A 121,896-nucleotide genomic window follows, 5' to 3' on the forward strand; every position below is an offset into this window, starting at 1 on the left:
GTAATATCTTGATAATTTAAATTTCATAAATAATCATCACTTATTCAAAGCATATCTTTGAGTAATATCAGTCGATCAGGATCGATCCAGTATTTTAATCAAAAAGCATAATGTTTCCAATACAATATTAATGGAAATATACACTTTACGAAAATATTTTGTAATGACGGATTTTTCATATCCCTTATGTTTTGTAAGTTGTAGTGGTTGATTTTCTTAAAAAGAGAACCGAATGGCTCTTCGTTTAATTCAAGTCCAAGATGACATTTATTTCCGAAATTGTTAAAAAATTTCATAAATCACTTAATCTATTTTATAAACCTGCAATTTGAGGTCATTTTCAGAACAGTAACGTTTGACCTTGAAATATTAATACTAGAATGAAAATCAACTTTAATCATGGAACTTATCAATTATGTATATAAGCGATTATAACATGTATAGACAATTACAAATATTGTTTAAGATAAGTTAATCGTTCAGCCAATCGATATAAAACATTTCAATCTTAACTAAAAATACATCAAAAGAAAATTCATATTAAAATCGGTGATGGATATCATGTTCAAGCTTGTTTGGGTACTCGACGTGATCTTCCCATTCATATTAAATCACTGACTGTTACACAACTGGTCTGTGTTAACACCTGAACTAAGAATAGGGAGTGAAGTAGTCGAACGCGTTGACAACTTCACTTATCTTGGAAGTCTGATCAGCCCTAATGGGTTGGTATCGGACGAAATCTCAGCACGGATTCGAAAAGCTCGTTTGGCTTTTGCCAACTTGCGTCACCTATGGCGAAGGCGAGATATCCGTCTATCAATAAAAGAACGATTATACTGAGCGGCAGTCCGTTCTGTTTTAATTTACGGCAGCGAAACATGGCCATTAAGAGTAGAAGACACTCGTAAGCTATTAGTATTTGACCACATATGCCTTAGAAATATTGCTGGCGTCTGCTGGGATCACCGGGTAAGTAATAGTGAGGTTAGACGCAGGATATTAGGGAATGATGGTAAATCAGTTGATGAGGTTATGAATCTTCATCGACTGAGATGGTTGGGTCACGTGTTACGTATGCCTGAACACCGATTACCACGACGTGCAATGCTATCCGGTATTGGAAATGGTTGGAAGAAAGTTAGGGGCGACCAAACCAAAACGTGGCATCAGTGCTTGAAGTCACTAACTTCTAGTCTGAGCCATGTTGGTAGATGCAGACTACTTGGTTGGGGTCCGTGTGACTATCGTAACCAATGGTTGGAGACTCTTGGTGACATGGCTCAGAATCGATCACAATGGCGTCGGTGTATACACTCCCTGTCTTCCCTTAAACTAAGAGATTAAAATCGCTTCATATCTTTCTTTCTACGAACCAATTCTTTCTTCTTGTACTATATCTCTATATGCAATCTTTGTCCTATATATTACTACCTTTGACCTAACCACTGCTATGAATCCGGTGTTCATCTTGTTGTGCTGATGCGGTATGGCAACCTGGACCGATGCATATATGTGCCTGGTCCTACGTTGTAGCTGACTGACTGACACAACAAGAATACAAGAACTAGAGGGGCAATGATGTGTTGCGAAACTAAAAAGTAATCCATACACAAATAAACACATTTCAGATCAATTTCTCATAAGAGTTTGTTCTAAAATTAGAAAGGTATTGGAAGATGTTAACCTCACCCGAAACCACTTATAAGTCTACTATTTTATAACCGACAACCTGGTCAACTATGCTGATTACTACTTTAATTTTACCTCAAATTTAATATAAATCGATAAACGGAAATTTCATAGCATGGCCCTAATATCTAATTTTATTACTGAGCTCCATTTTAAAAAGCTGGACGAAAAGACGAAATATCCTTACTGGTAAACTAAAAAATACATAATTCCCATCAATATAGATTTTATTGTTCAAAATAGCTTGAAGGAATGGTGTTGTGTTCGTAAAAGTTACCAAGTAAGTTCCTATTGATATAGCAAACTTAAATATGATTTAAAAATTTAAGCACAGGATATTATTATTTTATTAGCATCAAACTAGGTGATTCGCAAAGATTTGTTCACAGATTAGAGACTGTAGCAACTATCCTACAACCAAATTTGATTATGGTTAATTTTGGTTAAACCCTTTTATTAACTTACTTAGCAGACAATGTTATCTGAACAGTAGCAATCCGGATATTTATTTGTACCGTTATGATCACTAGAACATATGACACCAGCTAAAATATTGATTGCCTAAACCAGTCAGCCAGTCAATGGTCTTGAGTGCTGTTAGGGGTATGAGGGCGGTTATCACTTCCCGGTTGCCCACACCGTGGGAGGGTTCTTCTGAAGGTACCTGAAAAGGAAATTGAACTAGAGGTGGTCTTAGTGACCCGAGAGCGTAACCGCAGTGCCCAAGGGACGACTGCTTGAGGTCGGTCACACACGACCTTTTATGGGTAATTTTTGTGTTAGCTTCGTACTTGTTGAGACCTTACCACCGGAGACGGATATCCGTGGGATAAGGCGAGGTGTGCACTTTTAGGGTCGACCTTTTCTAACCCCACCTCTCCTTGTGGGAAGGCAGCATCGCCGTCATGCTGGTTGTCGAAGGAAACACCTTACTGCCGTCACACCTCTGTACAGTCAGAAGCACGACTTCACCTTCGAACCTTGAGTTTGCTGCTTTTAGTCTTACCACTCTTCAACCGACCTGTCTGGCATGGCAGAACCTTGAGGAACGATTGTTCCAGCCAGTATAGTTCAATTGGTTCATGACGATAGGCAAGCCCGACCAGCACGTCAAGGTAGCAACAACGGTCGGGGACTGCCTAGATATCAATAGATGATTCACCCTACTCCGAATGTATGTATGTACTCAAATCGTATTATTAGTCCTTGCTTACCTTGTTGCGTCCTTATGCGATTTCACCATAAATTTTCCTATGTAATTGCTCGCGTATACTTATTCGCCTCTCCGCTTCAAATTCTCTGAATGTGCTTATAGCTTTTTAATCTGCGCTATCCGCAAATAAAACTGTAGTTATCGCTTCTTATTGCCTTCTGATTTCAAACACCGTTGAGGTTTATATTATAAACGTTACGAAAGTGATCAGTTAATGAAGCCACTACATGATAATTTTCTCCATAAATCAACGTCAACTACCTATTTTGCCTTATTTTATGAACAATTCAGCCACACCTGCTAACAATGCACTGAATCAAACATAATGAATTCCCATAAAGAGTATGATTCATTTGGAAATATGTAAAATCATGAAATTTCAGATAATTGGTCTAATAGTATCATACTAAATTCTAAACTTGAAAAACTTAGAAAAAAAAAACAAACTAGAAACAAATTCATCTACAAAAGTTTTTTTTTTTTGAAGAAAAAAGTGAAATTCATTTTTAGTTAACTGAAACAATATAACATAGATAGTCAATAATAATAATAATAATAATAATAATAATAATAATAATAAACTCTATATAGACAAAGTAACACTGAATGAAATCAATAAAATTCGATAATATGGACGTTTATTTAAAATAGGAATCAATAATTTGTGTTAAAGAACATCTATTTCCAATAATATCAAACCAAAAAAAGAAGAAAAAAAGACAAACAAAAAAAGAACTTAATCATATATTTTAAAAGTAAAACAATTAAGAAGAAGAAATTTCTTTCAAAATGAATTATATAATATGAAATGTTTATTTTTGCTACGAAATTTACATTAAATATTATTTATGTATTCATAGACAATGAAAAGGTTCATCTGAATTGATCATGACTATGATAGTTATACTATATTCTCTCACTGTCTTCTGAGATAGTTAAGGCTTGATGTGAGCTTCTCTCATCTTTCTTTTTTATCAATATATAGTATTAATTCAGTAGTAGTCTGTCAGAGCCTAATCCAGCATGGTGGTGAAATATTTAGGTTTGTTGATTATTTCATTGTTCTCAGATTTTTGTTTAATCTGTTGGGTATGTGGTTGATGGGTACGGATACACTAAGGTCATACAGATTTTATCGATTTTGACTGAGAGTAGGGTCTGAGAAGGTCAAAAGCGACTAAATGAAAACATGGTGCCAATTTATAAATTTATCTATTTTTGAACTGAATGTTGTCTTGGAACCTTTTAGAAAAGCTGATAAACATAAATACGACTGATTAATAACTTAAGATAGTTTAGCAAGGAAATTTCTCTATTTAGAAATATCTTTCATTATATCTGTATAGTCATATTCATGTCTATTCAGCACAAATAACGTGTCATATGATGGAAAATGATTTTTCAATATTGCAATGAGTTCCTTTCGCTATTTGAGTAAATATAACTATCATTTATTAGCTAAACAAAAAGCATGGGATTTGGTTAAAACCAAACAAGTCAAATGAGTGATGCATACATTAATAGTGGTTATAACAGGGTAAATGTTTTAAATATCATAATTATGATCATCATGTACATAATACATTGATCCAACCAGCATGAACAGTAGAAGTGAAAACAACAACTGCTGGTATTCTGTCACTGAATTTCCTAATCAGCAGTAGATTTCTAGACTTTGTAAGGACAATATCCTCTAAATGGTGTTTGCACAATGACCAGTTATCATGGGTTCTTTAATTGTTTGATTATTATTCTTCTAGATATTGTAATAAAAATATTTTTCCAAAATACTTCTTTTACGATCGCATAATATAAGTAGTGTTTTACCGTCGTAAATAGTTAAGAGTATAAATATGTGAACAACCTCGATTAATTTGACACAAGAATGTAGTACCAAACAAAGTTTGTCATTTTATGTAAACTGGGTACGTATATTGTATACATTCGTTGATCCAGTCAGATGTTCAGAACGAAAAACGGAGATGAATGAACTAAATCGATTTTCATAGTCAGACAAAAATAAGCTAGACGTGTGATAAATGGGATGAGCGATATTCACACATACGTTCATATGAAAACATACAATGTTAGTGAGTAAATGAAAACGTTAAAATGTGACTGAACATGGATAAATAAATTGGTCTATTCGGAAGCTATTATAACCAATATGAGGTTGACATAGTACTAAACATGACAGTTTCGAAATAACTTAAGAAGTTTTAGTCACAGATTAATACTCTCTGGAATACTAATGATAAACAGTTTATTTCAAGTTCATGCGAAAAACTCTAAATTGAATAAATCTCCATAAAACCTAGATAAATAATAAAAAAATAATCAATATGGAATTCACAACATATCATATTTCAACAGATTCCCCTTACTGTTTTTCGACGTCGCTAAGTATATATTCATATATCTATGTACGTAAAAAAAGCAAATAAACTTACATAAAATTATATAAGAATTTTTAATACAATGAATCAGCTTCTAGTTTAAGAGTACAAATTGCTAGTTAGCTCAGCTCTTACAACCTGTTCGATGCATAGTATTAATGCAAGGTACGGGATTGTATAACTTTAGTATTTTTCTTTGCGAGTATGAATTTTAATGTACCTGCATCTCGTTCTGTCAGATGTACAATGAGAGAAATATGAATGGAGTGGATGATTTGTATCAGATGAAATAACACTTCTCACTTGTTCGCAAGATATCAAAGGTCCATCCACATTCATAATGATGTAGTGGGATAAGATGACATTATTTAGGCCAATATTTTTTGGATCAACTCATTATCAGTTTGAACCAATGTGACAGATAAGAACTACATTTAGTGTGGTGTCTTAAGGTAAACATTTCTTACTTTAATCCAGTGTAAACTTCGTTCAATATGACAAGTGTGAACCTTCACTAACTGTGACAGTTATATTCCTTGTATCGATTCAGACGAATTATATCCAGTTTGTGTTTTTGTACAGTAATTCTATAACAATGTACCCTCCGTGTGATATTATTGACTGTGTATGTAAATATTAGTATATAAATGATTGTATTTTGGTCTAATGACGACGCGATATTGGGACTTATTTGAGCTCCGATAAATCTTCATTTCATTAGTCTTTTCGTGTTCTTACTTCGCGTCGTGAGAACTACAGTAGTTACCATTTCAAAATATAAGCAGTAGGATAGAGAAATTGCAATCGTTCGTCATTGTCAAATATAAGTAGTAATACTGTGGACACAACATATCCGATACATACATAACAGCAACGACACAAGTGGACATATGCAGAGGCTACCACTAGACATAACAGTGACGATACACTTAAGCATAATACATAGTAATTATGATGGCATTAAAAGGCTTGCCAATTACACTACTGATTGCCTCCGGCACTATGAAACACCGAGATTTTTTTTCTCGAAGATAAAAATGTTGAGGAACAGAATAGGATTATAGGAAATATGCAGGGATTCATTATCTTTTATCTGATTGGTTCGTTCATAAAATATAGTCTCGTACCTATTTTACTTTCGTTTTTAATAAAAGTTTGTATTTCACATAATTCAAAATGGTCCTATTTAACTTACTTTACAATGATGATAAATAATCATATATTTGTGATATTTCAATGATTAGAAGTTTGGATTTCTGATGTTTTGAGACTTGATGTTAGCCACCTCTTCAGAGTAAACAGATAAATGACCAAATTAACTTAACGCATATCTCCTTTGGAGAAACGTCAGAAACACAGATTTCTACTCATTGAAATGTCACGAGTATACTATTATTCCGTTATTGACTTTTTATTCAATGATCAATTTATTTGAAAACTTGGTATTGAGACACCAAGTTAACAATAGTAAGAAGTATTTTTTTCTATTTTCTGCTTCATACTCAGGAAATTTTCATTTAAATCCGAAACATTGCCGTTGATCTTTTAAGCTTGAAATATAACTCAATGATCATTATCTATTTAAACAAATTGTTAGTAGGTAATCAGTCATCAAATGTCCTGGTACGGCCGAGAGAGGGAAGGGCCCGCCCTCCCTCGAAATGCCCTTACATGGCCAGGTGTACACAGTCTCTGCCAGGGAAGTCCTACTCACTGACTTCTCGTGGCGGGGGTGTTGTTTACGAAAATGAGAGGACGAAAAGCGAATGTCCGGAGCTTTAACCGGATTCCAAACAAATGGTGCACATGGGCTCCAGTACCCTGCGGGGACAAATGGTGTATGAACCAACCGTTGGTCACCGGCTACCATGGGACTGCATCTCCTCACGATGCTCCACTGCCTTGTGGGTTAGACCTTTAGATCAAAGGCTCGGGGTGTGGCCCCCTAAGATAACCACCTGCTTCGGTCTGGGCAACCGGGTAGTATCACAGCCCACACACAAATATGATGAACTGCCTATAATTATGGAAACTACTTTACTTGCTTCAACTAACAATCAAATGATTCAAATTATTATTATTATTATTATTATTATTATTATTATTATTATTATTATTATTATTGTTATCACGATTATTTACCACATTATTCACCCTCTTTTATACTTATACAGCGACTCGTCTTTGGTGGAAATTCGACTCTATCTAAACGTCCTTGAGTCACTGTCCGGTTGAAAATTGTATGTTACCACCGAATATGAGTACTAAATCAGTTTTTCTGAAACCACATATACCATTCAAATTGGCTGCCTTCAACGTTCGCACACTAATGCAGATCGGACAACAGATAAGGTCGGCTATGTCTTTAAAAAGTTTTAATATCGACGTCTGTTGTCTATCCGAGACCCGTATTCAAGACTCTGGTGAAGTACTACAAATTCGATCTCCATCTGTCGCTTCAAAAGCTTGTTTTACGTGCGTTTATCCAGGGACGCTGTGGCATCTTCGTCTGGTCTCGTTGGCGTTGGTGTCGCACTAAGCGCTACAACTGAGGCAGCACTAGTCGATTGGATCCCCATCAACAGTCGGTTATGTGCTGTCAAATTACAAAGTCCTATCAAAGTAAGAAGAAATCAGTGTGAGAAACAATGGTCTATCGTCATCTCCGCCTATGCTCCGACAGATTGCAGCCCGGACGCAATCAACGATGAATTCTACCATCAGTTAACAGTTCTTTTACAGAAAGTGCGTTCGACAGATATGGTAGTACTAGCTGGAGACTTGAATGCTCAGGTCGGGCGTCTAGGCACAGAAGAGAGTCGTTTAGGTGACTGATGGGGAATTGTTGACCGCAAGTCAGATAACGGAGACCGTCTACTGCAACTGTGCACAGACCACAACCTGTTTCTGGCTAGCACTAACTACCGGCACAGTCATCGCTGATGTGCCACCTGGCGTCCTCCCTCTGCATATCAAGCCTGGACTCAGATTGATCACATCGCGATCAGCTACCGCTGGCGTGGTTGTGTACAAGACTACCGTTTCTTTTGAAGTACAAATCTGGACTCTCATCATGCACTTGTTTGCGCTAATCTTACCTTACTTTCCAGTGGCTAACAAATTCATCGATCTAAACAGATCGATGTCAGTAAATTGGTTGCAGCTTCTGCTGCAACTAAATATCAAATCGAGATAGGTTCAAGGCTAGCTACCATCCCACCGAAAAGTATAGATCAGCACTGGTTGCATTTGGATGACGCCATGAAAATGGCGAGTAAAGTCGCTTGCGGCTTCACGAAACGTCCACTTTATAAGCACTGGGTTTCTTCACGCTCCTTACAACTTATTGAAGCCCGTTGGTCTACTCGGTGGACCGTGAGTTTTTCCACAAACGATGACTGTTACGTAACGAAATTGGGCAAAGTTTGCGTAAGGACCGAAAAGCTTGGTGGTCGAGGTGTGCTAATGAGTTGGAAGCAGCAGCTACATCTGGTGACTACCGGAAGCTCTTATCCGAGCCACTGGCAGCAAGAAGTCTGGTGTGAGCGAAACAATCTGTGAGGATGATGGGATGCCAATCACTAACACCCATCGATGTCTCGGACGATGGGCAGAGTTCTTCGAAGGGCAGTTCAACTGGTCTGCTGCTCCGGCAACATCGACCAGACTGTCCTGCCCTCCAAGGCCTGTGTCGACTAATCCATCGAATGAGGCGGAAGTCCACAAAGAACTCCAACTCTTGGAGCGCTACAAATCACCGGGCCCAGATGACCTACCTCCGACATTTCTTAAAGATGATGGTGACCTTCTGGTTAAGGAACTGACTGCGTTGTTTACAAAGTTTTGGGAGTTAGAGAGTGTTTCAACATCGTGCAATCAGTCCCTAACTTTAAAAGGGTTCACGCAGTCTCTGTAACAACTGTCGAGGAATAAGTCCACTTTCGATTGCGTCCAAATTATTGGCTTCCGTCATACTTCATAGATCGTTCAAAACCCGAGAAAGATTGACTCGCGAAGAGCAGGCTGGTTTTCGTTCTGGTCGAGGATGTATTGATCATATCTTCACCCTCCACCAAACGTTAGAACACTGTCATACTTATCAAAGGCCAACAATCGTAGTGTATCTTGACATCAGGGCTGCCTTCGATTCGTTGGACAGGACTGTTCTCTGGGAGTGTCTATTGCAGAAGGGTGTGTCTGAGAAGTCTATTGACATCTTAAAAGCCCTATATACAAACACCTCCGACAGAGTGAGGACATACAACCTCCTCTCTCCATTGTTCCGTTCACACAGTGAGGTTAGGTAGAGTTGCCCAATCTCACCATTCCACTTCAACTTTGCTATCGATGACCTGGAAACAGCTCTGATGGATGTAAGTAATGGCTGTGTGAATCCGTTGCCTGGAGAAAGACTACTCGACCTTGAGTATGCGGATGATATTGTCTTACTGTGCGATAATGCCCAAGCCATACAATCCGCACTTAATCAGTTGGTAATCAATGTCCGTAGGTACGGCATGTGCTTTGCACCTTCGAAGTGCAAAGTACTTCTACAAGACTGGCAGGACCCTGATCCTACACTCACCCTGGGTAGTGAGCAGATAGAAATAGTCAAGAAGTTCGTGTATCTAGGTAGCTGCATAAGTGCTGGTGGTGGCGTGAGTGATGAGATCAATGGACGTATAATGAAAGCCAGAGCGGCTTATGCCAATCTGGGCCATCTTTGACGCCTTCGTGATGTTAGTCTGGCTGTAAAAGATCGGATCTACAACGCGTCGGTGAGAGCACTTTTGCTCCATGCTTGTGAAACCTGGCCTCTCCGAGTTGAGGATGTTAGGCGACTCTGTGTTTGATCATCGTCGTCTCTGAAGGATTGCCGACATCCAGTGGCAACACCATGTTAGTAATGCAGAGGTTCGGCATCTTGAGTTCGGGCACAGAGATGATATTGCAATCGATGTCATCATCTTGAAACACCGACTTCGGTGGCTTGGACATGTTCTACGAATGTCGTCCCAGAGAATTCCACGTCGTGCATTATTTGCCGACGCTGAGACTGGTTAGAAGAGGCGGAGAGGTGGTCAGTGTATGACATGGTGTCGTGGTAAAAAGAAAGCTGTACAGGATTAGCTTCTATTGGTCCTTCACGACTCCCTGGTTGGGGTCCGAGAGATGGTGCTACACAGTGGCTAGAGACGTTATCAGATATGGCTCAGGATAGAAGCCAGTGGCGATCCTGTTGTAACCTTCTTTTACTTTCTTCATAAAAGTGGTTGTATCTTACTTAACTGAAAGATTTCTTGTGATTGTACATTTCCGTTCACTCATTATTACTACAGTACCTTACACCAATCTCTTCCTTATTGTTCTTTTTTTCGCTCCTTACCTTTTTTTCGCTTCGAATTCTCATTGTTTTGTGTGGCGCATATATATTGGCGCTCTCTTGTACTAATATTTATGTGTTCAACTAAATAAATTGACATTATCTAAGTAACTTGAATGTTATATATATACCCACTTCAGATGAAACTAGAAAAATGATGGAATCCTAAATGGTAAACTTAAGCACTGAATTCATGCTCATCATAGTCTGTTATTACTAGCTAGTGTAGGGAATTAATTGCAACGAATTGTATTTCAGATCATCGTCGATCAAGAAACATGTAAACAAACGGAGGTAATTTGCTAAGTATGCACTTATGGCTGATCAATTACATTCCTGAATAACAACAATGAGAAATTATTTAACTCTTTTAAAGCGTTTATCATTTCTCAAATAATCGAGAGAATTAGTTGATTATCTAAGCTTCCTGCGCACAACTTATCTAAACATACATTTATATTCATTGTACGCAATTCGACATAAAAATCTAAAATAAATTCTACAAGTGAATTAATCTTTACTTTAAAGCTAATTAAACTTTTAGCTTTTAATTTAGACATACCATAGCAAACCAATTGTATTCGAAAACATGAAAAAAACTCAATCAAACGGGTATCAGATATAAAATACATAAGCAATACAACAGATCTATGCTAATCAGATTATTTTATTGTGATTGTGAGTTATGTAAGAAAAATAATCGATGTACGCTGACTGGTGTTTTTAAATATATTTGAATGACGTACGGAATATGACAGAGCTTTTGAGAATAGTAAGATGAAGCGGATCGATGATCATGCATATGGTTTGTTAAACGACCAAAGTACCATAAAGCTTAAATCCATATCCTGATATATTGCAACAAGACAGGTTTGTTCTAAAATTCCCATACACTTTAGAGAACTTACTCAGTATTGAAATATTATGCATTCCACTAGTTATTACAACTCCACATGTTGTCATTTTAGGAAGGTTAAGCTTGTTTCATACTATTCACAATAAGCTTACTTGCGCCTGTTACCACTTATGGAGGGTCATTGGCCGCCCACAAGTATTCTCCATCAAACTCCGTCCAGATCAATCCTTTCCGGTTGCTATTCATACTTTTCATGACTGCTTTCAATTCCCGGCACAATGTGTTCCTTGGTCTTCCTCTTTTCCGTTTCCCTTCAAGATTCCAAGTTAGCGTTTGCCTCGTGATGCAGTTCGATGATTTCCTCAATGTATGTCTTATCTACTTCCATCTTTTACTAATTTCCTCTTCAGCTCGAAGCTGGTTTGTTCTCTCCAACAGTAGACTGTTGTTGATAGCGTCCGGTCAACGGACATCGATTACCTCACGTAGACAATTGTTTGTAAATATTTGTACCTTTTTGATGATGGTTGTAGTTCTCCAAGTTTCAGCTCCGTACAGTAGAACTGTTTTGATATTCGTATTGAAAATTCTCAATCCGATGTTGGCTTACAGATAGTTGTTTTGAGTTCCATATGTTCTTCAACTGTGGGAATGCGGTCTTTGCTTTTCCCATCCTTGCCTTTACGTCTGAATCGGATTCTCCTTTTTCATTGATGATGCTTCCCAGGTACGTGGAAGATCCCATCTCCTCCAAAGCTTCTCCATCAAGTGTGATTGGGTTGGTGTTCTTTGTGTTGTGTTTGAGGATCTTTCTTCTTCACTTGTGTATGTTGAAGCCTCTATGCTCAAGCTAATGTAAACTTTGTTGATTAGACTGCATAGATGAGCCAACTTTTCTGAAATTTTCATTCATATAACAAAGACACTAATTGAGAAAAACATCGAAACGCTCTTCACAGAATATCTAAAAGATTCAGGAAAAAACTATTTATAAATAATCAGTTTGAGTGAGAAACTTCTGATGGTATATTAGAAGCCGTCTGTTGAGACTAGTTTGTAAAACATGTAATGTAGAGAATGAATCTAAAAAAATAACATTGCAGTCCCCATCTGTACGGTATCATAATAATATACGATATTATTATAATAATTAATTCGATATAATATTCCTCCGATTTATGTGGTTTTTACTTATCATTCCACAGCTTATGTTCCGTACTGAAGAATTAACAGATAACATTTTATACCACTTGAGGGATATTTCAACTTCTTCAATGAACATTTCTTTGTAAGCTATACCTAGTTATCGCAAAAAAGTGCGCTCATATTACTTCTAAACAAAGTTACCATCTGAATATTACTCCATAGTATATCAACTAATAACTCACGCAAGTGAATGTTATACAAAATAATGCCTGTTCTGCTCATTATACTTACAATTCACGTTTATATACATTTAAAGCTGAGAAAATATCACCATGTCTTTTCATATACACATATTACTCTTATCAAGTCCACCAAACTATTATAGAACTCAACAAAAAGGCATAAGGTTAGATCAAACAGAATATCGTTCACTCTTATTCCAAATGTCATTTTTACTACAAAATAATTCTTTAAAAATAAGAAAAGGCAGAAGACAATAGTAACAACAAAAAAAAAGAAAGAACAAGGAGAAGACTTAGGGAAAACAGAAATACATTTATGTAATTTGTCATTCAATCTTGATTCTTTTAAACCAGTTTTATTGACATGATCTTAGCGAAGGAAAGTCACACTAAAACATGTGAAAAAATACATGAGACAAAACAAAAGAAGTGGTAGGAGAGGAACAAGATTGACAAAGGAAATAACCCTGATTTTATCACTGAATATATATATATATATATATATATATATATATATATATATATATATATATATATATATATATATATATATATATATATGTAAATAGAAAATATATATGTTGGGGAATAATTGTATACAGGAAGAAATAGTTCTATATGTATAATATATTTATCTCTCTAACAAAAAGAATTGAAAAATTGAAATTAAGCAACCGACTGAGTCAAATAATGATATAAATTTCCATTTTGCAGAAAGTATTCTGTGTATAATAAAGAACAAGGCTAACAGGGGGATAGTGAAAATTTTTATCATCAATGTGGCAATTCGGTGACATAATAATAGTTAGATTAATATATTTCGAATTATCAAATGCGGTAGTTAGGGTAGTATAATGTACCTGATGACTTTTGACAGTGATCTATTAAGGTATTGTCAAAGGAGAAATACGATCATTTACAGCACACATTTAGAAAGAAATTGTACTGAAATCAGTAGGTTGATAATTGTAAAATACAGTTGAAATTCACTATTCAAAATAGCACAGTGAAAAACAGAAAAAATACGAGTAGGAAAGAAAAAAAGTTAATATTGAATGCGTTCTGAAGATAATACAATTCACAACATGATACAATGTTATGTGATGAAAGACCGTTAAATTCCAAAAGTTAGGATCATAAATATGGTGATATTGACATTTCTAAATTTTGAAAGAGGAACTGTCTCTACGTATACAAGCTACCATTGTGCTTGGTGTTTTTTGCTAATATTACTATTATTTGATGAAGTACTAGAAAAGCGATCCGTACTGGAAGGCTCCTTGATCCAACGGGCATAAAATGGTGGGACTTCAGATGATGATTTAACAATTGATGATTGTGATTTAAAGTTAGAATGGTGAGAACTTTTAGATCGAACTAAATCATTCTGACTGTTACTAGACTTATTTTTATATTGTGACTTAGGAGGTGGACTTGGGGAAATATGAGAAACATGATAAACAGGTAAAGAATTTGCGTCAGGTATATTTGAAGCGCCACCGTTTATTAGACTTCTTTTAGTTGGACTGTAACCTATAGAGTCTTGTGACAATTCAGATGCGTTAGCATTGCTAGGGACTTCTACAGGTGACTCATTTTTTCGCCTTGATGATGAGAGATGGACTGAACGAGAACGGCGACGTTGACTATGTTTGTTCTTTGCATCTGGAGAATCGACGGGGATCGATGGTTTATAGGTTGGTGTCGGGAAAGAGTCAGAATCAGATTGAGAATCGGAAATACGTCGTCCGTGTACTTTAGAATGTAATGGTTTAATTCTTTTCGGCTGATAAGTATTATCTTCAACTGAAATAGGACAACTTACATTAGGTACATTTGAAAGTGAACTGATATGACTAGAAGGAGATTTCGGTGCAATCGGTGCTACACTCTTGCTGCGACAAAATTTTCGTGATGGAGGAGGGGAAGCACCAGGCGACTGATCATCAGAAGCAATAATTCTACAAGGATGTGAAACCATATTACAATTAGGTTTTATATGTTCTGTGTGTGTGTGCGATCGTTTTGATTTTTTCTTTGAAAATAAGTGACCATCTGCATGTGATCCACGTTCCTGTGAACTTGAGTTATCAATACGATCGAGCTTCCGATTTTCAAAGCACTCTGGCTCAAGATTATTTAATTTACGTACAGTTTTAGGCTTATGGGATTTTTTCCCAGGTGATTCATTGCACTTATTAAAAGAAGCTGATCGTCCATAACTATCCAAATCAGTATCTGTATTAGTTGAAGAAGCATCTATGGGTAAGGGTAATATATCTGTTGACTCATTAGACTGCAGTAAACGTCGTCTTTTGGATTTCCGTTTAGGAATATTGGATATATCAGGTTTAGAGGAAGGTACAGAGGCATCAGAACAGTTCTCATCTAAAGCACCGAAATGATGAAGTGAGAATTGTTTCGCAACAGACGAAGAAACTAAGCTCGGAGACGGGTTAGCATCAGAAAAGTGTTTCTTGTGAGACTTCTTTTTCAAAAGCCGCTCACCGATGCCATGGGTACTGGGAGGTTCTGGGTGGCAGTTAACGTTATTAGCTTCAGTATTTTCGAACTTTGATTGTGCAAAATTATTTGATGGCTGTTGTTGTTTGTTAGGAGTTCTAGAGACTGTTGACAAGATCGTATCAGATACGGGAACCGAGTCAGTTATCAAGGTGGAATTTGAAGTTACAAACTTTTGTTCTTGTGAAACAGTAGATAGATTTTGAATTTCACTTGAACTATTATTTTTCAACTGAGATGACTCTTGTACAGAAGGATATTTCAACTGATCAATAATAAGTGGATGAACATGAAAAATTCCATCCATATAACGTAACAAAATTAGAATGGGGATTTGAGAAGTATTGATATATGCTCCTTCTGATGAACTGGCGATGTCAATATCTATAGTATGAATTGGTCTTGAATGTCCTGAAAATGAAGTATAACCGGTAGTATCAGTTGAACCTTCTGATTTACGTCCAACGGGTGACTTAAGATGTGGAACTTTTGTAACTAGTTCATCAGCCTGTTGCCATTCTATCATTGCACTATATACACAAGATGTTAATTGATTAAAGCGAGAAAATTGGACAACTAAAGATTCCAACATCTTCAAATCTAAAAGTTGAGAAAAAATACTAATGTATTATTATCTAGAGGAAAAATATCGAGAATTCCAAATGTATAGTTTAGTCAGTCACAGACAACCCAAGACCTGGGACAAATGTTTACTAGCTCAATTTACCCATATTTCATATAAAAAGAGAGACTAGGATGAGACTAAGACAACTGTAATTGAGAGATCAGCATAAGAATTAAGGCTCATAAGTCACGAATGAGATCGAATGGTGTAAAGTATGGAATGAAGTTAGGCTCAGGATTTCCAAGAAACAAATGGCAAGTTAATGCATTGTCACCAAAGGTTCTGAGTCACATTACCTTACATTTTTAACCACAGGTTACAATGATATTGCGAACATTATATCTACAAAAACACTTAAGACAAATACCTAATGATTTTGTTATAATTATAGCAACGAATCAATCAGTATCCTTCCGCTATTTATATGGGCTTGATAGAATTTTAGGTGCTAATATTTAGTGCTCATTTCTATTGCACTATCATGTAGTGAAAATGATATAGTGTGAAATGGAAATTACGTGAAATGATTAATAATTTCACTTAGATTCTATTCTTTAAAAAAATAATTCTAGAAGTCACCACCTTTCATTTCTTCCAAGTTAACCTTCATTAATGATGGGCTCTCTTATGTTGCACAAAAGCGTAAAACGATTGGAATTCTCATTGATATTCCATACAGATTCTGGTTACCTTATTTCACTGATGCTTTAAAGGACTTTCAAGAGATCTGTGAAAAATATCCTATCAGGGTAGTTATGACTTGATAACAGATACAAAAACTTAATCTCTCCAATGAATGAGTGCTTGCGGAACAGAAACTCATAGGTTACGTAAAGGGACCACATACACTCATTACTTTAGCGAGCTTGTAAACCTTAAAAGACTATATTGCTATTATATGTGGATGATGTTAAGGTGATGCTAAGAGTCGATCAAAATCCTTGATATATTGAAGCTAAGACCACTGTTACATAATGAGTAACTACTTATTATGAGTTGTTAAACCGTATGGCTTAAGATATATGAGAAGTAATCAACAATAACATCATTGTAAAAACATAAATTGATGAGACATTTCATAATTTTTTCTGTGTAATGTATTTTATAGGATATGGTTGACGAATTTCAGATAAAATGTTACGTTCACAGGAAATTATTATTTATTATATGAGTAACTCTCTCACCTTCAGAAGACGAATTAGATGTAACTTTCGACTTAATTGAAGATGGTTTTGATGAAGAAGGACTATCCGAAACTTTTGGCAAACTAATATTATCATTTAGGTTAGGAATGTGCTGTTTTACCACAGAAAGATTTGCGTCTATCTATAAAGAAATTACACAAAAAAGTAAAATCGAGTGAAATCGTTTACGAAAAGTGATCTTGGAAGTAGATACTTTAGTTTCTGTAAAAGCAGAAATATTGATTCAAAAAATACAGGATATACTCACTAGTATACCAATATGAGTCCCAAACAGTTTATTTATATCATAAAACAATTCATTATAGAAAATTGGAACAAGAGTACTACAATAGTCACGAGCATTGTTATACAGAAAAATGAAAGATTTTCATCGAAAGAAAAGTCTCTTCAAAAACAGTTTAAACTTATAAAACCAAAAACAATAACTGAGCTTTGTATTATAGCTACAGATAAAACTCTCTAAAACATAAAAAACATTTCACTTTAACTAACCTGGGAAACAATAATCTAACAAGTTGTAATTTTGTTGCTAACAGAAGTGATCCGTAATTAAGACATAATTAACAACATTAAATGCAGTATATATTGTAACTTTCGTTATTTACGTATTTCATGGTAGGACGGTCTTATGACCTAGTTGATTACTTATTCCTAGTTTTATATGGAGCTTATTTATTTCTTTGTGACATTAGACAACTTTGTATTTCCAAATTTGATAAGCTATACTAAACTGGTTAACCTTTAATTTATATGATAAAATTTTTAACGCTTTCCTATGAATGGAAAGGATCAACAATTAAGAATAGTCTAATGAAATGTTTTCTGATTTCCATAGATCTCGTTTGGCTTCGCTATGAATTTATCCAAGAATTATCGAATCCCCTGGTGGTTAGAGGATTGGTACTCTTGTACAAACTAGAAGCACAAGTAACCTGGTTATTCGCCAACAACTAAAAATACTTGAAACTACATATAAAATAATAAATCAACGAAGTCCAGAAGTTACATACACATCATTATTGACTATTGCCCTTGAAACTGGTAAAATATATTGCTTTTATTTTAAGAATAAAAAGGCAGTAATAATGATGTCCACAATCTTATGGATTAATGTTAGTCATTACGAGAAGTAAAAGAACAAAGATTCGATAAAACAAGCATATTACTACATCGAGTATTTTTTTCATTCAACCAAAGTGATATTATTCAAAGGTCAATTCAACATCAAAAAGTACCAATGACTTTCCTTGTACGAATTATCGAAAAGTAAGAGCAAAAATATTAGAGAATATCACTAATTTTACTCTAACGCTGAACTTTTTAATACATACTCTTCTCATTTAGTTTCTATTGATATAATAGTATAAGAAATGTCCGTCAATGTAAGGGTGGACTGAATATCGTTTGAATTGCAACTTTTGGGATTATCTGATAAAAATTTGTGAGTTTTTTTTTCATATACTTATTGAATACTTGGATTATTCTGTTTGGAGCATTAACTATTATGTATGTTAAACCTCACTTAGGTGATTATTGATTAATTATGGACCTATTTTTTCAGTTCCCTTCCACTTATAATGGAGCCATGAGGATATTGTGATTTCCAATTTATATTGATGTATGGTCAATAATTAATCTGATGTTATTATGTGAGATTTCATTCATAAAAGAATAGAGTACAGCAGGAATTATCTTGAAGATAAATCAACTACACTTAGATCACTAAACTGAAGTAGGTAAGGTGAGATTTGAACCAGTGAATTATTAGTTGAGAACCTACAATTTTAACTAATAATTATATTATATGACATATACTTCGCATTAATGGTACTAGTGTTTAGGCTTAACACATTTGATGCAAAATAACTACGTTTTCTCCTACACATATTTCTACAAGATTTTACACAATTCAACTTACAGCCTGAGCAATAAATTAGTGTACTGTTCTTAACAAATTTTAGTGATGCATTACAATTATCTATTGAAGCTACTTGTCAATACGTGTTATCTAAATGTTCAACTCCGCCTGTAGCTCTTCTAGAGTTACTGCTGGTCCCAAGCCCGGGTAAAGGAGGAGGGTTGGGCATGGGGTTAGCGTCCCCATCCCGTAGAAAACCAACTCGCTAAAAACGCTTACCAGAAAAAAAATAAAATCTAAATGTTCACAACGGGGAAGCCATATGATTTTTTTTCATAAAATCTGTCAAACAACATATATACGAGCCAAGTATGTTCTGGCTATATGTTCCATTTTACTCTGAGGGTAATACAGAAATGAGTGTTCATGATGTTAGAAGTAATCGTATATAGAGATGTTACACACCATATTGGTCACAGTCTTAGTCACTAATTAATAGCAGATAAAAATTCTAGTGGAATAGAGTATTAGAAAATGCGCCATGTGACCGATCATACCAACCTTACTTCCTGATTACAACTCTCATGACATACTACTAGTTGTTTCATGGTGTAATATTTCGAAATTTGAAAGATCTCATTGTAACTGATAGCAGCCCATTAGTCAATCAGATTAATAGGATGGCATTTGTTTATTTTTAATAGAGAATAAAACCTTAGTTTATATGCTTTTAAAATTATATTAAAATCAATCAAACATTTTCGTAGGGTTGTTCATTTTTGAAACCAAATAAGGAATAAATACTAATAAAATAGGAACCAATGGATTTAACAGCGAATAAACAATTTACACACTGATTATGCAAACACAGAAAGTAAAACAATTTGTTGACACAACACACACACGAGGAAAAGTCATGACCTGTTGTAAATGCTGCATTTTTTAAAGAAGCAGGAAAGCCAGTACTATGAATTTTATTTGAAAAATAATAGCCATAGATTGTTGCGCATATATATATATATATATATATATATATATATATATATATATATATATAAGGGATTATGTCGCTTAACTTGCGATGAAATCGATTATTTCAGAAATAAACAACTGATACAGCAATCACGTGGATATATATATTGTAAATGACTGCCTTAATAAATGCGGATTATTTTGTTTTAGAGAACAGATTTACCTTGCACAATATATAGTTCCTATACTTATTAGTGAAACTGTGTGGCTCATATGTATTTGGTGCACTCTTGTACCCATATTTATGTGTTCAAATAAATAAATAAATTAGTGAAATAAATTGAATGGATGAATTAGTGTTGAGAATCAGTTCATAATCGAATCACAGTGATATAACTCAATAATCACGAATTTCAGGAATCTCCGCCCCCAAACGCCTTGTTATGGCCGAGAGTGATGAGAGCCAACTGGCGTCCTCCCTCTGCATATCAAACCTGGACTCAGATTGATCACATCGCGATCAGCTACCGCTGGCGTGGTTGTGTACAAGACTACCGTTTCTTTTGAAGTACAAATCTGGACTCTCATCATGCACTTGTTTGCGCTAATCTTACCTTACTTTCCAGTGGCTAACAAATTCATCGATCTAAACAGATCGATGTCAGTAAATTGGTTGCAGCTTCTGCTGCAACTAAATATCAAATCGAGATAGGTTCAAGGCTAGCTACCATCCCACCGAAAAGTATAGATCAGCACTGGTTGCATTTGGATGACGCCATGAAAATGGCGAGTAAAGTCGCTTGCGGCTTCACGAAACGTCCACTTTATAAGCACTGGGTTTCTTCACGCTCCTTACAACTTATTGAAGCCCGTTGGTCTACTCGGTGGACCGTGAGTTTTTCCACAAACGATGACTGTTACGTAACGAAATTGGGCAAAGTTTGCGTAAGGACCGAAAAGCTTGGTGGTCGAGGTGTGCTAATGAGTTGGAAGCAGCAGCTACATCTGGTGACTACCGGAAGCTCTTATCCGAGCCACTGGCAGCAAGAAGTCTGGTGTGAGCGAAACAATCTGTGAGGATGATGGGATGCCAATCACTAACACCCATCGATGTCTCGGACGATGGGCAGAGTTCTTCGAAGGGCAGTTCAACTGGTCTGCTGCTCCGGCAACATCGACCAGACTGTCCTGCCCTCCAAGGCCTGTGTCGACTAATCCATCGAATGAGGCGGAAGTCCACAAAGAACTCCAACTCTTGGAGCGCTACAAATCACCGGGCCCAGATGACCTACCTCCGACATTTCTTAAAGATGATGGTGACCTTCTGGTTAAGGAACTGACTGCGTTGTTTACAAAGTTTTGGGAGTTAGAGAGTGTTTCAACATCGTGCAATCAGTCCCTAACTTTAAAAAGGGTTCACGCAGTCTCTGTAACAACTGTCGAGGAATAAGTCCACTTCCGATTGCGTCCAAATTATTGGCTTCCGTCATACTTCATAGATCGTTCAAAACCCGAGAAAGATTGACTCGCGAAGAGCAGGCTGGTTTTCGTTCTGGTCGAGGATGTATTGATCATATCTTCACCCTCCACCAAACGTTAGAACACTGTCATACTTATCAAAGGCCAACAATCGTAGTGTATCTTGACATCAGGGCTGCCTTCGATTCGTTGGACAGGACTGTTCTCTGGGAGTGTCTATTGCAGAAGGGTGTGTCTGAGAAGTCTATTGACATCTTAAAAGCCCTATATACAAACACCTCCGACAGAGTGAGGACATACAACCTCCTCTCTCCATTGTTCCGTTCACACAGTGAGGTTAGGTAGAGTTGCCCAATCTCACCATTCCACTTCAACTTTGCTATCGATGACCTGGAAACAGCTCTGATGGATGTAAGTAATGGCTGTGTGAATCCGTTGCCTGGAGAAAGACTACTCGACCTTGAGTATGCGGATGATATTGTCTTACTGTGCGATAATGCCCAAGCCATACAATCCGCACTTAATCAGTTGGTAATCAATGTCCGTAGGTACGGCATGTGCTTTGCACCTTCGAAGTGCAAAGTACTTCTACAAGACTGGCAGGACCCTGATCCTACACTCACCCTGGGTAGTGAGCAGATAGAAATAGTCAAGAAGTTCGTGTATCTAGGTAGCTGCATAAGTGCTGGTGGTGGCGTGAGTGATGAGATCAATGGACGTATAATGAAAGCCAGAGCGGCTTATGCCAATCTGGGCCATCTTTGACGCCTTCGTGATGTTAGTCTGGCTGTAAAAGATCGGATCTACAACGCGTCGGTGAGAGCACTTTTGCTCCATGCTTGTGAAACCTGGCCTCTCCGAGTTGAGGATGTTAGGCGACTCTGTGTTTGATCATCGTCGTCTCTGAAGGATTGCCGACATCCAGTGGCAACACCATGTTAGTAATGCAGAGGTTCGGCATCTTGAGTTCGGGCACAGAGATGATATTGCAATCGATGTCATCATCTTGAAACACCGACTTCGGTGGCTTGGACATGTTCTACGAATGTCGTCCCAGAGAATTCCACGTCGTGCATTATTTGCCGACGCTGAGACTGGTTAGGAGAGGCGGAGAGGTGGTCAGTGTATGACATGGTGTCGTGGTAAAAAAGAAAGCTGTACAGGATTAGCTTCTATTGGTCCTTCACGACTCCCTGGTTGGGGTTCGACAGATAGTGTGTAGCGCATATATATTTGGTGCCCTCTTGTACCAATATATTTGTGTTCAAATAAATAGGAATCTCTATTTTGATTACATTTAAACTACTGAGTAGTCATATACGATGAATTATTGAACAATCAAATAACAATGTATTCAGTAATGAAGTAATTGCTTTTTAGAAAAGAGAATCGATTTTTAAATGCTAGATCAAAAATTTTAAGGAACATTTTGTCTATTTTCAGTAGTAATATCGAAACAGTATCGTTGGATTGCACAAATGTATAAATTATATTGTAATAATAATAAGATTATCAGAACTATGTGATATATTAACGCAATACATTTCGAACAATCAGACGTGAATTCCTTGTTCACAAATGTACCTTTGAAAAAAACTATTGATATATCATGTGACTAAATATATTTGAACAACCTTAAATTACCTGTTACTTAAAAAATTCTTAGACTTGCTACTATTATGTACTGATAAAGTCCAGTTTATATTTGAAGATGAATACTTTCGCCAGATGGATGGGGTTGCCTTGGCTAGTCCGTTAGGACCGTTATTAGCAGATGTGTTCATGTTGAAAATCTGACTGAAGACCTCATCGAAAACATGTCACTTTATAAGAGATATGTGGACGATATCTTAGTTGTTTGTGCAAGAAAGGAGAATATGAACTGTTTATTGAATAAACTTAACACTTCAAAACCACATCAGCCTTTCATGTGAAGAGAAGAATGACAGGCTTCTCTTCCTAGATATACTTGTAAGTAGAAGAGATGGCCCAATCAAAGGACCCATTTTTGTAGGATGACTGGTAGCTAGCCTTGTATTTGGTTCGGTTTGATATTTGGTACAACAGAAGCTGTAGATAATATGCTTATACCAATCCGTTTAGGACGAAATGTATGCTGGATACTAAAAAAAAAAGATGGGCTTGGTCCGAACCATGCTATGATAAGAGTCTAGAAACACATCCATACGGGAGGAAGTAGACTGTAGTGAGATCAATCTGAGTTTAGGGTTTAGAAGGACAGGAAGGATCTCAGGCAGTAGTGATCTTGAGTGCTGTTAGAGGCATGAGGGCGGTTACCACTTCCCGGTTTCTCACACCATGGAGGGGTTCTTCTAAAAGCAACTGAAAAGGAAATTGGGTTAGAGTTGGTCTTGGTGACCTGAGAGCGTGACCGCAGTGCTCAAGAGACAACTGCTTGAGGCCGGTCATATATGACCATTTTTGTGAATAATTTTCGCGATAGTTCAGCGGGATAAGGGCAAGGTGTGTATTTTTATGGTCGACCTTTTCTAGCCCCACCTCTCCTTGTGGGAAAGCAGCATCGCTGTTATGCTGGTTGTCTGAAGGAAACACCTTACTGCCGCCACACCTCTGTACAGTCAGAAGCACGACTTCACCTTCGAACCTTGAGTTTGCTGCTTTTAGTCTTACCGCTCTTCAACCGACCTGTCTGGCATGGTAGGACCTTGAGGAACGATTGTTCCAGCCAGTATAGTTCAATTGGTTCATGACGATAGGCAAGCCCGACCAGCACGTCAAGGTAGCAGTAACGGTCGGGCCAAGTAGTAATTATATCGGCGTTGACCCTGTCGGAAGACGGAGCTCGTCAAAATCAGGTTGCGGTTCGATACAACGCTCAAAAATTAGGCTTAGCACTCACATCTTAATTCATTGGAGAATCAGTTACCTACATGCCGATTTTCTCCGTCCATAACATTTTATCATGCTTATTTCGGGTTCATATTTTGTATAGAAGCACTCTATTTTTTCACAAGGTAAACTATTCAGCCGGCTAGTGGTCTTGTATTTGACCTTATTCTAGGACGTAAGTCAATCATATGGTTTTGTAAGTAGCCATCACTCGGTTACATTTTATCATTGCGTTCATATATAGATTAGCATTCTATGCATTTATTTTAATAGTTGAAACTTCATCTAATCAGAACACAAAAATCCTCCTCTACAATGCGGTTTGCACAAAGCGGTAGATGCTCGTCGTTCCCCGACTCGTGGTTATCAACTTCCCACCAATGAGAATCTTGCGTCTAGACAACCGATCAGGACATTCAGTCTTGTCGATGCTCAGTGAACAGACGTTTTTACTTCCCAAAAGGCATATTCGAAGTACTTGAAGGATGCAATATTACTGCACGATAATATAAGTTGTCGAAAATAAGGAAAATCATTTGATGATTAGCATCTTTTTATAACCTTCCTAAATAGTGAAAAATTAGAACTCAGACAATGAAGTATATAATTGTTTGAGATTGCTGGTAAAGGTTTAACACACAAGAGCAATCTTTGCATACCAAAAACCAAAATTGTATATGATAGCTTCAGTTTCTAGAACTGGATATACAACACTTCAATAGAATCTCATTCTATCACGAGATTTGACTCTTTCTAATAAACGACTTCGGCCGAGTGCTATTTTTAGAGCACTGCTGTTTCAGTAGTACTTCTTAAACTTGTTGGAGAACTATATAGACAATGAGTGAAATTTTGAGGTCTTTAGGTATAGCGAAAACAGTTCATCAGTGAGTGATATCATCTTATATTATCGGTTTCGTTGGAACTGAAATTTTGTTAGGTATGGCATTTCGATGCTTTTAACACCCGAAATTGAGCGATAAAGTTGAAACAGTTTGCAAGAAATACAGTAGTTAATTGACAATAAGACACTTGTGTTTAAATGATTACTGTAAAAGAATCCTACAACCATATGCAGGTCAAGTATCAAATAGGTTTCAATTTCGATCATATACATATTGAAATTAAAACTTGTGCCGACGATGATCAAGTTTTGTTCATAAAGAGAATTTATAAAAATGTAAAAATTTTAAGCAACTATTTTCCCTCCTTTTGACTAGTATTTATCAATACTTATCTAATTTCTTTTTTAAATCCTACAAACGCTGTCATGTTATTTATGGTTACATTGAAGTATAATCGCGTTACAAGTGATTGAAGATAAAGATAGGATTAGTTAAGATCCTTAATAGTTTGATATAAACAAAGTTTGGATTTGTTCAACCAACCGAAGATATAAACGTATATTAACAGTAAAAATTACTACCGTTGAATATATTTCACAGGATAATTAGTGGAGAATATGTATTTATCAAGAATACTAAATAATAAATCTAATAACCAAAAAAATAGAACAAATAGAAACTTACCTCTTCACGCAAGTTGTCTATTGACTGTAATCTTAAACGATATGTATGAAATCCAACGGCAGCTTTGATTCTCATTAAAACATAATACCATAAGTACATCCAACTAGCATCGCGTTTAACTTTGATTGTTAATTCATTTGTATCAGGAGAATTCTCTACTTCAGTTCGATGATTACGACGTTTAGTTAATTTTGCTTCGACTCGATGCATTCGACGAACGCAATGTTGAATTTGATTAGCTGCTTCAGTAAGCATATCAATAGCCCTGAGTATTTCCTTTTTGGATTCAAAGATGTATGCAGCAGCTAAATAGTGTTTTACTGATCTAGTCATTTGTACTGGATATTCATGAAGTGGTTGTAAATTAAGAAGCATCTGTGAACGATTTGGTACTTCACTAGAACTATTATCACGAGAACAAGAGGATATAGCGCTAACTAACGCTTTCCAACATTTAGATGCTTCGAATTTACATTCTTCTGCTTTGAATATTTCACTCGATGGGTTACTATCCTGTAGTCTGCCAAAGAAAATTAAAAATAAAATAAACATTATACGTATCAAATTCTTAAATATTTCGTGAAATAGAAAATGTGAAGTAAAATGTTCACTGTAACCGTTGGATATGGAAGATTGTACTGACTTGATACATTACATGTTTAGTGAAAACAAACACATTTCATTGACAATTTTTATATCCACTATATCAAAACAAAGTGATATTGTCCATCAAGATATTAAAAAGGGACACACCATATAAAACTTAGTCTTATTTCTGTTTCCCACAATTATTCCAAACTAAAAATATGTAGCTCAGTAGACAGGTTTAGGTTCATATAACGTTAACGTGATGACTAACAATACTAAATTGTTTTACAAAATAGTTGACAAGTAGAATGAAGTTGAAACTTAAGACTTATTAGGGAAAATGTAGTATCTAAACTGATGAACAACAGATCTATTGTGAAGCAATGATAATGAAATATGGAAGATAAAGCTAACTGCTTACTGGGGGGGGGTATTCCCTTATGCTTAACGTTTATGAAGATGACAATAAACAATTACTCTAGAACATGACTGCATTTTAACCCATAAGGATTGTAATATATATATATATATATATATATATATATATATATATATATCACTGGAGCAGTCAAATAATAATTCAGTTAGTGCATATATCAAATCTAGGAGACAAATAGTACATAAGAATTTTGGATCTAGTTACTCTGTATGAAAAGTTAATCTTCGGAAACTGTAATAAGGTTTAGTAATGTTTAATAATTAGGATACTTGCATCGAACTATAACGTTCCCTTAGAATTACTAAATTATGCTGATGTACAGTACCCATTATAATAAGAGATGACTGTTGTACCTTAACAATCTGATAACTTTGTTTGAAGCGATGAGTGCTGATTATAAGTGCCGTTGAGAACACCAGTACTTGATTGGATGAACATAAAATATTGATGAACTCAAAAAAAAGATGTATATGTTCTGGAATCCACTACTAGAAACTGTCAAAATAACATACAAAATGAATGATTGATTCTAACCAGGAAAAAATGAAAACCATGCATAATAAGACAACTAATTTCAACAATTAAAATCTTACTTTTCATTCTCCTGTTTGATGATCCTGCCAAATTGTTCCTCAATAAAAAGCAAACTATCAGAGAGATTCATACATGGGAGTGATTGACCACCCAACTGCGGTAAATTCTGAGCAATATTTGATGACAAGTTAGTAAGATCACAGACTGGATCACGGAGAATTGGGGGCACAGTACCAAGAGGCTTTTGAGTAGGAGTGCTAATTATACCAACGGAACACTGTGAAACAAAACGACTAGATATCAAATTATTATTACTACTGCTAGGCCATATGTCACATTGAACATCTACATCATTTAAGATGGTAGTTCGATTAAGATGAGGCGACGTCATTGTGTAAATATCATGGTAACTCTTATGAGACGAAGGTTCGTCTGCTAGATGGTGTGATTGTTTCGTTTCACATGATCCAGTGAAACTGGGTGGTGGGACGAGTAAAATACCTGTAAGTGACCTGGAGCGAGTACGTCTACTTTGATTGGTCTTGGAGATTACTGAACTGTCATTTTCAACAGCACCACGCAGAATATCTCTCATTTTTTTAATTAAATGATAATCAGATGAAGAAAAACTAATGGGAACCTCTTCATTCTTAGGTGAGGAATTTGACGTCCGAGAGAAGGACTGTTGTATTTTATTACGAACTTTGGTTACCGTTAAGTCAGGAAATATCCAACAGTCAGATGGGATGTCACGAAGAGGATAAATACCCACAGTATTCTGAACTAAGGAAACAGAATCATTGATATCCTTCTTCATATCAGAATCATTTTGTGGTTGTTCATGAGTCGATAACTCAGAACTAGGTGTTGTGACTGACACCTTGGATACTGTAAGTTTTGAGCTGCATTTTGATCGCCTTTTTAGCTTCTTACCAGTGGAATCGTGAGCTGGGGGCGGCATGCTACTGGAATTATTCATATAACTATGAGATTTATCTATATTTGTAATAAGAGTCTGAACTTCGTTATTACCCGTCTTTTTTTCCGTGATTTCATTGACATCTGATCTGTTGAGCTCTTTTTCTAGTGTATCGATAGGTTTCGCCAATCCTGGAGTTAAGTTAGCAGTAGGTGGGATGTATTCATCAACGGGACATGATAAACTAGAAAGGCAATTACGGTTAATGGATAATTCATTCGATCCTTCCTGAGTAACGAAAACAGAATTAAGTTTAAAAGTCTTATCTTCAGTTCGAGCATCTACTTTTTCGACATCTTTTCGACGGTTAGAATGGAATAACGATTGGTGACCCATTGTTTTTGATTTTTCCGGTGTTACATTCTTACCATCTGAGCGGGTACATTCTTGATGCGATGATTTGCAGTTGATTTTTGAATTAGAATCATCTGATGGTGTTTGATGAGCATCAGGAGAATTGGTTGCGTTCTCCAACTTTTGTTCAGTAAACACAGATTTTTCTTCAATTACCTGAGATGGTTTTGTAAGTATATTAACTGGGTCACTATGATGGATTGGGCTGAGCTCTGTGATCAGACAGTCTTTCTGAGTTAAAAACTGTCCTGATTCGAAAAGCAAACGTTGAATGAAATTTTTTTTGGTTTCAGGACCCTTACAATGCTCATTGAAATATTCGCTTGTCCTATTTGTTATTGTATCAGTACGGGGCTTAATTACGATATCATGGTTGGAATTGGATTTATCACTCAACACTAGAATTGGCTTCTGTATTGTCAATTTTGGAGTTGTAGTGCTTGTAACTGTTGTCAACCTGCTAGAAACGTTGTTGTTATTATCACTTGAATTGTTGATTGGAAGTGACGTCCTAAAATCTTCTGGATAATGTTTTCGTAATGGATTTTCTGCAGTTAAAGGAGATGGTCGACTTCCAGATAAGTACATTGGATTTTCAGATTTGCTAGTTCATTGAAATAGTAAAAGGGACAAACTTCAATATAACAGCTTTTAAAATACATTATTTATTTCAATACTAAGTTTGTATTTGTGAGTAGTCAATAGCCATAAGTACACTTCTGGTAGTTGCTAATCATAAGACTAGATATTTTATAACTCCTCTTAGTATTTAAACATCGTAATTGTCGTTTAGTGACAAAACCAAATACACGCTCCTCCTATAGGAACAACTACTGTCGTAACACTACAAAAAATGTACATACTCAAACCCATGTAAGCTAGTAGACAGTAGAATGAGCTTTCAAAAGAAGTACCAGCTTTAGAATAATACACATGGTAAAACTGAGACTGGGTTAACAAATATGCTATTCAATAGCATCAATCCATACTAGCGAAACTAATGTTACTACATGTTGGATAATATGGACAGAAAGAATATATTTTCATATAGTTCATAAACCGTCGAAAATCCCTTTTTGAAGTGGTGACTTTATTTATTAAAACTACTCATTAATAGGTAACAGAGAGTAATAGAATTACATTACAAAGGAACTTTCATATGAAATCAGTGCATCTTTAAAAAAGGTAGATAAAAACTCTCCTGTAGATTACGTAATCACTAATTGGAGTGAAAATATTCTGACACATGACCTTCCACAAAGCGAGAGGCTAAGAACAAAAATACTTCGCTTAAAAGCTCCACAAAAATATTTGCATACATACGTTTTGAATAAGGATCAATTTCAGTATAACAGACCCTCATATGCCCTGGTACGATAGAGTGGGAGAGCTGACTATCTCAATCGAAATGCTCTCACAAGGTCACGTGAATGCAACCACTGCCAGGGAAGTCTAACTCACTGCATTCTTCTGAAGAGGGTGTTGTTTATGAAATTAGGAGGACGAAAAGCGAATGTCCGGCACCTTAACCAGGTTGGGTCCACCCAGGGGAGCTGGAAAATCTTGCTTCCAAACCAATGGTGCACATGGGCTCCAGTACCCTGAGGGGACAGATGGCGTATGAACCTATTGTTGGTCACCGGCTAACATGGGACGGCATCTCCCCACGATGCTCCACTGCCCTGTGGGTCAGACCTTTAGGTCAAAGGCTCCAGGTGTGACCCCCTAAGAGAACCACCTGCCTGGTCCTACGTTGTAGCTGACTGACTGACTGAAACAGGCAGTATCACAGCCCACACACAAATAAAATGGAATGACGATAATTACTGAAAATACTATTCTGTCCTCGATTAAGCCAGACAATTCGCGTTCATTTCATAATATTTTTTAATTACTACATCACTTACCTACTATCTTTATTGCCACTTTCTGTATCGGTATATTTCAACTTATACAGCAGCTCGCCTATGGTGGAAACTCTGTTCTATCTAAACGTCCTTGAGTCACTGTCCGGTTGAAAATTGTATGTTACCACCGAATATGAGTACTAAATCAGTTTTTCTGAAACCACATATACCATTCAAATTGGCTGCCTTCAACGTTCGCACACTAATGCAGATCGGACAACAGATAAGGTCGGCTATGTCTTTAAAAAGTTTTAATATCGACGTCTGTTGTCTATCCGAGACCCGTATTCAAGACTCTGGTGAAGTACTACAAATTCGATCTCCATCTGTCGCTTCAAAAAGCTTGTTTTACGTGCGTTTATCCAGGGACGCTGTGGCATCTTCGTCTGGTCTCGTTGGCGTTGGTGTCGCACTAAGCGCTACAACTGAGGCAGCACTAGTCGATTGGATCCCCATCAACAGTCGGTTATGTGCTGTCAAATTACAAAGTCCTATCAAAGTAAGAAGAAATCAGTGTGAGAAACAATGGTCTATCGTCATCTCCGCCTATGCTCCGACAGATTGCAGCCCGGACGCAATCAACGATGAATTCTACCATCAGTTAACAGTTCTTTTACAGAAAGTGCGTTCGACAGATATGGTAGTACTAGCTGGAGACTTGAATGCTCAGGTCGGGCGTCTAGGCACAGAAGAGAGTCGTTTAGGTGACTGATGGGGAATTGTTGACCGCAAGTCAGATAACGGAGACCGTCTACTGCAACTGTGCACAGACCACAACCTGTTTCTGGCTAGCACTAACTACCGGCACAGTCATCGCTGATGTGCCACCTGGCGTCCTCCCTCTGCATATCAAACCTGGACTCAGATTGATCACATCGCGATCAGCTACCGCTGGCGTGGTTGTGTACAAGACTACCGTTTCTTTTGAAGTACAAATCTGGACTCTCATCATGCACTTGTTTGCGCTAATCTTACCTTACTTTCCAGTGGCTAACAAATTCATCGATCTAAACAGATCGATGTCAGTAAATTGGTTGCAGCTTCTGCTGCAACTAAATATCAAATCGAGATAGGTTCAAGGCTAGCTACCATCCCACCGAAAAGTATAGATCAGCACTGGTTGCATTTGGATGACGCCATGAAAATGGCGAGTAAAGTCGCTTGCGGCTTCACGAAACGTCCACTTTATAAGCACTGGGTTTCTTCACGCTCCTTACAACTTATTGAAGCCCGTTGGTCTACTCGGTGGACCGTGAGTTTTTCCACAAACGATGACTGTTACGTAACGAAATTGGGCAAAGTTTGCGTAAGGACCGAAAAGCTTGGTGGTCGAGGTGTGCTAATGAGTTGGAAGCAGCAGCTACATCTGGTGACTACCGGAAGCTCTTATCCGAGCCACTGGCAGCAAGAAGTCTGGTGTGAGCGAAACAATCTGTGAGGATGATGGGATGCCAATCACTAACACCCATCGATGTCTCGGACGATGGGCAGAGTTCTTCGAAGGGCAGTTCAACTGGTCTGCTGCTCCGGCAACATCGACCAGACTGTCCTGCCCTCCAAGGCCTGTGTCGACTAATCCATCGAATGAGGCGGAAGTCCACAAAGAACTCCAACTCTTGGAGCGCTACAAATCACCGGGCCCAGATGACCTACCTCCGACATTTCTTAAAGATGGTGGTGACCTTCTGGTTAAGGAAATGACTGCGTTGTTTACAAAGTTTTGGGAGTTAGAGAGTGTTTCAACATCGTGCAATCAGTCCCTAACTTTAAAAAGGGTTCACGCAGTCTCTGTAACAACTGTCGAGGAATAAGTCCACTTCCGATTGCGTCCAAATTATTGGCTTCCGTCATACTTCATAGATCGTTCAAAACCCGAGAAAGATTGACTCGCGAAGAGCAGGCTGGTTTTTGTTCTGGTCGAGGATGTATTGATCATATCTTCACCCTCCACCAAACGTTAGAACACTGTCATACTTATCAAAGGCCAACAATCGTAGTGTATCTTGACATCAGGGCTGCCTTCGATTCGTTGGACAGGACTGTTCTCTGGGAGTGTCTATTGCAGAAGGGTGTGTCTGAGAAGTCTATTGACATCTTAAAAGCCCTATATACAAACACCTCCGACAGAGTGAGGACATACAACCTCCTCTCTCCATTGTTCCGTTCACACAGTGAGGTTAGGTAGAGTTGCCCAATCTCACCATTCCACTTCAACTTTGCTATCGATGACCTGGAAACAGCTCTGATGGATGTAAGTAATGGCTGTGTGAATCCGTTGCCTGGAGAAAGACTACTCGACCGTGAGTATGCGGATGATATTGTCTTACTGTGCGATAATGCCCAAGCCATACAATCCGCACTTAATCAGTTGGTAATCAATGTCCGTAGGTACGGCATGTGCTTTGCACCTTCGAAGTGCAAAGTACTTCTACAAGACTGGCAGGACCCTGATCCTACACTCACCCTGGGTAGTGAGCAGATAGAAATAGTCAAGAAGTTCGTGTATCTAGGTAGCTGCATAAGTGCTGGTGGTGGCGTGAGTGATGAGATCAATGGACGTATAATGAAAGCCAGAGCGGCTTATGCCAATCTGGGCCATCTTTGACGCCTTCGTGATGTTAGTCTGGCTGTAAAAGATCGGATCTACAACGCGTCGGTGAGAGCACTTTTGCTCCATGCTTGTGAAACCTGGCCTCTCCGAGTTGAGGATGTTAGGCGACTCTGTGTTTGATCATCGTCGTCTCTGAAGGATTGCCGACATCCAGTGGCAACACCATGTTAGTAATGCAGAGGTTCGGCATCTTGTGTTCGGGCTCAGTGACGATAACCCAATTGGTGTTACCATCTTGAAACATCGACTTCGGTGGCTTGGACATGTTCTACGAATGCCGTCCCAGAGAATTCCACGTCGTGCATTATTTGCCGACGCTGAGACTGGTTGGAAGAGGCGGAGAGGTGGTCAGTGTATGACATGGTGTCGTGGTAAAAAGAAGGATGTACAGGACTGGCTTCTGTCGGTCTTTCACGTTTCCCTGGTTGGGGTTCGGTCAGTCAGTCAGTCAGTCAGCTACAACGTAGGACCAAGCACAAATATGCATCGGTCCAGGTTGCCATACCTCATTAGCACAGCAAGATGAATACCGGATTCATATGAGTGGTTAGGTCAAAGGTGGTAATATATAGGAGAAAGATTGCATATAAGCATACAGTACAGGAAGAAAGAATTAGTTAGTAGAAAGAAAGATATGGAGTGATTTTAATCTCTTAGTTTAAGGGAAGACAGAGAATGTATACACCGACGCCAGTGTGATCGATTCTGAGCCATGTCACCAGGAGTCTCCAACCATGGTTTACGATAGTCACACGGACCCCAACCAAGTAGTCTGCATCTACCAACATGGCTCACACTAGAAGTTGGTGAGTTCAAGCACTGATGCCATGTTTTGGTTTGGTCGCCACTAACTTTCTTCCAACCATCCCCAACACTAGTCAGCATTGTGCGTCGTGATAATCAGTGTTCAGGCATACGTAACACGTAGCACAACCATCTCAGTCGATGAAGATTCACAACCTCATCAACTGATTTACCATCATTCCCTAATACCCTGTGTCTAACCCCACTATTACTTACCCAGTGATCCCAGCAGATGCGAGTAATATTTCTAAGGCATATGTGGTCAAATACTAGTAGCTTACGGGTGTCTTCTACTCTTAATGGCCATGTTTCGCTGCCGTAAATTGAAACAGAAAGGACTGCCGCGCAGTATAATCGTCCTTTTATTGATAGACGGATATCTCGCCTTCGCCATAGGTGACGTAAGTTGGCAAAAGCCAAACGAGCTTTTCGAATCCGTGCTGAGATTTCGTCTGATACCAACCCATTAGGGCTGATCAGACTTCCAAGATAAGTGAAGTTGTCGACGCGTTCGACTACTTCACTCCCTATCCTTAGTTCAAGTGTTGACGCAGGCCAGTCCTGAAGCAACAACTTGCATTTAGAGGGAGAGAAGCTCATTCCAAACATTCTGGCATTGTTGCTTAGTGCTACCAAAAGACTCTGCATTTTATCAGCGTCTTCACCAAACAGGACTATGTCATCTGCGTATTCTAAATCGATAAGTGGACCTCCTGGAAGGAGATCAATACCCGAGAATTCAGTCGACCAGAATGTTATACCCATCAGTAGGTCTATGATGAAGTTAAACAGAAATGGAGAAAGTGAACAGCCTTGACGGACACCACTTGAGGTTGCAAAAGCAGATAACAGTTCGCCATAAGCTCTGACTCGACTAGTAGTGTTCGAGTAAAGAGCCTTCACAAGGTTTATGTACTTCTGAGGTACTCCTTTCAATGACAGACACTGCCACAGAATCTCGCGGTCTACGGAGTCAAATGCTGCTTTTAAGTCAAGAAAGATCACCATTGTCGGAAGCCGATAATTATGCCTGTGTTCTAGAACCTGACGAATGGTGAATATGTGGTTGATGCAGCCAAAATTAAGTCTGAAGCCAGCCTGATTTTCTCGTGTTTGCAGTTCACGAGTCTTAGTTAGGCGTCTGATAATTATCGAGGCTAGTATTTTAGATACCATATTAGTCAAACTAATCCCTCTATGGTTGTCACAGGATGATTTTGGCCCTCTCTTATATATTGGGACGATAAGTGATTGCGACCAGTCAAATGTGATTACGTCTGACTCCCATATCTTAGCTAAAATATTAGTCAACCTAATCGCTAAAATTGGACCACCATCCTTAAAGACCTCTGGAGCCAATCCATCTGGACCAGCTGCCCTTCCTCGTTTCAGACCAACTATAGCCTTTTGAACTTCAGCAAGAGTTGGGGGACCTACTTCAATGTTCCATTCACACTGTCTGGGAATGGAGGGTAGTTGTAGAGTAGCTGAAGGCCAGCTGAACTGTTCCCTAAAATGTTCCGCCCATCGTTCTAAACGTCTGGACTGGGAGCAGATGAGAGTGTCGTCTTTTTCCAAAATAATCTCACTTACACTTGACTTATTAGTTCCAGTTTCTTTTATTAGTCTGTAAAGCTGTCTTGTGTTCCCTATAGTCGCCGCCTTTTCCATCTCTTTTGCTTTCGTTGCCCACCACTGCTCACGGTCGTTTCTTAGACTTTTTCTTAACCTAGATCTGATTCGTTGTTTGGAACCTGATGGGACGAGTTTGCGAGAATCCATCAGTGTGATAGACTTTGAAGAAATCCACTGGTTCTTTGTAACTCTGTGGTTTAAGTCACTAATAGAGTTCATTGCTGTTTCCACAGCTGTTTGTATATCTTTCCAAGCAACATCTGGGTCAGCCTCGTTTTCAGAACTACCTAAGTGTGACCTCAGTTGTTACTGGAACCTACTTTTGGTTTTCTCGTTACTCAATTCAGTTCTAATGGGTCTTTTTAATGTGGCTTTCTTGCGTCCAGTGAGGCACAAGCAGATGCGTGCCCGTATTGGGGCATGGTCGAAGTCCAAGCAGGTACTCCAGAATGAACGACAATCTTCTACCGACCCTCTCCAACGATGACTGGTGGCAATATGGTCTATTTGAGTCCATCGTTGGTTTGGTGTAGGGGGTCACCATGTTAGACGATGTCTCTCCTTATGCTTAAAATTAGTGTTTGCTAAAAATAAATGATTGTCTAAGCACAGTTGCAGCAGACGATCACCATTATCTGTTCGCTGTGCCGGTATACTAAAATACCCACCTAAATGCCTTTCTGTTTGGTTTAAACTACCTATCTGGGCATTAAAGTCACCTGCTATGAGTACTATGTCTGAACGCTTAGCTTTCTGAAGAAGTTCAGATAGCTTTCTGTAAAATTCATCTTTCATTTCATCTGAGCTGCAGTCGGTGGGAGCGTAGGCAGAAACGACAAAAAGGCAACGACGTGTGTCCCTATCCTTCCGAGTTCTTACGGAGCCGTTTAGCCGAACAGCACATAAACGACTGTTAACGGGGATGCACTCTAACAGTGCTTGTTCCGCCCTCATGCTTAGTGCTATCCCAGATAGTGCGACACAGTGGCCAGAGACGCTATCACATATGGCTCAGAATAGAATCCAATAGCGATCCTGCTGTAACCTTCTTTTACTTTCTTCATAAAAAAGGACGTAACTTCTTTAAGTGAAAAAATTCTCTATGGCTGTACTTTTGCTAATTGAACTGTCTCTTCCATTATCATTATTTCACTATCGTACACTAATTTATGTTCGCTATTGTTCCCCTTTGTCTTATACGCACCTTACATTCTTTACCTCTTCACATTCTCATTATTGTGTGGCGCATATGTATGTGGTGCCCCTTTGTACCAATATTTGTATTCAAATAAATGAAAGTATAACAGGCTGATATTGTAGACCTAGACGCGTGCTCAAACTTTTGAACCGTGTATTTCGAAACTGTACAGCTATCAGGGTAAATTTTACTAGGTAATATTTGTTTTGATAGTTATTACGTACATAAATCTCAAAGCGTATTCAACGGCTTACTTGAAAAGCACAACCTACTCTGAAGCCAAATACTATCAGATACAAGAAGAAGCACTAGTTGTTGAAATACTCCCTTTGCTATTTACTGTTTGGAGAAACGAGTGAAATATACATTTGGATCTATGTATTAAACATATTATGGATAGAATAACATCAAAAACGCAAAAAAACATCGCCCAGATTGGCATAAGCCGCCTCTGGCTTTTACTATAGGTGAACTGATTTCACTATTCACCATCATCAGAACTTACACAGTTACACGAATATATATAAACTTCGACTACTATATACTCACTGCCAAGAGTAAGCGAAGGCACAATCTCCTGTCGATCTCAAAAGAATACTTTGCACTCAGGAGGTACAAGGCACATTCCATACCTGTGGACATAGATTACCAGCTGATTAAGTGCAGATTGCATGGCTTAGATATCACCGCGCGGTAAGACAATATCATCCGCATACTCAAGATCGAGTAGTCTTTCTCCAGGTAACAGATTCACACCACTACTGTCTGCACCGAATCTGTTAAATTAGAACATGACGTTGTGATTATGAGCGTCTTTAACCTTTCACATATCTTATGAGGAAAATCCATTGATTCCGGAAATTTATAGCTTGTAAGTATAGAAGTGGTTATTATTGAGTAGCATGAAATATCAAGGGTAACAAGAAATAACTTTACAGTTCATTTCGGATAAAATTCTTAACTAGGTCGAAGCATCTAATTATAAAACTAATCACGCTAAAAATTATCAAACAATAATAGCAACAGATATTTTGACGAAAACAACCTACCTCACAACACACTCGGTCGGAGCCTCGGAAATACGCCCGGATATCTTTGATTCAAGAGGATCTTGTTTATTAACATCAATTTGCGGCAGATCTATGAAGCCATTTTGGGTATTTGGAATAGGAGATTCTGTTCCGGAACCGTCAGCATTTAGGATGGAGAGTGGACTGACGAATGGTGGTGGTGGACGTAGTGCATGATTGAGAATAGAAAGGCTCTCTGACGTGCTTTTATCACCTGGTTTAACCAACATATCACCGTCATCTATTGGTGTCTCAACGGCAATAGTTCTAGACGATGTTCTTGGTCTTGGCTTCTCTTCATTTTCTTCTTCGCTATCAGACAATAACAGATCTTCCCATAGCCTGAAATTACATTATGTTACCAAGCCTATTAAAAGACCTCACTTATGACGCTCAGCTAATGTGATAGTCCCTGGAGCCACATTTGATTTTTCGGATGTACTTATCTTCTGGAGTGTATGTATTGTCCTACTACCGGGAGATACTTGGTCAATTGTAGGCGTACTTTTGTTAAGATCAGAGGCCGGGATGGGAGTTGTTGGTACTTTATAAGAACGGTTTATGAAAGGAGGTGGGATAAAGCTAAATTCATTTGGCAATATGAGAAAGCTTACTTATAACACCCTAGTGCTTTAAAACGAATGCACCAGCTAACATCAGTAGGTTCATATTGATAAACTGATGACCAGGGATCTCTGACCTCTAGAGAACCCTAAATTAGAGAAAAGGGATCCATTACCTAACTCTGTATGTTTGGGCCATACCAAACTACTTGAATTAGAGATATTTTGTTCAGTAGTACTCGAGTAACCCAGGACGTTCATGAATTCTGGAACAGTCATACCCATCCGGGAGGATATGACTCGGGCATCACGGTCATCAGAAGAAGCCTAAAGGTTTAATAATATCCTGATATGTTCAAAACCTTAACAAGTTTCAAACAATTCGGTGAGATTTTGTTAGATGACATTGTCAAAATCGAACGGTCCATTGTAACGAACGAAACTCAAAAAGCCTCACCGACATGCGACAGCTTTGCTACTTTTACGAGTATAACGCCCGATGATACTACAGCATGTCAGCAAAACATCTAAAACCATACACCATAGGTTGGACAAACCAGAGTGCGCGCTTCACGTGTTGGGCTACTTGAACAAAACCAAATAGTTATATGCGGTCTTGTCGAAATAGAAACCTCTGACGTACAAAATTTCATTTCTACTGAATATGGACCACCAATACCGACATTCAGAGACCTATTACATAAGAACTAAACTGGAAAAAAAACATTCTATTAATCATTGGTTTGTTTCACTAAACAGTGTTTTATCAGGAAGAGGTAAGACTAGTTCAGTCAAACTCTGATAAAGGCCATCACAATACAGTATTAAGGTACTCTTGATGAGTGGGAATAGACCTAATAAGCTGTGACTACAGTTTTGGCTGGCAGGTTCCTAAAATGATTCAAGTGATTATAAATAGAATAGAAGCTCTTGGTTGAAGAGCTTTTATATTTGTGACAGAGGATTGTCATTTTGCTCAGTCAGGGGTCTAGGCATATTTAACATGTAAAAGAAATATTGTTAAATTATCATGACATTATTCTGGGTTTTTGGAAAATATATATTAGAGAAGCAAATGAGTTACTAAAATAAATAGTACACTAGATTTTCAACAGTGATGGTGATCCCATTCATTTTACTGGAAACACACTGACTGGTGGCCCTCCATCAAGCATCCATACTTAGTCATGTTTGAGTATTCCATGCTGTGCATCTGTTATACCAACTATCCTGATGAGATCAAATACTTCTCAACTCATCGAACATTTACAATTAAAGCTCTAAACCCTTTGTTTCAGACTTCCAGCTTGGTTAGATTTTGAACCCTCGATTAAAAGGTCTTTGAGAACAACAGCGCTGCAAAATACTGAATTTCCGTGACATGTCTGACACTAAGTTTCCTCTTGGAGGACTCCAGGGAAATTGCTTAGACAGTCTTGGTTGATTGATAATTACATAGCTTGAATAGCAATCAAATGAAATTTACATAAATTTGGGCGAGTAGTCATGAGTGTTATTAATCGTTGTAAAATTTCCGAAGGAACTCCTAGTCTTATAAAACAGATAGAGTGTAGTGCATCATAATTAGACTGAAGTTCCTGTCTCTAAACCACCCGAAATGTTTCTAATTCACTACGATAACATCTGGCTCCACCTGTAGCTCTTCTCGAGTTACTGACGGTCCTGAGCCTGTACAAAGGAGGAGGGTTGGACGTGGAGTCGGCAAACCCATCACGTATAAAAAAGCCTCGCTAAAAATACTCCAGCCAGATTAAACAAGTTAAACCAATTAAACTCTGCGCTCCGAGTTGAAAGAAGAATTATGACGCTTTGTGTTGAAAGTCGAGATTCTACGGAAGTTACGAGGCCGATACACCTTCTAACAACCACAGCAACAATTTTTATAGTAATATGGAACGTCCGGATAATGTGTGAGACTGGAAGGACCAGTAAAATAGCAACGGAAATGAGGAAATACAACTTATGGTGCTCAGAATCAGCGAAACCCATTCGACTCAAACTGAACAGAAAAGGTTAGGTACGGGAGATATGCTGCTGTACTCCGGTCACGAAGAGGAAAATGCTCTGATGCTGTTCAAAGATGCACGAAACGCATTTACTGTGTTGGATTACATGGACTCAGGATCATCAAAACATACTTCAAGCAAGGAAGACAGTAATTACAATGAATAGTATCCAATGTTGTGCAACTACCAATGATAGCAAAGACGACGGCAAAGACCAATTTTATGAAAGGCTTCAGTCGATCGTAGCGAAGTGCTCAGGAAAAGACCTGACTAAGCTGATGGGGGATCTATTCTTCAAAATCGGAATAAATAACACGGGGTGTGAAATTATCATGGGACGGCATGAACTGGCTGAGAGATAGGAACGAGAATGATGACAAATTTTAAAAGCTATTCGGTCATAGGCGACACAATATTTCAACACAACCGCATACACAAAGCTACGTGGGTCTCACAGTATCACACCACAGAAAACCAGATAAATCACATCTGTATCGGTAAAAAATTCAGAAGGACAATAGAAGACGTGAGAACCAGGAGAAAAGCTGAGATAGATTCAGATCACTACCTAGTTGTGGCCAAGATGAAACTGAAGGTAAAGAAACACTGGGCAGCTATGGAAACAGCACTACGAAGGTTCAGTAAAGTCTTCCACAGGCATGCTGACGTGCGCTACCAACTCAAGATAGCTCTAAACAACAGGTTACAGGCCTTGCAAGATCTACTGAAAGAAGAAACTACTATGAATGAAAGGGGTGAAAGAAGCACTGACTTCAATATGTCAGGTGGTTCTGGGCCGTAACAAGCATCATCACAAAGAATAGATCTTTATCGAAACCCTAGACAAGATTGAAGAATGGAAGATCAAGAAGACAACAATCAACAACAGCTGAACAAGAACGGAGAAATTCATGGCTCATGCTGAATACATAGAAACAAGCAAGAAAGTGAGAAAGAGCATTAGAGCCGATAGGCAGAAATACGTGGAACACTATAATGAAAGAGGAATAGGCTGCAGTAGAAGGAAATACGAAACAACCATATGACACGTCGAGGAAACTGGTAGGGAAATACAGTGAACCAGGCAGACCGGTCAAGGACAAAAAAGGTAGGAGAATCAATGAGATACAAGAACAGAGGGAGGGATGTGCAATTGTGCCAAAATCCAATATTTAATAAAGTCATTAATTAATAATAATAATTCGAGGGACTCTTGAATATGCCAGCTCAGCTCACCTACAGACCTTCCTATAGATGTCTCTCCACCAATGATCGAATAAATCAGGATGGCCACTAGACAAATCAAGGGTGGGAAACCAGCAGGACCTGATAATATACCAGCTGAAGCACTGAAGTCAGTTTCAGAAGCGACTGCAAACATATTTCACGTTCTATTCAGGAAAATTTGGGAGAAGAAACAGGTACCGACAAGCTGAAAAGAAGGACACCTCATCAACATATCAGAGAAAGGAGATCTTAGCAAATGTGAGAACTATAGGGGAATCACACTACGATCGGTACCAGGAAAAGTTTTCAGCAGAGTTTTGCTGAAACGTATAAAAGATTTAGATGTCAAGTTTCGAGATGAACAAGCCAGATTCCGTAAGAATCGTTAGGCACTCACCAAATCGCAACACTACGGATCGTCATCGAACAATCAGTTCGGTGGAACTCGTCACTAAACTACACTACTCATGAGAGGATCGTCAGTATCATCTGGAATTCATACGATAGACTACAGTGCAGTTTCATGCATGAAGGACAGCTGACAGATGCATTCCAAGTGAGGAGCTGAATCAGACAAGGCTGTTTACTCTCGCCCTTTCTTTTTTATTGGTGGTTGACTGGATTAGGAAGCCCTCTACATCTGAGGGGGAAGTTAGATTCTTCAATACGAACGTCAAAATAGTCCTACTGTACAGAGCTGAAGGTACAAGTACTCACAAACAAGTGTTCATGCAATATATTCAATATCCATTGACCGGATACCATCAGCAATGGCATACTGTGGGCGAAAACAAACCAGCCTCCAGTTGAAGAGGAAATTAGAAAATAACGCTGGAAGCGGATAGGACGCACATTTAGGAAATCATCAAACTGTATTACCAGGCGAGCACTAACTTGGATTTGTGGTGTGTGCTACTGATGTCGATAGATATAAGTAGTATGTATCAACAATCGAAAGTGAAATGCCTGGAGGCAGAAATTTAATACTGAAGAGAAGAGAATGAGAGCAAAGAGTGATTGGTGGGGAAAAGAAGAATCAGTCTAGTCTGAGACAACAAATTGACATTTGGAAAATGAATAATTCACTGTATGGTTCTCAGATTCTACTAAGAACTTCTGTGATTATGTGTTGAAATACATATGAAATTACTTCAGTTCCAGGCAGTCAGGAATTTTCTTATCTCGTACATTTAGTTCTCTTTATAATCTGAATAGAGTAAGAACAAAGAATTGAGCAGAATAACATGATTTCATTTTATTTCGTTAGGTTCTCGTCAGTTCCTTACAACCTATAATATTCAGAATCAAAATTGTTGTACATTTTAGATATTTATAACAATAAAAATGGATACGCATTATCATGGTGGATTAGTAGGAGTGAAGACAAAATGGGTGTTGTAAATAAATAGATTGTGTGAGGGAAGAGTCTGGATCACCAGACATAGCAACAAATGAATAATTGATTATATAGTGAAGTAATACAATATATTTCCGCAAGGGCAGGTACACACCATTTTTACAGACATGATCTACAAATTACAACGTTTATTGTTCCACAGTATGCATGTTGAATAAATATAGTCTATAAAAGTGAATATCAGTTCATTCCTTCAGATATATTGAGCAGTCTTCAAAATATTCTCCAAACTGGCACCGCGTCCATGTTCACACCAGATCCAGTCTCGGCATAATTGTGTTAGGATTTTGATCATGAGAAGTGTTTATGCAGTGCAACTTTTGAGTTTATAGATGTCATAAAGTAGATTTGTAGAGAGCTTGGTGTGAACTATGACCTTGGGAAGACACGTACGTCTAGTTTGTTCCAGATGCCAGACGTTCCATAGCTGTGCCCTCAGAGCAAGATTCCGAAGAAAAAGAGAAACCGAGGAGCAGCAAGGCGCTTGGATATGAACGATAAACAATACTTAACATTCTGTAGTGGAACAGACAGTGGTATGATAAAATATTAGGCTAAATTCACACTAGCTCTTGTAGCTGGAGTGGAATATAATCAGAAGCTCCGGATAAGAGATTGTAGTAATAAAGAATAATGAGTTGTGATATTTACTAAGGTGGAGTAAGTCCAAATGAAGTTAGGGTTGGAATAAAGAATGCTGTTTATCAGAACAGAAAGTGCATGTAGAGAGTAAAGTGTCCAGTAAACCAATAACAATGTCTTTTATTGTCTGATTTTTTCTTTTTCTTTTCATCTGATGCCTGCCACACAGTCTTAATGTAAAAGTTCGAGTTAGTATGTTATAGGTTCTCTTAGTAAAATAGCTAATCCAGTATAATATTGGAAATATGAATCTGAATGGTGAGCGTAGGAAGACAATCTATATCATAGATTGGTTGACTTATTCTCAATCATAAAGAGCCTGATACAAACAAAATGTTCTGCCCCACAAACATGGGTGGATTGAAGTCATCGCCCTCACCATCAATGCTTTTGTGATATTAGGCTCATTTAAGCTTGTTTTTGAATAAATGTCATACCTCGCACAATCCTCTGTGTTTCGCAACCTGTTGGAAAACTATTTCTATAAGCACCACTTAACAAGCTTATCAGGCAATTACAAGTTATGAACTGTGAGTAAGGCATCGATGCAGTGCTTTAATTGACCATAGTATAAAGTATAGTTTGCCAATCAGAGAATAGGCCATAAAAAGTTATATTTTAGGTTAGTAGGTGGAAAAATATAGAAATATATGAATTATAGATAAGGTAACGAGTGGTGAAATAATATTTGTGGCAAGTCAACATAGTGTAACGGAGAGTAAAAAGCTGATAAAGAATAGACAAGAAGGAACTCATATTAACTTTGTGTTGATGTTATTTCGTTCTGTCGCAACCAACTGATGGGTAACAGGTTCCATAGATGCAAGACCACTGGTGGTAGGCAGTCGATTGTGCGGTTCTTTTGACTTTTTAGGGTGGTAGTGAGTGTCTTTTAGTGACCAAAAATCGATAGGTTCAGTGAGCTACCTGTATGCTTCAAGTAAAAAATTAGGGAGGAAAAATTATCTGATACAACTACGAAGTAGGAAAATAAGGCAATTTGATTTATACATGTAGAGATCCTACAATGTATGTGTCGGACTCATATGTGTTCGTTTGTGCTGGATCTGTGAAAGTGAGGACTTGATAAATAAGTCTTACAAACGAATGTAATTCATCTGCCATCCGTATTGCAGAGGGAAGACTGTTTCATATTAATGCATACTAAACGAGGAAGAAGTTTTCCCGAGTTTTCGATCTGTATTTCTCAACTTTGACCGTGGATACTTTGTCTCTAAGGTCGTATTCATGTGTGTTTTGGGCAAGAGCTATTTCACATGTGGAATAAGTAATATTTTTGAGGAGTTTGAAATAGGGAGTCAAATTGAACCTAAGTCTTCTTTTCCGAAGGGGTTCTAGTCCCAAGATATAGCATCGGGAACTGTAGTCAATGACTGAGTCAGTATTAGGTATTTTACGAGTGAAATCTCGTTGCATTCCTTCCACCTTTAGTATATCAGATAGGCGTAGGTTGAAAAATAAGAACGAGCAGTATTCAACGATAGGTCCTACACAGACTTTATAAAGAAGGATTTTAGTTTCATTTTGAACGAAATTACGGAGTATGAAGCTAAGCAATCTCCGCACTTTAGATGCTTTAGTTGAGATATATTCAAAGAAGTTATGACTGTGTGAGTAATGTACCCTTAGGTCAGTTACTGGTGCCAGTATGGGCAGTGTGTGATTATTAAGTGTTAGTTTTATTTTAAGAGACGTGTCTTCTATGCATGACCAGACAAATTTCTCTGTGTTGAGCTCTAGCCTCCAGCATTTGCACCAGTCGTCTACCACGTTGAGTTCATGTTGGATTGTTTGCATAGTACTACGTACATCGCAAACGTCAGTTGATGACTCTTAAGTCATCGACATAGAGGTAGGTCTTACCTGTGCTAAAGCACCTGCTTATATTGTTGATGTAGATTGTAAAGAGCAATGGACCCGATTCACTACCCAACACAGAACCACTGGTTATTGGTCGAGGTGTAGATGTTGTAGAGTTAATCTTGGTTATTTGGTATCTGTTCATAAGAAATGACTTGATCCATTGTAAAAGAGAGTTTGTAATTCCAACTGACTGAAGTCTGTTGATTAGAAGATTATGAGGTACTTTGACAAAGGTTTTCTTAATATCGAAGTATAGTATAATAACTAGTTTCTTTCGGTCATGTATGCGAGTAACCTCATTAAAGAAGTCTCTCAAACATGTACTGCAGGACCTTGTTCTAATGAAGCCGTGTTGTGACGGGTCTATTAGATCTTCCTTAAGTAAGTGATCAGATAGTCGATCTTGTATCACTTTTTTCAATATGTGTGATATGACTGGAGTGATATTCACATGTATGTAGTTTCCGACCAGGTTTCTCGGTCCGGATTTGTGTTTGGAAAGAATATACGTTACCTTCCAGCTTTCCGGAAATGTACCTGTTTCTAAAGATAATGTGTATATTTTGAGTAGTAGCGTCTGTATGTCCGGTCCTGACATTTTATAAAGGATTGATGGGATGTCATCGGCGCCAGAACTCGCATTCGGCTTAAGGGTTTTGATGGTGGCATTTGTACTCATAATATCAAAGTTTATGGTGCTAAGATAATTCTTGCGGATGCACTTCAAGCTAATATCTGGGGTATGAGATGTGTTCTCATTGTGGGAGAACCATTCACTTAACAGTTCACATATGACGGTTTGGTCATTACACGTCACACCACCGTGCAGTAAAGAGTGATCCGCGTTATTTCTTATGTGTTTTGCTAGGAGGCGACATAAATTTTGGGCTTTAGATGCAGTAGTGAGAGCAGTACGTTCTGCTTGTTCATATTTGTTGCGTTGACTTTGTACTCCGTCAAGTACAGAGTATAACTGGTGCAAGGCACTGAAGTCTTCTGATATATAGTACATCCTTTTTAGCTTTCGCAGTTTAGACTTAGTCTTTTGGTTTATGCAGGGAGTAATTGTTTTAAAAGCAAACTTAGAGAGAATAGTAGTGTCTAATGCAGATTTTGTGGTAGTATTGAATATTTCTAATGTTTCTAAGAGGTTATCACCGGTAAAGAAACTGCTCCAGTCAGAATGCTTTAATAAAAATCGAGAGTTTTCTCATTCAGCGTTTGCATAGTCTCTATATTGGAAACGCATATTTAATGTCTTTAGTTTGTTACACATGACAAGAGTCAGAAGAGTGCAGTGGACTATTTTATGATCGCTGTTGTGAAACTTTTCGCCAACCACAATTGATGTTGGTGTGACATTGTGACAGAATACCAAATCAAGAATGTTGTGGTTTCGTGTAGGCAGGTGTACATGTTGTTGCCGACGGTGCGTGTTTAAGGACCTAAGTGTGCTTTCATAGCACAATCGGCCAGAATGTGTCTCCCTGTTGGTGGTTAGAAGGTTGAAATCACCACAAACAATTCTGTAGGCGAAATCAAGCGAGAAAGCCTTAGCAAATGACTCACTTATAATAGTGTCAGTTGAACTGGGAGTGTTAGGAGCTCGACATATGCATCCGATTAGTATGTTATATCCATGTGTGCACAGTAAGCAATATCGATTCAGGAAGTTTGCTGAACACGTGGTCTCTATATATTTCCGCTCTCAAAGTTTTGATATATAAACAAGACAACCACCACCCTTCTTGGTGACTTGGTCACAGCGGAAGAACTCATAGGTGTCTATTTGTAGATATGTGTCCGTGATATCAGAAGACAGTCAACTCTCTGTTATCAAAACAACTGAGGGGTTGTTTAAAAGTAGTAGGGTGAGTAGGTGAGTCATCCTTTTTTGTACAGGCCGAGTACTGATTAGCATAAGTGTCAGGTACGGCGATTGTTTGCCTTGTAGAAGGGTGTGATGTAAACCCAGTGGATCGTCTGTTTTGCCATGAGAAAAGGAAGAATTGGGGGTGTTGACTCCATATTGATGCGCGTTTATTTTATTACCAATAGGGTTATTGAGAGAAAGGTAGTTGGAGGTTAGTTTGGTGAAAGAAGTATGTTTAAGAAAGGTAGAGTTGAATAGTTAGGTAGTGTGTTCGGGGAGTGGTTCAGTCAAAGAGCTTTTAAGATTAGAGACGGTTATCGACGTTGAGAAAGATGTGCCACTCCTCATCAGGTCGGAGTATATAGATGGTCTCAGAATAGTGGGATTGTCGCCCTTAACATTTGGAGACCCCATAGCAGCACTGTTGAGGGGGGAAGATAAAAAAGGATGAGATGGTGTATATGTCGAATCAGTGGGGACTAAACAGTTGTATTGGGTGGCTTGTCTTAGACAGTATTTAGAATCAGCAGGTGGGTTCCAAAGTAGGCCAACGTTATGGCTTCCTTTCGTGCTAACACAAACTGTAACGAAAAGACACGCTGGAATTCCCTCCGGAGCATTTATTTATCTATTCTCCCTGTCTTGTCGTCTAACCTTTGTTCATGTCTCCTTTAACTGTACCTTATGTTCTTCCGTCTTCCTCACCTGAGCTTTCATTTTTTGGCTTTGATCAACGTTTTACTTTCTATTACTTATTTTTACTGTTTCATGCTTCCGGACTATTGTTAATAGGGTAATGTCTGACGAAAAGTAAGGTCACTTTATGGTTCAGTTCATGAATGGTAATCTCCAACTGCCTGTTTGAAAAGATTTTCAGAACCTTCGCAGATATTTTATTTGATCCTACCTTATTGGAAATATTTTTATTTCTTCCCATGTATTGAACTCTTGCATAAAACTTTTTCTCTTGTTGTTTAGCATGTTAGTTTTTGTATTAGAAAATGGGAAATCAGCGAAGAAAATTTTCTTTTCGACGAAATCATTTATTTAGGCTGTACATTCGTTTATATATTGATATCTGGAAAATCTATATCTATAGGATGGTAGAAAAAATTGCATCATAAATTGATTCGAGACTAAATGACAAACGAGGTTACGTACCAATCATGAGGTAAGGAAGAAAATAGTTTATGGGTCAGATAATAGTCCAATCGGCAGATATGAAAAAAAACGAAAAACACAAAGGTCATAATGATAAACTGTCGTACTCTTTATATAACCTATTCTCTTTATTAAATCAGAACCATTTAACTTCAACACTCAGTTTGTGGCTTGTTATAATTCAATATGAACCACTTGAAAACGCTTCGTACGCTATACAGAAAATCGTAGTCTGGCCTAATCGAATAAATTTTGATTCCATTGGCCGGATACCATCAGCAACAGCCTTCTGTGGGAGAGAACAAACCAACTCCCAGCTGAAGAAGAAATTAGGAAAAGACGATGGAAATGGATAGGACATACATTACGCAAATCGTCAAACTGCATCACGAGGCAAGCCCTAACTTTGGATCCTGAAGGGAAGCGGAAAAGAGGAAGGCCAATGAACACATTGCGTCGGATAATAGAAGCAGATATGAAAAGGATGAATTACAACTGGACGGAGCTAGAAAGGATTGCCCAGGACAGAGTTGGATGGAGAATGCTGGTGAGCGGCCTATGCTCCTTCACGAGGAGTAACAGGCGTAAGTAAGTAAGTAACCTCACTATTACTTACCCGTTGATCCCAGCAGATGCGAGCAATATTTCTAAGGCATATGTGGTCAAATACTAGTAGCTTACGGGTGTCTTCTACTCTTAATGGCCATGTTTCGCTGCCGTAAAGTAGAACAGAACGGACTGCCGCGCAGTATAATCGTCCTTTTATTGATAGACGGATATCTCGCCATCGCCATAGGTGACGCAAGTTGGCAAAAGCCAAACGAGCTTTTCGAATCCGTGCTGAGATTTCGTCCGATACCAGCCCATTAGGGCTGATCAGACTTCCAAGATAAGTGAAGTTGTCGACGCGTTCGACTACTTCACTCCCTATCCTTAGTTCAAGTGTTGACGCAGGCCAGTCCTGAAGCAACAACTTGCATTTAGAGGGAGAGAAGCGCATTCTAAACATGTATGATTGATTCGCCTATAAATTAGTCTCATCTTTTAATTTTAATATATTGTGGACTTCTTGAGGAATCACTGCGTTTGTTGATCTTAATTCGTTCGTGAATTTCAGTTGGGATTACCGTCAACTCTACTGTGCTTTCAGCCAGTCGACCACATGGATTCTGAAGAAAGCGAACAATGAAGAAATGGCTTCAACTTCAAAGTCAAATGAAGATTCCTCAGCTACTAATCCAGACGACGGTAATTCTCCTTTTTTTTAAAATATTCAGTTTGCTAAAGTTTACATAGTTTTTTATCAAAACCCTTGGGAATGTTAATAATGAGTTAATAATGAGTCACTGGAGTGGAATGTAGCTATAGCCTTCAGTTTAAAGAATTCAGCGATAAAGACAATGAGTTGAGATATGTGTCAAGGTAGACTCGTTTCAAATAATTAAGGAAAACTCGAAGCTAGAATAATGAAGGCTATTTATTAGAGACTGAAATGCATCGAAAGACAGTAAAGTGTTCAAAAACGCCAATAACCAGATCTTTTATTCCTGGTCTCTTTTTAGTTCTCTCATTTCATCTGACGACAGCCACTACGTTATAACGTAAAAGTCTGTGTAACGACCGAAATACTCTGCTTGAACACAGAAATACTTACTTACTTACTTACGCCTGTTACTCCTCGTGAAGGAGCATAGGCCGCTCACCAGCATTCTCCATCCAACTCTGTCCTGGGCAATCCTTTCTAGCTCCGTCCAGTTGTAATTCATCCTTTTCATATCTGCTTCTATTATCCGACGCAATGTGTTCATTGGCCTTCCTCTTTTCCGCTTCCCTTCAGGATCCAAAGTTAGGGCTTGCCTCGTGATGCAGTTTGACGATTTGCGTAATGTATGTCCTATCCATTTCCATCGTCTTTTCCTAATTTCTTCTTCAGCTGGGAGTTGGTTTGTTCTCTCCCACAGAAGGCTGTTGCTGATGGTATCCGGCCAATGGATGTTGAGTATCTTGCGAAGACAGCTACTTATAAATACTTGTACTTTCTTGATTGTGGTTGTTGTAGTTCTCCAAGTTTCAGCTCCATACAGTAGAATTGCCTTGACGTTCGTATTGAAGATTCTCACTTTGATATTGGTTGAAAGTTGTTTTGAGTTCCATATGTTCTTCAATTGTAGGAATGCGACCCTTGCTTTGCCGATCCTCGCCTTTACGTCTGCATCGGATCCTCCTTGTTCATCGATGATGCTTCCCAGGTATGTGAAGGACTCTACATCTTCCAGAGTTTCGCCATCAAGTGTGATTGGATTGCTGTTCTCCGCTTTGAATTTGAGGACCTTAGTTTTCCCTTTGTGTATGCTGAGGCCTACTGATGCAGAGACTGCTGCTACACTGGCTGTCTTCATCTGCATCTGTTCGTGTGTACGTGATAGGAGGGCTAGGTCATCTGCGAAGTTCAAATCGTCTAATTGATTCTGAGCTGTCCATTGTATTCCGTGTTTTCCTTCAGATGTTGAGGTCTTCATAATCCAGTCGACCACCAGAAGAAAGAGGAAGGGAGAGAGTAAACAGCCTTGTCTGACTCCGGTCCTTACTTGGAATGCATCTGTCAGCTGTCCTCCATGCACTACTTTGCACTGTAGTCCGTCGTATGAGTTCCGGATAATATTGACAATCTTCTCAGGAACTCCGTAGTGTCGAAGAAGTTTCCATAATGTCCTCCTATCTACACTGTCGAATGCCTTTTCATAATCAATGAAGTTGATGTATAATGATGAGTTCCACTCAACTGATTGTTCGACGATGATCCGTAGTGTTGCAATTTGGTCTGTGCACGACCGATCCTTACGGAATCCAGCTTGTTCATCTCGAAGTTGGGCGTCTACTGCATCCTTCATCCGGTTCAGCAACACTCTGTTGAAGACTTTCCCTGGTATAGACAGTAGTGTTATGCCTCTGTCGTTTTCACATTTGCTCAGATCTCCTTTCTTTGGAATCTTGACGAGGTGTCCTTCTTTCCAGTCCATTGGCACTTGTTCCTCCTCCCAAATCTTTTTGAATAGAAGATAAAGCATGCTTGTGGTTGTTTCGATGTCTGATTTCAGTGCTTCAGCTGGTATGTTGTCGGGTCCTGCTGCTTTCCCGTTCTTGATTTGTCTGACGGCCATTCTAATTTCTTCCGTAGTTGGTGGATTGACATCTATAGTAAGATCTGTGTGTGCTGCTTTGATGTCCGGTGGATTCATTGGAGCCGGCCTATTCAGGAGTTCCTCGAAGTATTCTACCCATCTGTTACGCTGTTGTTGAATTTCGGTGATTGGCTTGCCTTCTTTGTCTTTGACCGGCCTCTCTGGTTTACTGTAATTCCCTGCTAGTTTCTTCGTTGTATCGTGAAGTTGTTTCATATTTCCTTCTCTAGCAGCTTTTTCTGCCGTCGTTGCTAGTTCTTCCACGTATTTCTTCTTGTCGGCTCTAATGCTCCTCTTCACTTGTTTGTTTGCTTCTATGTATTCAGCTTGTGCTTGGACTTTCTCTGCTCGTGTTCGGCTGTTGTTTATTGCTGCCTTCTTGTTCTTCCTTTCTTTGATCTTGTCCAGTGTTTCTGTAGAGATCCATTCCTTATGATGGTATTTCTTTAGACCGAGAACCTCTTGACACGTTGAAGTTAATGCTTCTTTGATGCTTTTCCAGTTGTCCTCCATAGTAGTTTCTTCTTCTTTCAGTAGATCTTGTAAGGCTTGGAACCTGTTGTTGAGAGCTATCTTGAATTCACTGAGTTTGTCAGTATCTCGAAGGAAGGCTGTATTGAACCTTTGTAGTGCTGTTTGTCCACTTGTCCAGTTCTTTTTAGCTTCAGTTTCAAATTGGCTACAACTAGGTGGTGATCTGAACCTATGTCAGCACCTCTCCTGGTTCTCACATCTTCCATTGTCCTTCGGAATTTTTTGTTGATGCAAATATGATCTATTTGGTTCTCTGTAGTGTGGTCCGGTGAGATCCATATAGCCTTGTGTATACGCTTGTGTGGAAATATTGTGCCTCCTATGACCAATTTGTTGAATGCACACAGATTTGCAAATCTTTTCCCATTTTCGTTTCTCTCTCCCAGTCCATGTCATCCCATGATATCTTCATATCCAGTGTTGTCTATTCCGACTTTGGCATTTAGATCTCCCATCAGAATAGTTAGGTCCTTTCTTGGGCATTTCTCAATGATTGACTGCAGCCGCTCGTAGAATTGATCTTTAATTTCGTCGTTGCTATCATTGGTGGGTGCATAACATTGGATAATATTCATCAAGATCCCCTCCTTCTTTGTTTTGAATGATGCTTTGATGATTCTGGATCCGTGAGATTCCCATCCTACAAGTGCATTTCGTGCTACTTTGGACAGCATTAGAGCGACTCCCTGAGTGTGTGGAGCATTGTCCTCTTCGTGACCGGAGTATAGCAGCATCTCTCCCGTAGCTAGCATTTTCTGTCCAGCTTGGGTCCAGTGGGTTTCGCTGATTCCCAGTACTGCTAAGTTGTATCTCCTCATTTCCATTGATATTTGACTGGTCTTCCCGGTTTCCCACATTGTTCGAACGTTCCATGCACCTATAAAAATTTTTGCTCTGGTTGTTAGAAGGGGCATCGGCCTCGTGGCTTCCGAAGGAACTCGGCTTTCACCATGAAGCGTCATAATTCTTCTAAATGAAGACCTTCTAACTCCCAGGGCAGAGTTAAAATGGTTTGGATTATTTTTTCTGGTAAGCGTTTTTTTAGCGAGTTATTTTTCTACGGGATGGGGACGCTAACCCCATGCCCAACCTTCCTCCTTTGCCCGGGCTTGAGACCGGCAGTAACTCTCGAAGAGCTACAGGCGGAGTTATAACCTACTGCATTTCATATTAAATATATTTCTCTTTCTCTACTCCAAATATGTTCATTGTGCGACTAGACTATTTGTAAATGCTAGTCAAGGAAAGTAGTTAATATAAAATCTGCATAAAGAAAGTAAGTAAAGAACTGTAGAATTATAGTCAACTTCGTTATTAGTACCGCTCCAATAATAAACTTAATCCGAAAATTGTAGATTTGTCATTATGTAACTGCCTAATCTATAAGATCTTACGTGGAATTCACATTATTATCTACACCAACCCATCGCATCGTAACAACCATCAATATATGATGAAGAAAACACTTAAGCCAGAGATAGAACGATTTCTTTAATACGAATAAGAGACATAAGATAACGTTTAACAGTGACCACGCCTGCAAGGCCGAGCCATGCCATCCGATCAATTCTAGTTCATTAAATTCATTGCTTCTGCCTTCCTCATCGTCGGGTTTTTCTCCGCGTTGAATGTTGAATATCTATTTCCCTGATTGTCTGGTGTTCAGCTTTGAGGATTGTGTAGTTGGGACCCAATGCTACTACACTGTTCTCCCGACAGAATCAACGTGAAGTTGGTTTGATATCATTTTGGGTGGGGTTGTCGCGCGCCACAGGTTACTGAGAATAATAAGATCCTCCGGGCATTGATAAGCTGAAAGACAAATCAGAAACAAGGCAGCAGCATCTAGTCGGGAAATACATGTAATAATTTTAAAATATTTGGTTTATTGCTTAGTACGCTTAAAATGAAAAGTTGAGTGAAGATTATTTGGGCTAAAAATGAGATAATAATAAAATGATTCCGTGCAGGGATATTTTAATAAATCGTCGTAAGATGCGTGTTAACTTATAAGTGGCGCATATTTTGTGTTTAGAAATATTGAAAACAACCATTATTGTAAAAATCTTAATATTGGTACTACTATTGGTTTAAACTATGAAATCAAATAACGTTTATGCCAGTTAACTGTCCATATGAGTTGTTTCCAATCGCATCTGTATTAGTAGGCCAACTGAAAGAAAAAACGTATTACCGTGGAGAATTCCAACTAGTGTTCCAGTTAGTTTGATATGATTTATTTAGTTACAGAGAGGCTTTATCGACCTCAGTTTTACTTGGCCGTGATAGAATTTAGTAATATTACTAATATATATGAATGATTATCAAAAACTGATTTTGATACGTGAAAGTTGGTAATTATGTAAATTTTGACAGATATCTAACAGCAATTCGTTAAATATGAGTGTATTCGTAAGAGACATGCTCTAGACTCAATGTTCTGATTTGCCATAGACTATTTATTTATATTACTACCAACCAACTATTAGTACATGAAGTTAGTTGCAGCGTCAGTTTAGTATAAGAGGGAATACGATTTGATTGAGATATGGTGATTATAAGTCGTCGGAATCAACTAAGCTTATGTGCCGCAATTATAGGTGATGTGGTGCTGCACGATGTCTTCGGCTAAATAAGTCTTTAAAAGGTGAGTGATGCTCATATGATTATCGGGGAAAACGTAAGTTGTAACCAAGGGGAGTACACTCCTAACCCATGTCGATGTTAATGGCTTGATCCTTAGTCAGTTTTGGGGTAAATTCGACATTGATGTTTTAAGTTTGTAGGAGATTTGCTCGACTGCTTATATTGATGATTTGCATGCATGACTGTGTCGCTAAACCTCCAATTAGACTGACAAGGTTTTGAGATATTTACTGAGTGAGTAACTGATAGAGAAACATACTGTAATCATCTGTAGTGAATGGAGATAAAAGAAAAAAACAACACTATTTAATCATAATTATAAGTCAATGTGTTGACAGATTTTGTCAATGGTTTCATTAATTTTACCAATCGTATTACGTGACTGTCAAGTCATGACAATGCTTTATGACGATATTCCTGAAACCATTATATCCAACTAGTTATAATGTTTATTGACGAGTAGCCAGTTGAAAATAGGTATTGTTTTATGTTCTTATGAAATAGCAGAAGTTTGTAACGTTAAAGAATCCGAGTTGCCTATTTATATTATAAATGTCAATTCAAAAATATTCGTCTAGTGTTGATTTTAGTAATAGGTTCCGGATTTTTATTTTAAATGTTTGTTTAGCCAACAACTACCTGAGAGTTTAGTTATTATACTAGTGCGATTGATATTACTTTATTATCTAAACTATGTTAGTCTTTTTATGCTACTAATATGATTGACCAATTCATAAACCAAAATACGTATAGCGATAACGACTATAATGTGTTCATTGAAAAATGTTAAAGGCGATTTAAATGATATTTAAATTTTAAAACACATAGAGACATAATGTAAAGCAGGTTGGTGAAGTATATGACAATCTAAAAATTATAAACATGGCCAAAATGAAAGATATTTTTAAAATTCAGACAACTTATGAAATTTCAGTTAGGAATATGACGAGTTATTAACCTTCCATAAGAAGCTGCTGTCGTTAACCTAGTGATATTTATAAATGTGTGGCAAAGGCAACTAAAACTAAAAGATGATTTTACACAACACAGGTTCTCTTAATAGTATGTCGTAGTATAAAAGTATTAAATACTTCTACCAAGTGTTGGGTGTGGCTCGTATGAAATGTGTACAACCAGTCAGAATGAAAAAAAATTGTGTAAGTTGAGAAGTGCTAAAAACATAGTAAACAAACCAAGATAGGGAAAAAATAAAACTCGCCTGGGATGTTTTCGATTCCAATTAATGAAAACTTGAATTAGACAGTAGTTAGAATCTCGGTTGTATACGACGTACTGTTGATAAAATTCTTGGATTAACCTAGCATTGAAGACTGAATTCGTATAAGTCCAAAATTAATTGAAGCCAAACACGTGGCACTGCCTGATGAACAGTCTAAACGAGATCAGAGATTCCAGGAGATTTATGGTTCAAACTCACCGTAAATTTATAGCATTCATATCCTCTGTTTTGCCATGGAAATCATCAATTGAAAACTAGGCAGGCGGTGGTTGGAAGAAAAGATATTACAGGATAGTCCATAGTTTAAAATAAAATGAAACATTACGAGAAGAAAGAATATGATTAGGTTCAGAAAACCATTCAGTCCTTGCTTCCGTTGCTAGTCGATGTATATTTACGTCATCTATAGGTCGTATTTGCGAAAGCTTGATATTATAACAAGTCTATTTTGCTGAACCATGTAGATGCTATTAAAGTTTGTTAATTAACTATCTTAGCTAATAATTAATATAAGTTACCAGTTATTATTATCCATTGAGATAATAAGTTATGAGTAGTAATCAGTATTGCAATATGATAATACACGTGAGTAATAATCAGAGGATTAATAGGATCTGCGTTAAAATAAGTAAAAATCGATCGATAAGGTTAAAGTGAAAATAAGGATTAACAATAATACATTGCATTTCCTTAGTCGGGCTTACCAATGTAGAATTATAGTCAACTTCGTTATTAGTACTGCTTCAATAATAAACTTAATCCGAAAATTGTAGATTTGTCATGATGTAACTGCCTAATCTATAAGATCTTACGTGGAATTCACATTATTATCTACACCAAATGGTTCAAAATGGTTCAGATGGTTGCGGACGGAATAGAAGAAGCTTTCGCCCAACAAGCTCCTGTGTCTAGTAGCAGAGGATCACCAATAACTCCAGGCAGGAACCTAGGTTTATTAACCATAATAGGTTAGAAAGAAAATGAAATTGGTAACTCACAATAAAATGTTATCCTCAGTTCATAAGAATAGGTCAAGTTTCCTCTTAAAGGACTCCTGAGAAGCCTTTTGAACTAATTAGGTTAGCAACGAATTCCAGCATTCGACAACTCTGACGGAGTAGAAGTTGTGTCTACAGTCCGTTCTGCTGAGTCGTGTCTCTAGTTTCTGGGTGTTAATCTTTAGGTTTGTGTTGGAACTAAACCTAAGTAAGTGTTTAAGAGGATGTCCAGGAGATTTTAAGATACTGTAAGCCATTAGGTCACCCCTAAGACACTTGTTCTCTAATGAGTAAAGGTCCAGTGATTGAAGGCGCTCTTCATAAGGCTTGAATTTCAGTCCCCGAACTGGTTTCGTGGCTCGCCGTTGGATACGCTCCAGAGTGTCCTTATCCTTTTGGAGTGAGGGAGGAAATATTATTTCTCCGTAATCTAAATGGGGAGGAATAAAACTGTTGAAGATTATGTTGAGAGTTCTCCCGTCAAACTGGCGAAAAATGCTCTTCAATGTTACCAGTGCAAGGTTTTCTCGAAAGGCATTTTTGTCAAAGTTAGCGTAAGACTTCAAATCGCAGGGTACCAAACACTCATAACTCTTTTTCGACTCGGGACACTACTAGAGAGAAGTTTTTTAAGTTGTTACTGTAGTCTGCGACATGTCGCAGATGGACTACTTCACACTTTGAAATGCTAAAGGTAAGTCCGTTGTCGTCTGTCCAACTCTGGAATCGATTCAGATCCTCCCGAAGTGCCAGTATGTCCTCTTGGTTGCGTATCTCTCTACAAAGTTTCACATCATCAGCAAAAAGCAATATTTTGGACGATACCTTTTGTGGAAGGTCGTTTATATAAATCAAGAAAAGAAGTGGTTCTAGTACTGAACCCTGGGTACCATGACACAATAAAACAGGTTAAGAAGGATTTATTTATCTATGGAGTAGTTAGGGAAACATTCTTTAAGCTTTTTGAAATGCACGTGATATTTCCTACAAGATTTATTCAGTTGTCTTAAAATTGATTGGCTGGTTTTAACATTTTATGTAACCGGGCCCCTACATGAAAAAATCTGTGGTTCGCTGCCTTACAATACAGAAGTCCGTTCAATGAGAGCTTTATTAGTCAGTGTACAACAACATGAGACCATTCATAACATAAAATACAATGTACAGAATACTGAGAAATGATTTTGAACCTAACTTATTCTCTTTTTCTTCCCACTAGATCTGGACATCTCAGAGGACATATCAGGCGAGTAGAAAAACCAAGAATGAACAAAAATACCCGTGGCACACAGGTTTTCAAACCGAGTCATCAATGCTTGGAACCTTCTGTCCGAAGCAGTGGTGTCCGCACCTTCAATTGACTCTTTCAAGAGAAGACTGGAAACTCACAGAAGCATACTAGATAAGGCATAACATAGGCCGTAGGCCTTCTGTCCTTACTACATAAACCTGAAATCATAATACGATGAGCACAGTGTCAAGGTCGATTCCGCAATTTTTTAAATGTTTCGGAACATATCTTTAGTGTACACACGTAAAGGGATTTACTTTTGCTTCTTCAGTAAGTATTTAGCATTCTTCACCATGAAAAAGTTTTTAATATGTTAAATAAGTATTATCGCGTAACCTAACTCCATGGTTTTTGAAACAACTTACGTTTATTCTATTAGGAGTTGGTCGGCTTCGTTTTTAAAGTCGGGAGATTCCTGAGAATTCTAGTCGATCACGCGACCATTGCTTCTCTGGTTCTTTGGGCCGCGGGTGTGCCGACTGTTTAGATCACCACTTGCCGCTTCACAGAACACTGGTTCACTACTTTGCATTACTAAGAACTACTCTTGGACTTTGGCCTAATCCATGTGATAATATAACTACCATAAATATACCTTGCGTTCCTGTGTAGACGTTTATTAATAACAACTTCATACACATGAATGGTGATTTTTCAGAACTGCTTTATCGACTTGACATTATTAGCCGAGATTCAAAAACTTTTCAATAATGTTAGAATGACGGGTTGCTGTTTTAGTGATTATTTCAATAACTAACTCGAGATTGACTCTAAGAGTTATTTCGGGTATTTCACATTGCGACACATTTTAATCATGACTGGACCGGAAGGTATAAATTGCAATTCACTGAGTACTTGTCTGTCGTCTTTTCGATATACTTGCTCACTGTTCACCACTCAGGCCCGACATTTGGACTCAGAAAAGTACAGTTGATCCACAAAAACTTGTAACTTTAGGTAGAAAAGTGTGAGTTGTTTTTTGCAAGATACAGTCCTTTTATGCTGCCATCAATTGCCAACAGTAATCACAGATGTGTTACCTGACATCTCCCGAACGACACATACATGAGATAGATCATACGCTAACCACTTACCAATGACATATATGTCAGATGGCCCCTGTTATCAAGAAGCCGTTTTTGATCCAGAGATTTCCTTATAGTGTGATGGTCACTGATATCAGCAAATATCTTTATTTCATGTTTAAATTAAACGAGAATAGATAAATCTAATATCGCTATTCTATCCATTGATATATATGTATATATGAGTAGAATGTTGCTTACAGTTATATGATATAGCATGATACTTAGTAGATTCACTATCAGCTTCACATAACCTCTCGTTTATAGTCATTAGGGTTTTATTACCTCACCGAAACTTGACACATCACTATTCTTTGACAAACAGTTTTCAGTGAGACTATAATTTATTGACGACATTTGAGCGACGCTAGGGTGACTTTGAGAATGTCCATTTACTTACTAAGGTTGAATAAGGGCCATAAATCTGTATGAAGTATAAGATTTTCATTTATTTATTTCAACACAAATATTGTTACAAGGGGGCACCAAATATATATGCGCTACACAAAACAATGAGAATGGGGAGAAGAAAAAAGGTAAGGAGTGTAAAAGAAAAAAAGAACAATAACGACCAGATTAGTGTAAGGTAGTCTAATAATAATAATAACGGGGGAAACGGAAAGGTTCAACCAGAAGAAATCTTTCAGTTAAGGAAGATACAACCACTTTTTATGAAGAAAGTAAAAGAAGGTTACATCAGGATCGCTACTGGCTTCTATTCTGAGCCATATGTGATAGCGTCTCTGGCCACTGTGTCGCACTATCTGTCGAACCCCAACCAGGGAAACGTGAAAGACCGACAGAAGCCAGTCCTGTACATCCTTCTTTTTACCACGACACCATGTCATACACTGACCACCTCTCCGCCTCTTCCAACCAGTCTCAGCGTCAGCAAATAATGCACGACGTGGAATTCTCTGGGACGGCATTCGTAGAACATGTCCAAGCCACCGAAGTCGATGTTTCAAGATGGTAACACCAATTGGGTTATCGTCACTGAGCCCGAACACAAGATGCCGAACCTCTGCACTACTAACATGGTGTTGCCACTGGATGTCGGCAATCCTTCAGAGACAACGGTAATCAAACACTGAGTCGCCTAACATCCTCAACTCGGAGAGGCCAGGTTTCACAAGCATGGAGCAAAAGTGCTCTCACCGACGCGTTGTAGATCCGATCTTTTACAGCCAGACTAACATCACGAAGGCGTCAAAGATGGCCCAGATTGGCATAAGCCGCTCTGGCTTTCATTATACGTCCATTGATCTCATCACTCACGCCACCACCAGCACTTATGCAGCTACCTAGATACACGAACTTCTTGACTATTTCTATCTGCTCACTACCCAGGGTGAGTGTAGGATCAGGGTCCTGCCAGTCTTGTAGAAGTACTTTGCACTTCGAAGGTGCAAAGCACATGCCGTACCTACGGACATTGATTACCAACTGATTAAGTGCGGATTGTATGGCTTGGGCATTATCGCACAGTAAGACAATATCATCCGCATACTCAAGGTCGAGTAGTCTTTCTCCAGGCAACGGATTCACACAGCCATTACTTACATCCATCAGAGCTGTTTCCAGGTCATCGATAGCAAAGTTGAAGTGGAATGGTGAGATTGGGCAACTCTACCTAACCTCACTGTGTGAACGGAACAATGGAGAGAGGAGGTTGTATGTCCTCACTCTGTCGGAGGTGTTTGTATATAGGGCTTTTAAGATGTCAATAGACTTCTCAGACACACCCTTCTGCAATAGACACTCCCAGAGAACAGTCCTGTCCAACGAATCGAAGGCAGCCCTGATGTCAAGATACACTACGATTGTTGGCCTTTGATAAGTATGACAGTGTTCTAACGTTTGGTGGAGGGTGAAGATATGATCAATACATCCTCGACCAGAACAAAACCAGCCTGCTCTTCGCGAGTCAATCTTTCTCGGGTTTTGAACGATCTATGAAGTATGACGGAAGCCAATAATTTGGACGCAATCGAAAGTGGACTTATTCCTCGACAGTTGTTACAGAGACTGCGTGAACCCTTTTAAAGTTAGGGACTGATTGCACGATGTTGAAACACTCTCTAACTCCCAAAACTTTGTAAACAACGCAGTCAGTTCCTTAACCAGAAGGTCACCATCATCTTTAAGAAATGTCGGAGGTAGGTCATCTGGGCCCGGTGATTTGTAGCGCTCCAAGAGTTGGAGTTCTTTGTGGACTTCCGCCTCATTCGATGGATTAGTCGACACAGGCCTTGGAGGGCAGGACAGTCTGGTCGATGTTGCCGGAGCAGCAGACCAGTTGAACTGCCCTTCGAAGAACTCTGCCCATCGTCCGAGACATCGATGGGTGTTAGTGATTGGCATCCCATCATCCTCACAGATTGTTTCGCTCACACCAGACTTCTTGCTGCCAGTGGCTCGGATAAGAGCTTCCGGTAGTCACCAGATGTAGCTGCTGCTTCCAACTCATTAGCACACCTCGACCACCAAGCTTTTCGGTCCTTACGCAAACTTTGCCCAATTTCGTTACGTAACAGTCATCGTTTGTGGAAAACTCACGGTCCACCGAGTAGACCAACGGGCTTCAATAAGTTGTAAGGAGCGTGAAGAAACCCAGTGCTTATAAAGTGGACGTTTCGTGAAGCCGCAAGCGACTTTACTCGCCATTTTCATGGCGTCATCCAAATGCAACCAGTGCTGATCTATACTTTTCGGTGGGATGGTAGCTAGCCTTGAACCTATCTCGATTTGATATTTAGTTGCAGCAGAAGCTGCAACCAATTTACTGACATCGATCTGTTTAGATCGATGAATTTGTTAGCCACTGGAAAGTAAGGTAAGATTAGCGCAAACAAGTGCATGATGAGAGTCCAGATTTGTACTTCAAAAGAAACGGTAGTCTTGTACACAACCACGCCAGCGGTAGCTGATCGCGATGTGATCAATCTGAGTCCAGGTTTGATATGCAGAGGGAGGACGCCAGGTGGCACATCAGCGATGACTGTGCCGGTAGTTAGTGCTAGCCAGAAACAGGTTGTGGTCTGTGCACAGTTGCAGTAGACGGTCTCCGTTATCTGACTTGCGGTCAACAATTCCCCATCAGTCACCTAAACGACTCTCTTCTGTGCCTAGACGCCCGACCTGAGCATTCAAGTCTCCAGCTAGTACTACCATATCTGTCGAACGCACTTTCTGTAAAAGAACTGTTAACTGATGGTAGAATTCATCGTTGATTGCGTCCGGGCTGCAATCTGTCGGAGCATAGGCGGAGATGACGATAGACCATTGTTTCTCACACTGATTTCTTCTTACTTTGATAGGACTTTGTAATTTGACAGCACATAACCGACTGTTGATGGGGATCCAATCGACTAGTGCTGCCTCAGTTGTAGCGCTTAGTGCGACACCAACGCCAACGAGACCAGACGAAGATGCCACAGCGTCCCTGGATAAACGCACGTAAAACAAGCTTTTTGAAGCGACAGATGGAGATCGAATTTGTAGTACTTCACCAGAGTCTTGAATACGGGTCTCGGATAGACAACAGACGTCGATATTAAAACTTTTTAAAGACATAGCCGACCTTATCTGTTGTCCGATCTGCATTAGTGTGCGAACGTTGAAGGCAGCCAATTTGAATGGTATATGTGGTTTCAGAAAAACTGATTTAGTACTCATATTCGGTGGTAACATACAATTTTCAACCGGACAGTGACTCAAGGACGTTTAGATAGAGTCGAATTTCCACCAAAGACGAGTCGCTGTATAAGTATAAAAGAGGGTGAATAATGTGGTAAATAATCGTAATAAAATAATAATAATAATAATAATAATAATAATAATAATAATAATAATAATTTGAATCATTTGATTGTTAGTTGAAGCAAGTAAAGTAGTTTCCATAATTATAGGCAGTTCATCATATTTGTGTGTGGGCTGTGATACTACCCGGTTGCCCAGACCGAAGCAGGTGGTTATCTTAGGGGGCCACACCCCGAGCCTTTGATCTAAAGGTCTAACCCACAAGGCAGTGGAGCATCGTGAGGAGATGCAGTCCCATGGTAGCCGGTGACCAACGGTTGGTTCATACACCATTTGTCCCCGCAGGGTACTGGAGCCCATGTGCACCATTTGTTTGGAATCCGGTTAAAGCTCCGGACATTCGCTTTTCGTCCTCTCATTTTCGTAAACAACACCCCCGCCACGAGAAGTCAGTGAGTAGGACTTCCCTGGCAGAGACTGTGTACACCTGGCCATGTAAGGGCATTTCGAGGGAGGGCGGGCCCTTCCCACTCTCGGCCATACCAGAGCATTTGGTGGCAGTAAGGATTATAATTTTCAGTTGATGGTTACAGTTAGTTAAATTTAGGGTTTTCATCACAAACTGACGTTAGGTAAAATGCCAAAACGCTATTTAGCTAAATCAGTCAGTCAGTCAGCTACAACGTAGGACCAGGCACAAATATGCATCGGTCCAGGTTGCCATACCTCATTAGCACAGCAAGATGAACACCGGATTCATATGAGTGGTTAGGTCAAAGGTGGATATATATAGGAGAAAGATTGCATATAAGCATACAGTACAGGAAGAAAGAATTAGTTAGTAGAAAGAAAGATATGGAGTGATTTTAATCTCTTAGTTTAAGGGAAGACAGAGAATGTATACACCGAGGCGAATGTGATCGATTCTGAGCCATGTCACCAAAAGTCTCCAACCATTGGTTACGATAGTCACGCGGACCCCAACCAAGTAGTCTGCATCTACCAACATGGCTCAGACTAGAAGTTAGTGACTTCAAGCACTGATGCCAAGTTTTGGTTTGGCCGCCCCTAACTTTCTCCCAACCATCTCCAGCACCGGTTAGCATTGCACGTCATGGTAACCGGTGTTCGGGCATACGTAACACGTGACCCAACCATCTCAGTCGATGAAGATTAACAACCTCATCAACTGATTTACCATCATTCCCTAATATCCTGCGTCTAACCTCACTATTAACTCCGCCTGTAGCTCTTATAGGGTTGCTGCCGGTCCCAAGCCCGGGTAAAGGAGGAAGGTTGGGCATGGGGTTAGCGTCCCCATCCCGTAGAAAACTAACTCGCTAAAAAAGCGCTTACCAGAAAAAATAATCCAAACCATTTTAACTCTGCCCTCGGAGTTAGAAGGTCTTCATTTAGAAGAATTATGACGCTTCATGGTGAAAGCCGAGTTCCTTCGGAAGCCACGAGGCCGATGCCCCTTCTAACAACCAGAGCAAAAATTTTTATAGGTGCATGGAACGTTCGAACAATGTGGGAAACCGGGAAGACCAGTCAAATATCAATGGAAATGAGGAGATACAACTTAGCAGTACTGGGAATCAGCGAAACCCACTGGACCCAAGCTGGACAGAAAATGCTAGCTACGGGAGAGATGCTGCTATACTCCGGTCACGAAGAGGACAATGCTCCACACACTCAGGGAGTCGCTCTAATGCTGTCCAAAGTAGCACGAAATGCACTTGTAGGATGGGAATCTCACGGATCCAGAATCATCAAAGCATCATTCAAAACAAAGAAGGAGGGGATCTTGATGAATATTATCCAATGTTATGCACCCACCAATGATAGCAACGACGAAATTAAAGATCAATTCTACGAGCGGCTGCAGTCAATCATTGAGAAATGCCCAAGAAAGGACCTAACTATTCTGATGGGAGATCTAAATGCCAAAGTCGGAATAGACAACACTGGATATGAAGATATCATGGGATGACATGGACTGGGAGAGAGAAACGAAAATGGGAAAAGATTTGCAAATCTGTGTGCATTCAACAAATTGGTCATAGGAGGCACAATATTTCCACACAAGCGTATACACAAGGCTATATGGATCTCACCGGACCACACTACAGAGAACCAAATAGATCATATTTGCATCAACAAAAATTCCGAAGGACAATGGAAGATGTGAGAACCAGGAGAGGTGCTGACATAGGTTCAGATCACCACCTAGTTGTAGCCAATTTGAAACTGAAGCTAAAAAAGAACTGGACAAGTGGACAAACAGCACTACAAAGGTTCAATACAGCCTTCCTTCGAGATACTGACAAACTCAGTGAATTCAAGATAGCTCTCAACAACAGGTTCCAAGCCTTACAAGATCTACTGAAAGAAGAAGAAACTACTATGGAGGACAACTGGAAAAGCATCAAAGAAGCATTAACTTCAACGTGTCAAGAGGTTCTCGGTCTAAAGAAATACCATCATAAGGAATGGATCTCTACAGAAACACTGGACAAGATCAAAGAAAGGAAGAACAAGAAGGCAGCAATAAACAACAGCCGAACACGAGCAGAGAAAGTCCAAGCACAAGCTGAATACATAGAAGCAAACAAACAAGTGAAGAGGAGCATTAGAGCCGACAAGAAGAAATACGTGGAAGAACTAGCAACGACGGCAGAAAAAGCTGCTAGAGAAGGAAATATGAAACAACTTCACGATACAACGAAGAAACTAGCAGGGAATTACAGTAAACCAGAGAGGCCGGTCAAAGACAAAGAAGGCAAGCCAATCACCGAAATTCAACAACAGCGTAACAGATGGGTAGAATACTTCGAGGAACTCCTGAATAGGCCGGCTCCAATGAATCCACCGGACATCAAAGCAGCACACACAGATCTTACTATAGATGTCAATCCACCAACTACGGAAGAAATTAGAATGGCCGTCAGACAAATCAAGAACGGGAAAGCAGCAGGACCCGACAACATACCAGCTGAAGCACTGAAATCAGACATCGAAACAACCACAAGCATGCTTTATCTTCTATTCAAAAAGATTTGGGAGGAGGAACAAGTGCCAATGGACTGGAAAGAAGGACACCTCGTCAAGATTCCAAAGAAAGGAGATCTGAGCAAATGTGAAAACGACAGAGGCATAACACTACTGTCTATACCAGGGAAAGTCTTCAACAGAGTGTTGCTGAACCGGATGAAGGATGCAGTAGACGCCCAACTTCGAGATGAACAAGCTGGATTCCGTAAGGATCGGTCGTGCACAGACCAAATTGCAACACTACGGATCATCGTCGAACAATCAGTTGAGTGGAACTCATCATTATACATCAACTTCATTGATTATGAAAAGGCATTCGACAGTGTAGATAGGAGGACATTATGGAAACTTCTTCGACACTACGGAGTTCCTGAGAAGATTGTCAATATTATCCGGAACTCATACGACGGACTACAGTGCAAAGTAGTGCATGGAGGACAGCTGACAGATGCATTCCAAGTAAGGACCGGAGTCAGACAAGGCTGTTTACTCTCTCCCTTCCTCTTTCTTCTGGTGGTCGACTGGATTATGAAGACCTCAACATCTGAAGGAAAACACGGAATACAATGGACAGCTCAGAATCAATTAGACGATTTGAACTTCGCAGATGACCTAGCCCTCCTATCACGTACACACGAACAGATGCAGATGAAGACAGCCAGTGTAGCAGCAGTCTCTGCATCAGTAGGCCTCAGCATACACAAAGGGAAAACTAAGGTCCTCAAATTCAAAGCGGAGAACAGCAATCCAATCACACTTGATGGCGAAACTCTGGAAGATGTAGAGTCCTTCACATACCTGGGAAGCATCATCGATGAACAAGGAGGATCCGATGCAGACGTAAAGGCGAGGATCGGCAAAGCAAGGGTCGCATTCCTACAATTGAAGAACATATGGAACTCAAAACAACTTTCAACCAATATCAAAGTGAGAATCTTCAATACGAACGTCAAGGCAATTCTACTGTATGGAGCTGAAACTTGGAGAACTACAACAACCACAATCAAGAAAGTACAAGTATTTATAAGTAGCTGTCTTCGCAAGATACTCAACATCCATTGGCCGGATACCATCAGCAACAGCCTTCTGTGGGAGAGAACAAACCAACTCCCAGCTGAAGAAGAAATTAGGAAAAGACGATGGAAATGGATAGGACATACATTACGCAAATCGTCAAACTGCATCACGAGGCAAGCCCTAACTTTGGATCCTGAAGGGAAGCGGAAAAGAGGAAGGCCAATGAACACATTGCGTCGGATAATAGAAGCAGATATGAAAAGGATGAATTACAACTGGACGGAGCTAGAAAGGATTGCCCAGGACAGAGTTGGATGGAGAATGCTGGTGAGCGGCCTATGCTCCTTCACGAGGAGTAACAGGCGTAAGTAAGTAAGTAACCTCACTATTACTTACCCGTTGATCCCAGCAGATGCGAGCAATATTTCTAAGGCATATGTGGTCAAATACTAGTAGCTTACGGGTGTCTTCTACTCTTAATGGCCATGTTTCGCTGCCGTAAAGTAGAACAGAACGGACTGCCGCGCAGTATAATCGTCCTTTTATTGATAGACGGATATCTCGCCATCGCCATAGGTGACGCAAGTTGGCAAAAGCCAAACGAGCTTTTCGAATCCGTGCTGAGATTTCGTCCGATACCAGCCCATTAGGGCTGATCAGACTTCCAAGATAAGTGAAGTTGTCGACGCGTTCGACTACTTCACTCCCTATCCTTAGTTCAAGTGTTGACGCAGGCCAGTCCTGAAGCAACAACTTGCATTTAGAGGGAGAGAAGCGCATTCTAAACATGTATGATTGATTCGCCTATAAATTAGTCTCATCTTTTAATTTTAATATATTGTGGACTTCTTGAGGAATCACTGCGTTTGTTGATCTTAATTCGTTCGTGAATTTCAGTTGGGATTACCGTCAACTCTACTGTGCTTTCAGCCAGTCGACCACATGGATTCTGAAGAAAGCGAACAATGAAGAAATGGCTTCAACTTCAAAGTCAAATGAAGATTCCTCAGCTACTAATCCAGACGACGGTAATTCTCCTTTTTTTTAAAATATTCAGTTTGCTAACGTTTACATAGTTTTTTATCAAAACCCTTGGGAATGTTAATAATGAGTTCCGTTCATTTTCGAGATTTTTCTCATCAATATTTACGTAAATTCACAGATCTAACATATATAAACAGGTTTCTCAACTGATCTAATGTGAATCTATCCAGATTGTTAGGAGTTGGGATGGGTGCTTTAGCCGTCTCCTCATATACCTGCAACAAAACTTTCTCGACAAACCTGCTCGCAAATTTTTGTTGAATGCTGTCATTTCCTATGTCAATAGTTTGACTGGTAGTTTTCCCATCTATAAACATTTCTTAATATCTTAAAACAAATGGTGCACTGTTCACTACAGTTTATTAATATTTCCAATTAACACGTCCTTCCAAACGATCTGTAATACTTACGGAGAAGATTCCTTAACAAGTTTGAATCATATTTGGGTTTTTATGTTGATATTTGAACGTCATAGAAAATCACTAAACCTCTGCATGAATAAACACTTCCTATGTCTCTTGAAATTACAATATGTATATATAAAATTACAAAATACAAAACAGCATGATCGCTTATCATTGTCACCTACAGTTACTAGAAAATTTTCTATAAATTTTCTCTTTGGTTCCAGTGTGTCATAATCTTTGTACCATACTGATTTGGGCCTGCACACAAGTCATTTGTCTTGAATTAAGGAATATATGCTCCATGTGGTGTATGGATCAGATTCTCTATGGTATTTTACTAGCCACATCGTCACTTGATTTTGATTTCTCTGGCTGCTGTAATTTAGAGTAATGATTTGAAAAATTAGACAACTTTTTCGACAAACTTGTATTTTTATAAGTTCCTAAAGAGAGAAAAATGTCTGATTAATGTTAAAAGATATGATGATGTGACTCATTGATCAAGCACGAGTTTTGTGTACTCGGCTTTAAGCCATACATTGTATGAAGCTTACCAATTCCACTCAGATTTTCAGTCATAAGTGGTTAGAACCTGTTTATATTCTCGATCTGTTGGTTGAAAGTCTAATACTTTAATTGAAGTGGTTGGGACATGTGTCATGTATACCCAACCACAGCCTACCTTGATGAGTGATGCTTTTTTGATGTATGATATAGTGTAAATTTAGTATACAAATTTTATATCACAACAGAAGTGGAATAGTTGGATTGCGTAGAAAATTCAAGTGTGCTTGGTTATTTACTATTGCACATCATTCTGTGGTGAAATGACTCCAGTTCTAGTCTGGTGTAAACGGAAAGTTGTACGTTATCAACCACATGATGAGATGTGTAGACCTTTTCTGCATAGTAATAAAAATAATCATTATAGTTAAGAAAACCATGGAATCGTACTACTCGTCATAACAATTAGCGTCTACGCAGTTTACAACATTTTCTCAGGATTAATAATTAAAACTTTGCAACCAACTACAATTTTGATAAGTCTTTATCTGAAATTAATGAGACTTATGTTTATTATTTACACAGATATTCCTCATAAAATTGTAGTACCTGTCTACTGCATAATCTGTAAAGTTTAATATGAAATATACTTCAAGCATTATTCATGTATTTACTGAAATATATACCTTTTGTTCTAACAGATTCCCTAAAGTGTATAACTGGACAACAGAACGTTACACCAAGTAGATTTATTAAGAGTCAGCCGAAAACTGATGTTTCGCTTGGTTTTTCAAATTCAAACCTGACTGATGAAAAAAATTTGAAAGGATCCAGTAATACTCCACAAGTATTTCTGAGTACTTCACTTCCATGTCTTTTTGAAAGTGAGTTAACGTACAGTTTTACAATAATCTTTTAAGATTTGTCAACATAGTTTTGAATTTACCTAGTGAATAGTACACGTATGTAGTTTTCTGATATTTACCAAATAGGTTCTTTTTGGGTAAGAGCTATTCGCGACATCTTCGGAGTGAATAAATAAACTTGCTTATGTAGTATAATCCTTTAAACGACTAACACTAGATGTTACCTGGAAAATTCGATAACTATCGTTTTACTCAAACATAAAAGTTGGTTGTTTTAGAATAAAACCTTTATACTTAACCATGTGTACTTTTACTATATGCAACATCTGAATCAACAACCGATCTGCTAATACGATCAAATGGTGAAAATTCGTACTCATATAAATGCTGTTACGCTCTTAAAACACGTAAATATGCTAATAAGTAACTATGTTATTCAAAAGAATTAAGATCAGTAATAAGATTCATTGGTATTTGAACACTATCCACACCTATATACGTTTTTAATAAACAGACGAACTACACTTTATCTTACGTATATTTGTCTTTCTTCAGAGCCCAGAAATTCTCAATTTTTATATCTTATAGTGTAAACTATAGTTCTCAGTCATTTCTTGGAGTGATTTATGATATCGGTCTTATTACTCAGGGATTATAAAATGTTACGAAATATGCCAACTTTAAAGTATGGCTCATACCCAAGTACTTGGTGAATAAATCCATTTTTTTCTTACCATTAGGTTACTTACTTTTAATCTCAATTACATTGCTGTATTTGAATTTATCGGGGTGCAATGATTTTGTGACGTTTGTTCTTTTTTTATATCCATTTATTTGAAATTCTTCACAACTTAAAGGCGCTATGTTAACAAATTTATACCCGAAACTGATAAGTCATTCCAATCTTCGTATAACGTGCTACTTTACCGTAACAAGGTAATTTAAGAGTGGTTTTCACAGTTTACATTACGAACTAATCTTAGTTCGACAACCACTAGGAACCAGAAAGTACTAGATATCTGTTTCATCCCAATTTGGTACTCCACAGTTGTGTGCACCTATGATCCCAACGGGGACGGAATTCATAACCTTAGGGCCTGACGGCGAGTGCATAACTTTTATACCCGATGATATACATGTTTAACTTCGACTAGTTTTTGATATTGCCCAACCATCGTCGACTGTCGTGATCATGTGAGGCAGTTACCCGCCGAAAGCAATGAAAGGCGTTTATGCAATATTGTGGACTAATTGAAATTATACATTTATATCAATGTGTGCTTCCTTAGTGGTCCAAAGGTTATTCACTTGCTGTCAGACCTTAAGGTTTTGAATTCGGTCCCTTCTAGGGTCATGGGTGCATACTACTGGGGAGTCCCAAATTGGGACGAAACAGATATTTAATGCTTCTTGATACTTAATGGTTGTTGGACTAAGATTAGTTCGTGGTGGGAATTATGGAAATTCAACATCTGTATGAATTTCTATGGCAAAAGTGCATTTGTTGTAAAATTTTTTAATTTTTTTATCTATGCAATTGCGTCTCGACCTACACTGTATGCTTTATTTTTTGTTTCATATAAACCAAACACACTTACTATTTCTTTAGTGAAAAGGTTTTCATGAGTTTTTAGGTATCATTATCAAGGTTTCACTCGATAACTTCAATTTAATTGAGTATTGGGAGGATTGTTAATAAATATATTACTAAAATATTAATTTTTTTTGAGGTACTTGGGGAATTACTACTAAATAATGTTTGGTAGGTAGGTAGTATTTGGTGAAACTTCATTAGAACAATATATTGTGTGTAGAACTTGTGGTAAGTAGTTCAATGTGTTTGATTGAATTGTAAATGCGTATAGTGTCTATTTTTGTAAATATTTTTGTTTGGAATGTTTCTATAGTTCATGTTAAATTAAATAAAAATCACAATTGAATATAAACTTTTTCTATAACATTTATACCTATAGTTCCTTTCCTATCGTTAAAGCATATACTGTTGTAAATGTGTATTCGATACTTGACTTTCTGAAAAGCTAAAAAAAATCCACACAATATGTTTTTATAAATTATTGTTCTTCATCAATAACTCTTCAGAGCTTCGGAAAAATAACCCATGTATTAGTATTTCGACTTGAACTATCAAATGTTTTCTGTTAGCGTTTAAGAATAGAATTTAGTTTGTCTTCATATGATTTTTATTAATTTCGGTGAACATTTCTAATTGGTTACAATTATATACTTTCGTTTGTAGCATTCACATGATTCCATTTTATTTTTCCCCTACTAGTCTTATTATGTTAGTTATCAGATAATTGCTAGCGTTAAAATCGAATATTGATAAATGACCTGTCTATTACTTAATATTGAGTCATTTTTAATATGATATTATTAAGTTAAATATCGTTCTTGTGGTCTATAGTCACGTGACACTGTGTGTATTGATTGATTCAACATAGTTGCTTTTAATTGATATTACCTTTAACATTGTGGGTTTTGTGACAGGTGTTGCCTTTTTGACAGGTATTTCAAGTAGCCTTCATAAATGATGACTTTTTGTTTTGTACATGCAAAAATTAATTGATCGTTATGTTAAATGAAATGGGAAACTAAACAAATATAAAAAATTACTGATTTAAACCTGTTGGCCCTCTTGGGGCGTTTAATTAAGTGATCTTCTAGAAACTCTGTCTTGGGCTCTCTCCAGTTGTTACCGAGTTCTATTTATGCTCTAGATGTCTGCAACATGTGTTCGTTGATCTGCTTATTTTTCTCTCGCCTGGAGAATTCCAACTTAGGGATTGCCTTGCGATACATTTTAGTGGTTCCCTCAAAGTGTGTCCTATCCACCTCCGGTATCTTTTCTCAGTTTCCTCCTTAGCTGAAAGCCAGTTTGTTTACTACCAGAGTCGGTTATCACCAATGGTCTCTGATCAGTGGTATCCTGCGTAGACAACTGTTCATAAATGCGTGTACGTTTTGGTGATGATGGTAGTACTTCACGTTTCAGCTCCGTAGGATAGAACTGTTTAACGTTTGTATGTACAGTTCTGAATTCCTTGTTGGCTGACTGCTTTGAGTTCCAGATGTTCTTTCATTGTAGGAATGCTCCCTTTGCTTTACTCAGATCTTTTGGACAGCAGCCTCTCATAAAACTGGCCTTTGTCGTCTTCGCTCCTAAGTTTAACCCATGGTATTTTTAATTTCAGTAGTGCAGTGAGTGATGTAATACATCATTTTTTATTGAATCCGATATTTGTAGATAATAAACACATAGTGATACATATGAATAGTTAAATCCAAGCTAAAATGTGCTGTAAACTGGATTTGTAACGGTTTCATTTCGACATCATTCTCTATGCTATTAGTAATATTGAAGCTTAAAGATAGTTCTATAGCCTACAGTAGTTTTGATAAAGAATGGGTTATATTATTAATAAACGTATGAAAATTCATAGACAAAGTTTCTAGAGTGTTGTATTTGAACGGTGTTTTGTTGATTGTTGTTTCGGATAAACTTGAGACTTTGTTAATTGCTTTATTTCCAGTTCTAAGGTTAAATACTTAGAATCGAGAACCCCTACAATTCTCATGACGAGAAGTAAAAACATCAAACATTAATGTGGATGAAGCTTTATCGACCCTCTGAAAATACGTTGTTAGTGTTGCAACTGCAAACATATCTTGATACTTCAACGGGAAAATGGCAAATCGGATAACACAAATAAGAACAGGAAGATTGTAGATGAGAATTTATATTATACCTTAAATAATTGATGAACACTAATTTTTATATGACGTATTTATTATGATTAACAGCTAAGTTTGTATTAATTGAACTGAACAGTGTGTAACATTAATTAATTGATTAATAATTTACTGAATAAACGTAAATATACAATGTCATAAAATTAACAACCCATACTCAACGGATATGACTAGAATAATTACTCTTTAAAATGTGATTGAGAAAATAATTGATTGTTGTTTGTTTATCTCAGTCAAATCATTTATATCTTTTCTCATTATATCATAAAGGATTTTGACGAAACTAATATACGTTTTATATTGAATCAAATTTATTCTGCTTATCGCAGTATATTTTCTATAAATCTATTTCACTTTAATATCCATCTTACAGAATTGTCACTTCTCTTTTTAATTACTCACAGACCCTTTGAGCTTGAACTCGATTTCTAAATCTCTTCCTGTTTTATATCAAATCAATAATCATACTGTACATTCAGAGAATGAATTGTCGGTACATATTAAGGACAAAAATGAGAGTATATTTATTCAACCTGACAACTCGCCAAAAAATATCCAGTTAACTAAATCTGATTCAAATGAATCGTTGAATCATTTAAATACAATGGAATTGATAAGTAATTTAAACACTTCTATAAATAATAATAAATCTAATTGTCTACCTATAATTGAACCGAATAAATTACTTAATAACATACCAAATACATCAAATGTTGATTCATTATTAATTAAAGAATTAGAAAATTCTATATATCATATTAAATGGATTAAATTTAATAATCAAACACGTCCAATTATAACACAAAATAACAATGGTCCATGCCCAATGATTGCTATAGCAAATGTACTTTTATTACGTGGAACAATTGATTTATCAAATGATAGTGAATTAATCAGTGGTAATCGTTTATTGGCTATTCTTAGTGAACTACTTTTATCGAAAGCTCCTAATGTAAGTTTTATAACCAAATTTTGAAAGACAACACATTATTTGTAAATGCTTTGTATTAGATTGATTAATAAATAATTATTTTATGTTTCGGTCATATATATGAGTGGTTGTTTTTATTCAATAAATATTGAAGTGTTATAGGTTTGTGCAACATCCATATCACAGAAGAATGAATCATGTTAGATCAAAAGGTAATTAAGGTTTAAAAGAATATTTCATGAGTGTTGTTGCTTTTCTATTATACAGATTTATAAGTTTATAGAACATATAATTTATGAAAATACTACTTTATCTAGTTAAGGGAAAATTTCTGCTGAAAAGCTAAACAGAATTTTTAAACAATACTGAATAAATTATTAACTAAATCAACATCTGTAAAATGCCAAAATTTAGTACGTTCTCATTTAACTTTTTGACTGATCGGGTAATCAATCAGAATCGAAAAAGAACTATTTTCAACTTTTCTGCACAAAATTCAGAAAAAAAGATGACTTTTATTTTGTATCACATAAAAAGTGTACTAGGCAAAATACATTTTAAATAAAGCAAGAACAAATATTGTTGCAGAATAGTATGAATTCATATTATTTCGAGGTTTCTCGTCATCTGCTTACAAACCAAAAATGTGATAGAATTTTTACATAGAGATAGAGTGAAAACAATTGACATAATCACAAAATAAACTCTGCGTTGAAAGTCACCTACCCAGCAGCAAAACTTATGACAGTATGGCAAACGAACTGCTCACTTCAACAAACCAAAATCGACAAGCCCTCTTTTCTTAGTAGCTCCAACTGCATCTACCAATTCACATGTACGTGCCAAAACACATACATTAGAAGAACTGAGAGAAGAGTGCATGTCCGCATTTCTGAGCATGTTCCAAAAAACTTGAGGCTGCGAGGGAATAAGGCCTTCAACAGCGCAATAGCTCGACATCTACTTGACACAGGGCACACCATCGACATTCCGCATGCTTTTAAAATTATCAATGGACAAAGAAGTACGACCACCCTCCGTTTTGCTGAAGCCATCATGATCAAAAAACTTAAACCTGACTTATGCATCCAAAAAGAGACTAATTAACTTGTCACTACCCTGGTAACCCTTTTTTTTAAATTTTATTATTTATTTATTTATTTTAAAATATTTATACTCCTCCCCTATTACATAATTCTTAAACCACATTATTATTCACACATTTCCACCACCTGATCCTCTTAAATTATCTTAACTTTTCAAATTCTATTTAATTATTATTACATAACCTATCTTATGATTATTCAATTCCATTATTACACCACCCAACCTGAATTAATTCCTTTTGACCTCTGACCTGTTCTAGCATATATATATATATATAGTTATTATTGTAACCCAGTTATTTACACTCATCTATGTCAATTGTTTTCACTCTATCTCTATGTAAAAATTCTATCACATTTTTGGTTTGTAAGTAGCTGACGAGAAACTTTGAAATAATGTGAATTCATACTATTCTGCACCAATATTTGTTCTTGCTTTATTTAAATTCATAAAGGGAACCAATTGCATGAAAATACATTTTTGTAGTACTTGGAGCGTTTGAAGTATTTAGAAAGACTATTTTTTGCATCATCATCAAGTCAAAATGATAATGCTAAATGTGTCACATGATCAATTTTATGTTGTGGGTTGTATGTAACACGTAAATCAATGAGTTTCTGTCTCAATTTACGTTGTTCTTAGTAAACCGTAAAACAAATCTCTATATGAACAGTTCTCTGGCTAATTGGCTTGGTGGTGCAGAGAAAATGTTAATATAGATAACGGTTTGCTCAGATGATTCCCTACATATCTTTGTCTTCTTACTACAGTTCTATAGCTCTCCAGCGGATTTTTATTGATTAATTTTTTTTAGCAATGTTGAACTTTATTGTTGGGTATAAAAAGTATTTAGAAACAAACCTTTAGTATGAATATACTGAGACTCAGATGAATGATGTTATTTGGTGATATTTCTACAATATTAAAATCGGAATACTGATTATAAACCTTGACAGATGGAGAACTAGATATATAGGAAATGCTTATTTTCCCCATTTGTCAAAATATTTTGTTAGTGTAAGCAACGATAAAGGTCTTTCCGAAATCTTTTAGTGTAATATACGTCAGTAGTCGACTTTTGTGTAAAACTAGTTAAACTACCCTACATAGTATAAAAGCATGTGAATACCACAAAAATATTGGTATCCATTCTGATGCTTATTTCTTAAATTTCAACGTGTATTTTGCATTGATGCAGTACCGGCTTTTTTTAAACTGGATATTTGAACTGCGTCCACCTTGGATGTTCTGTTCTTCATATAACTGACTAACTTGAATGTATTGTTAAAAATCAGTATGCTATCCAGCTTTTAAATTGAATTCTTTTTTTAAAACAAATCCATAGGATCTTGATTACGACCAACAAATTAATTATGAGTCGAATTTCCGTGATGTACTTTGCTTATTTCCCAGTTTACAAACTGGACTTGATATAAATATCAGGTTTACTGGGTAAGTAGACTATTTGTTATTATAATAATAATAATAATAATAATAATAATAATAATAATAATAATAATAATAATAATGCTATTTTTATTTATTAGTTTTATCTTCATTTATACTAAGGAAATTGAGTAACTAGGTAACAATAAGCATCACCTTTTCATTAAATTTACTATCGGTAAACTGATGGCTGGTTACAAATCCACATCTACAATTAAGTATGCTGAAAAAAGGTTATACAGTTCCACTAATTGATTAGATATTACTGAACTCTCTAAAATATGTAGCGGAAATTTGGATTTATTAAAGTTAGTTTTGAATATATGAAATTTTCTATAGGTTACAATTTTGCTAATCATTTTACCTAATGACTACTTAAACATTTCACTTAATCCTCCTCCTTTTAATAATCCTATCGGCTAATATGTTCTCTATAAATAAGTAAATAAGACCTTAAGAAAAACTCCAGAAGTTCTATTAAGCAACTACTGTGACCGATAGAGCTTAACTATGTAGTGAATGTGACAGTTATCACCCACATCAATATTACGAATTAACTGAAGTTGGAAATATGGATCACTAGATTTTAAGTTCAGTAGTCGTCTCTAGTTAGCATGCTCAATGTAATGTCTGGAAGCGTTGAGTTTGGAACTTTTAGGGGAGGATTTTATGAAAAAGATTCTTGGATTGTCAAATGTATCAATCCAGTGCTATTCTATAGACGGATATACAACGATACCAAGTGACCGAGTGATATGGACTGCTCATAAGCATTTGAACTGAACTGATATCAGAGGACAAGTTAGTTGTTCAATTGAATAGGTTTTTCTTTTAACAAAATAACCCACTTATGTAATAGATATTAAACACAAAAATATTTATGATCAAAAGTGATTGAATAAATAATTGATAAAAGGATATGACATCCATAGGTTATTTACTGTCCAATGCTATTAATACCTAATTATCAAGCTTAGTTCTTGCTGCATCATATCAAAAAACCTTTTAGGGTCGTGAATATACACTGCTGAGGAGTCCTACATTAGAATAAAATGACTGTCTAGTGCTCCTTAGTTTCTAATGATTGCTTAGCTAAATCCAATTTATGATGTACAATATATTTAAACAAGTATTTATTATAGAATTACAACTTTGTCTTGACTCTTTAACCTTAATCTGTGAATTCTAATAGCAAATTTAATCCACATGTGAAACTGTGATGGTGAGATTTTTTTCATTATTCTCAATCAATGTATATACTCTCTAAGCTTGAAGTACAAATTTTTACTTGTTTTATGAAGTTAACAAACTATCTGTTCTTAACAAATTTTTTTGTCTAAGAAAAATATTTTAAATCCTCAAACTAATTTACTTTTTTTGAAGATAGCACACTTCGAGGAAACCACTAACTTAATTGTTCATGTAAATAAATTGGTTTTTGGATTTTTATCTAATGAAGTAACCCAACTTTAGTGGGTGGATGCAGTGAGCTATACAACAAGAAACTGTCAACCATTTTTAAAAAGATCACTCTATTGTTTGATTTATAGAGGTCAGAAATATTGACATAAATGATTCGAGATAATTCCAAAATTTATTAGATACTTTTAAACTTTGTTGATCGCTTTATTTCCGCATTACATACCAACTTGGTTAAATAAAATACAAACGGGATAGTGTTTCTCTAATTCTCATATTTAGGTTACTCAATTAATAATAATAATAACAATAATAATAATGTAACTCATTTATCAAGTAAATATTTGTATTCTCGACCCTTAGCCATCCTTCGTAATTTTAACTAAACTATATTCTTTATCACGTACGATTATTGTTCATTAATTCACTGATTGTACTACACTCTCCTCCCTTTGTTCTGCACTATACTATCGATTAATTTATGTGACACACTTTTTGGTACCCTATTACACCGTAATTTGTGTGTATTAAATTAAATTAAAAAGTTTGAAAAATCCATATAGATTTATTTAGGGTACGATTGACTGGTCGTGCTCCCAGTTACATCAGTCATTAATAACCTTCACACCTCAGTTCGTAATGTGTTTATTGTCTAAAGCATACACTAATATTGAGTATAGTTGAACCTTAGTTGTTAAGAAATAAGTGTCGAATATGTTTGTATTCAACTGTAAAGAATGATCTTGTTCAGTGAGTTTAATAAAAATGTAGATTTGTAAAGAATTTTTTGGTGAAGTAAATTATTAACTTAACATAGTCTGTGTTAAGTAGCTGTGTATAATATCTATGACCAAACACTTCTTAATAGTTTGTTTTCACTGCTGAAAGATACTAAATGTATAATACCGTTTATTGAGTAGTCCTTAAACGTTACATTGTCTTTCAATTTTTGACAGACCACGCGCTCATTGATTTAAACACTTGACTTCTGACAACCACCTACTTAGATTAGCTTAACCGGATAGCATAATTAGTTTACAAGTGGTAGGTGTATTATCAATCATTGAGTATCAGAATGTTTTAATAGTTACGCTAAGTTCAACATGAGTTAAAACTAGAATTCACCGATTGTCACATTCAAGTGTTGAATCACACTGACTAATCTATCTGATAATAATAATCTTTGGATTTTGTTTTACTTGTGATTATTTGTTCCAGTTAATCTTTTAAGTATATTGTTATTTCATTACTTATTTTATAAGTGTTGCAGATTTTGAGTACACTCCAACATTAAGCTTATTTGATTTGTTCAACATACACATTTATCATGGTTGGCTTGTGGATCCTGATGAACATGATTTAGCTGCAACTGTTGGTAATCGAACTTATAATCAATTGACTGAAGAGTTACTCCGATTAGAATCATCTGATAATTATGAGGATTTAAAAAGAAGTAAGTGGTATATGTGTGTCACTTTTTCTATCATTCAATATAGATAGATTGTATTTCTTTTTTGTATGGATGAATAATAATTCATATGCTAGAAAGCGTTGATGTATAAATGAAAGAAGTATTCTCTTATGGTCAATAAATGTTGAGATCTCTGCTTCAATATATAAGAATATTGCTTGTGGTGTGTAACCCACTCTGTTTCACAGGAAAGTATCGATTATTTGTTTACGTTTCTTGTAGTCGAGATAGTTTCATGAAATCAATATTTCATTGTATAATTGTGTATTTCACCCAAAAGGACTAATCATGTATACTATGTTTTTAAATTCTAATTTGTGACTGTAAAAAACATAATCGCATTACTGCAATTTCTTTCTTATTCTTTTCATATTTTCAAATATTATTGTACATATTATTTCGCTTTATGCCAAATTATTTGATTGTACAAAGGAAAATTTAATTTGGTGGAATGCTAGTTTGAGTGTTCATCTTTTAATTGACTTGTGAAATTATCTCGTTCAAGTTTCGTTGAATATTTAAAGAACTTTCTTTGACGACTCGATAAACGTAATCCAATTATCATTATTTAGTTTCACAAATATTTTCATAGTGAATTGAATTTAACGTAACCTTAGTGAGTGAATGGATATCCATATCTATATGGATAGTCGAACCCATGACCTTGAGATCTCACGAAAAGTCCATTGCCATTGCACCATTCCGTTTCAATTCATTGGTACACACTGTCCTACAGAATTTATGTTGGGATACAATGTGTCCGTCATCTAATGTTATCAATTAGCGTCAACCTTTTAGATAACTTAGTTGACTCTGCAAGGTTATGATTTGCCACTCAAAATGCAGAGTATCCATTCCAAAGCTTCTCTCTCATAAGCACTGCCTAATTACTTCATGAAATCGTCTAGAAAGATCCAGCTAGAATTATTTAGTTCTTTTTATTCCAATCCTTACCTATAAGTGTTACGTTACTGTTATCTGTTAAAAAGATTGGTTTAATACTACTCCAATGTAATAAAATATATAGGAAATAATATTTTCTTTTTCATATTTAAACAATAGGTATACTTGTTGAATGGTTTCTAAATGAAAGCGGTTCACAGTTAACTTTTCATGGTCTAAGCCAGCTAGTTACAACTTTACACGATGAAGAATTGGCTGTGTTTTTTCGAAATAATCACTTTAACACCATATTAAAGCATAAGGTAAGATGTAAATCCATTGTTTTAAATATGTGAATGGCCTCATGTTAGCTTGGCTTGGTTAAATCTCGTGACTGATATTTCATCATACATATATTGATTTCGAAAATTGTTTCTAGTCATGTGTCACATTCCATTGTATAAGAGAGAGCGAATGATCAAAGTCTCTATCGATCGACATGCACTAAGATTTAGTATGATATGATTAAGTAATAACTATGCACTATTCCAAACTTAAATGAATACCAGAATATGTAGCTACGAATTAATTTTCAGATGGGACGAATCAGTTACTTGGAGATCAAAATAACTATTAAACGAAGATTGTTAAATATCATTTTTATAAATAACCAGCTGTGAATATATTGCATGTGGAACTCATTGGTTATCCTGTGAATTCAAGTCGGCGAAACTACTGGTGGTTTATTGGTCAGAACAGTGGATCGATGACTCAGTGGTTAAGGCGTCCAACTTTCAACATTGTTAAACCTGGATTCAAATCACGCTCCATCTGCTCCTGTTCAGGAAACAGTATAGTATCACTTGCCCTCACACTTAGAGGATGGCTCATACCCAAAGTATCTGATGAACTGGTTAATCTGATTTAATTGATTTGGTTAAAGCAATCGACCTCAATCTATGGGTTCTAACCTGGACATACATATAAAAAGCGCTAGGTGCTATGATGGACTACTGCCCTTAGCACAAATTTCTTGTTGCAATTACAGCCGCATAAAAATGCAAATAACTACAAATTTGCATCTAAAACTATAAAATTCATAACTCGACCTCATTTAATATCGACAATATTTCCTTATTGTCGTGTTTTTTCCTTATCAAACGTGTAAAATGTGATTGATAGACGAACCCACCAATAATAAGGGAAACGCCCACCACCACATCAACTCCTTTTGACCTTGTACGACTGTATCTCTTTATTAACCAATCACAATTTAATGTTCATTGTAAAACAATTTTGGCTTGTTGACTCATTTTTCCTATACTCTAGCTACTGTTCGGTATGTTATTTGTCTCTGTTTTTCTCTGTATTAATAGACCGTACTGTTTGTTTGTACGCTAACGATGTTAATTTATGTTTTAGAAACAGATAAAGTTTATATAGCCAAATAGCTTACTTGTTCTGACTTTGGCCAAACCAAGACTCTGTACTCGACAGTCTAGAGATTAGCTTAGAGTTGAATCTGTGGGAAATTGTTTCCTACAAAACGCTTGTAGTGTGTGTCTATAAAATTGTCTAAAGTCTAACATTCTTGAATATATATATGACTATATCATTTCTACGCGAATTGTAAAATTCACTCATTTTGTTAAGTTTTACAGTTTGCATGATATATTACGCCCAACAGCAAACAAAAATGTCGTTAAGATACTATCAAATGAGATTTTCATCAATAATCATTTGCTCAATCAAATTAGATTTTTGAAAAATGAAGACAACTCAGTCAAGATTTTATTTTCCATGATTTAATTAATATTGTTAACAAAATAAAAGTAAAAAATAATCTCTGGTCAAATGTCCTCATGACCTTGTTTTCTTTTAGAAATGGGCTTAATTATTGGTTACTGTCCTTCAGTGTTATGCATGTTTATTAATTTGTTGCTCAGGGTTCCGTAATAATATATTTATAAGAGTACTCAACATCTGAGACCATCCACCATTTTGTAATTTTTGTGTAGTAGATACGTAATATAGTTTTAGACAAAAGGAATAGGTTTTTTTATACCACTTTCCGTTATCTCGGCTGTATGTAAGATACGAAATCCAGAGGCATACGATAAATTGGGTTGAACACAGCTGTTAGCTTTGAGTACTTTCAGTTTAATGACTGGTATAAAGCGACTAAATTTACACTTCTAGAACGTCTTATTTTTTCTCTGTCGTTTACTCAGTTATAAATGAGGACTTTCAGAAATGTGATGATGTGACCAATGTAATTTGCTCCACAAAAATAGTTGAATAAATAAATACAGAAATATGTTTTATTACGAACTTCAGTGGATATCCATCTTGACTAAGTAAGCAGATCACACATAATTTTGAGTTCCTTTCCGAAATTCTTGTCCAAGCAATTTAATTTAATGCTGTCAACCAAACACTTAAATTGTGTTGTAGTGAATGCTGAATCGTAATAAATGGATTTAAATGTCGTTTTATTATTTAATATGGTCTTCTTGTTAATAGAAAATCGAGAAGCGAAACGATGCCACTTTTTTCCTCTCTCATTAGAAAATTTGACTGATGAACTCTAGTAAATTTATCCAGTCAACGTGTGATAGCTCATACTTGTTTTTCAGAACTAGCAATGTATCGTTCATGCAGAGATAAAAAGACAGAGTTTACTGATAACCTAAACAGCTTTTCTAGCATTTACTTAGAAATGTACTTATTCATTTATTCGAATCTTCAATCCAATATCTCAGTTTTCATTCTTTATAAACTCTATAGTAAAATATAATCAGATATTGTTATATCTTCCATACAAAAACAATACATCATAGAAATTTCTTCTTGCTCAAACTTTTAATAATAAATATAAACACAACAAATGGTCACTTATCTCTTGTAATCTTGATTCATGATATGTTCATTGAAATAAGTTTGATACAATCTTCCTCATTGATAAATTTGACTAAAACGAGAAAAATGAACGTAGAAAAATGATGTGAATTTATAAATTACTCGGTATCTCATCAACTGCTTCACTCGTAAGGAATAATAATATTGATTAATTGAAACTGATCGGCTTAATTCATATAATCTTAATTGAATAAAGGCTACAAATATGGACGAATTATAAGAATGTTTAAATATTTACCTGCTAATTTATATAAAAGTTTTAAAGAACGTATTTTAAAAGTTCATGATGACAAATTTATTGAAAATAAAGATTAATGTCAAGCTGTAGAGTTAGGTAGATAAACAGAGTGAAATGAGTAAAGGTTAAAAAATGACGCAAAAATGCAGAAAATAAGTTATTGTTGGGAGGATCAAATAAAATATTGTACATAGAAGTTACACAGGGTAGTGCGAGATGTACAACTGGATCTTTTTAAATGAGTAGTTTCCTTTTCAGTCCTTTAATAGCGATGCCCATAATGAGACCTAATGAATCCAAAGTTGTGCGAGCATTGATTATTTTTGTATTGAAATTATGTACACTAACAATCAGTACGAGCAATCGCATTACTAAATTATTTTAGCATGTTTAGTCTCATTTGTTGTAGAATGTTCTGCGAGATGCGAAAAAAACTTTCTGTTCATTCTATGTAAATACTCTGGCATCTACAGGTAAACTGGTAATTACAGTTGGAACTAACATGAAGTTTGAAGTTATCTACCTTTGTTTATCTCAGTGACCCATTTGTTTGATGCAAAGAGACTAGTATGGTGGCTGAATGCATTATTTTCAATTCACCACTCAGTCTAAAACTAGCCGTGCCGCTTATTCCTTCACATTCTAGGCCAAATCGGAGGATGACGAGCTTTTATTCTATTGTAGCATATTCTTTTATGGTTAGCCATTGTCTGGCAGATCCTTTTCAACTTTAGTTCTCTAACCAAAGCTCTATTCAGGCCTATTGGACTATTTAAATTTGATTATAACCCACTTAAAGCGTCTATTAAATAAATACGTGTTTTATCTGTTCGTTTGCACTGAGCAGAAGTGAAATTATTTACGTAACATATTGAAAATATTGAAGCTTCATAAATCGAATGAAAATATGACATTTTTGCCGTTAAAAAATTGTTATTTTCATAGTTGACATTGAATCGATCTTGCACAACCACTAGTTGTTTAACGATGATCAGTCCGTGATTTCAACTATGAAACTTCATCAGTCTCCACAAACCCATATAGTAGGGAATGCTTTTTTAACGGCAAACGATTTGACACATGCTACTGACAGTTAACCTCTAAGAGAGGATAGCATATGTTGAACAGCTAAACAGAATTACAATCTTGTACAATTTGCTATATTTTTTATGCATAAAAATTGTCATCCTCCTCTTGGTACTAGTACTACATTACGTGTCGTGGTTGTAAATGTACTGTTTTTGTTGTTTTCTGTTCAACCATCTCATATTTATTTGAATGAGTAAATATATACTACGTCTTACTAAAATAGTAGGATATGATAGTAAAAATCTTAATACAACCAAGAAATCTCTAATTAATTGTTATTGTCTGAACTCTGCTTAAAAGTTCAAATGTCTTCCTACTTTTTGTCATTTTTGATATGTTGAAAGATGTTTGTTAGTTTGTAGAGTTGATTCACGCCCAGAAAATTATGTGGCTACTATATAATTATGACAGTACAATAACTGTAAATCCAAGTTTTTTCTTAGTATGAATTAGAAATTCGTCAAAATTACAGACGTATCCAACTAATGATGAAATTGGATTTGTTTTAGAAGTAATAATTTCAGAAGTAAATTCACATGAAAAAGTTTTCGGAAAATAAATTTTTTTTTGTATATATTAACTATTATATCAAGTTAAATGAATTTGTAGAAATTTCTTTAATTCGAAAAAACTTTTCATAACGAATCGGCATCAGTTTGAAAGCATTCCAAGTCAAAAAGCACTAAAAATCTGTCATTGTTTCATCCTAATTTGAAACGTTCTAACAATGAATACCTGTGTCTCCACACTAAATAGATTCTATGTACTCCTTGATATTCAGTCTTCTTTCAGTTAGTAACTGTCTATATTCACATTAAGTATATAAATCTCCAAAAATCTATCGAAGTGACAATCTTTGCGAATAAACTCACGGAGTCCCAAGAGGTTAGTGTCTTTTGAGATCAACCATATTGGAATGGGGCGATCACTCCCTGATACCATTTTATGATTGCTCTACATCGTAAGTTAACTGTCGTTGAAAAGTGTATATCGTTAGTTATCGTCTCTAACCTAGTATTGTCATACTTGTCGTCAGACCTGAAAATCCTATATATTTTTTGTAGTGTCACTGGTGCAACAAATCATTCAATCCAAACAGTTATTCAGTACTTCCTGATTTCCACTGAATCTCCAGCTGATGTCAGCCTATGATGAGAATTAAAATACCTCCTAATTATTGATTATTTCCTTCTCCACATCACTTTTATTACAACATAGCCTTACCACTCTAATGTATGCTACTATGACTCTATATTTAACTTGTCGTTTCGAGGAAATATTCTCCAAACGTAAAAGTATCGAGTATTTTACTTTTTCAGAGTTATGTGATTAGAATTATTGTATTTCTTAGGCAAAAAGCAACTGATTGGTGTTAGTAATTTTTTTTTTGAAATCATATTTGTTTTAGGATTCAATATTTGTATTAGTCACAGATATGGGTCTTCTCAATGAACCAAATATTGTTTGGGAGTTATTAAATGATTTAGATGGTGATACACAGTTTGTTGATTGTTCATTTCAATTATTTTGTCCAACAACATCTGATTCATCAATTCGAAAGACATCTGATGCTGTTCGTGTTATTACAATTAAATCGGATAAATTGGATTCAAAATCTAGAACCGATTGTAAAAGTACTAGTAATAGTAATAACAGTAAAGATAATTTTGTCGAAAAACAATACTATCCTGATTCCGTACCTGTGTATAATCTCAGTGAGGGTAATTCGACTTCATTAGAGTGAGTGCTTTTGATTTCATATGGAATTAAAACGACACAATATCGTTTTCAATCAGATTTTCATCAGACTTTTAAACACTTTCGTACTTTTTAATTTTTAATTATCATGCTGATAGTTATTAAATCATGAATTGATTTTAGCTAGAACACCATTGAAAGCCAGGGAAAATACAATAGCCGTTTCATCTTAGTATGGGGCTTCTCATCGGTGCACACGAATCCCAGGGCCTTCAGCCTCGGGTGCGAACTCTTAACATTTTTAGACACTACCTCAGTAGTTTAGGGGTTAAGCTTTTGTGTGCAAAACAATTCCTGAGTCCAATTCCATGTTGCGGGTGGGCACTGTTGAGAAGTCCCACACTAGGACGAAAAAACCGTCCAGTGCTTCCAGGTTTTTGATGCTTATCCAAATAACATCTGTTGCGTGATTTAATAGCTTTGAGGATTCCACAATTTCCATAAACCTATACTGACTATCATGTTTATTTACGTAATCTATTTTGTGGTTATCATTGACTTACAAACTAACTGTCTTGATTGATTTAATATTTACACATAAATATTACTGCGCATTAGAGTAATAAGGTCTGATGAAAATCTTATTGAAAATAATATTGTTTGTCCAAATGTGTTATTCGAATTTAAAAGATAAGCATTTTTAATACATAGGATTATGTTTATTTGGGAATATTTATGCAATAATACAGATTTTTATTTTCAGTTGTGTAGTTTATAAAGAAAAGGAAACTTAGGTTGTCGTATAAGTTAAACTAGTAACTACTAATTCATTGATCTGTGAATCTATTAACTGATTTATTTATTGATAACAAACTGTTTTGGTTCAATTTAAGAAGATCGAAAGAGTATCCTACATAGAGTAGAATGATAATTTTGTAAAGGAATGGAAAAAAGAGGAAGATTGTATAATCAAATAGTAAATGAAAAACAATTGTAACTGATATCATGTACAGTTCAATTAACAATTTAACGCAGATGCTGAGGGGGTCAAACGTCTTAAAGATTGATCAGAAATATTCTTTTTACCTTATTGGTATCAGATAGATTTGATATTATTTCCTTGAAGAAGTGCAAACTTGTTGGAATAGTTTGATTTTAATCACTGGAATTTAGGAAAATTTAATCTAATTTCATAATCGTTTCTATATACTCAGCGCCAAACATTTACGAAAGTTTTTTGCTCAAATCGTGTTTCAAGTTCATGTTAACAATATTCCGTACTTTTACTCTAATGAATAATTATTAGAAGGATATTCAAATGATACTTTTCATATTTATCCTATGACTATATACATCGGAAATTTGGAATTATTTGTTCAGTTAACAGTGTAAGGACACACACCCACATTCAATTCGACGATTTTCTATTGTTGTTTTCGTAGTTTTCAGTCGTATTGAAAGTAATATCGATATACAGTCACTACACTTCGGTAAATTTTTAGCGTCAGTGTCAAACTTACTGCTATAAAATTCAGTTCTGAAGTTTGGGGAAGAAGTTATGAGATGAGATGTTTGAGTTTACGTTCCATAGATAATGATGAGTGGTTTTTTGACAGATCATTTTTTGATTGTGTGACTGTAGATGGTACGATTGATTATCTGAGTTAATATGTGTTATATACTTGGCTGATAACTGTCCATGTAAAACCTAAATTATTGACTGAAGCCTCCGAAGTGCAGATACTGGAAGACAGGAAATGATACATTTCTACACTAAATGTACAGTATTAAAATTTATTTAAAAAAGTAAATGATTTTATAATTCTTACTAACCTATGAAATTAAGGCATGATTATCAAGTTTACATATTGCCCGTTATGTCAACTAGGATGTCCTAGTAGTGCAAGTGTAAAGCACAACAGTAAGAAGGAGGAATGTATTCATTTTGAGAAGCACTCTTATAATACGTTATACATAGCCTTCAATCTTCCATTTGCATCTTTCGGTGTGTTCTGTCATCTGAACTGTATTCTCGTGTGACCTCGAAGTGTTTTGCAAACTCCGTGATCTCAATGCACTGAAGCTCTTCACTCCATGTGACAGTTGTAGCAACTTCGACGTCATGTTCTTCTACACACTACCTACAAACAATCGTTTGAGTAGCGTTCATTACACAGATAGTAAATTTCCTGAATCTTAAAGCGTTCAGCAGAGTAGTTTATTATAGTCCACTTTATAAAATTACATCTTTTTTTAATTGTTCAATATAAAACTATGAAATTTCCTGTTAAAAAATTTTCGAAGTCAATAATAGTTTTTTTTTTCAATGAGTTATATTTTAAGTAAATACCCTGGAACTAAGCACATTAATTCATTCTCCATCAATTCGTTTTCAATAATTTTCTTTTGTTACATTTTAGTTATGATTTATGCAAAATACTTCAAGAAGAAGAAATCAGAGCTTCAAATCAAGATCCAGAAACATTTTGGAAATTATACAAATAAAATATTTACCTCAGTAAGTAGGAAAATACTAACTTAAAATAATTACTAATCAATTGTGAATAGTTTATGTTATTATATTGCATAAACGGCATTGCAATTTAGGACGTTCGTGTTGTTTTAGGGGTTAGGTTGAATTGGTTTGTTGGAAAAATTACTTTTTGATCAATTTGTATACTTTCATTACAGTTTAGTTTTATTTAAATTCCTCATTACTCTAAGACATGATTCAAATAAACCTGTTTAGCTTTTTGCCTACTTTAATCCACCTTGTATTCATTTATTGAATAAAATACATTTTATGAAGTAATAGTTTGTATGACAAGATATTCTATTTTGAATAGAATATGTTATTTGGAAATATATGTACTACTGCTTATAATTCTTATTCCTATGAAGTGGAAGATGTGTTTTAATCTGATGGTTGGACTTGACTTTCACGGTGGCATCATTTGAATGAGGATGCTACTACTTTTTTGTACACCGCTATTTATACGTATTAACTTATTCAAATGTGAGTCTGTTTATCATAAGGTCGACCTTCATCATTATTAAATGATTGTCATAAGCAACGTAGAAGCATGTAAGTGTGTTGGCTGTTCATGTTACCACATGCCATTAGTACAGCGTGATGAAATTGTCAAGGTAAGTACCAGAGTAGTAGAGGTAGTAACAGTATCAGTAATAATAAAAGATGTTCGAGAAGAAAAGTATAAATTGGTGAAATAAAAAATACTTATAAAGTAGTTAGGTAATTTAGAAATTTAAAATCTAATCGAAGACAAAAAGCAAATGTGCCTGCGCCATTGTGAACGATTTTGAACCATATCACCCAAAGTCTTTGACTATTCGGTTAAGATAGTCGGGCAAACCCATTCGTTGATCGTAGGAAATCATTTCCAAATATACTAAGTACTAAATGAAGCCATAATAGATATGATACCATTTTTCTATCATAAGATTTTACTTCTATATAGAAAAATGTGACATCAACTTTCTTATTTGATCTTAAATGTGAAAAACTAGCACAGAATTTGCTTTCAGCTAAATCTTTTATTAATAAAGAGTGTATCGAATTTTCCAACTGACAACTGTCGTATTTTATCAGTCAAAAACGTAGAATAACAACATTCTCGTATGGTATCTGGGTTAATCTATATTGTATTTTTTTCATATGTCATTTTATTAACTCGTTTAGGTTCATTTAGTCGGTTTCGGACCACATTTTTTTCATATAAGAACTAGTGATACTTGTTGAACTATGCAAATCAAGATAAATGGGTTCGACGGTCTGAACCTGTGTTAGTTGTTATTATTAGTAGTAATGGTTTTATCCAGTATTATATGTGGTACAATATGGAATGCCCAGCAGAAATAATGAGCCATAACTTTAAAAAAAAACGACAAACCAAAACTTTTGTGCCAGATTAAACCAAGTAACTAATTTTCTAATAAACTATCCGTTAATTTCATCCGGCAATAGACATTAAAAATGCATATTATGCTAATCAAATATCTCCAGTAGTAATTAATAATGGGATTAGGTGAATGACTCATTAGACGTTCAACTTTCAGATCAACAGACTAGATTAATTGGGGATCGATCGCGTACCGACCAAATCGCGACACTACAGTTTATCGTTGAACAATCAATTTAATGGAACTCATCTCTGTACATCAACTTTCTTGACTTTGAGAAAGCGTTTGACTGCGTGGATAGGAGAACATTATGAAACGTTCGACACTATGGTGTACCTGGTAAGATCGTCAACATCATACGGGATTCATACGACGGACTACATTGCGATGTCGTTCGTGGGGGCTAGCTCACAGATGCATCGGAAGTGAAGATTAGTGTCAGACAAGATTGCTTCTATTTTCCTTTCTATTTATTCTGGTGGTTGACTGGATTATGAAAACCTCGACATCTGGGGGGAAGCATGGAATGCAATGAACAGGTTGGATACAACTAGACTATTTGGACTTTGCAAATGATCTGGCCCTCCTATTCCATATACAACAACACATGCAGGTCAAGACAACAGGTGTAACGGCAGCCTATGCATCGGTAGGCCTTAACATGCACAGGGGAAAATGCAAGATCCTCAAATAAAACGCAAAGATTGACAACCTAATCACACTTGATGGAGAAGCTCTGGAAGAGGTGGAATCTTTCACCTACCTGGGAAGCATCATCGATGAACAAGGAGGATCCGATGAAGACATAGAAGTAAGAATGGGAAAAACAAGAGCCATATTCCTACAGTTGAAGAACATATGGAACTCAAAACAATTATCTATGAGCCAACATCAGATTGAGAATTTTCAATACGAGTGTCAAAACAGTTCTACTGTACGGAGCCGAAACTTGGAGAACTACTACAACCATCATAAAAAAATATACCAGTATTTCTAAACAATTGTCTATGTAAGATGCTCAAAGTCCGTTGACCGGATGCCATCAGCAACAGCCTACTGTGGAAGAGAATAAACCCGTCTCGAGCTGAAGAGGAAATTAAGAAAAGACGTTGTAAGTGGATAGGACACATATAGAGAAAATCATCAAACTGCATCACAAGGCAGGCGCTAAATTGGAATCCTGAAGGGAAACGGAAAAGCGAAAGGTAAGAAAACATGTTATGACGCTTATCGAATTCGAACATCAAAATAATGAATAGCACTCAGAAACAACTGAAAAGGAAACCTTAGGACAGAGTTGGTCGGAGAATGCTTGTGGGCGGTCTATGATCCTCCACGAAGGTTAAAAGGTGTAAGTAATCACGTAATTTATAGTTTTCTCGTTTTTATTAAATAAGTAATAAGAAGTGCAATATAAATTTAAAGAAATTCCAACTAATTCTTTTGTTAGTTATGGAACGACAATATATTCTTTATCTCCATACTTATAAATGTTCAGTAAAATGTTACCATTATATTAATATTGTTTTCATTTTCTTTTTCTCACTCTCTTTTCCAACTTATCTACAGGCTTGTATTTGTTCTTCCTCTATGCTTCACATTTTTTTACGTGAATATCGTCGTAGTGGTTAGTAGCCGTTCAATATAAATAATTAGTTACTAACTAATAACATTTTCCTGAGAATTATCGATATATATATATATATATATATATATATATATATATATATATATATATATATATATGGATAAAACCTCAAATTGTAGAATACATCACAAAGATATTCAAAATCAGATTCATTTAGTATTGTTTTTTTCCATGTCTGATTTATATTGCTATTATTATTTTTATTATTATTTTTTATTATAAATCTTCTTATACTTTATATATACGTAAATATTTCTCACTAGTTTAATCACCTACTATTATTCATTATTAGTGCCAATTGCACAATAGTAACAATATGATGTGAATTTTGACAGCAATGATTATAAAAAATAACTCTTGTTAAAAAACAATACCTCTTTCATTTGTTATACTTATTACTCTCTGTTAAAGAAAACTTATTTTCTCTTATACATTCGTTTCACTTGATATCACTTTGAACATTTGGTTTTTTAGTTTTTATTTCAAGAGTCCATTTCTGTTTTGTGATAGTTGTTTACTCATAGATTTTTATTTTCTTTGTATCTTGTCGTTTTTCTCCTATCTCTTGCCTCTGCACATTTCTAGAAAAAAAGAGTGAAAAGGCATGAACATTGCACAGAGTTATTGTGATGATTATTTTTATAAAACCGAAAAAAAAGAAATAAATTAAACATTTACTCTTTTCGTCTTTTCTAAACTTTCACTGCTGCTCATCTTTATTCCATGAAGGGAAAATTACAAAATATCAATTAGTGTATTGTTTTTTTTATAAATTCAATGTAGATCTTCCTATTTACTATGATTGTGTTGTGTTTTGTTTGATTTTTTTTTTCTAAATATTTATTAAACAATTTATAATTTGTTTATTTTTCAACCATTGTTCTCTATCATCATGATAATAATGATGAAAATGATTAGTTTGTAAACTGATTTTGTTAACAATAAAATCAGTATGCATATATTCATCAGTATTATCTGGTTATGTACTTCTGTTTTTTTCTTCATTTGTTTCTTTTCTCCTTTCTACATATTTACTCACATTACCCGTAAATGTAGATTTTTTTTTACAGAAAAATCGTATCATTTTGTTATCCCACTTTTTTTCTGTGTATATACACAATCATTACCGTTATTGTGTGAAGTACATTACGTATATATAGACTACTTAGATATATGAATATATTGATAATGATGGTATCTACGTTGTTTTTTTCTTTGTTTCCTTGTTGGTTATTTGCATGGTTACTTATGTATTTTTTTCTTTTCAGAATAAACAGCATACTAAAGTATTGTTTTATTTTTCAATATGAATGAATTTTTGTACATTACATAATGTTGTTTGTTGTATAGTTCATATTTTAATTTATTTGACCTATTGTAAGGTTTGTTATTGATTGTTGCCTTATGACTACTATTAGTACTATTCAGTGTTCAGAAGATGATCGATCGGATTATATTTGATGATCTTCAATATTATATAATTAAAAATAAAATTGTTTAGTTAGGTAAGTGTACATGACATTAAACAACACTGCTCACATATATCAATTTGGGTTCAGTATGAACACACATATACACGTAAATTTCTTCCGAAAGGTGTCCTATGCATTTATGTAATTAAGTGAACTTTTGAAACAGAACGACCAGTAAATTCGATGTTATATATATATAATTATTTTCGTAAATAGATTAGGAAATAACATTTGTTTACTTGAATAACTTGTTATTATTTAACTTTTTAAAAAATGTTTATCATGGAAGGACATTAACTTTGTCCTTGTTAGAAGTTAAACTACATCTACAGAATTAAAACAAGGATTTTTAGGTTTTTCATCCAGTATAATACTTTTAAATCGCTGAATTGGAATCCAGTCTCCTGTGTTTTCATAACTACAAAAGTATCATGTTCATCACATGACGCGACTGTATTACAGTCCTTGAATTAAAACAATTGAGAAGTCCAAAACTGAATTGAAGTAGTTGTTCAGCACACACACTCCCATACATAGTCATTTTGAAGCTGATTTCATCAGCGATAGAAGCTAATTTCAAAAAGAATTTAGTTAAGTGCATTGCTACAATTTTATTGAAATGTATAATTTAAGGTAATTATTGGCAGATACCGAAACTATCTGAAGTTATCCATATAAGTCTTAGGATAAACTGTTTGTTATTATCATATTGGTTGGATGCTTGTTTCATATCTTGCTCTTCATGTTACTGTAGCTTTATTAATCTTAACCTGTTATTGTCAATATCGTAATCATTCTGAAACTTATTAGTTGGTTCTGTTTAGAAAGATTTATTGCACACCAGTTTATTTTTTCAACAGATTAGTCACATTTTTGTGAAATCATTTTTAAGTTAAGCACTTCTTTGTTCTAATTTTTAAAGCATTTAAAATGATTGTAGTACTGGATTTTTAAAACTGTAACGTTGATTAAACTTACTGCTCAGTGTTCAACACGATAACTATTACTTTTGTGTATATTATTGTCCTTTTAAAACTTTTTAAGCAGACTTCCAATGACCTGTTGTTTGTTTACATCTCCACTTTCTACCCATAGAGATTAACTTAGTTCTAGCATCCAGAAATTATAATATACACATGTCATTACCACTTAAAAAGCTTTTTTAGTCATTTTTTCGATTTAAACGTATTTCTATGTATTTTACTAGATGTAGGAAAGTCACATCAGGAGGCCCACTTAGATATCAGTTCGGGGATGAAAATGTGAAAGATATATAAATATCTAATCGATCGTAAAGAAACAATTCATTCTGAAAAAGCCTGAAAAGATATCCAAACAACTTTAAATATAGTAATTATATCTATCGATAAATTAGTTCAAAAGGTTATGAAAGTCCAATGAGCATCTACTAAAGTAATAAATTCTTAAAAATTATCCTGACAGGCTTGGGGGACGGTGAAGAGTGACAACTCATAATCAAACTAACAACGGGTTCATATAATAATTACGAGCATTGGTTGGGCAACGAAAGCAAAATAGATGGAACAGGTAGTGCAATAGGTAACACTAGACAACTCTACTGACTGAACAAGCAAACAGGCATTAAAAAAGCAGGTGTTAGTAAGGCTCTTTTGGAAAAGGACGGATCTACCATTCACTCTCAATCTATGAGATTAGATATATGGGTGGAACACTTCGGGTAGCAGTTCGACTGGTCTTAAGCTACCCTTCAGTTACCCCCAAATGCCCTAGTATGGCCGAGGGTGCGGGGATTAGCTCGCAATGCTCTCACATAGCCACGCGTATACAACCACTGCCAGGGAATTCCTATTAACTGCCTTCTCGTAGCGGGGGTGTTGTTTACGAAGTTGAGAGGACGAAAAGCGAGTGTTCGGCGCTTTAACCGGGTTGGTGAACTCAGAGGGTCCACCTAGGGGAGTTGGAAAACCCTGATTCCAAACCGATGGTGAACATAGGCTCCAGTATCCTGAGAGAACAAATGGCGTATAAATCAATCGTTGGTCACCGGCTAACATGGGACTGCATCTCCTGACGCTGCTCCGCTGCCTTGTGAATCAGACCTTTGGGTCGAAGGCTCGGGGTGTCGTCTCCTAAGAAAACCACCTGCTTCGATCTGGGCACCCGGTCAGTATCACAGCCCGCACGCAAATCAGGTGACTTGTGTGGCGCATATGTATTCGGTTTCCTTATGTACCAACATTTATGTGTTCAAATAAATAAATATCCCTAATAAACTCGAATGGGAAATTTACAAAAGTCCCTTAAATTACTGACCACTCACTATAATTGTATTCCTTGATAATAATGCAGGATTTTACTCTGCCGAGCAAGAGGTTATATATCAATGTTTACCATTGAAATAGGTACATACACCTGATGTAAACTCTCTAACTAGATACTACCAGTCGAGTTATATCCTAGTGATCATAGATGTCCCCTCAGAAATATACTTTCGCTACCTAAATTTTCAGGGGTGGCATCTCAGGATGTTCTCTTGCTGACTTAGAACACTCAGCTGACATAATTCTATTAAGCGAAAACACTGATAAAATGCAGAGTTTTCTGATCTTCATGAATAATAACGTTAGCATGTCGAACTTGTAATGGGAGTGAAGCAGCTGAGTTATTTGACCGTTTCGTCGGCCCTGGAGGGTTTGTATCCAAAGAAATCTTGGAATGAATTCAAAAAACCCTATTGGTTCCTGCCAACATACGTCACTCGTTGCGTAAGCGTAATGTCTATTTCCCAATTAAAGGGTGTGTATACTGCTCTGTTCTCCCTTGTGGCTGTGGAACATAGTCTATGGGAGCTTGGAGTGATACACATCTGTGCTAGGTTCTGTGATGATGACGTCTGTCTGTCTGCCAATGTATCATGTTACAAGTGTTTAATTATTTGTGAAATTAATGAAAAAAAAAGATATTTACTACTCAATCGACCAATAAAATACGTCTAGACAATAAACTCCCAATATATATTGTTCGCTTTTTGCTGCGCCTTTTCTCTCAATAAACGTTGATTTTAATTGTACCTGTGATATATATTGTTGTTCTCACAATTTTGGCATGAGATTATCTAGCCGTGATTTTGTAACTCAATTGACACTATGCCTTTGTTGGGTTAAATGAAGTGTATTTAATAATTATTTTGAAATAATGTTTCCATAATTTCATCTTGAAACATTGATTACTAAAATAGTTTATATGTTTAAATCTTGACCATATTGTTTTTATCATTGATCAGAATGATAATTCACTTTCTTGTTAGGTTCAGGTTTTCAGTTATTACTATGAGCTAGCAAAACAACTTTTTGAATCGTGTACATTTTCTGTTAATTGACCTTCATATTCACAAATTTGTTTTATTTACTTATTTGAAGTATTTAATTTCTGTAAGAATGTCAAGTTTTGTGTTGTTTTTATTTGAAAAATAGGTTTAATCTTTCAGTCTAAATACTGTTTATCATTGTTTTATTGAAAAGATACTTTGAGGTGACAAAAACATGCATCAATTTATCTCAGAATAAACTGAAATCATGCTTCGTCTTTGTTCTCATATTCATATATCGTATGGTCGTTTCAGAGTGTTTTCATGTAAACACTCTAAAAAGTATATCCATTCTTCTATTCCTATTATATCTCAAAAGATAACTTCATTGTCTATTAACCAAACAGAGTATGCTAAGACGTTAGCAGATTCCTTAATTCAAGGTAATCGTTATAGTTTAGCAAGAGCAATTACACTTTTGGAATCTTCTAAAGCTGAACGTCGTGCTGAGGGTCAATATATTCTTGATGCAGTAATAAAACATTTGGCGCACCAAGAACTAAAAACTGGGAAGTTTACATTCAGAATTGGTAAGTTAATTTTTTTGTACTGTTCTATCATTCATTGCTTAAAAAACATCCTGTATATTCATTCATATATCAGCACATAAAGTCATTTAAATCAATGAAGGGGGTTGTCTAAATATAGTATCCTGATGTGAATTGCAGACGCTTGTTCAAACTTCCCTTCCAAAATCCTGTCTCACACGTAATAACTCAGTCCGGTAATTCTTGTATTTTTCTGTTTGAATTTCGCTTCACAGCTTTGGGTTTATATACTATGTTTTACTGTGGCCTACGGTAATTCCTAATTACGAACGGTTGGAATATTCTTCTAATACGAAACCTGATCTGCACGGACTCGATAGATCGGCCGACTGACGTACGACACTTCAACAATAATCATTAACGCGATGGGAGACAGAGGTCATAGAAGTAAAAGAAATGCTTGATATACAAGAAGACAGTTTTATGATGTAGCAACTCTCCATATATCAACCGACAGCGCCCTTGGAATACAACAAAATTAGTAAACTAAAAGTGGGAACAAACAATTGAATTACAGGTTAGTGTGGAGATATAAATTTGAAAAGTACTATCGCGGTTATGTTTAAGAGAAATAACTCATTTAACAAAAAACTAGATTAGTTGAGGTCTTACTAACATTGTGTCATCTGAGTTGTATCACTAGTTGTTATGAAGATTGTGACTTAATCCAGTTACATAAATAGGTAATTGGTTACATAGTTTTCAGTATGCAATGTACTCATAACTAAATTTGCTAATTTCTCACATTTTTCTTCAGTAGTTTTATTTGCATATTTGACCAAAATATTTCCAACTTCCTAACCTATTTAGCTGCTTTTTAATGAAAAATAATGTTTTGAGTTTTTATTGTGTTACTATCATTATTATTCATTGACTTAAGGTGGTCAACTACTAACGTCTGTTACCAAGTGAAACCAACCTACATAATATCCTATGAAATTTCAATGTTATATACACTGAATGTCAATCTTAAACAATATACTACATACCATTTGCAATTTGTTTTGAGATTAAGAGGTAATGATATAGTGGACCGAAAAGTATAAGTACAAAAATATTTATAAAGTTACTCAAAACGAATGTGCATAAACAAGTCAACTGTATTAATAAAGTCAAAATATGATACTAGAACAAAAAGGCCGTTCAGTGACTCCATATTTTCAATGGTTTTTTAACTTAGATCTGTTCGTAATCTTAAAGATATCTCCACAACTCCATACTGATAATTATCACGTGCACACTAGTGACTAGCTTCAAGAGAAGATTTCCAGAGTCCTAGTAGGAGACCATTGCCTAAGGAGTTCGATATGCAATAGCAATACAGCGGGTTACTTATTAAATTTCTAGCATCCGCGTGTTCATAAAGTCTGGATGTAATTTCTCAGTTATGGTACGGGATTGTCAAACACGAGGAATTCGATTTGACTGAGATGTTAGGATATATAATTTACCAGAATATTGTTGAGGAGGAAATTGTTTGAAAAATGTGTAACAATTATATTAGAAACCTGATTATGTAACAGTAACAGAGGAGAGAACGAGAGTGCGTAATGAAACAAGTGTATGATCATACGGTAATCTATATAGTCATCAAAATAACAAGGACAGTTTTATACCGACATAAATAACGTTTTTTGGTCGATATTAGCAATTGGACAACTTAATGAAGTTACAAAAAATGTGAGTAACCACAAAAATTTTATAAGTGAGGTTAATACTACTTATCTTTATAAGTATGGTGTTGTGGAGATTGTTCAGTCTCACTGAAATCAGTAAAGTTAACCATCTTTTCTCAGCTATATATATATATATATATATATATATATATATATATATATATATATATATATATATATATATATAAGCATGTTGGATAATGGCATGCCATATATGTTAATACACAAACTTATTGTACTTGTATGTTGTTGACCATAGCAAAAAGGGAAAATGTTAATTATATGAATTCCTAACAAAAAGTAACGATGGTATATAACTATGTAGTCAACACATACACACTTATTGATGAGATAACATTAATTACTGAATGTTAGTCAAAAATATGCACACAGACTAATAAATATGCTGGTCTAGCTAAAACCAGTTCGTGATTTCAACTTTGAAAATTCTACTCTCTCAAGAAATCCTCCAATATATATGTTCATTTAATTGAAACAACTTATTGTTGTCACAACCCTGTAAACTCAGGAATACAGCTTCACCCTCAGACCTTAAGTTTTTGTTTCTAGACTTACTATTACTCGGACAACCCTCCTGGGACGGTAGGACCTGAAAAATTTCAGTCAATATAGCTTGATTAGACCATGATGGCATGACAGCGCGATCACCAATTCAAAATAGCAGTTACGATCAGTCCTCGAAGCACTGAATGCGTTTCCAGGAATGACTGAGTGAGCGATATTAAGGTTAAGCTTGCTATGCTTTACAGAGGTGGGGAGTCGATAGGTGTAGTTGTAAATCTTCATTGACTGACGTGGTTAAGACATATGTTTCGTATGCTCAACTATCACTCTGCTCGACGAGCAACTCAATGCTTGCTAGTTCAGATGTCGTTTTGAAGCAGTCTACGAGAAGTCAAACCGTTAAGTGGACAATCATCTTTCATATATTCGAATGAATTTTAAGTTTTCGGGAGAAGCTGTACTGCTGAGTGTACAGGGTTGTGACAACAATAAGTTATTTCTCTAATGAACAGCATCTGCATCGATGCTGCCTCCTCACAGCAGAGGGACAAGTTTCGGAATCCCCGACTCTGAAAATATCTCACCCAATGGATTACTGTCTTCTTCAATAGATCACTTCGAAGTGCAATGCTAACACATAGAAAACTGTCACAAAACGTCTATGTAGCCTGTGTCCAAAATGTCTCTTTAGCTCTAACGTCAGGCTCTCAGGTTGCCAAAACTACCACTGGTTTAGTTTCCCTTTCAGGTACCCCTTAAAGAAATATTTTTCCACGGTCTGGGTAACTGAGAAATAACAATTTCCTTCATACCTCTAACAGTATGCAACATCGCCTCGTTCTTAATAAAACCCTATCTTTATCACCAAATATTACTTTTACTTCTATTATCAACTTTCATTATGATGGTGAACAGATGAATTGACAGTTATACAAAGAAGTAAATAATTAATCAATAAAATGTACAAAATATTTGTATTTATTTATTGTTCCACCACTTCTAGTTGTACAGTTAGATTTTCCGGCGACATGATTTTTAATTTAAGCTTTCTGTATGTCAGAAGAAAAAGGCTGCTTGTCTGTCTTGGTGCTGCCTTCCTGCTCACTATCGAGGAAAGCCAGTTTAAGTCTGTCTATAGAGGCTTTCTATCTGTGCTTATGAAGTATTTTTCGGCGCTCTCTGTCACTATAAGGTCCTTCATACGTTGGTTTTAGTAGGTTTTTATGGCATCGACTAATAAAAAAGAATCTACTCGTATTTAATTGTTTGTTAACCTGCTCGCAACGATAACTGTACAGATTAAATGAAATTTCTAAAAGCATGACTTATAGAAAACATTGTTTGCGACATAAGTTCAAGTTGACCTTCTCTGCAATCGTTGTCTCATATTGATTATCAATATCTGTACTTTATCTATTAAACTTACGCTTTATGAACTGTTACATCCTTGATATGTCTACCCACTAATATGCAGAAGATAACTTGTCTCAATTTAGGTTTAGACCTTGACATGATAAGCTTACTGGTTCAACCTTGAGGCTAGAATCGCATGAGTTCGAAGTTAGACTAACTGCCTTGAGTAGAGAGACGAAAACTGCTCTCTCGGTTGATTGGCTGACAAGCTAGAGAGAGATAGAGATAGGAGACGAGTCAACTGAAACTACTTGATTTATTCCTAATTCCGACTCACACTCCGATCCAAATTAGCACAAAAAGATGCATGAATAAATAGATAATTAACATGACCACAATGTACAAACAATTCGAAAAATACTGTCCTGTTTATAACTGGGGATTAGGGTAGAAAAATAGAGTAGCCAAAGTTACATTTAAATCACAATAACTTTGTGATTAAAAAGGGTTTGTCAGTGAATCATACATCAAAAGAAAGATTATGGTTTTCAGAATAAACTACGGACAAAATTAAATGTTAGTTTTACAAGGTTTGAATTGATTGATATAATGTCCCTCAAAATAGCTTCCGCTGCTTGTCAAAGCTTTTTTTTCTCTGTTCACATCACGAGCCTTTGTTAAGTAACGTTATCTCAAGTCATATGATGCGTAATAATTAGTTAACTAATCATAATCCAACTGATTTATAAAGTACATGTTAATGTAGTAGGCTTAGAGTCACACTCTTCGTAAATGTTCTAGCGATACTTCCCGGCTACTCAAATCGAAATAGAGGATGCAGGGTCAGAACATACAAACTATATCTTGAAAGTCGATGGATTGACTAGATTTTGCAAAAATGCACTGATTTCTACTTTTTTTAGTGAAATTTATCTAATATTATTGATTCCCTTTCAAGGTCTCTCTGGCCCACCAGGTGCTGGGAAAAGTACATTTATTGAAGCATTTGGTGGTCGCCTTACAGGTAGTAAACCATGGAATCCTGTAATTAATACTTCTTATAAATCTTATGGTAAGCAGCGGTTGACACTAGACGAAGAACATTTCAATCAAGAAATCAGAAAACTTCATCGTGTAGCTGTCTTAGCAATAGATCCTTCTTCACATACAACTGGTGGTAGTCTCTTGGCCGATAAAACTCGAATGCCTGAATTGTCCAGTAATTTGAATGCCTACATACGACCATCCCCTAGTGGTGGAAATTTAGGTGGTGTTGCTCGTGCAACTAGTGAATCCATCCTACTATGTGAAGCTGCAGGATTTGAAACTGTCCTCGTAGAAACTGTTGGTATGTTCGTGTTTGAATTTTGTAGTTTCATATTTCTTGTTTTTTCTTTTAGAATTGTGAATAGATTCAAGATGATGATGATGATTCAAGATAAATCGAAATGTAGGGGTGATATATTGGTTTACATCAATTGAATTTTAAAAGAGATCAGTATGTCTTCAAAGTGAGCTACGTAGTTCCGGTATGTTAATAAATGGAGTGTTCGTCAATGAAAAAATTAATTTACAATGTTTGGTCAAGTTAAACTATGTTTAAAGACAGACAATTTCGTGAAAATTTTTGCATTAATAACTCGATAGCGATGATTGTGATCTCCACGTATTATTCGCCACTGCCATTAGACGTAATTTTCTTCCAATTTCATATGGAATATGTTTGGAAATGAATGAACTAATTTGATGTCATGAGGTTTGAGGCATATATGGGGATTCCTGAACCTAATTTACTTGCTGATTGGAGCTCATAATCACAGTGTATCTTCAGTTTTGAGGGGATTGTTACCCTCTGTGAGATCCGAACTTGCATCACCCAACATTACTTGGAGATGTTTCCACTAAGCTACGACCGATCTGTGGGACTGAATTAGCTCGGCTGATTCGTCATTGAGTAACAGTCCCATTGTAATTTGATCGACAGTCTTCCGTTGGCATCAATGACTAAACATATCATTCTTTATTACAAATAACTAATTTAAAATGTAACTCATGAAAAAAACTTTATGTTATTCATAGTTTAGTTGTATTTATTTTGATTTTCAGTATAATCATTTACAAAGTACTTTCTTAAAAAACAACTGCAGTGCTCCTGATGCGTCAACGTAGTTGTGGTTTTTCGACCGGATGCAGTTCCTTAGAGGGCAGTTCTCCTGTGAATTTTGCTTATATGCTTCATTAGTTAAAATTTAAGATATTATGTTCGTCAGCATCTGTTCCACATAAATAGCTGTCCAGTAATTGCTAGATTTGATCAAGCCTGTAATTCTTGTCACTACGTGATGAAAGTTGTTCTTTTAGGCATATAGTTTTACTTCTGAGTCCTCTCTCCCTCTCGAAATGCTCTCACATGGCCACGCGTATATAGCCTCTGCCAGGGAAGTCCTACTCACTGCCTTCTCGTGGCGGGGGTGTTGTTTACAAAAATGAGAGGACGAAAAATGAATGTCCGGCGCTTTAACCGGATTCCAAACCAATGGTGCACACGGGCTCCAGTATCCTGCGGGAACAAAAGGCGTATGAACCAATTGTTGGTCACCGGCTTCCATGGGACTGCATCTCCTTACGATGCTCCACTGCCTTGTGGATCAGACCTTCACGTCGAAGGCTCGGGGAATGGCCCCCTAAGAAAACCACCTGCTTCGGTTTTGGCACCCGGGCAGTATCACAGCCATCACACATATCGAATGAGATTTGTGTGGCGCATATGTATTTGGTGCCTTCTTGTACCAATATCTATGTGTTAAAATAAAATAAAATATGCAGCCTAATATCTGTAATGAATTCTATCGTATGGCATCTCTACAACTGAATCCTAATTGAAAATTCCCTTTAGAAATTTATATCTTCATAAAATTCGGAAATTTTTACGTACATCGCCTAATTGTTTGAACATAATTTGTCCCCTTATGATTCCAGGTGTTGGACAGTTAGAGTTCGCTGCTGCAGATATGGTTGATATGTTTGTTTTGATTATTCCTCCTGCTGGAGGTGATGAATTACAAGGCATAAAACGAGGGATTGTTGAAGTTGCTGATCTGGTTCTAGTGAATAAAGCAGATGGTGAACTATTGCATCAAGCTCGTCTTATTGCTAAAGAATATTCGAACGCTCTCAAATATATGCGTTGTCGAAGACCTAATTGGATTCCGAAAGTAAACCAGTTACTTTATTTAACTTATAAAATACAAGAATTAAAAATAGGAAGTAATTTAGATTCACTAAATATTTCAAAGTCTTGACCCGTGCGAAATAATTAGCATCCACTCTATAGCGGTTGGTCATTAGTTGGGATTCAGTGATCTGAATATTTAACTCATTAATCCTAATATGCTCAACGGCATTTCATTACAAGAATTAAGTCATTAAATTGTAAACACTAAATTTTCACTACTTGACGACAGACAGTTGCTTGTTTTATCGAAGCAAATTTTTTTAAAATATGAAGCAGTGCATTTCTCTTTTCATGAATCTTGATTTAAAAAATCTGTGTTCGTAAAAAAACGACTATTCTCTGTCAGAAGTTATTTATTCAAACAAGTAATCACTGTTTTTAAATTGCCGAATACATTTAATTATCTGTATAGTCTTGAATATTTACGAAAAAAATACATCTCAATATTGGTACTTGTACATGAATCACCTGAATACCATAATATCCTAACGGCTCAACAGTTAAATCTTTAGTAGTTCTACACTAATTTACTGTTATTTATATTACATAAAATGTTTTCATTTTTAGGATATTTCAAGAAATTCATTGTTATTTGTAAACCTTGTAGGAGTAGGCTGAAAGAAGGCTAAGGGCGGCCAAACCATGGCATTAGTCCATGAAATCATTAACAAATATACTGAGCCATGTTAATAGGTTCAGACTACCTGGTTGGGGTCCATTTCATTATCGTCACCAGTGTTTCCAGACTTTTAATGACGTGGCTCAAAATCGCTTTCCTAAAGTCCTGAGCTTCTTAATTCCTCATAATTGTTTTCATCTCACTAATCTATATCTTCTTCAATTGCGTCTTCGATGCCTAATCTCTATCATCACTGATACTGTAAATACATCTGCTACTGTGGGAGTTGGCCTGACATTTTCGTTTCGGTGTGCCAAATGGGGTGTGGCAAGTTTGATCGATATACACACGTTCTAGGTTCTACGTTGCAACTGATTGACCGATAAACCCTGTGAAACATGTTTATTCATTCAGCAGTTTTGTTATATACTTGAAGTTTAAAGTTGATTTATGATCAAATAGGTTTGAAAATAATGAAATTCGAAAAACATAACATAAAATTCTATCTGTTAATTCGATCAGCTACAACGTAAGACCAGGCACATATATACATCTGTTAATTCGTCTTACAGTATTCTTATTCTAATAAGTGATAAAGAATTAACTGTTCGTATCACTGATCTGAGAAAAGAACTGAAGCGTAAGGATTGTTCGACATTAAGTCGGTTTTCACCACTAACTAGTATTATCTAGATAAGTACTTGTTACCAGGAAGTATTGAAAAAATGCTTTACCTTCGTTTAGAACTTCTTAGTGGTATACACCACTAATTTCATGCTTGATTGTACCCAGGAATTCCAGGTATCTCTGTGAGTGTGATACTTTTTTGATAAATGAGTTAAAAATCTAATGGTCTGCATTTCCAGCACCCAATACCATATGTGGTGTAAGTTTCACTTTCAAAATATTATACCGATATTACCGATTAGTGTTGTATTTATGTGCACTACTGAGAAATAATCTCGAAATAGAACTTAACTGTAAAGTAACTTTCTGATTTTTAAATGATTTCTTTGTTGATATTAGCCACGTTTAAAACTAACTTCAAATCTATTTTATCTTCAGTAACTATTAATATAAGTTAACTGAATAATAATTCTTCACAATTGTTTTTTTTTCATACTTGTATAAAACCAAATAAGGTACAACTTGTATCCAGTCTAACAGGTGATGGACTTATTGAATTTTGGTCTACAGCTTTTAAATTTCACCAATCACTAATTAAATCAGGTGAATTACAGAGAATACGAAAAGAACAATTGAGAGTGAGTTAATTCAATTAAATTTAGGTTTTCAACGTTTTTTTTTCGATATTATTTTCTGCTCCGTTTTTTCTTTACCTTAATTAGTTCATGTAACTCACCAACTTCAAATCAGTGTACTTATCACCGAGGTACAATTTAAATATGAAACTTAATACTCTTGTAGTGACTGGTGCAATGTCATGTTCACATAGTCTATTCTAGCTTCTGGAATAACCAATTTATCCATTCTTCTCAAGCTACATTTTTCCCTTGTTGATTATTTGCTTATCAACCTTGAGTGTTTTTATGTAAGCGTGTGTGCATTTCTTATCTTATTCATCACATGTCAGTGGCTTATTTTTGTTTGACTATAAATATCGATTCACGCTTGGTTGAATGGAGTTGGCTCACATACCTACTCCTATCCGTTTTGCTTCTCTCTCATCTTCGCTTCATTTTCTTGGTTGTCTGTTCAGATCAAAGATTGTATGAAATACACGTATTCGAAATACATTCTCGTATTCGACTTATATAATTCCGTTATTCACCGACGTGATTTAAGTCGATCGTTATATACGAGGATCGGCGACATGTAATTTTAATAACAGTCATTTATACGATCGAACTGGAGTCATATATATGACCACTAAACTCCTACTACCTGGTCTCATTAATCATACTGAATTAAAGTATTTGAACCTGCAGTCTCCTTATTAGAATTTTCAGGTTGGAAATACCACTCATTTATCTACCAATTTGCACATAAATAATCTTAAATTGGTTAAATGATATTATTTTATTGCCAGTTTTTTATAACTTACTACAGAATCGTCTTAAATCATTCTAGTTAATTCAATGAAGTATACTGTTGACTTATTGTATATACATTGATATTATTTTTTTCTCCAACAAAAATATCATTTCGTGATAGGAGAGTATCACCAAATACTTAATTAAAGTATCTTGAAATGAATAAATTGATACTGATAAGTTTGATAAACGATTGCTTGATCCGACATCATAGGCGCATTTAATAACCATCAGGCTACATATACACAACTTGAACACAAGAGAAAAGGCGCAAAGTGCAAAATGAACGCTTTACTCCGAGGTTGATTGATACACAGCAAAACGAGAGGCTGCTGGAAATTTCTGGAACCGTACTAAATATAGTAGCAGTATAGGCTAATGTCCAGTTAGGGACGTGACTTCAATCTCTAGATGTCTGTCTAATACTGATTGGATAAAACTTTGGGGAGGAGAGGCTCTTATGGGCTTTTCTGAGGAATACTTTGGAACTACTCAAAATTAACTTTGAAAATTTATAGTTTATTTGCTGATTTAAATTTCTTTCGAACTTCTGTATTTAATGTATGCTAAAAAAACTTCCGATTTGACACCATCGAATTTCTTTATTTGTTTATTTACCAATCATAATTCTTATGTTTGTCGTAAACATTATTAGGTTTGTTGACTCATTTTTCATTTTAGAAATGGATAAAATTTATCAAGTAAAATAGCTTAATTGTTATGACTTTCGATAAGCTGAGACTCAATGGTCTGGGGAATAGTTTATAATTGTATATGTAAGAAATTACTATTTACAGTTGTGAACCAATTTAATCATATATCTTTGATAAACCAGCTATTGGAGATAATGTTTTTGTGAACTTATATTCAATTCAAATCATTATTTGATTTAGAATAGATGGATTGGGTTTTGCAGTAGAATCTAGGATATGCGTTTCATCTTATTTGGGACTCATCAGCCGGATGTTCAATCACAATGTTGATGTTCGCGCCGGAATTCCACCGTTACCCTTAACGAATCTATTTTAGATTATTTATTTATTTCAACACATAAATATTGGTACAAGAGGGCACCAATTATATATGCGCCACACCATATTTGTGTGTGTGTGGACTGTGATACTGCCCAGGTGCCCAGACCGAAGCAGGTTGTTATCTTAGGGGGCCACACCCGGAGTTTTTGACCTAAAGGTCTGATCCACAAGGCAGTGGAGCATTGTGAGGAGATGCAGTCCCATGGTAGCCAGTGACCAACGGTTGGTTCATACGCCATTTGTTCCCGCAGGATACTGGAGCCCATGTGCACCATTGGTTTGGAATCCGGTTAAAGCTCCGGACATTCGCTTTTCGTCCTTTCATTTTCGTAGACAACACCCCCGCCACGATAAGTCAGTGAGTAGGACTTCCCTGGCAGAGGCTGTATACGTGTGGCTGTGTGAGAGCATTTCTAGCATAGCATAGCTCGAAATGCTATTTTAAATAACTTATGAAATATTGGCTATATCAAGATAGTCTGCATAGTATGCGTATATCCCAGCAAGGATTGGTCAAATTTTCAATCCTTATTATCAACATCGGAATAGACTATAAACCCTTACTACTAACGTTTAATTTTTATTATAAATGACTGCAAATAGGAACTCAATCTGCTTAAAAAGATATATGGTAAAAGTACACTGTGCGATTGTTTGGTGCTGATTGCATTTGAAAGTGAAACCTAACCCTCTAAATGATCAGTTCGGTTGTTTTGTAACCAAAGTTCTGCTAGTGTCCAAATATTTTGTGATTGAAGCTTCTAGAATGATATATTGCAAGTAGTTGCTTGGATATCCAATAATAAGGACAACAGTATGGAATTCGAACCCATACTATATTATTAATTTGACAGTTCGAAATCTTTTTCTGCCAAATAATACTAAATAGTTGTAAAGAAGAACATGTTTTTGCCCACTAGTTGGATTTTATTTTATATAATCCGATTACTGGACTAGCATATGTATATAAAGTAGATAAACGAATCCTTTAAACTATTATCGAATAAAATAAACTAATTCACTGGGTGATTGGATATGAGGCGCACCCTTATTGTGAGAATTAGTGTTGCTATCTGCTTGTCCAAACCAACGTACACACAGTGGGGATTCTAATCTGAGAATTAGTGTTCGAAAGTCGTACTTTTTAACCACTAAACCTATAAACTGTGTGGTATAAAATCTTTGATTTTTAATTCCTACGTTAATTAGCCTGTGCTTATTTCAAATAAATCAGGGCTACTTACATAGTGTGTTGTTAACTACTCAGTTAATCAGTTGTCAATGAAAATTATGTGGTTATTCTCCGCTATATCAGAATGCTTGAACATCTGTTATATTTGGTCGTCGTTGATTGCTGTGCCGGAAAAACGCTGATCACTTATACTCGGAACGAGAGACCTCTGCAATTCCCACGATGCGAAAGTAAGAACACAAAGACTGGTATAAGTGAAGATTTATTAGCCCCAAAACACTACGACGATGATGATACAAATAATAATGAATCACAATAGTCTAAAATACACTGGTTTATATATTGATGGTACACCCATTTTGATTAATAATTAGGATTAAATCACATACTCAGTTATAACAAATCACTTACTTAGCATAGATCATGTCAACTGAATACAAGAACATCGTATATTATACAGAAAATATCATACTGGGAAAACAAATCAAATACTTCACTGAATGATCCTCACGTTGAATCAAAACGGATGTAATGTTGAGTAAAACTCATAATGAGTAATTCAATCAATAATTGACTTTTCTTTCTATCATATCAACATCACTGTGAAAGCTATAAGTAAGTGTGAGTTCATTGTCAGTGATAGATTATTTGCATCCTATTAATGAATACCTTAGGAAAGAAAAAAATTTGCTCAGATAAATTAGCATATTTAAGCCGCACAAGACTACAGATAAGTGGGACAGTGTTCTCGTTAACGTTTTTGATGTTCCAATAATGGTGTTTTATCCATCATTTCCGTAATTTTTCCTCTTTATTTAGTAGGTGAGTGATATGTATTGTAGCATAATTTTCATTGAAAATTCCATTTCATTTCTCTAGACTTATGCACACTTTAACCCATACACAAATATAGCGAAATCTAGATCTTGTAATGAAATCGGCGGCAAGGATTTCGCATTAAAATAGAAAAATGACTAAGAAATTCAAACACAACACGTATATTGAACACTAAAAAACGTCGCCGGTAATCCGACATTATATTGTTTCTCTATATTTTCTTACATTAGATATGGATGTGGACATTTGTTAAAGAGGAGGTTTGGCGTAGATTTAAAAACAGTCCACTTATTCTAGAGAAACAAAAAGAAATCGAAACATTACTATTCAACCGAGAAATCGCTCCTGGTATAGCCGCTGAATTATTACTTGATATTGATCATAGAAAATCATAATACGCATATTGCACATACCTATTTATTGTATATTACTAAATCTATAATCACAGAAATTCTGGACTTTTTCTTTCAAATTAATCTCAAAGAAAGTTACTTTTAGTTGGTCTTCTCTACAATTGCATTTTAACCCTATGTTCATTGTTATTATTCATCTTAAAGATTGTCTCAGGTAATTATTTTTATTTATTTCGTCAGATTTGGCGACTTTTTTCTTTTAATTTTCACTTTTCAAGTACTTCTTCATTAGATATAGAATATAAGGAAAATTTAATTGGTCAATTCATTTGTAAATCACACTTGAAATATCTTCAAATTTTGTTTCCACAGTTTTTTTTTCTGAATTAAATAGATGTGTTTATGTGTTATGTGCAAAACTCAGCTGACCAGTCAAATGGATGGTGTTATGACTAGACGCTATTTTTATTTTCACTCTTCAACAAAACGAGTATAAGTTGGTGTTATTGGATTGATCAGTTGCAAAGTTATAATTATTACATTGTCAACCTTCATATAAGTGATAAAAATAAGACATACAATACCATTTATCTTAAACTCAGAGTTTAGAAATTGGTTAACCTGGTCTCGTTAAATAAATGATATCCTAGACGATCGAGTACTATCGTGAATTGATTGGTATTAGCCTCGTACATCATAAGATCCTGGCTCAGCCGTCTAAAGAGTAAGGGTTCGCGCGCGAGACTGAAGGTACCGGATTCGATCCTCGATGGTGAAGTCGTAGATGCACATCAGTAAGATGTCCAATACAAGGACGAAACGGGCATCCAGTGGTTTCATGTTCTTGATGTTTGTCTAGTTTAGATCGGCGTATGATCTTAAACATATCCTAGATTGTAGATGTGCTACTTTTTGAGTGTACTTCAAAGATCGTGAATGTTAATTATTTTTAGTTACTTTTGACGTGTTTCATCCATACTCCTTATAGTTATCAAATTAACAAACCTGTATAACTCACTTCTATTTGACAACTGAATCCATGAGTCGATTTAAACTAGATCACCAAGGAAAACCTGGAAACATTGGATGGCTGTTTCATCCTAATGTGGGACTCAGCAGTGCGCACCCACTTCCATTTATTATTTACATTCTTATTTCCCTTTGACGTGGGTTCAGATTTTGACTAGCTTTTATTACATCTATTAGTGAAGCAACAATTCCTCACTCTATTATGGACTGCTGTGTGTAAGAGATAACTATAAATACGACTGCATAGCTCCAGTAATTGACGTCATTGGAAAGGAAATTCTCTTCACTCAAACTGTCTTTATTCTCTTTATTGGTATAATCTTGCGCTGGAACTTTTTTCACTGTTTGTTAAACCTTTTTCAACTGGCAAGTTGTATTGTTTGTACTACCCCGTGATACACTGTCATCAATTTGGCAATCACCTCTTGTGAATAAGAATATATGACAAAAATGTAAGAATCTTGTAGTAAAACCCAGCAAATTGCAACAATGTCTGCATGTTGATGAAAGCTGTAAGCTCAGCGACTATCCCACAGACATTTACAAGCTGTTTTAAGCTAAAACAATAAACAAAATGCGGTTTGTAAGGTTTCCGACAGTCATGTGTTTTTCGTATGACCCACATGGTGACTGAGTACGCGTATATTATAAGTCTGTAATAACCTACAAACACGTGACCAGTTTTACACATTTAATACGAAAAAACCTCGTCATTAGCTGTTTAGGTTTGCTGGAAAGAAAGCTGTGGTAAATTTGTTCCGAAATAACTTTTTTCACCCATCATACGGTCTCAGTGGTTGATTAGAGACTTCCGTTACGGACCAATTGTGATTGGGGTGCCAAAAATTAGACAGAAATTACTGAGAACCTGTTATTTAGTGTATTGACACTTTTCTATGTCACCAGAGCATTGAACTCAATGAATTCAAAGAGCCTACCTGCTTGGTGAAAACCCAATTTTTCACACCACAATGTGATATTGAGTAGGCTAGCGATTGACTGTCGTATGCAGTAGGCTTGTTAGAGGACTCGTAATTAGTTGAAGTATGACCAGAAGAAAGTCGTAACAACTACAATCAACCTAGCAGTTGTACATATCCAATATAATTACCAATCAACCTAACTTAACACAATCAACATAGTCCGAATAATTAGACTAAAAATAGTATTACCCGGCATAGAACTACTTCAACACCTTGTTTGTGCTGAACTTAAAAATGAACTACATCGATATTTTGAATGTACTGCGACAAAGCATATGGATAATTGATAAATACATAACTGACAAGGTTATTTACTCAATATACACTACGAACATCTGTAAATATCCATAACTAATGGATACATTTTTCAAATCAGACTATCAATCTCTCCACTGTTGATTAAGTAATTTTACTTTTGAGATGTTCATGAAGAACAAGGATTTATAAAAAATGAGAGTTATATTTCACACCAGTAGCTTCAATAGAAGTAACTTGAGCCCATAAAGAACGTGTATGCCACCTGCTGATAAGATCATTAAGCTCTGAATTATCATAATCTACCCCTAGAATAAATCCAAGTACACAACCCCCGAAACCTGCTCCAGTGACTTTCGCTGGAATACCAACTAGTTTTAATTCTTCAATAATTTCGTTTGAAACAGAATGTGACACTCCCAATTCTTCAAGCAAATGTTGATTTCTAACGATATGACGAGTAAGAGATCGACTAATTTCACAGTTATCTTTCTGATTCAAAATATCAATTACTTCGTCCACGATGATACCTATTTCTTTGAAAATAGAATTTACACACGTTTTATCTTCCTTCCACTTATCATAAACCTTCCGTACAGCGAGAGATGTGGAACGAGTAATGTTAGTATTGACTATGAGTAATTTGACAGTATCGAAATTTGAAATGTTAATTTCCTGAAATAAAGGAAGTTGGTCTTTCCGAAAAACTATAGTACCTCCATATGTGCATATTGTACTATCTAATCCTGAAGATTTTCCATGAATGATGCATTCAGCGTCTCTAGCCAAAGAAGATATTAATTTACGTTGAATCTTATCAATGTCCCAAACTTGTACAAGTGGATAATTGTTAGTTAATAACAGAATGGTAGCAGTAGCAGCGACTGAAAATGCACCTGATGATCCTAGGCCACATCCACTAGGCATATCTGACTGAATTTCTATACATATGGCATTTTTTCCATTAAACATTGGGAATTGTTGATTGCTACACTCATCGCTTCGTAGTTGTGTAGCACGAATAAACAGATATACTATGACACATGTGCTAACAATGATAGGTGAATCATGAAGAGAGTCATGATAAGCACAATCAAAAAGATCTGACACTAATTTCCATGCGTAATCCATAACAGATTCTTTATTTGAAATAGAATGAAGCATTTTGATTGGAATATGAATGCTATTTTCTGATAAATCTTTAAAATCTATAATAATATCTTCACAAGCTTCATTCTTAATGGTAACTGTAAAATAACACCGTAAGTCAATTGTAGCAGCGATAGCTGGATAACCGTATACAACAGCATGCTCACCAAATAATATAGCTTTCGCAGGAGCAGACACAACAAACTTCTTCATAAATGATTGGAGTTTATGTTATCTTGTTGGCAAATAATTCACAATAAATCTTGCTCATGTAAAACTAGTATCCTAGGAAGAAAATAAGCGATGCTTACAGCGAATTAGGATAAAAAACAATGCACACGAAAAAAACTCGCTTCAAAGCAGGAGTGACTTAAAATAATAGAGTTTTAAGAAGCTATTCAGTATGTTGAAAAAACAATGAACTGTCAAGAAGTTATAAACAGCAACAAAGTGGATACCATATGAAACCTCATTATATATTGTTTACTGGTGGAGCGAAGGCTTTGTGGTTAAACATATTTTGCCTTCAGCCACTGCGTAACCAGATTGGACTCCGCACCAACTACTTCGGTTTGGGCGACCAGGTAGTATCACTAATCATTGCATTCACAGTGTTGTTTGGAGCCAGGTACGTGGTAAATGGGTTAATAATAGTCCAAACTTGGTGTTCGGTCAATGGTCTTAAAGTAATAGCTTTCCGAGAAGTGGTAACTGACAACGTAAGATTATCATAACTTAGTTGTTGAAAAGTATTAAATTACCTATCAAGAACTATAGAAACTAAAGAATAGAACAATTTGACTACTTTTCCAACTCATAAATACGATATATTAAAAACAATACACATTTAAATAGCTGGAAAATATCATTCGATTTGGGGTCACACTTTTGTATAAAGGCTAGTGATACTGCCCGGTCATTAAAATCAATTTAAGTGGAGTGTAATTTGGACCTAAAACCTACCTCTTATATGAACTAGTGTCAGAAACAAAAACCTGTTACACACTACTTAGCCGTACAATATGTATAATATAGGGAACTTTTGTTAGCGACTTCAGTTACAAAAAGTATTCCTTTCTTAAGAAAGCCAAAATAACTCAATAGAAACTTACTATGCTCGCTTACAAACTGATAGGAATAGATCTTACCATCCACACGTAAGTAAAATATACTGCTTTGGATTTGTGAGCTGGACAATTAACTAAAATATTAGCTATACTATATCCTGGTTGTTAATTACAAGGAAAATCACGAAAAACAATAGAAAGGATATAAAATTAAGTGTTATAAAGGTTGTTATGACCTCTGGAATCGACACGAAAACAATAGAACAACTAGTAGCTAAACTACAGAAAATAAACTTACGATTTAGATATGGGCGAACATAAGGTACCCAAAATTTGATTTAAAAAACTACTGTATTATACACGTTATTTATTGTGAAAGTAATGTCAAGAAATTCACTTTCAAATATCCATATGTAACAGCAGTCATCAGAAAGTTAAAGCAATAAAAGTGTATAATATCAGCTGACATAACCAATATGGATCCGAAACTCCAAGCTAATCTTAGCTAGCCAAAACACTACGATTTAATATAGAACATTAAATCTCCCAAAAGCCAGAAAATTGTCGGACCTTTACTATAAATGCAATGTAACTAGATTAGCTTTACACCGAGAAGATTGAAGTAGCCAATTGAATCTAACTTAAGGTGTTAGAAGCGTTCGATTAGTTGATGGTGTACGATTGCGTGTATCAGGGATTTTGTTAACATCTTCAATAGATTAGTTGACCGATAAATGAGGAGTTAAGTTATGTGTTCTAGTCTTGGTGTGCAATGACTCAAAAGCTGAAAACAGTTCTAGTTAGCTAGTAGAGATACTTTAACCATACCATAAAAGCAACAAATCACATTTGGAACAACATATATAAGCGAACAATATTGTTTTCGATTAGATCCTCATCAGGCTTTACTCTAATATACAGTAATATTTATATGCATATACGAAATTATTAAACCAATCAAGGTGGTTTATAATTTCGTTTATTAATTTCGTATGTGCATATAAATATTACTGTATATTAGAGTAAAGCCTGATGAGGATCTAATCGAAAACAATATTGTTCGCTTATATATGTTGTTCTAAATTTACAATATGGGAATATTTCAAATCACATTTGATAAATTTTAAAGATACACAGAAATCAAAACAACAGACTTTTGAAAACGCATTAGCTCAGCTCGAGGAAAGTTTCGTGTGACACATGAGGTTATTCCTATACAAGAATAAGAGGCTAACGCGAGGTTTGAAATTTTTTGATCTTTTTTCTTACTTTAGAAACGAAATCCAGACAAAACACTCAGAGATATACAATTAAATGAACGATCATCTAAACCTATTTGGAATCGTTAGTGTATGAGCCTACGATGAATACTTTTCCACTGTGCATAAAATCATTTCAAAAAACATTTTGCACTGTAATATGCTTCTCTTCTATTCCAAAGATTTATCTTGTGGATAAGCTGGACTAAGACTTTATTGGATTCCGACAAATGTTATGAAAATCTTATATAAGAATTATAACCGTCTAGTGAAATTTATTCAGCTCTTGAAAAATATGAGTCCTAGTATTGTACATGACACATTCACTTCCTGTTATCGACTTATTTGAAAATTATCAGTGTAAAGTTGTGGAGAATCTTAGTTTTTAATTGAGGTCATGAACCGATCAATGTCAGACCACCATTGAAAACCTAGAAGCTCCTCAGCAGTGAGCATCCACGATTCCGCAAGCGGGAACCAAACCCAGGATCTTCGGTCTCGAAAACCACCATTTTTTGTTTTCTTTGGTTCAGAATAAGACCAGAACGGTATGAATGTGAAACTACACAAAGGTATACTCAAAGTATATAATGTATTATTCAGCTGACGTACTCGATGCCCATACAACAATAGAAATAACAAAATTCCTCTAAATACAGAAAATTCATAACACGTTTTTGTCATACATCATTACGACTTTCTAAGGTTAATCAAATGCGTCAACTATATACTGAAAACAGTGGACAAATGTTTTATCTTTAGATACTTCATTAAGTACAACTGCCAATCCATCGGTAGAAAATTGTCTTTATAATCAACTGTATCCAAAACATATTGGGTTTGTACCAGACACAAAAATCCTGACACTCGTCACACCTCACTACTTCAAGTGGTGTTCTTCAGGGTTGTCTGCTTCCTCCACTTCTACTTAACTTTGTCGTAGACATCCTTTTGGCGATAACACTTTTACCGTCTGACTTTTCAATTGGTTTTTTACCAGAAGATTTACATGTTCACTTATAATACACAAATGATATAGTTCTGTTTGGTGAAGACACTGAGAAATTTCAGTTTTCTGACCACCTTAAGCAACAATGCAAGCACGTTTGGAATGCGGTTCTCTACCTCCAAATGTAAAATGTTACTTAAACAATAGTTTGCGTCATCGCCTGAATTGGTGATGAGGAGTGAAGTGGTTGAACAAATCGACCATCTAAATTTTATTGAGTCTCATCAGTAATGACGGTCTAGTATCTGACGAAATCCCAGCACAGATTCAGATGGCTTGATTGGCTTTGACAACTTGCGACACCTGCAGAGTAGGTGAGAAATCCGTGTCCCAAACGAAGAGTGAGTTTACTGCACAGCGACTCACTACATTCTACTTTATGGGTGTGAAACATAGCCATTAAGAATAGAAGATATTCGTGGGTTACTGGTATCTGATCACAGATGTCATTGAAGCATTGCTCGTGTATATCTTTGTCAACTGAGGTGGTTGCGATATTTGATACGCATGGCCCCCATCGCCTACCTAGATGAGAGATGTTTTCTGATGTATGAGTACGCTGGAAGAAAGCTCGAGATTTAAAACCAAAACATGTCGTCAGTCTATGAAGTCACTGACGATTGAACTCAGTCATGTTAATAGGTACGCACTACCTGGTGGGTGTCCGCATCATTACCGTAACCAATCACTAGAGACTTTGAATCACATGATTCAAAATTGTCGTAGGTGCATCCATTCTGTCATCCCTCAAATCTTGGGTTTCTAAATCCCTCATAACATTTCTTGTTTCTATTTCGCCAATTTAGATTCTCTTCTCAAATTGTATCGTCCATGTTACTACCTCTAGTATTCTGGGATTTGGCCTGACATCTCTCAGTGCTTATAAATTAATGACAACTCGAACACGGTGTACATACGTAAAGATGGGTTTAAGGCAAGCGTTAATTTTCACTGCGGTAACTGGCAAACAATACAGGCTTTGTATGGACCAAGAATATTTCTGTCCCGATTATCAGAGCCGATAGTACAATATTACCTGTCAAATGCCCCAACTTCGTCCATTATTTACATCTAATGTAGAAGAATCAGGACGTTTGGGAAGAAAATGAGCCGTAAAACACTGAGGATTCTAATTTTGTTATTAGTGTGCGAAAATTTCGGGTGAATTTAGTGATTGTTTAGGGGGAAATGTTAACTGTGGAAAAACTCAGGTAAATTCCGATCAAAAAATCCTAGATCTAAGAAAACTTTCAAACGAATCGCATACCAGGATGCGTTTTGAGAGTTCTAGTTGCATGTTTCTAAAATTCACTCGAAACTTTCAAAGAAACTGTACCAATTGAAGCAGTTTCGCCCAACTTCAAAGTTAGGAGGTTGAGAGATCACAAAGAACAAATAATATAAGCTTCAAATTATGCTACTTCACTCTGTTATGTTCGGAAGCGCTTCAAAATATCTAAGAACATATGTTTATTAGGAGGGAGTATAAAGAGGAAATAAGACCATACTGCACCAAACTCACAGTAGCCGAAACCGCAACGACCTTGAGAGATCGAAATCGCAACATGATTACTATTTAAATTACTAGTTCATTCTTACCCTTGCATTCTGTCTAGTATGTCTGTATTCCAATCGTCCAAATATGTCGTAAAACACCGATAGTTTTCTAAAGCAGTGTAAACATATTTTACCAGATGTTTACAATAAATTTCACGCAAGCTATTTAAAATTGGTAGTGATATCTTTTCTCGTTCAGTAAGTCACTTGGTTTTCATTGTGTAATATATAAGTCTCAACATTTTGTGTTCAGTGTCACTCAATTTTACAGTTTTAAAAACATTTGTTTCGGAATTTTCTTGGTTTTTTCCACGCCTAAGGGAACCTGTTGTTTTGTTCACTATGTAAGTTCATCTAGCAAATTTAATGGTGTAAACAGAACATCGTTGTGGAAGACTCACATGCTCCTTTCCAGTCAAGGATAGAATGCAATATGTCAATTGCAAAAGTGTTGTCACAACGTGTGCATCAAACATCGGTTGCATATAAAAGGTGTTTCAATCCACTAACACTTCGGTTGTGCAAATCATACTGCTCTGAAAATTGGCTGATGGTTCTTAAGGCAATGTGACTATTGAACACAGCCATAAGGGTGAACTTAGATAAACGGTCAGCACCAGATGATCAGGTGCCAGATCTTAAGGAAGCAACGATGACCATCATGAGTCTGCCTGTAGATCCGAATGAAACCACAAAGGTGGACCCCCATAGTTAAATGGATGTTAAATACACAGATGTAGGCGTGGCATAGCGAAAAAGCGCCTTGAGAGGAAACAAATTCCGGATAGCTCTAAGATATACGACTTGACGTCTTCAGCTGCTGATCCCCATATAATCACAAAGCAGGCTATGAATATGCAAAGAATAGACAGTGTGGATTTGATGAAGACACAAACTAAAGCCAATGATTGGCCCACTATAGTACCCAGGGACTTAGGCGAAAGAATTGAAACCTGAACTGTTGTCAACACATCAGACTGCGAGGACAAGAATAACGTTAGAAGCAAAACCTCAAAACATGTTAAAACGGACCTCGCAGAGACAACATTCGTTTTTACGTAAGTTAGGAGAATCTTCATAAAATGAACCAAAGGTTAGATTTGGAAAGGTTCTCAGCCAGTATTATGTCCTTAATAAGCAACCTAATTTCAGAGACAGTGATAGAATTTGGCAATCACAATTCCACATAATAGGATAAAAGTGAAATCTGAAAGAATGGGGGTAAACCGCCTAATAAAATTTACTTTTGCTTCTATAAAATTAACGCAAACTAACTTGGTGTGGAATACATGTACGTGTGGATATCGACCTAGTCGACAGTGTTACGAGACAATCAACAGAAGTAAAAATAAACGGTTAAAAATATCGAATAACGAAGGGTATTCACATCGAAAAGGCTCGTAGTAAAACGAACATAAAACCACTTTAGATTGTACAGGAGTCTTTTCACGGAACCAACGGAATGCTATAAAAATCTTGTAGCTAACTGAACAAAATAGTTGAGCGAAAAATAGGTGGTGAACACAGAACACACTGGTGTCACAGCCATCTCAGAAACATGGTTAACGACAGAATTGTATGACGGTGAAGCTCCATTGCACTGACTCCAACACCTCTGAACTGTAGAGAAAGGGAAATTATATTAGCTTTAGAATACCATAATCCAGAATGTGTGGTGGAAGACATAACAATAAATTAAAATAACCCAAAATCAAAAAGTTGTCGAAATGTTAGAGAGAAACATAAACAAACTAGTACTTTCAACACAAAACATCGTTCGTATGAACGTATTACCTGTGCACTATATTAGCACTATGTAATTCAGTGCACTTTTCTTACCTAACTGTATAATTAAAATTTCTAAATTGTCACTATTTCTATACACGGATTGTTACAGAAGAACTAGACATTTGACTGATTAAAACCCTTTTATTGTACATCAATAATTTTACTGTGTTTTTGGATGTATCTGTTTTACTTAACCTTTGAACTTGTTTGTTTATATCCTTATTTTCGCACATTTTGGTTTTTCTTTGTCATTGGTTTGGTATTTGAGAGATTTTGCTCCGGGAACCTACAAAATTGAAGATCGACATACCGTACTTCGATAAATAGAGCGAGCAAAAACTTGGACGTGACATACAGTTCTTCAATTTAAATTCTGTGTTCATACCTTGGATTCGTTTGGATATTTTGGGTTCCATTTCCTGGTCCTATTGGTCGATTTGGTTTCGATCATTTCAGATTTGTTTTGGTAAACGATTCTTT

The 121,896-nt window shown here is 36.3% G+C and overlaps 5 protein-coding genes across 5 annotated transcripts; 3 read left to right on the top strand and 2 right to left on the bottom strand.

Annotated features, from left to right (window-relative positions):
* The first annotated feature begins 7,478 nt into the window (after window positions 1–7,478).
* Window positions 7,479–13,413, top strand: ABCA3_1 (ATP-binding cassette sub- A member 3). The gene has a single exon (XM_051208201.1). It carries the CDS (start codon window positions 8,873–8,875, stop codon window positions 9,215–9,217), a length of 345 nt encoding a protein of 114 aa, XP_051066504.1. The 5' UTR covers window positions 7,479–8,872; the 3' UTR covers window positions 9,218–13,413.
* Window positions 13,414–14,126: 713 nt separating this feature from the next.
* MS3_00007644 (uncharacterized protein) lies at window positions 14,127–39,100 on the bottom strand (the record flags this gene model as incomplete). The annotated part of the gene is made up of 9 exons (XM_012937261.2): window positions 14,127–16,051; window positions 17,261–17,402; window positions 25,991–26,510; window positions 27,611–29,488; window positions 38,089–38,451; window positions 38,494–38,691; window positions 38,724–38,811; window positions 38,849–38,999; window positions 39,035–39,100. The coding sequence occupies 9 exons, from the start codon at window positions 39,098–39,100 to the stop codon at window positions 14,127–14,129; spliced, it is 5,331 nt and encodes a 1,776-aa protein (XP_012792715.2).
* Window positions 39,101–58,997: 19,897 nt separating this feature from the next.
* FAM63A (Ubiquitin carboxyl-terminal hydrolase MINDY-1) lies at window positions 58,998–97,855 on the top strand. The gene is made up of 10 exons (XM_051215960.1): window positions 58,998–59,064; window positions 68,610–68,740; window positions 70,369–70,551; window positions 74,709–75,256; window positions 77,688–77,794; window positions 80,470–80,660; window positions 81,741–81,883; window positions 87,215–87,546; window positions 89,925–90,022; window positions 92,995–97,855. Exons 2-9 carry the CDS (start codon window positions 68,686–68,688, stop codon window positions 90,007–90,009), a joined length of 1,644 nt encoding a protein of 547 aa, XP_051066505.1. The 5' UTR covers window positions 58,998–59,064; window positions 68,610–68,685; the 3' UTR covers window positions 90,010–90,022; window positions 92,995–97,855.
* A 2,457-nt stretch (window positions 97,856–100,312) lies between these two features.
* MS3_00007646 (uncharacterized protein) lies at window positions 100,313–113,886 on the top strand. Its single transcript, XM_051215961.1, has 3 exons — window positions 100,313–103,344; window positions 103,397–107,115; window positions 111,010–113,886. Exon 2 carries the CDS (start codon window positions 104,966–104,968, stop codon window positions 105,296–105,298), a length of 333 nt encoding a protein of 110 aa, XP_051066506.1. The 5' UTR covers window positions 100,313–103,344; window positions 103,397–104,965; the 3' UTR covers window positions 105,299–107,115; window positions 111,010–113,886.
* On the bottom strand, window positions 110,377–119,625 carry ERG12 (Mevalonate kinase). Its single transcript, XM_051215962.1, has 2 exons — window positions 119,594–119,625; window positions 110,377–115,021 (listed from the first exon to the last, which is right to left on the bottom strand). Exon 2 carries the CDS (start codon window positions 114,947–114,949, stop codon window positions 113,774–113,776), a length of 1,176 nt encoding a protein of 391 aa, XP_051066507.1. The 5' UTR covers window positions 114,950–115,021; window positions 119,594–119,625; the 3' UTR covers window positions 110,377–113,773.
* Between the last annotated feature and the right edge of the window lie 2,271 nt (window positions 119,626–121,896).

Source organism: Schistosoma haematobium, chromosome 4 (genome assembly GCF_000699445.3).
Source record: "Schistosoma haematobium chromosome 4, whole genome shotgun sequence".
Taxonomy (NCBI): domain Eukaryota; kingdom Metazoa; phylum Platyhelminthes; class Trematoda; order Strigeidida; family Schistosomatidae; genus Schistosoma; species Schistosoma haematobium.

Coding starts and splice junctions, on each gene's coding strand:
- FAM63A (XM_051215960.1), top strand. CDS start 68,686: ATGGCTTCAACTTCAAAGTCAAATGAAGATTCCTCAGCTACTAATCCA. Junction 68,741..70,368: donor AGCTACTAATCCAGACGACG/GTAATTCTCCTT, acceptor TTGTTCTAACAG/ATTCCCTAAAGTGTATAACT. Junction 75,257..77,687: donor TTTTATCGAAAGCTCCTAAT/GTAAGTTTTATA, acceptor ACAAATCCATAG/GATCTTGATTACGACCAACA.
- ERG12 (XM_051215962.1), bottom strand. CDS start 114,949: ATGAAGAAGTTTGTTGTGTCTGCTCCTGCGAAAGCTATATTATTTGGT.
- MS3_00007646 (XM_051215961.1), top strand. CDS start 104,966: ATGATTCCAGGTGTTGGACAGTTAGAGTTCGCTGCTGCAGATATGGTT.
- ABCA3_1 (XM_051208201.1), top strand. CDS start 8,873: ATGCCAATCACTAACACCCATCGATGTCTCGGACGATGGGCAGAGTTC.